This window comes from Sus scrofa, chromosome 13, assembly GCF_054392235.1.
Source record: "Sus scrofa isolate SSC_HxYL_T2T_F1_AM1 chromosome 13, Sscrofa_HxYL_maternal_Yorkshire_Landrace_v2.0, whole genome shotgun sequence".
Lineage (NCBI taxonomy): Eukaryota > Metazoa > Chordata > Mammalia > Artiodactyla > Suidae > Sus > Sus scrofa.
Window position 1 is genome coordinate 83,471,303 of NC_139395.1, and position 119,718 is coordinate 83,591,020.

A 119,718-nucleotide genomic window follows, 5' to 3' on the forward strand; every position below is an offset into this window, starting at 1 on the left:
TTCCAACCACATCCCAAAGCTTGAAAGCCTTCTCTTTTTTTGTGACCTGGTGCCTTTGAAGGCTGTGGGCAAAGTCCCTTTTTATTTTTTCCGTTTTCAGAGAGAAACTCCACCATGTGTTTGGAGTTTTCAGGAGAAGGGTCCTCAGGGAGGAAAAGAGCTTCGCCATGCGAGGGCGCAGCCTCTCGGCTCTGCGGACCCTACCTTGCGTTTGGAAGAAAACCCTCTCTCATCAGGAAAGGTCAAGGGCGCTCTTAGGCTCAACAGAGACGCTCCAGGTACCAGAAGCGGACCTCGGGTCCACCTGGCAGGCGCTGTAGCCAGAATACCCCGGTTACCCACTCTCTGGAAGGGTCCTCCCTCATGTTTGTCTCCGTTGCTAGGAAACCTCCGTTTCCCGAGGTTAGCGTCTCCCTCTTGCGTCCGTGCTCTGTCATAGCACCTTCAATTAAGCAAACAGCGAAGATTATTACTTTTTTGTTTTTCATACTGGATTCCAGTGATTTTTATTGTGGAATATGCAGAAAAGTATCCAAGATGTACTCACAGCATGAAAGATAGTTAGAAAGAAAACCTCCGTGTAACCACCAACTGGTAAAGAAACAGCCCAGCCAGCCCCTGAGACAAACTCCTCAGACCCCCCTCCCGCATCACAAGCCTCCCTCTACAGATAAACCCTCTCCCAGCGCTGAGAATCTTTTTTTCGCTTTCCTTCATGGTTTTATTACCTGTATATAGACCCTAAACAACATAGCTCTGGTTTTGTCTGTTTGGGGACTTTATGTAAATAAAATCCCATGGTTTTACTCAATGTTTATAAACTCCATCTGTGGTGTTGGGTACAGGTAGAGTGTATTCATTTTCATTGCTCTATATAATTTCACTCGGTGACTGTGCTACAGTCTATTCTCCGTTGATGGACACTGGGCTGTTTCTGACTATTTTGAAACAGCAGTACTGTAAACATTCTTGTGCATGTTTCACTGCATATGTGCATGCATATGTCCAGTTATGCATCTATGAGTAAAATTGCCAGAGTGTGGAATCTTTATGACTTACTAGATAATGCCGAACAATTTTTTAATTTTAATTTTAATTTTTGTCTTTTTAGGGCAGCACTTGTGGCATATGGAGGTTCCCAGGCTAGGTGTCTAATCAGAGCTGTAGCCGCCGGCCTATACCAGAGCTACAGCAACGTGGGATCCAAGCTGTGTCTGTGACCTACACCACAGTTTCACAGCAACGCCGGATCCTTAACCCCCTGAGCAAGGCCAGGGATCAACCGGCAACCTCATGGTTCCTAGTCGGACTCGTTTCCGCTGCGCCAGGACAAGAACTCCTGCTAACCTCTGATCTTAACAAGTATTACATTTTTAAAACCTTTTTATTTTGACATAATTTCAGACTTGCAGAAAAGTTGTTGGACTAGAACCAAAAAAAAAAAAAAATCCTATATTCCTTTCACCAGATTTCTAAATGTTAACATATTAACACATTTATTTTAATCCTTCGTTTATTTCTTTATTTTGCTTTTTAGGGCCGCATTTGTGGCATATGGATGTTCCCAGACTAGGGGGCAAATCAGATCTGTAGCCACTGGCCTACACCACAGCCACAGCAATCTTTTACCTTTTTCCCCTGACTTTGAAAACAAGTTGCAGACATAATGCCTGTGACCACTAAGTCCTTCAGTGTGTTTACTAAAAACAAGGACATTCTCTTATATAACCACAGTACAATGATCAAAACCAGGAAACTAACATTAATACATTAATTATGTCTCAAAGGGACACATTAATAATGCTTTAGCTGCTGACCCTATTCAGATTTTACCAATTGTCCCAATCATGCCTTTATTTATTTTTTTTTTAGGGCCACATTCTCAGCATATGGGAGTTCCCTAGGGGTCTAATTTGAGCTGTAGCCACCAACCTGCACCACAGCCACAGCAATGCGGGATCTGAGCCACGTCTGCAACCTACACCACAGCTCATGGCAACACCAGATCCCGGGCCCATTGAGCGAGGCCAGGGATCAAACCCATGTCCCTGTGGATGCTAGTCGGGTTCATTAACCGCTGAACCATGACGGGAACTCCCCAATCATGTCCTCTTTAACAGAGGAAAACTCAAGATTATGTTTACATTTGTGATCTCTTTAGCCTCCATTAACCTGTAACAAATCCTCTTCCTTTGTTTTTATATAACATTGACACGTTTTAAGAGTCCAGGTAAATTGTTTTGTAAAATGTCCCTTGATCTGTGTTTGTCAGATATTTCTTCAGGATCAAATTCAGCTTATGCATTTAGGCAGGAACACAGAAGTGATACTGTGTTCCCAAGCACCATTTTAAATCTTAAAATCAATCTAATACATTGCTCATTTATCCCTTCAGCGTCAAGAGACTGCTGAGTATACGATTAGAGATTTTAACAATATAAAAAGTGAAAAGACAAGCCACAGAGTGAGAGAAGATCATTGAAACATTTTATTAGAAAACAAATATTAAATGGAGGATAATATAAAAAAAAGGATCAAAAATTCTTACAAATAGAAAAAAACGCAGACAACCCAATAGGGGAAAAAATGGACTAAAGTCTTGACCTAGTTCTTCCCCAAAGAGGAGATCTCCAGGGGACAGGGAGGGGCAGAGGGCCCCATGCATGGGGAAGTTCCCAGATCAGGGATCAAACCCTTGCCACAGCAGCGACCTGAGCCACAGCAGTGACAATGCCAGATCCTTAACTGTTGAGCCACCAGGGAACACCTAATTCATCAACCACTTTAGAAAAGAGTGTGGCCTTGTCAGTTCAAGGAAGGCCTGAACAGAACGGAAGTATGGAGAAAGGCAGTATCCATTCTTCCTCTACCTGACTGCCTGAACTGAACATTGGTCCTCTCTTGCTCTTAGAGTATACCACCGGTCTCCTGCCCTTGGAGTATACCACCGGTCTACTGGTTCTCAGGCCTTCAGACTCTGGCTGGAACTGCACCACCAGCTCTCCTGGGACTCCAGCTTGCAGAATGCATGTCATGAAATTCTCAGCCTCCATAAGCACATGAGCCAATTCTCTATGCCAAATCTCTTTCTGTATCTCCTATTTGTTCTGTTTCTCTGGCGAACCCTGACTAATAATATATCCAGCAAAGATCTCTGTTTCAATGATCTGTTGCCATGTAACAAACCATCACAAAGTTGGTGGCTTAAAACAATTTGTTACTTTCATTAATCTTTAATACGGTCTGTGCTGAGCTGGGTGGTTCTTCTGCTTCCTGTGGTGCCTTTGGGGGCTGGAAAATCCAAGATGCTTTTTTACTTGCTCATCTGGTGCATCAGCTAGGGTGGCTTCAGGTTTGACCCCTGACCTCCCTCAGTGGGCTAAGGATCTGGCTTTGCTGCGAGCTGTGGTGTAGGTCACAGATGCCACTCAATTCTGGTGTTGCTGTGGCTGTGGCGTAGGCCAGCAGCAACAGCTCCGGTTCAGCCCCTGGCCTGGGAACCTCCATATGCCATGTGTGCAGCCCTAAAAAAAAGACCAAAAAAACCCCAAAAACAAAAAAACTGGGGTGGCTGCAAAGCTTGGGACTGGCCAGACCAATCTCTGCCTGGCTCTTCCACATGGCCACCAGGGGCCTTTTCACTGTGTGGGTGGCTTAGGACAGTCATATTTCTTGCATGAAGCCTGAACTCTGGGAGGAAAAGCAGAAGCTGCCAGGCCTCTTAAAGGCTTGGCCTGGGATAGTCACATGTTACTTCTGCTATATTCCACTGGTTAAGATAAGTCACAATTCCATCTGAGAGTCTGGGGTTGAGGAAATAGATTTCCCGCCCCCGCCTCCCCAATCTCCTTGATGGCAAGAGCAGCACAAGTACACAAGGAAGTGAGAAGTGAGAGATGGTTGGGGTCCATCAGGGGAGATTAGTTATCTGGTGACCATGGTTTCCTTTGAGTGCTGAGCCTGGATTAGTTGGTTTAAAGCCTCTGCTGCAGAGTCAGAGGAACTCAGAAAGAGAAAAAGGAAGAAAAGATGCCAAGGAACAACCACCCCTTCTGCCACATGCCCAGTCCTAAATCAGTGCCTGGGACATGCTGATTGCCCAAAGCTCCTCAGAACCCACCACTGGAACTAGTGGTAGGGTCAACCCTCCCAGAATCCGTGAGGTGCAGGTTTTGGGGGTAAAATATATATAGCATAAAATATACCATTTATCCCTTTTTAAATGTGTAATTCAGTGGCATTTGTAAATTCATGTTTTATGACCATCACCACTACCCATTTCCAGAACTTTCTTATCAGTCTGTACACATTACACAATAGCCCCCTCTCCCAGCCTCTGGTAACTTCTATTATACTTTTTGTCTCTGTGAACTTGCCTATTCTAGTATCTCATATAAGTGGAATTATACAATGTTTGCCCTTTTATGACTGATTTATTTCACTGGGCATGGTGCCCTTAAGGTTCATTCATGTTGTAGCAGGTGTCAGAATCTCAATCCTTTTCATAGCCAAATAATACTGCATGTGTGTGTAGAGCACATTTTATTTATCTATTCATTCATCTCTTGATGAACACTTGTGTTGCTTCCACATTTTAGCTGCCATGAATGATACTTATGTCAACATGGGTGTGCAAATGCCGGTTGGAGTCCCTGTTTTCAATTCCTGTGAGTATATATCAGGGAGTGGAATGGCTGGGTTTCATATTTAACTTTTTGAGAAACTGACAAATTATTTTCCATACTGGTTCCATCTTTTTTTTTTTTTTTAACATTTCCATCAGCTGTGCACAAGGGTTTCAATTTCTCCATATCTTCACCAATACTTGTTTTCCATTTTTTTTTTTTTTTTAGACACAATAGCCATTCTAATGGCTGCGATGTGGTATCTCGTGATTTTGATTTTTGTTTCACTGATGACTAATGATATTGAGCAAAGAGGGATGCCCTCCCCTATGTGAGTGGGCCTCATCTAATCCACTGAAAATCTGCCTTCTTGTGCTTATTGGCCATTTAAAAAATATCTTCTTTGGGAGTTCCCATTGTGACTCAGCAGTAACAACCCTGAATAGTATCCATGAGGACACAGGTTTGATCCCTGGCCTGGCTTATCAGATTAAGGATCTGGCTTTGCTGTGAGCTTCAGTGTAGGTCACAGATGCAGCTCAGATCCTGCATTCCTGTGGCTGTGGTGTGGGCTGGCAGCTTCGATTCCTAGCCTGGGAACTTCCACATGCCACCGGTGTGGCCCTAAAAAGACCAAAACAAACAAACAAACAAACTTTTTTGGAGACTTGTCCATTCAATTCCATCCACCTTTTCCCTTTATTTATTTATTTATTTATTTATTTATTTATTTATTTATTTATTTTTGTCTTTTTGCCTTTTTCTAGGGCCGCTCCCGCAGCATATGGAGGTTCCCAGGCTAGGGGTGTAATCAGAGCTGTAGCCACCGGCCACAGCCACAGCAACACAGGATCCGAGCTGTGTCTGCGACCTACACCACAGCAACACCTGATCCTTAACCCACTGAGCAAGGCCAGGGATTGAACCCGCAACCTCATGGTTTCTAGTTGGATTTGTTAACCACTGCGCCACTATGGGAACTCCTCCCTCTCTCTTTTAAATTTTTTTTTTAATTTTTAAATTTTTAAAAATTAAAGTAGAGTTATTTTACAATGTGCCAATTTCTGCTGTGCAGCAAAGTCCCCTCTCATTTTTGAATTGGGTGGTTTATTTTGTTGTTGAGTTATAGGAGTTTTGTTTTGTTTTTTATATTCTGGATGTTAAACCCTTATTGGATGTGTGACTAGCAAAAACTTTCTGTCCTTCTATGGGTTGTCTTTTCACTCTTGATAGTCTCCTCTGATGCACGAAAGAGTGCAGGTGTATTCTTCAAAGGAAAATTGCAGTGGCAGAAAAAACACCAGGGTAAATAACAAATACTGGCTACAACCATCTACCAAGTGACCCCACCTGGAGCTCTGGGAGCATTCTAGATGTCCCTTTTTCCTTCCTTCCTTTATTCACTCACTTAATCACTCATTCATTCACTTGCAGAACAGACTCAGAGTCTAGCTGGGGAGGCCACTGTGGACAGAGGGGATTGCCATGCTGGAGGCAAGAACTCCAGCCACGGGGAAAGGCCAGGGGACTGTGGGTGGGCACACACTTCCAGTCATACTGCGGATCAGACCTTAATGTCTTCAGAGTTACCCTTTTTTCTCTGCTCCTGTGGCCCTGCCTCTCGTTTCATCCTGTTAGTCTGGGTCCTCTGAGAAGCTAGCACAGGACGAGATGAAATATGGAAGGATTTCATTAGGGAAATCTCCTTTGGGAGAGAAAAACGGGGAGGGAGTGGCAGCCTGAAGGAGCCGTGAGACGGCGATGCACATCTGGCCCCAGGTGAAGAAGCAAGGGAAGGAGGGCTGGGTGGGAGGGTGGAGTGTACTGGTCAGTCTAAGGAAGGCATGGCAGGTGTTGAGGGTCCTCAAGGTGAAGTCAGCTGTCAGAGGAGTCCCGTGTCTCCCAGGCAAGGGCCTGCTTAGTATCCATCTGAGTCAAGGGCTGGGAGCCCCCTGTGGGAAGCATGGCCTTGGTGCAAACACAGAGCACGGCAGCCCTTGGTCAGTGACAGTTCCTTTAGCTGGAGCTCATGCTCATTCTCCCGGCCCCACAGGGCCACCAGAGTGACCTTTCTAAAATGCAATCTCACCACGCCACTCCTCCACCCAAACACCTTCCAGGGCTCCCCAGTGTCCTTGGGGTAAAATTTCAGCTCCTTATCCCAGCTCTCCAGGTCTTGCAGGGCAAGAAGGCCATTTACCCTGTGTGCCACCTTGCCCATTAATCCTTACTCCCACTTGGCCATGACCCCTACCCACCATGTGATAACTTCACTCCCTCCTGCCTTTGCCCACCCTGTGCTCTCTGTTTGCAAAGCCCAGCCCCCACGTCTAGCACATTCCCTGGCTTCCCAGGCTCTGTCAGCGGCACCCTTACCCCCACCACTGATCCTGCCTGGGTCCTCTGGAACTGAGGAACTGAGTCAGGAGAAGAACAACAGCTGCCACAATCTTATCCCTCAGCTCAAGCTGGACAGCATGGCCTGGAAACACTCTCACACCCGCGTCCTCCCTCTTCTGTGGTCAGAGCAGAAACCCAGTCCACGGTGTCCAGGGCAACCAGGGACAGACACCCCCTCATCCAAGCCCTTCTCCCTCGCCCCACTTTGCAACCCTGCCTTCTTGGACTCAGGATCCAATGCTTTATTTTTAGGCCACTTTTTGGACTGGAGTTCCGGGAATCTGCCTGATGCCTGAGGTGTAACCAGACCCCGCAGACCAAGGCCTTGAGCTGCAGCCGGGTGGGGAAGCAGCGAGGGGTTCCCAGGGCAGCGCTGGGGGCCAGGGCCCCAGGGAGGCAGTGCACCAGGCCAGGTGGGCCCTGGGCCCTTCACTGAGATCTGGGGCAGTGAGGCTGGGCTTCCTCTTCCAGGGCACAAGGGGCTCCAAACACCTGAACCACCTGAGCCCCACCTTTGACCGCCAGGCCCAGAAAGGCCAAGGCTACCAGCAGCAGATTGAACCCAGGTCCTCACAAGGCAGTCAGGCTGCCAAAAACTGGAAAGAAAAATGATTGTGGCCTCCTGCCCTGGCTTGCTTTCCCATCCTGTGGGTACCCCAGCTCAGCTCCTGTCCCCTGGCTTAACACTGTGGAGACCCTACCCCTGCCCATAGCACAGGGCCTGCAGGTCAGATCCAGTTTTGTCTGACGACAGATAATTTGACGTATTTCTTAAAATTATGGTAAAATACATGTAACACAAAATTTACCATCTTAACTGTGTTTAGGTGTAACATTCAGTGGCCTTAAGCATATTCACAAGGTTGTATAACCATCACCACGATCCATCTCCAGAAACTTTCATCTTCCCAAACCAAAGCTCTGTCCCCATTAAAACTAACTCCCCTCCCCTCCCCCCACCCCTGGCACCCCCCCCCCCAATGCTACTTTGTGTTTCTGTGACTTTGACTATCCTAGGGACCTCATAAAAATGGAATCATCCAGTATTTTGTCCTTTTTGTGTCTGGCCTATTTCACTGAACACAATGTCCTCAGGGTGCATCCATGTTGTCACACATGTGTAGGATTTTGTTCTTTTTTAAGGCTGGATAATATTTCGTTGTGTGTGCAGATCACATTTTGTTTCTCCAGTCATCCCCTTATGCATCTTGGGTTGCTTCCACATTTTGGCTACTGTCAGTCCTGCTCTTATGAACATGGGTGTGCATATATTTTTTTCAACCCCTGCTTGTAATTCTTTGGGGTATATATCCAGAAGTAGACTTCCTGGATCATAAAGTAACTCTGTTTTAAATTTTTTGAGGAAGCACTCTATGGTTTTCCATAGCAGAATTTGAAATGTAAAAACTCCAGCTGTTGGAGTTCCCATTGTGGCTCAGTGGAAATGAATCTGACTAGTATGTGAGGACACAGGTTCAATCCCTGGCCTCACTCAGTGGGTTAAGGATCCAGTATTGCCGTGAGCTGTGGTGTAGGTCGCAGACGAGGCTCAGATTCTGAGTTGCTGTGGCTGTGGCTGTGACTGGCAGCTGTAGCTCTGAATGGACTCCTAACTTGGGAACCTCCATATGCAGCCCTGAATCATGGTTGGTAAAGGATTGCCTATATCCTTAGGGGTACTAACATTAATCAATGCTTGACCAGACAGTGATGATAATAAGACACTGGAGAACTGACAGGTTGCTAAGGAGAAAAAAGAAAGAAAATTGATGGAGGATTAAATGAAACTTACCTGATATGGGGTAAAAGAAAAAAAAAATTAGCTGCTAATGTTAAAAAAAAAATCTGGGTTTCCTGCTTCTGCTGAGAAATTGGAGATCCGGCTCCTCTCAGAGACACCAGCGCCCACTGGCAGGGCCCCCTCTTTAGAGGTCTGGGTCCTGGCTTTGTAAGGCCCTCTCCCAAGCTTGTGGTTCTAACCTCTCCCTTTGTTCCCCTGGCCCGAGGTGGTGACCCTCCCCCAGTCAGACTCTGTGATACCTCTGTGCCTTTTCAGTCTCCTGCGCCTGCTTAACAGCTCCCCTAACTGCAATAGATCTCTGTAAAAACCCTGTTATGGTTCTGCTCTCCTGGCTGGTACCACTCAGCTGGTGCCACACTGGGCCGCAGCTGCCCCCGGGGGTTAGGCATGGGCACCCTTGGCCCCCTTTCTCCCCTGCTCCCCATTTTTCTACACTGACTCTTTTTACCCGAAGGGTCAATCAAGTACCTCCTACTTACTGAGCCTCTGGTCTGTGCCAAGAATGCAATTATCTCCACAATCCTCACCATGCACCATGAGGTGGGCTCTGCTGTACAGATGAGGAAACTGGGGCTGGGGCACAGAAGGTTAACCACTCTGCCCTCAAGTCAGCAAGTTCATGCTTCTATTGTGAAAACTTGTTCTATGTGTACCTTTGATAAATATCTTATCTGCAAACTCCATTCTCTCTTTTGAGGAAAGTAAGTTGCACACGAGTGCTTGAAATCCAAATCTCAGAATCTAACTTTCTGTGTCTTGTTTTCTTGTCTGCACAAGGGGGATTGTGGACAGATGCCACCTCTCAGGGTTGTGATGAGGATGAAATGACATGATGTGTGTAAAGTGCTGAGCTCCGCAGCCAGCATGTAACAAGTAATGAACAAATGTTAGCTGCTGACACTATCATCTAAATATAGAGGAATTATTCTGGAAAGCATGAAATACCTAGTGGCTGGAAATCATGCTTATGGAGAGTATACAGTAATGGAAAAATGCTTATTACCGATGAAAAGAAAAGGGCCCCAAATAAAAATAAGTGCACTCATGCACGAAAAAGACTCGCAGGAAACACACCAAAATACCATCTGTGGTTGATGTGAGGTTCTGGGATTGGGGACATTTTTTTTCTAACAAAATATTAAAAAAGGCACTAAATCATTGCAAAGAAGCACAATACTCCTCACTTGATCTGCAGGGGTAGTGTAACCCCAGCAGGATTTCACCGGCTCCTTTGCAGAAGTGGACAAGTTGATCCTAAAACCTGTGTGGAAATGCAAGGGACCCAGAACAGCCAAAACCACCTTGGAAACAAGGGACGCAGTTGAAAGGCCAAGCCGAGAGCTGAGACAGCACAGCCCTGGCCATCAAGAACGTTCCCTACCCACGGTCACCTTCTTCTTCTGAAAGGACAACGTAAGTGTCACTGACAGAGGTGTCTTAGAACAAGAGCTAAAAAATTCTCACAGTACAAGGTGCTTGGGAGGTAGTAAGGCTTTCATCCCCTGAGGTGTGGAAGCTGAAGTGAAAAATCCCAGAAATGAGAGAAGGCAAATGTCCTGAGGAATTCTCCAGTCTCACAGTTTGCGAAAGATAAAAATTTCCCCAAATCACAGGGATATGACAGCAAAGGCCACACAGGAAGATTTCCCTAGAGCTGAATTGTTGCATCTTAAGCTCCACTTTGTTTCTGATGACAATTTTCCTGCATTTTTGATGTAGGACCACCCTTTCTGTTGTAAAATGATGCTAACAGTTGGAGTTTTTTGTTATTTTTATTTCCTCCGATGGCAAAGTAAGGAGTTGGCAGGCCCTCTTTTTCTCACTTGATGGAAATATCCTATAACTCTGAAGGATCTCAAAGTTGGGAAGTACTGGGATGCAGCTGCCTCAGGGATGCTCTGCTGGGGTGCGGGGAGTGGACTGGCCAAGTTCTGTAAGGCGCCTTGGCAAAAGGAGGATACAGGCTTGGGTTCCACTCCCAGCTCTGCCACTGACTCGCCGTGGGAAACTGAGCAAGTCACTACACCTCTTTGAACCTCTCTCTCTCTCGCTCTATCTGCAAAATGAGGATGATTCCCGCATCTTAAGGCTGAGCATTAAATCACATAATAGATTTAGGCCATCCTATGCACTTGAGCAAGTCTCCCGAGTCTAAGAGCTCAATGAGGGTTCCCATTTTTCTCCTCTGTAAGTTGAAGAGTTCTTGCTTCTTCAATTACTCTTTAGATCACCACTCTGCTTTCTTCTATATCTTCTCTAGTTTGTCACTGTCACTCTAGATGTGAATCTAGAACTGCTATGGGTGTGGCCTAGCTGTAAACAAGAGAACCTACTACCACCTCCTTCAATCTATGCTCTATACCTCCATTAATGCAACCTGAGTTTGCCATGAATATGTTTTGTGTTCTTATCTCACTTCTTTGGTATTTGTTGAGCTGAGAATACCTAACAGCTGTAGATCTTTTTCACAAGAATGTATGCAAAATCCTGTCTCCCATTCTGAACTTGTGCAATTGAAGTCTTAGACCTAAAATGAAGGGATTTTTAATTTTCCCCTTTTATACTTTATCCAATAGGACAAGGCACTCTATCCGACCAGATGGGGTCAAAGTAGACCCCAAATTGTACTCTTGTACTCAAGAAACCTAAAGGAACATTTAGCTGACTCTTTTTAGTCCAGGGAAGGAATGTTTATTTGAATATTGATGGAGTCCAAGGGTAGCTGGGCTGGCACAAGATAAGGGGCTGAGGGAAGACGCCTGGATGCTGTGGCTTTAGTTCCCCACATCTCACTGTATCAGGCTCACCCCAGGGGCCTGAGATGGTGGTTCCCTGCCTCAGGGCAATGGACCATCTGTCTGTCCCAGGCTGGTGTGGGGACTTGAGAGAACTTATAAGCACAGTGAGAAGAGAGTGTGCAGGGCCCAAGGGTCTCCTACTGTTTCTTGCGGGGAGCCACATCCTGGGATCCTCCTGCTGATCCAAGCCCCCTGAGGGCACAGGCCCACCCCCTCCCTCTCCTTCCTCCTGGCAGCCGACTGTGTGCCCATGTTGCCGGAGGGACACCTGGGCCCGGCGGCTGCCAATGTTCAGACCACATGGAAGGCAAAGCGCTCTCTTTATTGCTCTAGCCTGGCCCGCCTGAGTGTCTCCCAGGACGCCGCTCTGTCCTCATGGGCCAATAAGACGCTGTGGTGGTCACACTAGGGCCAGGCCTGGCTGCTCCGCTGGCACTGGCCTCAGTCAGTCTTCCTAAAGCCTGGAAGGCAAAGCCCACAGGATGGTTTGGGATTCAGAAGGCAGCCAGGCCTCCCCCCCACCACCATCACTCCAGTTGCCCGAATACCCCTGGCATCTGGGATAAGGCAGTCACCCCATGGGTCTCCAGCATGCACAGCCACTGCAATGAACATCCCCTCTATGGATGAGATAGAAATTCCCAGCACAGAGACACGCAGCCCCTGGCCTCTCAGCTTTGCCATGTAATAGTGGGCACAGAGCTGCTGGTCAAGAAGGAGCATCTCTGGGAGTTCCCGTTGTGGCACAGCAGAAGTGAATCTGACTAGAATCCATGAGGATGTGGGTTCGATCTCTGGCCTCATTCAGTGGGTTAAGGATCCCTATTGCCGTAAGCTGTGGTGTAGGTCACAGACGCAGCTTGGATCCCCCGTTGCTGTGGCTGTGGTGTAGGCTGGCAGCTGTAGCTCTGATTTGACCCCGAGCCTGGGAACGTCCATATACTGAAGGTATGGCCCTAAAAAGCAAAAAAAGAAAAAACATCTCCTTGAGCCCTGCCAGCCACTCTAGCTGTGTGATCCTGGGCAGGTCACTCTACCTCTCTGAGCCTCAGTTTCCTCATCAGTCAAGTGTAAGATACCTGAAACCCGCTCTCACCCCCAGCTGCTATTAGGCAAATAAAATCACAGAGAAGATATTGTTGGGAGAGGTGCAAAGTTCTACGAGAGAATGAGGAGTATTCACATCCTCTCCACTTTTTTTTTCTTTTCCTTTTTTTGGCTGCGCTCATGCCATGTAGAAGTTCCCAGGCCAGGGATTTAACCTGTGCCACAGCAGTGACAAATGCTGGATCCTTAACCTCTAGGCCACCAGGGAAGTCCCCCTCTCCTTTTCAGAGCAGGTCACTCTGAAGGACTTTTGCCTCCATTCCTTACTTGATTTTCAAAACACCTTTGTGCCGTAGCTATTTTTACACCCATTTTCTAGTTGTGGAAACTGAAGCTAAAAGAGGCTCCCAGGGCCCCAGACATGGTACATTGGAGGAAGAAGGACTGAAACCCAGGCCCTATGCTCTTTCCTAAACGTTAAGCCTCATTTGCAACAAGAGGCCCAGAGGGGGTGGGAAAGTGAACAGAGGAAGGATATAAAAGTTACCTATGAGCCTAAACTTCTGAAAGAGCGGGATGAAGCCATGCAGGATGCTGTGGATCCGGTACACTGCTCAGAAACAGAGAGAAAGGTGGCTGAGCCTTGTGCCCCTTTGAGGGACCGGGGGTCAGGCCCCCCTCCCCTCTCTTGGACAAAGGCCTAACCCCCACACACAAAGCACCGATGGAATTGCAGGCTGCAGGTTAAACTTAGATAATAACCCTAGACTTATTATTATTAAAAACAACCATGAACAGCAATAACAATGCCAGGAAACTCTGCAAATTCAGGACCCAACTCCACTGACTGCCTTGTTTTCAGGATCTGGCTAATTCTGTTTGTGTGCCACTCTCAACTGTTTTTGTTGTATTTTTATGGAGCTGCCCATTTTTTTCCATGGGGTTTTGCCAAAGACCTCACACTGACCTTGAAAGCGGTCAGGAAGAAAACACGAGCATAAAGAAATCCTTACAAAATGTGTAGGTCTCGGCTTTCTGGCCCTTGGTGAGCCTCTGTGGCTGGTCCAGCCACCGCCCTCCCAGGTCTGGTGGGGGGGCCTTACCCAGCCCAAAGTAGATGCCAACGGTCTCCAGGGAGGCGAAGGTGAGCAGGCCGACCCCAAGGGACATGAACCAATCTGTGTGGGTGGCAAGGGAGAGAACTGTCAGCCTGTAGGTCTGAACCCCCACCCCCAGTCCCACACTGCCCCGCACTCACCTGTGTAATAGTGATAACACACCAGCAAGGCCCCGATGGCAAAGCAGAGGAGGATGAAGTGGAAGAACTCATCTGTAAAGGCAGCGGTGGGGATTACTGTTTGCATCTTCTCTCCCTTTTTAACTAATTAAAAGTATTCCTGTCTCTGCTCAAAGGGAGCTTTATTCAGAGAAGCTGCTTCTGACCAACCCAACTAAAACAGCACCCCAGGCCCCACCCCTTTCCACCCTCCCCTCACTTTATTATTTTTCTAACACTGAATTTGTTAGATTTTCATTTCTGTGTTTATTCTCTGACCCCACCCCTGCTCCACCCAGTAGGATGGTGGTTAGGGATTTTGCCCAGCACCAAAAGCAGCCCCAGGCATGCAGAGGTGTCTGATGCTTTGTTTGTCGAATGATGCTAAATACAACTGTAGGAGTTCCCTTTGCAGCTCAGCGGAAATGAATCCGACTAGTATCCGTGAGGACTGGGGTTCAATCCCTGGCCTTGCTCAGTGGGTTAAGGATCTGGCATTGCCATGAGCTGCGGTGTAGGTTGCAGACATGGCTTAGATCATGAGTTGCTGTGGCTGTGGCATAGGCCGGCAGCTGTAGCTCCGATTCAACCCCTAGCACTGGAACCCTAAAAAAGAAAAAATAATACGTAAATAAATAAAACTGTAAACACTGGAAATGTGCAGTTTTAGATTAAAAGTTGCACATTGCTCCATTCTCCCTTCTTAATCCAACTCTTTAAAAACAAGCAATGGGAAAAAAAAAAAAAGCAAGCAGTGATTGGCCAAACTTTTTAGGCATGTATGTACGCATTAAAACAAAAACAAAAACAAAAACAAAAACAAAAGCAGGATCACTTTGCATACCTGCTACTCTACCATTTGCTTTCTTCTTCTCTTTGATGGACTGGGGCCATCTTTCCATCTCTGAGCATCTATAGACCTGCTCTGTTCTTTTTGATGGCTACATAGTATTCCATGGTAAAAATGTACCCTAATTTATTTAACTGGTCCCCCACTGTGTGATTTTCTACACCAAACATCACTGCACATAATGTGTTTCTGTGGGCCTGATGCCCAGAAATGGAGCTTCAGGCTCTTCCTCATAGTTCACAAAGGTTGAAAGGAGTGGGGAGGCTTAACGCATAGGGCCCGCGCCTTGGGCAGGAAGTAGTTCAGGGGTAGTTTGTGAAGAAGGCCCCCTGCTCTTTGCCAGCCACCATGGGAGTCATGAGGGGAGAAAACACAGGGGCCTTGACCCAAGCAGAGGGTAGTGATGGGGAGAGGCAAAAAAGATTTTAAAAAGAAAAAAAGAGAAGACAATTCAGAGATGGTTCCCTGGAATGAGGTAGGTTCTCTGAGGGGCCAAAGTCACTGGGACTATGTTCAGTGTGACCCCTGAAGTGCTGTGCACTTTGGACAAGTGCCTGACCCCCTTGAGCCTTGGTATTCTCACCAACGAATTGAGGAGAGCAGCCTCTGCACCACTGATGGATGGACGGGGTCTTGGATGGGAAGGGCTTTGTAAAGGGTAAAAGGCAGGGTGAGACTACGCATCACTGCTGTCAGGGGCCATCTCTGAATTGTCTTCTCTTCTTTTCTTTTTAAAACAAAAGAGAGGATGGCATTTCTGGTTTTGTTTTTTCCAGGGGAAAAAAAAAATCGAAAGTATTTCTAGAACATTCTTGGCTCTGAAATCAGTTTAGCCTCTAGGGAAAAAAATACATTATGCAGAACTAGACAACATTTTGTTTTTGTTTTTGTTTTGCTTTTTAGGGCCTCACTCATGGCATATGGAAGTTCCCAGGCTAGGGGTCAAATAGAGCTACAGCTGCTGGCCACAGCCACAGCAATGCGGAATCTGAGCCATGTCTTCGACCTACACCACAGCTCACGGCAATGCTGAATTCTTAACCCACTGAGTGAGACCAGGGATTGAACCCACATCCTCATGGATACTAGTTGGATTCGTCTCTGCTGCATCACAACAGGAATTCCTAGACTTAACATTTAAGAAAGCAATAGGCTAAGGTCTGTTCAGAGATGTGTCTGAACTCTTTCCTCACTCAAATTTGCAGAAATACAAAATGAATTCCTAACAGAGAATTTTTCCCTGAATCTTTCCTCTGTTTTCTTATGAGTCAGTAATTAGAAAATACAACTATTTTTAAAAAGAAAGAGATAGCAATGAAATGCAAGATCAAAGAGAGGACAGGATGGGTAGGGCAGTTTATTTTGAAAGAGCAAAAAAAAAAAAATTAGAAATAATCTAAATGTCTATCAAATGGGGAAAGGTAGGTACATCACAAGAGACCCACACTGTGGAACTGGATGCAGTTGTAAGATGTCATAAACATTCAGAAGTCACCATATCTGAGACAGTCCAGGAAAAGGCTTCCAGGAAGAATGGGAATTTGAGCTAAGGCTTAAAGACAAACAAGGCAGTAGGAGCTGGATGAGGGAAGAGTGTGTGTGTGCATGCATACACGTGCATGTTCATGTGGCATGGCACATGGGAGGCACAGCTTGAGACAAGGTAAGAAGGTGGGACCAAGTCACAAAACACAGTACAGTGAAGGGTTCAATTAGGTGAGTAGAGAGTCTGATGTTTGGGGAAGAGAACTTCAACTTTTAAGCAACTAGAAGTTTCAGGGCTGAAAAGATCAAGCCAGGATAAGGACTGAGGTGTATTCCAGCCAGGAAGGACCTGGGGGATTACTCTTGTTTTTTTCTCAGATTTTAGCCATCCACCTTTGTGGGTTCTTCCCTTTCTACATAGCACTGCTTATGACCTTCACAATTTCTTGATATCCAAAGATCATCTGTACTAATATCTATATATATATTTTTGGTCTTCTTTAGGGCTGCACCCATGGCATACGGACGTTCCCAGGCTAGGGTTTGAATTGGAGCCGTAGCTGCTGGCCTACGCCACAGCCACAGCAACTTGGGATCCGAGCCAAATCTGCAACCTATACCACAGCTCATGGCAATGCCGGATCCCCAACCCACTGAACAAGGCCAGGGATTGAAACTGCGTCCTCATAGTTACTAGTCAGATTCGTTTCTGCTGAGCCAGGACAGGAACACTGTACTAATATTTACTTAACGTTTCTCTTTCTTTTGTTTTTGGCTGCACCTGCAGCATGCGGAAGTTCCTGGGCCAGGGATCAAACCCCCACCAAGAGCTTCATCCTGAGCTGCTTCAGTGACAAAGCTGGGTCCTTAACCCACTGAGCCAGCAGGGAATGCCTTGATGTTTTTCTTTAAGCAGATTCTTATTTTTTAAAAATAGATTTACTTGAGGAGTTCCTGTTGTGGCTCAGTGGAAACGAATATGACTAGTATCCTTGAGGACATAGGTTTGATCCCAGGCTTCGCACAAGGATCTGGTGTTGCCATGAGCTGTGGTGTAGGTTGCAGATGCGGCTCAGATCTGGTATTGCTATGGCTGTGGCGTAGGCTGGCAGCTGTAGCTCCGATTAGACCCCTGGCTTGGAAACCACCATATGCCATGGGTGTGGCCCTAAAAAACAAAAAACAAATAAAATAGATTTACTTGAAAAAGTAACTTTATGTCACAACAGTAAGTGAAAAACTAGGACCCCATGTCTTAAAAACAAACACAAGGCACACAAAGCAAAACGGTGAAGATCTAGCTGTTCATTGCTTCCAGAAGGCTGTGCTCAGGATGGTCCTGCTGTCTGTGTTCAAAGGGCAGTGAGCAAGGGTCAAGGTGGCACAAAAGGCACGGGGGCCTCAAGCAGAGAAAGAGAAAGGGAAGGGCAGTTACCTCCCTTGGGGGTATAAAGCCTCATCCTGAAGCCACCTGAACATGGCCTGCCCTTGGGAATCTCGCTTTCAGTCTAACGAGGTTCCCTTCCTGGCCCGGACCCAGGTCTCCCACTCTCTAAAGCTGGGCTTTTGCAACACTTCAAAATGTTTCCAGAACAATTTCCATTTGTTTAATCAAAAACCATGGGAAGTTCCCATGTGGCGCAGTCAGTTAAGGATCTAGTGTTGTTGCAGCAATGGGGCAGATGGCAAATGCGATGAGGGTTCAATCCCTGGCCCAGGAACTTCCACATGCCACAGGCACGGCCAAAACCAAAACCAAACCAAACAAAAAACCCCACAGACTTCCTCCCCCGCTTTCCCTCCTCCCCGAAGCTTCCAGGATTCCAGGCCTGGAGCCCAGGAAGTCCCTCTGGTTCTTATCACTCCTTCCCCAGAGTTCAGTCTAACCCAGCCTCGCTGCTTCTTCAGCCTGCTCCCATCCCTCTTCGCGGCCGTTCAGCCTGGAGGTCATCTATCATCCTAGTGACTGGCGTATGTATAAGGCAGAAAGAGCATGGGACCAGTGCCAAGTGGCACTCACTAGCCGTAGGACCACTCCCTGTCCTTGAGCCTCAGTTTCCATATCTGCAAAATGGGAAACCTATACCACCTTCTCAAGGCGATTCTAAGCTGAGGCGTCTGCAAACTGCAGGCGCCCGGCAGAGGTGGGCCATGATTACTGCTGTTCCCGGCCACCAGCTGACTTCCCACCCAGAGAAATCCTGACCAGACAGCGGAATCGGCTCTGGACACCCCTTTCCTTACCGTCCTTCTTTATATTCAGTCTTCTTAACTGAGAGGCTTCCACTTCTCCTGGGGAACAAGAGGCACAGGCATTTAACTTTGATGTGGGACAGCTGCTGGGATGCTCACTTTCCTGCCTCACTGAGGATGGCCCTCCTGGGTTCTACCTCCTGGGGCAGAGGGCGCTCACTGCAGGACAGGACAGGGTAAAGCTGGAGGGTGGAGTGGCTATGCTTGGAACCCCCACTGACCCCCTCCTCCTCTGGGGGCTGCGTCCATTCTGTTCCATTTCCCCTGAGCCCAGAGGCCCCCATCCTAGGTCACAGTGACAGTGTGGCTAGTGATGGCACTAAGGTTGGGGCTGACTCATTCCCCCCTTCCTCCCCCAAGGCTGTCTGTGGTCTCATCCCACCCCTTGGGATCCGGGCCTACTGCTCTCCCGTTGGAGCCTGCGCATTTACCACTCGCTGGGTCACAGCCTCTCCTTCGGAGTCCTGAAAATCAGAAACATAACATTAGTGCCCAAGCCAGCTTAACAGGGGCCATAGGGGACCCCTGAAAACACCCCTGCCAAATTCCCCAGCCCCCAAGGGATCTTTCTAGCTATAGATTGATGTCATTTTTAAAATTTTTATTTTAATGGTCGCACCCCCAGCATAGGGAAGTTCCCTAGCCAGGGATTAAATCTGAGCTGCAGCTGCGCCAACGCCAGATCCTTAAACTCAACACGCTGGACTGGAGATCAAACCCAGGCCTCCACAGCACCTGGAGCTGCTACAGTCGGATTCTTTCCTTTCTTCCTTTCTCCCTTCTTTCCTTCCTTCCTCTCTCTCTTTCTTTCCTTTTAATGGCTGTGGCATATGGAAGTTCCTGGGCTAGGGATGGAATCAGAGCTGCAGCTGCCGGCCTATACCACAGCCACAGCAACATGGGATCTGAGCTGCATCTGCGACCTATGCTGCAGTTTGTGGCAACACCGAATCCTTAACCCACTGAGTGAGACCAGAGATCGAGCCCGCATTCTCACAGACATTATGTCATTATGATGGGTTCTTAACCCACCATGCCACAGCAGGAAATCCCTAGATTAGTTGGAGGGGTGGGTTGGCTGTGCCCATGGCATGTGGAAGTTCCTGGGCCAAGGATCAAGGATCAAACTCACACCACAGCAGTGACAATGCAGGATCCTTAACCACTAGGCCACCAGGGAACTCCTATAGATTGTTATGTATAATTCCTTTGTTCTTGCCTTAACCCTCTTTCTAACCTCCACCCCCCCGTCTCATGCCACATCCCACATGTTTGCTGAGCCCCAAGTGGACCTGCAGTCCCAGCTCTCACTGCTGTGCCCCTGACAGCAGCTGGCTCTCTTGGGGAAAAGATGGTGCCTGGCCTTATTCAACACCAATACCAGCAACATCTCTCCCCTAACAGACACTCACCTGATTCCTCAGAGGGCACCACCTCCCCAGGGGCACCTGCACAGAAGAGAAATCAGTGACTGCATGTCCATTATCCATCCTCTGGGCAGGGAGAGGTCACACAAGTGGGGGCCCCTGCCTGCCCTTGAGGAGAAGAAGGTGACAGGCTAGGAGGGTTCCTCTTCCCTCTAAAGGTGCTGAATGCAGCCCCTGAAAGCTGCTGCAGGAATGCCTGCCCCAGGTTACAAGTCCTCCAATGTGCCATGAGAGGCCAGAAATCCAGGTTTTTACATAAACTTCTTGACTATAAAAAAAGCTGGTGGAGTTCCCATCGTGGCGCAGCGGAAATGAATCCAACTAGGAACCATGAGGTTGCAAGTTCGATCCCTGGCCTTGCTCAGTAGGTTGAGGATCCAGCATTGCCATGAGCTGTGGTGTAGGTCACAGACGGCTCAGATCCTGCGTGGCTGTGCTGTGGCTGTGGCCGGCAGCTGTAGCTCTGATTAGACCCCTAGCCTGGGAACCTCCATGTGCCGCGGAAGCGGCCCTAGAAAAGGCAAAAAGGTGAGCCCCAGGACGCAAGTTCCGGAAGGGGACACTTGGCTCATGGCAATAAACACTCAGTATGCTGAACTGTCTTTAGGGCTCACCTGCAAGTCACCAAAGAGAGGCCAGAAAGCACACCAAGAAAGCAGGAAACAAGACCCAGCAGCATAATTACTGAGTATCTCCAGTGTCTTGGGGGGTAATTCATTGTTTGGGGTGAGTAAGTCACAATAGTAACCATGTCTACATTTTCTGCAGTGAAAATGACTTATTTTCTGATGAGAATATGTATGTATGTGACTGTTTCTCCCTCTCATTTTATGCTCACTGAAACCTTTCTTATACTACTTAATAGTTAAAGACATTTTTCTAAATCAGGTAATACCTGTTTAAAAAAGAAAGGCAGAAAGAAAATCAGAAAATTCAGATAAACAGTATAAGGATTACTCACAACACTACCACCCAGTGGCGGTCACTGGTAATATCTTAATATTAAACATATTTCATTTACATTTCTTTGAATGTGTACGATGTGTTGTTTCCTGTTCTTTTTCTTGGGTTATTATCAGGTGTTGGGAGACTAATCAGATTACAGAAATGTTGGATTAAATAGGTTTTCTTATCCAGCAGTGTGCATTTCTAAGCTGCTTTTTTTTGGGGGGGGGGTTGGCAAACTGATTCATTCTTACGAATTCCTCCATCTCATCAAAGTGTTACCAGGCAAAGTGCCATAATACGTACATCTCCTTGCTGCAAAAATCATGATGTGTAGAGACAATGACTCCATGATATGACTTTTGTAGAAGTCAGATCCTTAATTTTCCCTGGCACACTTAACCCAGTATTCCAAGAGAGGGTACTGATTATGTACCATTTTGCTGGTTGGAAAGTTGAGGCCTAGAAAGGTTGGTCACAGTCACTCTGAAAGCCTAGATTATAATTCAGAAGACATTCCAGGACTGTCTCACTGTGGCAGAAAATGCTTGCCGCCACCTCCAACTGCCAATGGTATAACCACTCACTTTGCACCATCTCCTATATCCCATGCCCTGGACTTCCAACTCATGAAGCAGCCTCATCACCTTGTCTCATTCCAACAAAACCCCAAGGCTTCGAGTCCTTTGTTTAATTCTGTTTCCCCCAAAGCCACTGGACAACAAATTACCTCCATAGAGTTGAAGCTCATCCTTCAAAATGTCAGGCTCTCCATGCTCTGCACCTGGGTGGAGACAAAGCCTGTTAGTCAGCTCTCCCCCATCACAGCAGCACCCCAGAGTAGCTTCCCTCTCCTGCTGTCAGGAGCCTTAAAAAGTAACACAGTCCTTGAGCTAGGGGTGAGGTGGGCGGTCTTCAAGTGGCAAGAGAACCTTACAAGAGCTTTTCTGCTACTCTGACCACCCCCCTACTCCTGACCCTAAGGTGACTGTGGTCAGTTGACTAATGAAGAATTGGGGGCCTGGAGTTCCTATTGTTGTTCAGTGATAATGAATCCGACTAGTATCCATGAGGATGTGGGTTTGATCTCTGGCCCTACTCAGTAGGTTAAGGATCTGGCATTGCCGTGAGCTGCAGTATAGGTCACAGATGTGGCTTGAATCCCATGTTGCTATCGCTGTGGTGTAGGCCAGCAGCTACAGCTCCAATTCAACCCCTAGCCTGGGAACTTCCAGGGTTTTTTTTTTTTTGTTTTTTTGTGGCCCTAAAAAGCAAACAAAACAAAACAAAAAACCAAAAAACCAAAGAATTGGGGGCCTGGGAGGACCAGGGCCTCACTCAAAGGCAGTACTGATAGTCACCATTTATTTAGTACTTACTATGTACCAACACTGAACAAGGTTTTTTGTTTTTGTTTTTGTTTTTGCTTTTTAGGGCACTTGTGGCATATAGAGATTCCTAGGCTAGGGGTCCAATCGGAGCTACAGCTGCCGGCCTATGCCACAGCCACAGCAACACAGGAACCGAGCCTCGTCTTCAACCTATACCACAGCTCAAGGCAACGCAGATCCTTAACCCACTGAGCAAGGCCAGGGATCGAACCTGCAACCTCATAGTTCCTAGTTGGATTCATTTCTGCTACACCACGATGGGAATGCCTGAACTAGGTAATTTATAGTTAATATTTCACTCGATCCTCATGGAAATGCTGTGAAGAAGGCAGAAGTACCTCCCCTCCCCTATTTTACAGATAAGGAAACTGAGGCTCACAAAAGGTAAGTTATTCCCTGAAGGTCACATAGCTAGGAAGTGGTTCAAACCCAGGTGTGTCACCAAAGCCTGCATTCCTAATCATTTTTAGCCCCAGAACTATAATCCAGAGCTCAGCTCCAGCAACAAGGGAGCATCCCCAGCTGCTGTGGCTGTGGTGTAGGCCGGCTGCTGCAGCTCCAACTGGACCCCTTGCCTGGGAACTTCCACATACCGTGGGTGCAGCCCTAAAAAGACAAAAAGACAAAAAAAAAAGAGAGAGAGAGAGAGATCAAAGCTGTTTTGTGTGTTTGTTTTTTGGCAGCACCTGTGGCATGCAGAAATTTCCTGGCCAGGGATCGAAACTGAGCCACAGCAGTAACCAGAGCCACAGTAATCACAATCCCCAACCTCCTGAGCCACCAGGGAAATTCTCAAAGTTGTTTTTTTAAAAAACAAAATTATAGGAGTTCCCTTTGTGGCTCAGCGGTTAACAATCCTGACTAGGATCCATGAGGATGCGGGTTTGATCCCTGGCCTCGCTCAGTGGGTTAAGGATCCGGCGCTGCCGCAAGCTGTGGTGTAGGTCAGATTCTGAGGTGCTGTGGCTGTGGTGTAGGCCGGCAGCTGTAGCTCCAATTCAACCCCTAACCTGGCAACTTCCATATGCCGCAGGTGTGGCCCTAAAAGAAAAAAAGAATAAAATAAATAAAATAAAAAAATTATAGGAGTTCCCATTGTGGCTCAGCAGGCTAAAAACCAGACATAGTCTCTGTGAGGATGTGGGTTCAAGCCTCACTCAGTGGGTTAAGAACCCAGGGTTGCCACAAGCTAAGGCATAGGACACAGGTGCAGCTCAGGTCCCATGTCGCCCTGGCTGTGGTGTGGGCTGGCAGCTGCAGCTCTGAATCAGCTCCTAGCCTAGGAACTTCCATATGCCATAGGTGCAGCTATAAAATGAAAAAAAAATATTGCTTATTCGAAAAAGAGAAAATGAAAACCATCCACAATTTAACCATCCAGAGATAAGCACTATTCACATTTTTATATTTTCCCTTCCAGTCTTGTTTATAACCACATATGTGTGAATTTTTACAAAGCGTATATGAGATGAAGTGAATTCAATGATTTGAATCTCTTTTTTATTTCAGAGAGGGATAAAGACCAGAGCTCTGATTCAGTGTAACATCACTGATCTAAGATGCTGTTGTTGGAAGTTCCCGTCGTGGCACAGTGGTTACGAATCCAGCTAGGAACCATGAGGTTGTGAGTTCAATCCCTGGCCTTGCTCAGTGGGTTAAGGATCTGGAGTTGCTGTGAGCTGTGGTGTAGGTTGCAGACGCAGCTCAGATCCTGCATGGCTGTGGCTCTGGTCTAGGCTGGCAGCTACAGCTCTGATTCAACCCCTAGCCTGGGAACCTCCATATGCCACAGGAGTGGTCCTAGAAAAGACAAAAAAAAAAAAAAAAGATGCTGTTGTTGGACATGAGGTTGTTTCTCCTGTCACCGTGCTAGAAACAACACCTTGAGGAACGTCTTCACACTGAGAAAACTCAACCTTCAGCTGAGCGGCAAATGGGAAATGGTGAGCTCCCTGCCTACCAGGTGAGCCATCTCTGCGGGGGATTCCAGGCCCCTGGATCTGCTGACGGTTTCCAGGTACTCGGGGGTGCTGATCCGCATCACTGTTGTCTGCAGGGAACAAATACAAGCTGTAGGAGAACCTCAGCCTGGGATGAGCCTGGGGTCCCTTGTTCTGGTGCGGGTTCTCAGAATTTAGTTTATGTGAGGAGTGCAGTCTGGGGTGAAGAATTCTTTGAGGGAACAGGGACAGGAACTGCCACGAACTTTCTGTGTGACCTCGGGCAAAACACTTACTGCTTTCCTGAGATCAGACAAGGTTCTACGAGGTGTCGTGTTCCTGGCGGAGCTTCCCTCCCACTCAGTGCAGGGGCCTCATCATCTCTGTGGCCCGACCACACCACGCTGACTCTGTGTCTGTCACCTGGAATGCTCTTCCCACCTGCCCTCTTATCCTGAAGGTCAAGCTGATGTCACAGCTCCTGGAGGAGGGCTTTTCTAACTGCCCCAGCTCACAGGCTTCTTGGCCAGCTCTCCTATGGGGTTTCTATAGCATCAACGGTCTATGCTTGACACAGCGGACATGAGGGTCAGTGGTGGTGCTTGCCCCTCCAACCATTTGAGCTCCTCAAGCTCAAGGCCTGGTCATCACTGTCTAAGGGCGCCTGTCTGGAGTAGGAGCTTGATAAAACCTTGAAGAAGGACTGCAGTTTACACTCTTAGATCAGTCGCCATTCCCAGAGTTCAGACTTGGGAGTTTCTGGCTTCAGGTCGAGAGTACTCTCTTTACCTCGGGATGATCAAGAGGGTCCAGAAGTCTTGACATCCCTCAGCATGCTTGGGGACCTCCTGGTCTATCATGGATACATTTTTTTTTTTTGGCTGCGACCATGGCACGCAGGAATTCCAGGGCCAGGGATCAATTCATGACAGTGACAATCCAGATCTTCAATCTGATAGGCCATGAGGGAACCACTCATGGATACATTTTAAAATTCCAGGTAACCAAGTTAACTGTGCTTAAAAGTCAGTGCAGGAGTTCCTGTTGTGGCTCAGGATAAACAACCCAATCATTGTCACTGTCATTTTCAGATTATTGGCTAGAGTTTCCACCACAAAATACTACAGACTGGGGAACTTAAGCAACAGACATTTATTCCCTCACAGTTATGGAGGCTGGACCTCCAAGATCAAGGTGATTGACAACAGGGTTGGCTTCTAGCGTGCCCTCTCTTCCCTGCTTCTAGATGGCTGCCTTCAGACTCTGTCCTCACATGGCCTTTCCTCTAAGCCTACATGTAAGCCCTAGTCTATTCTGTTATTGCCCCACCCTTAAGATATTAAGAAGCAACAGCTCTTTCAGTCTCCACTGTTCAAGGCTTTACAGTCTATACATCTAGTATATGAATAAAGAATTTTTTTGATGACATCAACCTCACCCAATTTCTTTTATTTATGTATTTATCTTTTAGGGCCGCACCTGTGGCATATGGATGTTCCCAGGCTACGTGGGGTCAGTCGGAGCTGCAGCAGATGATCCATGCTGTGGCCACAGCAGTATTGGATCTGAGCCACTTCCAAGACCTACATCACAGCTCACGGCAACACCTGATCCTCAACACACGGAGCGAGGCCAGGGATCAAACCGATCTCCTCATGGATTGGACACATTTCTGCTGCTCCACCATGGGAACTCAGACCTTAGAGAATTTCCCACTGCACTTTCATCAGAGATGCTGAACTGGCAGTACCCGAATGAACTGATCAAATTCCTAACCCACTGGAATCATCTGAAATAATAATAAATGTTGATGTTTGAAACAAACAAAAAAAATTCCATGAGGACTCGGATTCAATCCCTGGCCCACTCAGTGGTTAAGGATCTGGGGTTGCCATGAACTGCAGTGTAAGTCATTGATTTGGCCTGGATCTGGTGTTGCTGTGGCTGTGGCATAGGCCAGCAGTCGTAGCTCCCATTTGACACCTAGTCTGGGAACTTCCATATGGCCCTAAAAAGACAAAAAAAAGTCAGTGCGTATGTTATCTCAGCTATGTACAGAAATGTTCATCTCAGGAGACAGATTTTGAGTGGCTTCTATTTTCTTCTTTTCTGGATTTTACAAATATTTATCAATGCTTCAAAAAGGCTTTCTCATCACATCTCGCAAAATATCAAGCAATACAGAAAACAAAGAAAGCAAAAATTACTCCAGATTCTATCCACCAGGGACGACCTTCATTAACATGCAAATGAATATTATTTTATTTATTTATTTATTTTTGGTTTTTAGGGCCACTCCTGTAACATATGGAAGTTCCCTGGCTAGGGGTCAAGTCGGAGCTATACCTGCCGGCCTACACCACAGCCACACCAACGAGGGATCCAAGCCTCATGTGCGACCTACACCTCAGCTCACCGCAATGCCAGATACTCAGCCCACTGAGCAAGGCCAGGGATCCAACCTCCGTCCTCATGTATACCAACTACTCAGGTTCGTTACTGCTGAGCCACAGTGGGAACTCCCAAATGAATACTATTTTAGCTTTCGCTGTGATATATCTATAGCATGTAATTTTAAAAATCTGTTCAAGGATTGATTGATTTCTTTTTCATTATGGTTTATTACAGGATACTGAATACAGTTCCCTGTGCATAATACATAATTTTTAATAAAAGGTATTATAGAATTCTATGCTGTCTAAAATGAGGATGATGTTTGTATGTGCTCTCTAATTCAATTATTTACAAAATTAACCCTGGTAGAAAGAATCACAGTTTGTTTCTGGTGCCCCAAGTATCCATCACAGAGCCTGGCACACAGTTGGCACTCGATAAACATTTATTGAGGAGTTCCTGCTGTGGTGCAGTGGGGTTAAGAGTCCAACTGGAGAGCGGTGCTGGATGCCAGACTCTGAGCAAGGGTCCTACGTGTGGAGGAGGGCTCAGGACTGCTGGGAGGCACCCAGGCTTGGAGCCCTGAGGACTCACGGTCAGTACTCTGAGTCACCGTCTGAGTCGGAACAATGGGCAGGGTGAGTTGCAGCAGCAGGCCAGCCAGGGGAGGATCAGAGACCGGGATGCTGAATGTCAGTGTGCCTTGATGCTTCCAGGTCTCCCTGGTTATTTTCCTGCTGCTTTCTCTTACTGCTCAGTTTTGCTAACTACATACAGCCAGTCCCAGGTGTGCTGTGGAGACCAGAGGGATGGGGCTTATGGCCACTCTTGGGGGAGAACATTCGTGGGGGAGCAGCAGCTCCCTCCTTCTCCTGAGGGTCAATAAGAATCAGAAGATGGAACATGCCTTCCCACCTAAGAAGGCGAGACAAAAAGACAGAGTCCTGTTGCTAGAGCCCCTGCCCCTGGAAATTCTTCCACAGCTAAACCTCTCTGGCCTCAGTTTCCTCATCTGTAAAGTGAGAGTAATAATAGTACTTTCCTCATGGGTTGCTCTGATAATTAACTCAGTTATGACCTGCAAAGTGCTTGGAACTGTACCTAGCACATGGTAAGTGCTTAATAAATGCTAGCTGTGATGTTGCTTCTATTATAAATTCGGCCTTATATTTTGAGTTAAAAGAATGAAAGTGGAGGAATACTCTGTTTTTTGTCAGAGAATAATGTGGTGATTTGTAATTAAGACCCAAATAGAGATGCTCATCCCTCTAAACCCATTCAAGTGCATGATCCAGGGATCATATTTTGATACATGCTTTTGATTAAATCATTAAAGTGCTCAGTACTTAGGACTTGATTTGGATGAAAAATTCAAAAAGTAAAAGTTTTTGTGCAAGGATACTCATGAACATGACAAACTCGGGGGGTGGTGGAGAATATTAACAATAGCTGTTATTTTTATTTATTTATTTATTTTTATGGCAGCACCTGCAGCATCTTTTTTTTTTTTTTTTTTTTTTTATAAATCTTTTGTCTTTTTAGGGCCACATCAGCGGCATATAGAGGTTCCCAGGCTAGGGGTTGAATCAGAGCTGTAGCTACCGGCCTACACCACAGCCACAGCAACACAGGATCTGAGCTGCGTCTTCGACCTACACCACAGCTCACGGCAACGCCAGATCCTTAATTCACTGAGCAAGGCCAGGGATCGAACCTGCATCATCATGGATGCTAGTCGGGTTCATTAATCACTGAGCCATGACAGGGAACTCCTGATTTTTTTTTTTCTTTATGGAGCAGTCATTTTTAGAGCTATTACTTTGTGCTAGGTGCTAAGCCTCTGTGTGTGTAGAATGTAATCCTCACATGTATCCTATAAAATAACTTTTGTTATTATCCCCACGTTATGGATGAGGACCCCAAGGCACACAGGGTTAAGCAATGTACCCAACGACACACAGCTAGTCAGGGGCAAGGAAAGGCTATGATGCCAGGCAGCCTGCTTAAATGGACACATGCACCCCCTCTGGCTCCAGGGTCCCCCTACGAAACTTAAATGGTCCTTTACATGAGATGCAGTCACTGGAGAGGCTATTCCAGAAGCATGAAAAATAGCTGCAAAGATATGACGGAATGACATGGCAAAATGCTTAGGATAAGAGAGCAAAAAATTGTACACCAAGGACAAAATTGCCTATATGGTCAATTATAACTATCCAAGTTATGTGTACAGAGAGGCGGGCTCAGGAAGGAAATGTGGAAAAACCGACTTGGAATACCGAGATGGGAGGTTACGGGAGATTGTTATTTCCATATAGATGTTTTTCTTGAATGATATTTTGACACATGCTTTTAAATCATTGCTTTACCTGAGGAGGAGGATGAGGAGGAAGAAGAGGAGGAGGAGGAAGAGGAGGAGGAGGAGGAAGGCTTTTCTCTCTCATGTTGTTCTTGAGAGAAGAGTCCTGTGTGGAAGTCCGTCTCTCCATCTGGGAGGCACACAGGCAAGGATGAGTGTCTCCTGCCCTTCCCACCCCAGAGACCACCAGGGCCTCCACAGGCATCTACTTGGACCTGGGACCCAGGAGGGGCTGGATTCTCCGGTATACTCCTCCCTAACACCTGGGGCCAAGGGCAGGTACAGGAGACCAGGAGTCTCAGAGGCCCCAGAAGCTCTGGGAAGGCAAAGACAGACATTTCCCTGACCATGGAGCCCAGAGAGGGACTTCTAAGGCCCCCCCATCATTCCCAAGAGACTACTGGACTGTGTAAGGCAGTTGAAGTTTAAAATTCTCCGTAAATTACAGGGCAGGTGGTATCTGATCAAACCCTAAGCCTGGCCATTCCCCATCCTGCAGCCATGTGGGACCCTCCCCACTTTCTGGGGACTCTCCCTCATGCCAGTCCAAGGCCCCAGAGCCTCTTTGTGATATGGGGAGCCACTGAGGGGCCCCACCGCTAGGAGTGCTGGGGGACAGATGCGACCAAGCACAACATGTATGTGTAAAATCACTACTTATCCAGAGGCTCCAGCTGTGACTTGAGGTCACTCATGATGCCATGTGAGCTGAGCAGGGTCCTCTGTTTCACCCACTGCTGGACTCCACCTCCCATGTGACTTTGCCTAGAAGGTCAGAGAGGGCAAACTTACGATCTAGGTCTTCTGTTTCTCTGTGGACCTGACTGTGGTCTTGAGGTGATCCTGAAGTCTCCATGACTTTCCCTGGAGGAATAACAATAGTAAGAAATTAATAGTAACCTAACAGTAGTTAATATCCTTAATATATAAAGAGATTGGCAAATAAATAAGAAAAAGACAAATATCCAGTATTGAAAGGTACAGGAAGAATAATTTACAAAAAAAGAAATACATAATTAGGGAAATCTGAATAATGATCATTTTTTGACACTATTAACTCTTTTTAACTCTTTTTGAAATAGACTTTAGTTTTAAGAGCAGTTATACACTCACAGCAAAATTGAATGAAAGGCACAAAGATTGCCCATACACCTCCTGCTTCTAAACATGCATAGCTTCCCATTATCAACATTCTTTACTAGAGAATTTATTTCTTTAATTTTTATATTGAGATTATATTTATTTAAAGTATCGTTAACTTTAGAGAGAAATACTGAACTATTCAGGATGAAATTATATGCTGTCTGGGACATGCTTCAAAATAATCTTATTGTTTGAATAAGGTTGTTGGAGGGCATAGATCCAAATAGAACAAACACAAGTTAAAAACTGCTATAGCTGTATTGACAAATAAATAGTGGTTATCTCTGGGCAGTAGTATCATGGGTATTCTTTGCCCGTGTATGCACGGTAAGGTATTTAGCAGCCTCTCTACCAGAAGCAGGCAGCGCCCTCACCACAGTTGTGTGACAGTCAAAAATGTTTCCATGGAGTTCCTGCTGTGATGAAATGGGATCAGGGGTGTCTTGGGAGCACTGGGACTCAGGTTTGATCCCTGGCTCAGTGCAGTGGGTTAAGAATCCGGTGTTGCCGCAGCTGTGGCTTGGGTCATAACTGTGGCTTGGATCTGATCCCTGGCCCAGGAACTTCACCTGCCTTGAGGTGGCCAAAAACAAAGTCTCCAGACATCACCAAATGTCCCCTGTGGGTAAAAATCACCCCTACTTGAGAACCACTGGTTTAAAGAGTCTACTCCTTTTTTATCATCAAAAAGTCTACAAACAGTAAGTGCTGGAGAGGGTGTGGAGAAAAAGGAACCCTATTACACTGTTGGTGGGATTGTAAATTGGTGCCACACTGTGCAAAACAGTATGGAGATTCCTCAGAAAACTAAAAATAGAACTACCATTAGATCCAGGAATCCCACTCCTGGGCATCTACCCAGAGAAAACCATGACTCACAAAGACACATGTACTCCGATGTTCATTGCAGCACTCTTTTCAATAGCCAAGACATGGAAACAACCTAAATGTCCATCGACAGAGGAGTGGATCAAGAAGATGTGGTACATACACACGATGGAATATTACTCAGTCATTAAAAGGAATGAAATAATAGTATTTTTAGCAACATGGATGGACCTAGAAATTATCATGCTAAGTGAAGTCAGCCATACAATGAGACACCAATGTCAAATGCTTTCACTGACATGTGGAATTTGAAAAGAGGAGAATGAACTTCTTTGCAGAACAGATATTGACTCAACAGACTTTGAAAAACTTATGGTTTCCAAAGGAGACAGTTTGGGGGGGTGGGGGGATGCACTAGGGTTGTGGGAGGGAGATCCTATAAAATTGGATTGTGATGATTATTGTACAACTATAAATGTAATAAATTCATTGAGTAATAAAAAAATTTTTTTAAACTGTTTACTCTTTAAAATTTTAATTTAATTAAAAATTCTAATGAGGTATAATAATCATATAACATTAGTGTCAGGCATACAACATAATTCAGTTTTTGTATATGTTGCAAAATGATCACCACAGAAAGTCTAGTGAATATCCAGTCACTGTACATAATTACAGTTTTTTTCCCTTGTGATGAGAACTTTCAAATCTATTCTCTTAGCAACTGTCAAACACACAACACAGCATTATTAACTATAGTCACCACATTATCTCCCCATTACTTGGTGATTTTATAACTGGAGGCTTGGGCCTTTTGACCACCTTTGCCCATTTTGCCCACCTCTAACCTTTCATCTCTGTCAACCACTAATCTCTTTTCTGTATCTATGAGGTTGTTTGTTTTTAGTTGAGAAGCTACTCTCGGTCCACCCCAAGACCTTGGCAAGGCAGCATCGCTCCCCATGCCCTGGGCTGAACCGCCTGGCTGTGAATCCTGATACTTCTAGCTGTGTGATTCTGGGCAGGTCACTTCACCTCTTGTGTGCCTCAGCTTCCTCATGTGTAAAATGGGGACAATAAGAGTGCTTAGCTCATAGCACCATTGTGAAAATGGCAGCAGTTAAAACCCATAAAGCACCTAGAACAATGCTTGGCTTTGAGCAAAGGCTGAACACCTGCCAGCTGAGATGTTGATCATTATTATGATGGGGCAGTAACATGACAGCACAGGCTTTGGGGTCAGACCAACCCTGCTTCCATCACCTTTGCACGAGATGACCTTGAACAAGGCAGTCCCCTTCTCCAAACTCCAGTTCCCTCGACTGTGTCCTTCCCCAGCACTCTGGGGAAGGACAACGGCCAGTGCCCACTTGTAGGAGGGCTCAGCTTGAATTCCCTCTTCTACAGACCTCCTATTACCCTCGGACATTCAGGGTCCGGCCCTAGCCCTGCCCATCTCCTAGAACCCAGGCTCATTATCCCTTTCGAGAATAAAAATTCTCATTTCTTGGTAGAATTCACCTAAGCAGTAGGAGGTCACAAGCCGATAAGATGAACTGATATCCAGGTATGATAGACTGATGACCACATGCCTCCAGGACATGTCTATATTTTGAAAAGCACTCTTTGTGTATAGCAGGTGTCCAGCACATGTTCATTGCCTGTGATCATAGAGTCACTGGGGGAGCGAGAGCTGCTGGCTGGTGCCAAATATCCAACAGTCGGCCACGCTGGTCCCATATCTTTCCTGCTCTAGCTGTCTTGGTCATGTGGCAGCCCCTGGGCACACTCGGCATTTTCAGGTCTCCAGACTTCCATCGAGGCCATTCTTCCTTGTTGTCAAAGTTGTATCTGACTTTCCAGGCACAGCACAAATACCAGCTCCTTCATAAAGCCCTGTGCTGACTCTCTAACTAGTACCTACCCTCTTTACCCCCACTCCTTTAATCCTCCTTCTGCCACCCCCCTGGCCTCTTTCTTGCTAATAAGACTGCAATTGTGTTTCTCAAGTTTAATTAGATACTTGTTTTCACAGCCTCCCTTGTAGCTGGGGGTGGCCATTTTACCCAGTTTTGGCCAAACAGAAGTGAGCAGAAGTTGGCGGGATTCTGGCAAGAGTTTTGCTTCTCCTGACAAAAGAAGCCAATAGTGCTAGTACTACATCTTTTCTCTCCTTTCTTCCTTAAATATAAATGTGATGGCAGGAGCTACAGTGGCCATCTTGTGATGATGAGGAAAAGCCAAAGTAAATGCAGAGACACTGAGCTGGTGATTCCTTGCCAGCAGCTGCTTGCTTGCTTGTTAATTGAGAAAAATAAACCCTGTTTTGTTTAAGCCTCTATAGTCATGATTCTCAGCATTTGTAGCTGTACACCTTCCCCCCCCACGTCTACATTAATTGTGCACCTACTGTTGCTAGCACTGGGGATCTATGGTGGACAAAGTGCATCCCTGTCCTCAAGGAATTTCATGGTGGGAACCTGGGAGCCAAATCAGATCAGGGTCAGTGAGTGAAACTTCCTGAAGGAGGGAATGCTGCGAGTGAGTCTGGAAGGGCCAGAGGGAACAGTGTGCAAACGAGGCGAGGGGCCTTGGCCCACATGGGAAACGATTGGCAGGAAGCAACTCTAAGGAAAGATGAGACTGGGGGCTCCTAGAGGGTGCACCACTCTCCCAAGCCCTAGTTGGCTGTGGCTTCTTCCAGATTCTTTCTTCTCCTGGGAGGTGCCCTGTGGCACAACTCCCAGGCCACCATTCCTATTCTCCTGCAGGTCTCTGCTCAGGGACCGGCAGAGGGTCTGACACACCCAGGGTGAGTCTCCTCCAACAGATCACCAGGGTTGGGACTACAGCTGACTCATCTCTGTGTCATCCAAGCCCTGCACAGAAAGCAAAAATGATGATAGTGACGATGACAACGATGATGACAATAACAAATAAGTGTTTCCTAAGGAAAACCTGACCCCCTTGCTGTACAGTGGGAAAATAAAAAAATTATTAAAAAAAAAAACAAATAAGTGTTTCCTATCTGCCTGGCAAGGATCTGAGCACATACATGTGTTAGCTCACCCATGCCTCTGTCAAGGCTCACTGTGCTTGTACCCACTTTAGAGGTGAGAATACTGAGGCACAGAGGCTGAGAAACTTGCCCAGGGCCACGGAACTGGTAAGTGGCTGAGCAAGGATAGTTGCTCAGTCCGTGGTGATGCTGGCAGCTCTCCCCAGGCCTCTGTCATGAGCACCAGGAAAGAAGCCACTCCTAGTCATGGAGTGCTATGCACATGATGCAGACTCTTTAGCCCTGGAGGAGGCCCTGAGCAAGTATTCCCAGAGCCCAGGGAACTTCCTGGGGCAATTCTTCAGCACATTTGTCCTTCAGGAGAGGGAAATGGAATGATCATAGTGGCAGGACCAGAGGTAGCCCTGTTTCTCCTTTTAATGCCCTTGCCCCATCCCTCCTTGACCCATATTTCTGCTATGAGAAAAGATAACAAAGAATCACAAAATGTCACATGCTCAGATCAGTGTTCAGGGCAATGCTTCATAAGAAGGATGGTACCTGGAGGAGTTCCTATCATGGCGCAGTGGAAGTGAATCCGACTAGGATCCATGAGGACACAGGTTCGATCCCTGGCCTCGCTCAGTGGGTTAAGGATCTGGCATTGCCATGAGCTTCAGTGTAGGTCGCAGATGCGGCTTGAATCCTGCATTGCTATGGCTGTGGTGTAGGCTAGCAGCTATAGCTCTGATTTGACCCCTACCCTGGGAACCTCCATATGCCACAGGTATGGCCCTAAAGAAAGAGAAAAAAAAAAAAAAAAAAAAAGGCAAGAAGGACAGCACCCTAGTGGTGCGACATCAGGAGGGGCTTCTGAAAGTTTAGGTTCACAGCCCGTGACCTCCTTTGAGCCAAAATGGGCCACAGAGAGTAGAGAGAGTAGAGACAGGAACAGTGAAGAAAGAAGAAAGCAGAGAGGAAAGAACACGACATGGTCCCCATGATCTTATTTCACATATGACAGTTTTTTGGGTTTTTTTTGTCTTTTTGCCTTTTCCCGTGAAATATGTAGGTTCCCAGGCTAGGGGTTGAATCGGAGCTGTAGCCACCGGCCTACGCCAGAGCCACAGCAATGCAGGATCCGAACCATGTCTGCAACCTACACCACAGCTCACGGCAATGCCAGATCGTTAACCCACTGAGCGAGGCCAGGGATCCAACCCGCAACCCTCATGGTTCCTAGTCGGATTCATTAACCACTGCACCACGATGGGAACTTCACATATGCCAGTCTTATTTGACGCAGGAAGAAACCAAGGATCACAGAGACTACATGATTTGTCCAAGCCTTCCAGCTTACAGGTGGACTTGAATCCATCCCCTGCCCTAACAGAACCCCTGTTCCCTGGCCCTGCTTAGAGGCCCGCAGGCCCCCCTCTTTCAGGTGGCACCCACATTGGAGGCTGATTCTACAAGGAAAGGCAATGCCTGATGTTCTAGTACTTTCTTCCAAAAAGCCCAGCCCTGCTGAGCCACCAGTGATGCCAGGGCCGCTACACCCACAGGTTTTGCTAAACTGGATTTCCACTGCAGTTCAGCCCAGATTTCCTAAGCTCTTGCTATTACCAGGGCCTGTACACAGGGTGGGAGGGACAGCAGGGGACCTAAAGCCGTCACAGCCTCACAGCACTTTCCCCGCCCAGCTCACTGGATCCTCAAGTTAGCCAGGAAGAAAGCTGGGTGGGGATTAGTGTCCTATTTTACAGACGAGGAAACTGAGAAGTGGAGAGGAATCTGCATGGGGTCAGGGCAAGGGCAAGGCAGACTCCAGAGCCCTGTCCCCTGATTCAGGGGCTGCCTATCTTTCCTGGGTTCCCCCTTGGAGAAGGGGGCTGACTAGGACTGAGGCAGATTTCAACAGCTGGTCAAGGGGCGGGGGGAGTGTAAAGGTTTAGCGGAGGGGGTCGGTGGCGGTAGGCAGGGGAAGGGGTTGGGACCTTCTGAGGTTCAGGAATCATCTGGGCTCTGAAAGCAATCATCTGGTCCCCTCTCTTTCTGCAGGCAGACTGGCCTGCCTGGAGGCCAGCTCAGTTAACCAAGCCCAGGGCAGGAAATGGAATGTGGGGGTGGGTGGGACCAGGAACAGAAACAGCAGCAGGGTGGGGTGGGGGGCTAGGAGGAAGAAACACAGCCAACAGAGGTGGGGACGCTTCCTGTGTTTGCCCACCTGGCCTCAAAGCCCCTTCTGGTGATCTGGCTGAGGTGGCAAGTGAGAGGCCTTGATAATCTCCTTCAGCTTCCCACACCATCCCGAATAAGCATGCCCTCTAATATCTAGCACAGCCTGGTCAGGCAGACACAGCTCCGGCACAAGCTTAGGGGAATTCTGCAGGGCTGGCTGCCCTCCACCCAGGTTAGGCCATCAGCCTCACCCTCCCGGGAATGTGACTTGGGCCGAGAGTGACACAGGGCGTTCCATCAGCTGGCACTGGTCTGCCCTGAGACGGGGCCTAGAAGAAGCTGTCTTATTGTTTCTGCTTCTGGCCACCATGTGCTCTGCAGTCTGGTTCCTCACAAGTTCCCTCCCATATCCTCCCAAGAGAGCCCTTTTGGCAGCTGGCGGTGGTTTCTGTTACTTGCAACCAAAGCACTTTAGTGGAAACAAACCTGTGGAGAGGGTCTGAACAGCAGAGCAAAGCAGAGCTCGCTGCAGAGACGGGTCTCACGGGTTTCACTTCAGCCGCCAGGGCGAGACAGGCAGGGCCCCTAGTCCTCCCACTGCTTTCCAGAGGCCACCCTCTTGGAACTATACAAGGCGCAGTTCTGTATTAAAGGCTCTGAGAGGGCCTGTAGGAGAGAAGTCTCTTTCACCCTAGTTAATTCAATCCTTCCCCACACTATACAAGGGCACAGTCCTTTTCCCCAGAATTTGGCTCAATGTCTTGGTACAGCTTCAGGAAATGCCATCTGCTATAAGGCCTGATGTGCCTGGGGTCAGATCAGCCTTTTCATCCTGGAATCCAGGCCTGGGCACTCTTGCTGCCCACTCTAGACAGTGCCAACTTCCCAGGTCCAGAGTTTTTCCATCCCTCAAGCAGAAGAGTTGGGGAGGGGAATGAATCAGAAACGGATCCTGGGAAGCCAGGGCTATGGGACAGAACTGGTCTTGCCAGGAGCTCCAGATCCAAGATATGTGTGGGAAATCCTCTCCGTCCCCTCAGGGCAGGGGCTGGGAGGAAAGTGAGTCAGTAATTGCAACACTGAGGCCCTGGTTCTGCCACCTTGGCACAGAGCTTCCTCCTCTAGGTGCTTCTTCTCATCTACGAGACGGAATAATGTCACTCACTGAGGGATCTGGCTGTGGAGGGGACAGTACATAGTAATATGATGGTGCTCTCTGCCTGCATCCTATACGGGGAGTATCCTGGTTGAGTCACTCCAGCAGTGGGGTCTGATAGGGCCCACTCCAAATTGTGCTGTGTCACTTGACTTCCTGGCTCTGTGACTTTGGTCAAGGCACATAACCACTCTGAGCCTCATTTTCCCCATCTGTAAAATAGCAATCATGTCACTGTCTTGCAGTGTCGCTCTGTGGACTGAATTAAAACGGACTTGTATTCTGAGCTCCCTGGGATCAGGGATCCCATTTTTCTACCAGATTCTTGCCCCTGGCTTAGAGAAAGTGCTTCAAAAAAGAAGCCATAACGTGCTAGATATAAGAGCTTAGAGAAATAACATCAGGCTGGAAGTGTCTTAGCTCTGTCCCCTTCCCTTTATAAGATCCTCCACTTGCTCACACCCCTTTCCCTCTTCAGCTGGCTCCCCCTGCCTGCCCCAGCCCCACCTTCCCCACGCCACCCCCAGCTCCCCAGTTTTGGGCCTTTCTCCCTTGAATTCTGCAGAGTTACCTCCAGAAGATCAAAGGTGAGGCCCAGGAAGAGAAAGCGGCTTCCCACAGGCCACATAGTGAGGGATAAGAACTCAGATCTGAGGCTGAAGTTCAAGCGTGAGGGGAACCTCACAGCAAAAAGAAGGAAGATGCCATCGTTTTCATCTCCTTGGCCACTTGTTCCAAGTCCAACCAAGCAGTTTATTTTATTTTATTTTTCTGTCTTTATAGGGCCACACCCACAGCATATGGAAGTTCCCAGGCTAGGGGTCAAATCAGAGGTGAAGCTGCCAGCCACAGCCACAGCCACATCAACCCAGATCTGAGCCACATCTGTGACCTACATCATCGCAGCTCATGGCAACACCAGACCCTTAACCCCCTGAGCAAGGGCAGGGATCAAACCCACATCCTCATGGTTGCTAGTTCCATTTGTAACCGCTGAGCCACAACGTGAACTCCTATTCAAGCTGTTTAATGGTGGGGTGACAAGCCAAACTGCCCAGATATCTGCCAACAAGTGGGATGAAACTTTCACGAATCTGGATGAACCCTGTGGCCACAGCACACCCAAGGATGCAGCCAGGGCCTGGAGTTGCCCCTGAGGAGAGGGATGGTAGTGGGTCAAAGGGACAAAATCAAATCTATGCATAAAGAGGATGTGTGCCTAGCTTGGAGGCTGTGCATAGAGAAAGACCTAGGATTTTTGAACCACACTCTGTAAGATAAGTAAACATGAGCAGGAGCATCTAACCTGGCATTGAGCACGTCGTAGGTGCATAACCTACACCTATTTAAAGTGCAATATTAGGAGTTCCCGTTGTGGCTCAGTGGTTAACGAATCCAACTAGGAATCACGAGGTTGTGGGTTCAATCCCTGGCCTAGCTCAGTGGGTTAAGGATCCGGTGTTGCCGTGAGCTGTGGTAAACAACTCAGATCCCGCGTTGCTCTGGCTGTGGTGTAGGCTGGCAGCTACAGCTCCAATTGGACCCCTAGCCTGGGAACCTTCATATGCCGCAGGTACAGCCCTAGAAAAGACAAAAAGACAAAAAGAAAAAAAAAAAGAAAAAGAAAAAAGAAAGAAAGAAAAGAAAAAGGAAAAAGTGCGCTATGAGCCAATAGGTGATAGAGCAACAAAGCAGAGCTAACACAGCCTTAGGTCATGTTAAGAGAAGCACAAAGCCCACAGTGAGGAATGTGACCTATATCCACCATCACCTATCCTGGGCTCAATCCGGAGTCCTGAGCAGAAGAGAGTCTGGACAAACTGAGATAATCCAGAGGATGTGGGGGAAATTGAGATCATACCCCAAGAAGAGACCTGGTCACTGTTTCCAAGTCTCTGGGTCCTCCAGGACCAGGGGACCAGGTGGGTTAGGGAGCCCAGAGGGAGGGGTCAGGACCAGCTCAATAGATAAAAGAATTTTCTAAAAATGACAGCTGCCTTCTGGGAGGGAGGGTGGAGGGGGTCATGAATACCCCGCCATGAGAGGTGGCAAGCTTCGTTGTGGCAGAGGTCGGCTTAGATGTCCTTAGCTTGGAACCTATCAGTCTCTCAAACAATAATCTCCCAGGTACCGGAGGAAAATATTAGTTCACCTCTTTCTACTTAACTTTTAGCTAAGTTAACAGCATATAATTCAACCTTGATGTGTACCCTTGGCCATGTGTCAGGCACCCAATGCCCGTCCACGAAGTGGGGTCCCCAGAGACCAATGGGGAGCCCACAATGCAGACAGGTGTTCTGTGGCCACGTACTCCATCCCTCTACATTCAGCCTGTTGCTGTAAGTTGTGGTGTCCTGGTGGCAGGTTAGATGGATTTGAGGATCAAACAATATAGCTTTAACTGAAGCAGCTCCTGTAGTGTGAACAAGTGGCTACAAAGAGCCCTTGCCAAGAAACCGCGGATGGAGATAATACTAATCGAGAATGTGCAAGCCAGTGACAGGAAAACTGTGGGACATTGCTCCTAGTCAAGTCCTAAAATAGCTACCCTAACACTGACAACAGTAATGAATGGGATCTCACATATATGCTATTGCTGGTGAAATAATAAGAAGAAAACTTCTTGAAAGGTGGGTGAAGAAATTCACTCCTAATATCTATTGGGCATTGAGACATTAACCCATGGTCACAGTATACAAGACATGTATATAATTTCAAAACCTATATATATCCATATATGTGTTACATATACATAAATCATATATATAGCATATGTTATATATACATAACATATATAAAATATATAATACATATAACATATAACATACAAATATATGTTACATCTAAGTCCATATATATGTTATATATCAAACATATAAAAATATATAACATATAAATATATATGTTATATCTAAGCCCATATGTATGTGATATATATCCCCAACATATACATGTGTATGCTGGGGATGCATAAACACTTTTCTTGAGAAGATTGCATCATCGAAGGCTGCTTTGGATCCCCAGACCCAGCCAGACACTAGGGAATGCTACTCCCTGCTTAAGTTTGGGGGTCTAATCAGATTTGTTTCAGATTTAGGGACAAAGAAAAACTAGGAGGGGAGTGTGCTCCCGAATAAACTTTTTTGAGCCTACCCCTCCATGTTTGAAGAATAATGGGAAGAAACCAAAGACTCTGAAAAGGTTTTCCCTGACTCTGACTCTCCAAGGTGGGTGTCTTGTTAAACAGCCAGAGCCAGTTTGGGCCCCTCTTTCTCATCCTCTCATCTTCGTTTCTCTCAGTTTCTCTGTCTTTCTAGCTTCTCTCTCTTTTCCATCTTTTCCCGCGGCCTCTCACATTCTCCCTCTCTCTCACTCTCACACACATACACACACACTCGGCAACAGTAAAAACCAGAAAGGAGGCACCCAGTGCAAGATAAAGAGCTTGTTGGCTCTTGACTGTCAGTCAGACCTGGACTGAGTTCCCATTCTCCCTATCACTGTGAGACCCTGCAAGTCCCATCCTTTCTTGGAGCCTCAGAATGCCCCACCCCTGGAATGGCCATGCCTACAACTCAATAGCATAGCAAATAACCCAGTTTTTAAATGGCCAAAGGATTTCAATGGACAGTTCTCTGAAGAAGATGTACAAGTGGTCACCAGCATGTGGATGGAGGCTCAGCCTCCTCAGTTATGAAAATGTAAATCAAAACCACAGTGAGATATCCCATCACACACCCCAGGATGGCTAAAATAAAAAAAATACAGGTAACAACAAGTTCTGGAGAGGATGTGGAAAATATAGAGACCAAACGTATTGGGGGTGGGAAATTAAAATGGAGCAGCTGCTCTGGAGAACAGTCAGCATTCCTCACAGTGTTAAACATGGATTCACCACAAGACCCAGCAAGTCCTCGGGATTACAGCCAAGAGACTTGACAACCTACAGCCACACAAAGCCTTGTGCATGAATGTTCACACAGCATTATTCATAATAGCCAAAAAGTGGAAACAACCCAAATGTCCATCAACTGATGAATGGATAAACAAGATGCGATAGAATCATACAATATTGTTCAGCCCTAAAGAGGAAGGAAGTGCTGACAAATGCTAAAACATGCATAGACCTTGACAACATTATGCTAAGTGAAAGAAGCCAGTCAGAAGTGATTCCCCTATTGTATGATTCCATTTACATGAAACGTCCAGAATAAGCAGATCCATAGAGACAGAAAGTGGATTAGCGGTCACTAGGGGGAAGGGGAAGTGGGGAGTGACGGCTAAAGGGTACAGGGTTTATTGGCGGGGGATAAAACGTTCTGAATCAGATAGTGGTAATGGTTGCACAACTTGGTGAATATACCAAAAACCACTGACTTGTATACTTTAAAGGGTGAATTTCATGGCATGCGAATGGCATCTCAGTAAAGTCACTTTCTTGAAAAAAGAGAACTTCCCCCTACAAAAGTGAAATAAGACTTCTGTCAGGGCGATGCCCAGCAGGGTCCCTGGTTCTGGTGTGTGGCCAGCGTGTGGATGTCTGAGAAGTGGCCTGGTGAGGATTTCAAGACACAAGGACCCAAGCGTTTTAGAGGCTGCCCCAGCCTGAGTTCTGGGAATCCCAGAGACAGGAGGGGGGTTCCCTTTTTACAGATCTCCTTGGTTTGGACTCAGACAGGAAAAACACACACTCCTGATGACTTTTCTGTCAGTTTCTAAATGAAGCATTAAAATAAAAAGCACAAGGCCATCATCTTCCAAAATGGGTTGACTTCTGGCCTTCAGCAGCCTCTGAGGAGAGGAGTCAGGATGCTCTGAACAGAGGTGGCTCACCTGGACTGGGGATGACGGGGCTGGGGGGCCGGGGGTCTGGGGGCTCCCAGCAACACTGTCCTCCCCAGCTCTCTGTTCAGCACTTTCCCCCCAAAGATGCCCCCTGAGGCTTCTGGGGGGCCAGGAGGGCAGCTGCTTCCACTCGCTGCAGGTCCCACAGTGGGGGGCGAGCGGGTGTGGGAGAAGCCTTCCGAGATCTAGTCAGGACCCTTCACCTCACGAATGGGGAAGCTGAGTTCATAGGGTTTCCTGAAGGTCCCACGGCAAGTTAGTGACAGAATCGGACGGGGTCACCTGCTGTGGCCTGGCTTGGGCTGACTGGAGCCTCACAGCAACTCAGGCTCGTCATCCTCCCCCGACTTTTCAGAGCTGGAGACCAACGTTCTCACCCAGCAGGCAGCCGGAGCCGGGACTCAGGTCCACCGGGAACCAAAAGACAGGCCTGTTGAAGAGTCTGTTTCTTCCCTACTTCTCTTAAACTTTAACCCCCACCCCACTCCGCACACGCACCGTGTCCCTTACCTGTGTTCCCAAGGCCCGTGTGAGCTGGAGGACTGTGCGTGTGTGCGTGTGTGTGTGTGTGTGGACTGTGCTGTGCCGCGGGCAGGGGAAGGGGGTGGAGAGGCGGGGCCGCCGTGATAGGCAGGGGCGGGGCGTGACGTAGCCCTGGGCCCCACGCTCCCCGGGGGCTCACCCGGGCGGCATTCCTTCCTGGATGCTATGGGCCCCAGGCCTTCCTGCCTGACTTGATCTTCCCCAGACATGCCAAGAGCAGCAAATGGGGCAGCTGCACCCCGGGGAGTGATGTGGGGGTGGTGGCATCTGTGTCCTGCTGTGGGCAGGGAGGTGGTGGGCATGTCCCAGGTTCTCTCCACTCCTGTGGGTGAGGCTGACTCAGGGCCCAGCCATGTGGGCCAACCTGATGCTCCCTGCCGTGGGTGAGGTTGGGGAGGTGGCAGAAGAGGTGGCTCTGGGGCTCAGGGTTGTGCTGGGAGACTCCTGTGGATGGGTCTGGCAGTGCCTTTCCGGGTAAGGAAACTGGGCAAAGGCTAAAACATCCACTGCCTTGTGAATCCCAAGGGGATAGGGACTGAACTCTCAAAGCTGAGGCCAGGGGTCACCCACCCAGCCTGCCTCTGTCTCTCACTCACCTCTCAAACACTCTGGAAGCAGGATAGTCAACAAGTCAACAGTGCCCTGGGGAGCATCCTAAGGGAGAGAGGCCATGACAGCCCCCATTAGGGCAAGGTGCAGGGTGCTAAGGGCTTCCCAGAGGGCTTCCTGGAAGAGGAATCATCCCTGACTCTTTGCTCTCTCATATTCTGTTTCTGACCTATGTGGAAAAACTTGCTGGTCCCACCTTCAACATATCCTGAATCCAGCCCCCTCTCTCCATCTCCATGGCAACCAACCTTGTCTGGCTACCATATCACTAGTCTCTATGTTCCTGTTAACGACCCTGTCTGTTCTTATCATGGCAACTAGAGCCATCTGATTAAAACCCAAGTCAGCTCATATCCTACCTTCACTCAGCATCCTCCCAGAGCTCCCACCTCACTCAGGACAAAATTCACATTCTTACACAGCCCTACATGATGTGCCACCCACTCCTTGCTCTCTCTGACCTTAATTCCTACAAATTTCTCTCACTCTGCCCTAGGCACGCTGGAATATACCCCAAACACTCCTTCCTCAGGGCCTTTGCGCTGCCTGTTCCCTCTGCATAGCATGCTTTTCTCCAGACAGTCGCCTGGCTCCTTCCCTTACTTCTTCAGGTCTTTACTCAAATGTCACCTCCTCCAAGAGGCCTTCCTTGACCACCCTATACCCATCAGTAACCACCAGCACTACCTTTGCCTCAAAGACTGCTTTACTGCTCACCACCTGACACCCTGTATACTTTCTTATTAGGCATATTTCCTTCTTATGTATTTGTTTGCTCCAGGATCTGGGACAGTGTCTGACACATCGTAAGTGCTCAACAAATTTTGTTGAATGAATGAGTGACCTGAAAGGGTGTCCCAAAAAGCATTCCAAGGGCATTCCAGGCAGAAGGAAACAAGTGTGCAAAGGTTTGGAGTAAGAGGCACTACTGTGTTGAGGGTCTGTGAATAATTCAGTACAGTGGGAGAGTGGGGGGCTGGCAGATCGGAGGAGGGGAGAAGGGAAAGCCAGAGAGGCCTCAGGAGCCAGATCAAGGAGGCCAGACATGATCCTGAGAGTGATGGGAACATGATCAAATCTACATTTCAGACAATGATTTGGCTGCCGAATTGTGGACTGAGGGGAAGATGTGAGGGGCAGGGTCCTGGTGAGCATGAGACACAGCAGAAATGAGGATAAGGGACAGGGTCACAGCACTGGCCCAAACAGTAGCCACCAGTCACAAGTGGTTATGGAGCCCTGGAAATGTGGCTGATCAGAATTGAGATGTACTGTCAAGGTAAAGTGAACACTGATTGCCAAGTCTTGGTGTGAAAACAAAAGAATACACAATAGCTCCTTAATAATTTTTGTATTGATCACTTGTTAAAAATATATATTTTGGTTAAATCAAGTATATATATATATATAGTCTTTTTAGGACCGCCACCCACGGCATATGAAAGTTCCCAGGCTAGGGATCGAATTGGAGTTGCAGCTGCCAGCCTACACCACAGCCACAGCAATGTGGGATCTGAGCCATGTCTGCAACCTACACCACAGCTCACTGCAACATCAGAGTCTCAACCCACTGAGTGGGGCCAGGGATTGAACCCACATCTCATGGATTCTAGTCAGATTCTTAACCCACTGTGCCATGATGGTAATTCCTCTTATGACTATTACTAATGATGCTGTTGGAAATTTTTTTCTTGCTGTGCTCGTGGCACATGGAAGTTTCTGGGTCAGGGATCTAACCTACTCCATAATAGCACCTGAGCCACAGCAGTGATGATGCTGGACCTTAAGCTGCTGAGACAGCAGGGAACGCTGGAAAAATTTTTAAATTTTGTACGTAGAATTCACAATACATTTCTATGGAACATCACTGATTGACTTAGAGGGTAGAATGGACAGAGCTTAGTGGCTGTGGACCGTGTAGGTGAGGGAGACCATAGATCTAATTACAAGTCCCTCCTCCCCTCCAAGTGCTCCTCTCTGATAAGATCCTGTAGTCCAGAGGCAGAAAGAATGAGCCACAGGGGAGAGCTGAAAGAGTTCATTTTCATCTCAACGCAAGCACACGCACAAAATTCATATCTTTTTTTTTTTTTCATCTTTTTAGGGCTGCACCTGCGGCATATGGAGGGAGGTTCTCAGGCTAGGGGTTGAATCAGAGTTGTGGCCACCAGCCTATACCATAGCCACAGCAATGCCAGATCTGAGCCTCGTCTGTGACCTACACCACAGCTCAAGGCAACGCTGGATCCTTAACCCACTGAGCAAGGCCAGGTATTGAACCTGTGTCCCTGGTTCAACCTGAATACCAGTCAGATTCATTTCCACTGAGCTATGATGGGAACTCCACAAAATTCATATCTTCATAGTAAAAAATACTTAGAAATGAAAGAGGGTGACAGGAGAGGCAATGAGGCAATGAGTCCTCTGTCCCTGGAGGTATGTAAGAAGAAACTTGAGGACCACTAAGTTTCCCACCTTAAGCAAGGGAAAGGACATTGAACTAATTATTCTCAAAATGTGGTGCTAGGACCAGCAGCATCAGCATCACCTGGAAACCTTTTGGAAATTCACACTCGCAGGTCCCATCCTAGTCCTAATGAATCATTAACTCTGGAGGTGGGAACTATAATTTGTATTTTAACACCCACGCCCACCTCCCTGGTGGCTCTGATGCTTGCTCACATTTAAGAACCACTCAACTAGGAGTTCCCGTCATAGCTCAGCAGAAACGAATCTGACTAGTATCCATTCGGATGAAGGTTTGATCCCTGGCCTCGATTAGTGGGTTAAGGATCTGGCATTGCTATGGCTGTGGCGTAGGCCAGCAGCTGTAGCTCCAGTTTGACCCCTAGCCTGGGGAACCTCCATATGCCAACGGTGTGGCCCTAAAAAGACAAAAAACAAAAACAAAAAAACTGAACTAAGTAATACTTCCTACCATTTAAAGGTTTCAATGACTGAACATAGTAGGTGCCATAAGATGCGGTCACAACCTTGTGTTTGAAACCTTCTAGTCCCAGATGAGGGTACTTCCCCTCTGGCAAATAAGAGATTACCTCCTGCAGCACCTGGTTGTATGTGAACCTGGCACAGGGCGGAGGCACAACCTCAGGGCATTTCTTATCTCTCTGGCTGATCTCCAAGGCCAGAACAGAGCTGCCAGAAGCATAAGAGAGGCCCCAGCTCAGCTCCATCCCGAGGTGATATCTCTGACCTTTGTGTGTATGTGTGTGTGTGTGTTTGGGGGGGGGTGATTCATGGGGCAACTTCCCAGCATCCTGTGGGCACCGTGACAGCACCAGGGAGCCAGCTCAGCAGCTGAGCGTGGCATCCGGCTTCCCTACATTCCAGAACTGACAGCCAGGCCCCCCTGACTCAGCAGGCACATGAACTCTGGGACAACAGTTAGACAGCTTGGCCTCAGTCTCCAGATCCATAAAAATGGGGCGACAGCCATCCCAGTCTGCAGTGAGATTATTTGTATGAAGCGCTCGGGCACTGCCTGGACAGAGTTAGCCCTCTCTAGGCCTTGGCACTCTTGTGATGAGGTCTTAGGGCCCCTCAGGCTGATGGGAGCTCCCCAGTGAACTCCAAGGTCTGAGAATGATGCTCTGTGGGTGTAGGGAGCAAAGAATGCACACCTACTATGAGCACCCTGCAGCCTGGTTCTTGACATGAATCTTTACTTACAAATGAATGCCTGTGAGGGCAAGGCCTGTGTTAATCATCTTAAAACATTTATTAAATGAACACTATTTTTTTTTTTTTTGTCTTTTTGCCTTTTCTTGGGCTGCTCCCATGGCATATGGAGGTTCCCAGACTAGGGGTCGAGTTGGAGCTGTAGCCGCCGGCCTACACCACAGCCTGAGCAACACGGGATCCGAGCCTTGTTTGCGACCTACACCATAGCTCACGGCAACGCCAGATCCTTAACCCACTGAGCAAAGAGAGGCCAGGGATCGAACCCGCAACCTCATGGTTCCTAGTCAAATTCGTTAACCACTGCGCCACGACGAGAACTCCCTAAATGAACACTCTAAACCAGGGACTATTGTCCCCATTTCATGGATGGGAAAAGTGAGAATCAGAAGGATAAACAATAACCGGATCACGTAACTGGAGAGTGGCTAATTCACGACTTGAACCCAGGTTTCCCTGACTTCAAAGTCAGACCTCTAGAGCTTCCTTGTGGGTTAAGTATCTGGCGCTGTCACTACAGTGGATTAGGTGGTTACTGTGGCATGGGTTCAATCCTTGATCCAGGAACCTCCGCATCCACAGGTGTGGGAAAAAAAAAAGGTAAGACTTTTTTCACTCCTCCTTGGAGAAACTCCAACCTAGCCTGTATGTATGTAGAAGACCCTGTATGTCCTTTAAATCCATGTTTGAAGAGGTAGCCTTTGGCCTAGGTTGGAATGTTAGCAACTCCATATTATTTGAGAAACAGTGGCTGCATTTGATGCAATTTGAAATTGAGTTTAAAATATCCCTAAATCTAGATTAATCTTGACTTACCCTGGGCCTCCAGGCCTCAGTTGTTTCAGCTATAAAATGGGCCTAATGAAAACCTCCATAGCTGAAGGCAGAAGTTGGCCCTGGCCATCCTGAGAGCCTCCTGACTCTCAGATGTCAGTGTCCTGATGCCTCCCCTAAAGAACAAGGACTGGAGTTCCCGTTGTGGCTCAGCGGTAACAAACCCAACTAGAATCCATGGATATGAAATTTTGATCCCTGGCCTCGCTCAGTGGGTTTAAGGATCGGGCATTGCTGTGAGCTGAGGTGTAGGTTGCAGACCCGGCTCGGATCTGGCATTGCTGCGGCTGTGGCATAGGCCGACAGCTGTAGCTCCGATTAGACGCCTAGCCTGGGAACTTTCATATGCTACAGGTGTGGCCCTAGAAAGACAAAAGAAAAGAGGGAGGGAGGAAGAAAGAAAGAAAGAATGAATAAGGACTAAAGTTAACTTTTAAACAAATAAAAAGGGAGTGGGGAAAAAGTCAATCCTAGCACCCTAGCTCATTCTGACAAATGCAATTTAAGTGGCTTTCTTTTTTGGTCATTTTAGGTCTGCACACTCGACATATGGAGGTTCCTAGGCTAGGGGTCCAATCAGAGCTGAAGCCACTGGTCTATGCCACAGCCACAGCAACTTAGGATCCCAGCCATATCTGCAAATGCCAGATCCTTAACCTACTGAGCAAGGCCAGGGATCAAACCTGAGTCCTCGTGGATACTAGTCGGGTTCATTATTTGCTAAGCCATGATGGGAACTCCCTACTTCTGTAATTTTATTTCAAGAAAGTTATATGAAGAGAACCATATATTTGGTTCCCTTTGAGGACTGGCTTTTTTCATTCAGCATAGTTCTCTGTAGATTCATCCAGGCTGCTGTGCTTATCAGCAACATGTTCCTTTTCATTGCTGAGTAATATTCCATGATGTGATATGCCACAGCTGATTAGCTGTTTACCCCCAAAAGAGTATCTGGTTGTTTCCATTCTTGGCTATTATGAGTAAAGCTGCTATAAAGATTGATATCCAGGCTTCTGCTTGAAAACAGATTTTCATTTCTCTGAGAATAAATGCCCCCAAGTACAATTTCCAAGTTGTAAGGTAGCTGCATGTTTAGTATCTTAAGAAACTGCCATACCCTTTTCTGGAGTGGCTGTACCATCTTAAATTCCCACCCACCATGGCTGAGAGATCCAATTTCTCCACATCCTCACCAGTAATTGGTGTTGTCACTTTTTTTATTTTATTTATTCTGATGGTTTTCATTGTGCTTTTCCCTAGTGAGTAAAGATGTTGGACATCTTTTCACGTGCATATTTGTCAACTATATACACCATCTTCGGTGAGATGCCTGCTCGTGTTTTCACTCACTTTCTAACTGAATGGTGTGTTTACTGTTGAGTGTTTAAGAATTATTTATATAGGAGTTCCCATTGTGGCACAGCAGAAATGAATCTGACTATTATGCATGAGGATGCAGGTTCAATCCCTGGCCTCATTCAGTGGGTTGGGGATCCGGCATTGCTGTGAGCTGTGGTGTAGGTCACAGATGCAGCTCAGATCCCTCACTGCTATGGCTGTGGCATAGGCTGGCAACTGTAGCTCCTGTTAGACTTCTAGCCTGGGAATTTCCATGTGCTATGGGTGCGGCCCTAAAAAGCAAAAAAAAAAATATATATATATATATATATCCAATATTGGTCCTATGTCAGATATGTAGTTTGCTAATATTTTCTCCCAACCCATGGGTCACCTTCAAGGTGCCAAACAGTCATTCTCTCGTCTAATCCCCAGGACCCTGAGAGGCTGCCTGAACAAGCTTTCCTGAACACATTTTACAGAGGATACCGAGGTCCAGAGGTTCAAGAGACTTGCCCACAGATGCACAAGGAGTTTGAGGGCAGAGGTGAGACTGGAGCCCAAACCTCCTGACCCTCAGCCTGGTGCTCAGACCACTTTGTGGAAGAGGAGGCCCTTCCATTCCCTCCACTCTCACCCCAAATGTTCACAGCACATTTAGCAGCCACTGTCCTAGATGAACTTGTAAATCAGACACAAGAGAAGGACATCTGCTCCTGGAGGAGGGCCAGTCCCCCCCAAAAAAGGACCCTGTGTCCAGAAAATGTACACCTTCCTCCAGGTGAGGAAAGGGTCTGACCCTGGAGCAGCTGCTACACAATGAGCTTCCTGGGAAAGGAAACCATGAACAAAATGAAAGGACAACCTACAGAATGGGAGAAAATATTTCCAAACAATACAATCAACAAGGGATTTTTTTTTTCAAAATATATTCCAACCCATATAGCTCAACATATAAAAAAAAATCCAATCAAAAAATAGGCAGATCTAAATAGACACTTCTCCAAAGAAGACATACAGATGGCCAGTAGGCATATGAAAAAATACTCAACATCACTAATTATTCGAGAAATGCAAATCAAAACTGCAATGTGGTACCACCTTACACCAGTCAGAATGGCCATCATTAAAAAGTCTACCAATAGGAGTTCCTATCGTGGCATAGTGGAAACAAATCCGACTAGGAACCATGAGGTTTGAGGGTTTGATCCCTGGCCTTGCTCAGTGGGTTAAGGATCTGGCGTTGCCGAGAGCTGTGGTGCAGGTTGCAGACATGGCTTGGATGCTGCGTTGTTGCGGCATAGGCCAGTAGCTGTAGTGGTGATTTGACCCCTAGCCTGGGAGCCTCAATAGCCTGAGGGTGTGGCCCTAAAAAGAAAAAAAAAAAAAAAAGTCTTCCAATAATAAATACTGGACAGGGTACAGAGAAAAGGGAACCCTCCTACACTGTTGGTGAGAATGTCAGTTTGTACAGCCACTATGGAAAACAGTACAGAGGCTCCTCAAAAAACTAAATATAGAACTACCATATTATCCAACAACCCCACTCATGGGCATATATCTGGATAAAACTACAATTCAAATAGATACATGCTCCCCACTGTTCATTGCAGCACTATTTACAATAGCCAAGATATGGAAGCAACCTAAATGTCCATTGACAGAGGAGTGGATAAAGAAGATGTGGTACATAAATAAAAAGAAATAATTCTCAGCCATGAAAAAGAAGGAAATAATGCCATTTATAGCAACATGGATGGACCCAGAGATTATCAAACTAAGTGAAGTAAACCAGACAGAGAAAGACAAATATCCTATGTTATTACTTACATGTGGAGTCTTAAAAGGATACAAATGAACGTATTTACAAAAAAGAAATAGATCGACAGGCATAGAAAACAAACATTAAAAACTGTCAAATAGAAATGTATTGATCAATAATTTTTATTCTTCTTCTTCTTTTTTTTTTTTTTTTTTTTTTTGTCTTTTTGCCTTTTCTTGGGCTGCACCTGCAGCATGTGGATGTTTCCAGGCTAGGGATCTAATCAGAGCTGTAGCTGCCGGCCTACACCAGAGCCAACTCGGGATCCGAGCCACACCTGTGACCTACACCACAGCTCACAGCAATGCCGGATCCTTAACCCACTGAGCAAGGCCAGGGATCAAACCCACAACCTCGTGGTTCCTAATCGAATGCGTTAACCACTGAGCCACGACGGGAACTCCAATCAATAATTTTCTAAAAAAAAAAAAAAAAAGAAAGAAGAAAAAGAAAGAAAACAAACTTATGGTTACCAAAGAGGAAGGGAGGGAGGGATAAATTAGGAAGTTGGGATTAATGTCAGCACACTACTTTATAGAAGATAGATATCTGGAGTTCCTGCTGTGGCTCAGCAGTTAATGAACCCAACTAACATCCATGAGGACTCGGGTTTGAGCCCTGGCCTCGATCAGTGAGTTAAAATCTTGCATTGCCATGCGTTGTGCTGTAGTCGAAGATGCGGCTCAGAGTGCGTGTTGCTGTGACTGTGGCGTAGGCCAGCAGCTACAGCTCTGAAGGGACCCCTATCCTGGGAACCTCCATATGCTCCCATGCGGCCCTAAACAAAAAGACAAAAAAAAAAAAAAAAAAAAAAAAAGAAAGAAAGATAACCAACAAGGACCTACTGAATAGCACATGGAACTATATTTACTATTTTGTAATAACCTACAAGGGAAAAGAACCTGAAAAAGAATATATACATATATCTGAATCGCTGTGCTATATACCTGAAAACTAACATGATATTGTAAATCAACTATACTTTAAAAAAAAAAAGAGCTTTCTGGGAGACACTAAGGCCCAGGGAGGTTAAGCAACTTGCTCAAAGACACACAGCAATTAAATAAGACTTGAGGTCTGAACCACAGTTACGAAACTCTTCACAGCACCCTCATTTCAGCTCTGATTCTGGCTTTATTCAGAAAGAAAATGGAGAAATCAGGGGTACTCAATGGGTCTCAAAGGAATAAACATTTAACCCCCAGGAAAGAAGAAAAAGCCACACTCTTTGGAGGAAAGTCAATGGTGACATCATGGCTGGGGTAGCGGAGTCCTCCATCCCAGGGGGACTGTGGCACCATTAAGAAGTGGGGAGAAAGTGGTTTGGGAGCTTGGGCAGCCCACTTCCCTAGGCTGAGCAGGGCCCTGGAGTCCTGGGGGTTTGTTTTACCGACAGGTTAGAAAACTGGGGTGAGGAGAGAGATGAAAGGCCCCACCAGATGGTCCATCCTGGGGGCCCTGGATCCCCATAGACCTGGCCAAACAGAAACCCCCACATTCCCAGGGCAGGAGAAGCATAGGCAAAACTCCCAAACCCGCTGCTATGAGCAGGGGCCCCAGGCAGTCTCCAGGGCATGGGTCAACAGGACAGGTGGGGCCCACCCCAGCCAGGGCTGCTGGCCCCGGAGCAGAGGTTGGCAGGGAACCTGGACTCATCTGGAGGGCCTACTGTGGGCTAGTTTGTGTCCAGGACACAGCTGGAAATTTTAAGAAGGGGTATGACACATTTCCTGCCTCTGGGCCCCTTATAGCCCTTCCAGGAAGCAAAATATGGGCCAGAGTTGTGGAATTTGGAGCCAAGTAAATTCTGTGAATACTCTTCTAATAAACTACTTACAAATAGACACCTATGACACACAGTAGGAAACTTGAATATGGGCAGATTATTTAAGGGTTACTGTTATTTTTGTTAGGTGTGATGATGACATGGCAGTTATGTAAAAACAATGACTCAGGCTACACTGATTACAAGTGACATGACATCACGTCTGGGATTTAAACACTCCAGCCATGGGAAAAATGCTGGACGGGAGAAAGGAAGCGTGATGGACCAGCCTGACAACAGCAGAGGCTGGGTGATTCCTACATGGGCATTCATTATACTATTTGTTCTACTTTTGTCTAAGTCAGGATGTTTCCACTGAAAAAAGTCTTTGAGCATGCAGTGTTACTGAACTCACATTCCACAGCGGAGAGAGGTGGTCCTGTTCTAAGCAGTATCTGCACTGTGGCTTCCATTGCTTTGTTTGGAGCCAGTATTTAGCAATTGGACACCAGAAGACTCTAGGCGGGAGGTGCTGCCATGGAAGCTCCAGCTGTATTGGCCTTGGTCATTTCATCCTAGTGTTGTCTGATTTTCTAGTATAGTTCTGTTTTGGGTGTCAACAGTCTCTGTCAATAAATAAGTATGAGTTGTTAACCTTTATGACAAATAGAATGAATGGGAAGAAGAAGAGGGAGAGAAGATAATAAAGGAGGCTCTTGAGAGCATCTTGAGATCCAAGACCCAAACGTTTGGAGTGGGCTCACCTGTGCTGAAGGACACGGCGCCTTCAGCCTGGGAATTCCCCTAAGAGCTCTGGGAGTGACTGCCCCATGAAGGGTGTCTGGACTGGGCTGAAGCTCAGCAGATGTCACAGGACACATCTGTCCTGTGTAGGCATGAGGGGCAGGCCCAGGGCACTGAGGATGCGACCTGAGGATGTGTGGATGCAAGCATGGCACACGTGCCCAGAATGCTAGCCTGGTGCTCTGCCTGGAGGCCTGGCCCCCATGTCTCACCTCTGTCCTCTGTGTCCCAACTCTCCTTTTCTCAACCATCATACATTAGCACAGGTCTCCCCTACAAGGTGTAACCATCATGAAAGCAATAAGTAACAGCCATTGTACACCATGGGTTTGCTGTGTGCCAGATATTCCAAGAGCTTCACTGGGTGGGTGCTATTATCTCCGTCTTAAAGATGGGGAAATGGAAGCTCAGAGGGACTAAGTCACTTGCCCAATGGCACATAGCTAGAGGCAACTCAAACTCAGCTCTGTCTTCTCACAAAGTAGTTGTTCTTTTTTTAGGGCCACACCTGGGGCATATGGAAGTTCCTGAGATAGGGGTTGAATCGGAGCTGCAGCTGCTAGCCTACACCACAGCCATAGCAACACCAGATCCGAGCCACATCTCCAACTAACGCTGCAGCTTGTGGCAGAGCCGGATCCTTAACCCACTGAGTGAGGCCAGGGGTTGAACCTGAGGCGTCATGGATACTAGTTGGGTTTTTAACTGGCTGAGCCACGACGGAAACTCCCATAAAGTAGCTGTTCTTAACCACGTCTCTCATCAGCTTGCCTCCACATACCACTTCACCTTGCAAACAGCCTGGTTCTTTGGTAAATGATGACAGGAATACTCATTGCCTGATCCTTGGCTCTTCCCACAGTCTGGGGGGGCTGTCACCCTCTTCCAGCCACCTGCCTGCCTTGTTCCCTCCCCAGAGATGTGATAGAACAGGAGTTTAATCTTGTTTGCTTCAAGCCACAAAATCGTGATCCACACCAGAAAAAAAAGATTTAGTCTTATAGTCCTGGGAGCTGGGAGACCCCAATTGAGTCTGACCCTAGCTGTGTGACCCCAGCCAGATCACTTAACCTCTCTGAGTGTCAGCTTCTTCATAGGTCCAACAGAGCGATCATCTGCCCCACACGGGACAGCATCTGAGAGTACTCAACACATGTTCCTTTTTAGCTCTCCAGGAGGAGATTAAAGGGTGCCTTTGGTGCCCTCCCAGGTGGGCTGGGATCTCAACGACTTGCAGTACCAGGAAATGGGAGAAGCCCCTGCTGAGGTCCAGGCAGAAGAAACAAGGCCTAGAGGGAGCGACGAGGAGTGACTCCTGGGTGAGGGGGTCTGTGCCTGGGGTGAAGGGGGTGGTCCTGCTGCCTGCCTTCTCCTTAGGCAGCACCTCAAGCCCTGACCATGGAGCAGCAGGGGTGAGGAGGATTTACAATACATCCCAGCTTCGGACACCTAGGTGGCACCTACTGGGTCCAGGAGTGAACCAGTCCTGCCCTACCATCCTAGGGGGATAGCTAGGCACATGGCCACCAGAATAGAAACCACATTTACTAGTGCTCTAATAGCTATGGGTGGCCAACGGCTTATAAGTCAAAGCATCAGCTTCTGAGAACCTTGCTTAACACACAACTGATAAGGAGTTCCTGCTGTGGTGCATCAGGTTAAGGACCTGGCATTGTCTCTGTAGCGGTTTAGGTTGCTACTGAGCTGTGGAATTCAATCCCTGGCCTGGTACAGTGGGTTAAGGATCCAGCCTTGCTGCAGCTGTGGCTTGGAGTCAAACCCTGGCCTGGGAACTTTCATACGCCACAGGTGCAGCAAAAAGAAAAAACAAAAACAAAAAACCACATCTGACCAAATTTGCCCCTTTTCTCTTTTCCTCAGTCTGACTAGCTGGAATGTGGGTATATGACAGAAGTCAAAGTAGCAGTATTTGACTATGAGCTGATCTTGGGAAGTTTAGTTATCATGAGAGCAGGTGTCTAAAATGCAACAGGATAAACTAGAAAACAGTGAACTGTATCTTCCAAGTACTGAAAGAAAATATCAACTTAGAATTCTAAATCCACCTAAATATTTAAGAGCAAAGGCTTAAAGATATTGTCAGACAAAGACTAAGTTTATTACGCCCCGATTCTTGCTCAAAAAACTTTCCTCATTTCCTAGACTAAGAAAAAAGAAACAGGAGTTCCCGTCGTGGCGCAGCGGTTAACGAATCTGACTAGGAACCATGAGGTTGCGGGTTCAATCCCTACCCTTGCTCAGTGGGTTAATGATCCGGCGTTGCTGTGAGCTGTGGTGTAGGTTGCAGAGGCGGCTCGGATCCCACGTTGCTGTGGCTCTGGTGTAGACCGGCAGCTACAGCTCCGATTAGACCCCTAGCCTGGGAACCTCCATATGCTGCGGGGGCGGCCCAAGAAATGGCAAAAAAAAAGACCAGAAAAACCCAAAACAACAACAACAACAACAAAAAAGAAACAGAACATAGAAGGAAAGCATCAGAGAAGGAATCTTTAGCAAAGAAATTGGTAAAGATAGATAAATCTAAATAAGCACTCTCTGAAATAATAATAAACAACTTGAGACATATAAACACAAGCTAGAATTCAAATTCATACTGAACAATTAATACATATCAGACTGGAGACTTTGGAGTTAAAGCATTCTAACATCCTCATATTCAGGAGGAAAGTAGAGGTAATAATTAACTTACAATTTAAATTATTTATAATTTAATTTAATTTATGTTTAAATTATTTTCAGTAAATTATAAATTTAAATGTAATTGTAATTTACTTATAAGCCAAATTTGGATTCAATCAAGTTTACAGTTAGAATGTTAAAGATGGAGTTCCCATCGTGGCACAGTGGAAACAAATCCGACTAGGAACCATGAGGTTTCAGGTTCGATCCCTGGCAGTCATTCCCATTCTTACAAGTGACGGCTGAACAAACTGAAAATCAACAACTTTTCTTACCCACCCAAGTACTGAAGTCACAGGGCAAATCACCACCCCTAAATTTAAAGAGGCAGGAAAATCTAGAAAGTTACAGCTGAGGAGTTCCCATCATGGCTCGGTAGTAACGAACCCACTAGTATTCATGAGGATGTGAGTTCAATCTCTGGCCTCACTCAGTGGGTTAAGGATCCTGTGTTGTCGTGAGCTGTGGTGTAGGTCACAGACATGGCTCGGATCTGGCATTGATGTGGCTGTGGCATAGGGCGGCTGCTACAGCTCTTATTTGACCCCTAGACTGGGAACCTCCATATGCCATAGGTGTGGCCCTAAAAAAAAAAAAAAAAGAAAAAAAGGAAAAAGAAAGAAAGTTACAGCTGAGATCTGCTTCCCTAGAGCAAAAGCCATTGGAGCCAAGCTGGTAGGAGCACTTGTAAGTTTGACAAACTGCTGGAGGCTAAAGGGGGCAGGGGAGGAGGTAGCAGAAGAGTAAGAACTCCTGGGGGCCACAGTCCTTAGGGAGCTTCCATCCTTTCTTGAGATTTACCTCCAGGAACCTCACTTAGTTCTCATAGTGAAGAGCTGAAAAAGAGTTCCCCTCCTAGTTCTGAAAAGGGGAGGCCAAGAGTAGCGGGGCAAAGTACACCCAGAGTGTTCTCAATAGCAGAAGCCTACTCTCTGGAAAAAAAGTCTTTACGAACCTTCATCCCACCTGGAGGAAGGGCATTTCTCCCACTCCAGTACCCCCAGGCTTCCTGCCTCACCTAGAGTAGGGGAAAAGCTTAGAAACATACATGAGCAGGAACTCCTGCTGTCGTGTAACGGGATCGGTGGCATCTTGGGAGCTCTGGGCACAGTGGGTTAAAGCATCCAGCATTGCCCCAGCTGCAGCTTAAGTTGAAAGTGTGGCTCAGACCTGATCTCTGGCCTGGGAGCGTCATATGTCGAGGTGTGGCCAAAAAAATGAAAAAAGAAAAAAAAGAAAAGAAACGTATATGAGAGTCACAGCCCAGGGATTTGGACCACTGAAATACTGAGTTTTAATCCTAAAAACATCCAGTGTTTTGCTCTTGCACACCTTACTGCACCACAACAGGGGTCCAGTATGACAATAGGAAATGACAGCTGGAAGGACTACAAGAGGACTTCCCCTGTGGTGCAGTGGGTTAAGGGTTTGGTGTTCTCACTGCAGCAGCTCAGGTTTGATCCCTGGCCCGGACACTTCCACACGCTGTGGGCATAGCCAAGATAATTAAAAAAAAAAAAAAAGATGAAAGAGAGGCGCTCCCGTCATGGCTTAGCAGTAACGAACTTGATTGAGATCCATGAAGATGCAGGTTTGATCCCTGGCCTCACTTAGTGGGTTAAGGATCTGGCGTTTGCAGTGAGCTATAGTGTAGGTCAAAGATGTGGCTTGGATCTGGCATTGCTGTGGCTGTGGCGTAGGCTGGCAGCTGCAGCCCCGATTTGACCCTGGCCTGGGAACTTCCATATGCCAAAGGTGCGGCCCCAAAAAGCAAAAAAAAGAAAATAAAAAATAAAAATATGAAAGAGCTACAAGATGCAGATTCTCTCTGAGAGGGGGGTGTCTAGGGAAGACCAAAATCAACAGGACAGACAAAAACAAAAACACTAGGAGAATTTGAAGCCTCTGGCACCTACAGATACCGGAGACCAGTAAGCACAGCCCAGCTCCCAGCCAGATGAACAGAATTCATGACAGTAGAGGCCAACTGACCTCAGTTCCTATTAGTGGGCTTCAACAAAAAAATCACAACACCTGATTACGGACAAGAAAAAAACAGTTTGAAGAGACTAAGCAAGCATCAAGATTGAGATACCACACAGATGTTGGAACTGTCAGATAGGGTATTTAAAATAACTTTGATTGATATATTAAGGGCTCTAATGGAAAAAGCAGACAACATACCAGAGCAGATGGGTAATAAAAGCAAAGAGACGGAAACTCAGGATGAATAAAAAGAAAAGCCAGAAAACAAAAACGCTATCATAGAAATGAAGAATGCCGTGGCTGGGCTTATTAGTAGACTAGACATGGCTGAGAAAAGATTCAGTGAGCTTGTGGATACATATGTCAATAGAAACTACCCAAATTTAAACACCAAGAGAAAAGAAAAACAGATCAAGAAACGAGGAACAATTTTAATGTGTAACACATGTGTAATTAAAAGGTCAGAAGCAGGAGTTCCCATCATGGCTTAGTGGTTAATGAACCCGACTAGGAACCATGAGGTTGAGGGTTCGATCCCTCGCCTCGCTCAGTAGGTTAAGGATCCGGCATTGCTGTGGCTGTGGAGTAGGCTGGTAGCTACAGCTCTGATTAGACCCCCTACCATAGGAACCTCCATATGCCTCAAGTGCGGCCATAGAAAAGACAAAAATAAATAAATAAATAAAAGGTCAGAAGCAGAAAGAACAGAACATAAGAACTGTCTTGAAATGTAGGTTTTTGGAGTTCCCATCATGGTTTGGTGGTCAACCAACCCAACTATGCAGGTTCAATCCCTGGCCGCAGTGGGTTAAGGATCCAGCATGGCGGTGAGCTGTGGTGTAGGTTGCTGATGTGGCTTGGGTCCTGCGTTGCTGTGGCTGTGGCATAGGCCAGCAGCTGTAGCTCTGCTTCGACCCCTACACTGGGAACCTCCATATGCCTTGAGTGTGGCCCTAAAAAGACAAAAAAAAAAATAGGTTTTATTATTATTCAGGTATGATGTGACCAATAGGTCAGAGATGACTGCCATTAAAAAAAAAAAAAAAGCTTATTACTCACAGTTCCCAAGAGGAGGGGGCACATGCCACTAGGGGCACGTGGGGAAGCACCAGTGTCAGTCAGGAGGCAGAGGGAGCAGAGGGAAAATGTGGACAGGAGCCTTGATTGGTTTACAAGGGAAAGAACAGGTGAGGCAAGTTAAGCAGGCTTAGGATTCGCATAGGTTAAATGATTTCAGGGGACATAGGAGCTGTCCTGAATTGTCTGGTACTTGGCCCCTTGGTGACTAGGGCAGGGGAATAGGTGGTCTTGAAGTGAGAGTGCAAGACAGGAGGTAGCTGGTGGGTATGGGCTCTGGAATGATTGATTTGTGTATAAAAGATGCACTCCTGGGTGAGATGTTTGCCATCTCTAGGAATTAGCTAACCCTGGGAGGGAAGTCTCTCCCCAGTCAGAGGGGCACCAGACGCCAAGCAACAAGGACCCAGAAAATAAGGAAACATAGTTAATATAAGAACTATCTGAAGGAATGATGGCTGAGAATTTTCCAAATTAAGGACAACCCCCCAAACCACAGATCCAAGAAGCTCACAAAATACCAATTAGGATAAATGCCAAAAAGCTACACGTATGCATATCAAACTACAAAAATCAAAGACAAACTTGAAAGCTATCAGGAGAAAGAAAATTTCACCTATAGAAACTTTACCTATAGAGAAAGTGGAAAAAGAAAGTGATAGGTTCCCTGGAGGATGGAGACAGACCCCCACATCCCGAATGGGACTGTTGACCTTGGAGATCTGCTGCGGACATGGGTACAGCCCAGCACAAGATCTACACCCTTTCCTGGCATGTGGAGCATAGATTAACCACCTACAAGGATTAACTGCCCTCTTTCACAGGACTTGACTACCTACCCCTCCCCACCTACTGCTCCCTTGGCCGTCCCCTCCTCCTTCTTTGTCGTTCCTGCCACATGTTTCTGCCATGAACTCCAGCCACAGACTCTCGCCACAGATCATTTATAGGCTTAGCACCCCCTCACAGTCACAGCTGGCACCATCTTGAGCTCAGCCCATGCCACTCTGATGCCTTAATAAATCTCTTTTTTGCTTTACCAACTGTCTTGCGTGTTCCTCCCTCAGCAAACCTAACAAAGATTTCCTCATACAAACACCTGAGTGAATTCACTGCCAGATGTGCCCTGCAAGAAATATTTAAAGTCTTTCAGGGAGAAAGAAGATTATAGCAATCACAAATTGAGATTTACATAAAGAAAAGAAGGAATAAGTAAAAGTGAAATGTCTTTTATTTTTCTTATTCTTAATTGATCTAAAAGATAACCATCGACTTAAATAACACTACAATGCATTGATTATAGCATAGAGATATGTGAAATGAATAATGTTGATATGAGAGGAGATGAATGGAATTATATAAAATGCTTTTTTATCATGGTAAAATATAAAATTTGCAATCTTAACTTTTTTTTTGGCCATGCCCATGGCACACGGAAGTTCCCAGGCCAGGGCTGGAACCTGCACCACAGGAGTGACAATGCCAGATCCTTAACCCACTGAGCTCCCAGGGAACTCTCTGTCTTAATTATTTTCAAGTGTACACTTCAGTGGAGTTAAATCCATTCATAATGTTGTAAAACTATCACCATCATCCTGCTCCATAACGCTTCATCTTGTAAAACTGAAACTCTGTATCTGTTAAACACTCCCTCCCACCACCAGCCCATGCAACCACCATTTTGCTTTCTATCTCTATTACTGTGACTATTCTAAGAACCTTGTATGTGTGGAATTGTACAGGATTTGGCTTCTTTCACTGAGCATAAAGTCCTCAGGTTTCATCCATACTGTAGCAGATGTCAGAATTTCCTTCCTTTTTAAGGCTGAATAATATTCCACTGTACATATAGACCACATTTTGCTTATTCATTCATGGGCACTTGGGTTGCTTCTATGTGAATAATGTTGCTGTGAACATTGTACAAATAATTCAAATAATTCTTTAAGACCCCGCCTTCAATTCGCTTGGGTACATATTCCCAAGTGGACTTCCTGGATTGCATGGTAGTTATAGTTTTAAATTTTTGTGGAATTTCCATACTGTTTTCCACAGTGGCCGTGCCATTTTACATTCCCACCAACAGGGCACAAGTTTCCAGTTTCTCTACATCCTTCCAATACTTGTTCCAGGTGTAAGTAATGATTATTTTTTTATGTGTGTCAGTTATAGCCCCCTATATTCCCATCTCATTGACTCCTATCCTTTATTGAGGAGTAATTTATGTATAGTAAGTCCACCTTTTTAAAGAGCCCAACTCAATAAGTTTTGACCAATATATACAGTCATGTAATCACTACTGCAATAGATACACAACATTTCATCACCCCACACAGTTCCCTGAAACCGCTTTCTACCCAGTCTCCCCTGGCAACCACTGATCTGATTTCTCTCATTAGAGTTTTGCCTTTTTTGTACATCTCACACAAATGGAATAAAATAACATGCAAACTCTTGTGTCTGGCTCCTTTCACTTAGCATAATGTTCTTGAGATTTACCCATTCTGTTGAGGGTAATTCACTTCTTTTTATTGCTCCATTCACCAGTGGATGGACATTTGATTTGTTTCCTGTTTTTGATGATTATAATAAAGTTGCTATGAACATTTATGTGCAAGTATTAGTGTCAATGTATGTTTTCATTTTTCTTGGCTAAATGCCTATGAATGTAATTGCTGGGTCACATGTTAAGTGTAAGAAACTGCCACACTGTTTTCCAAAGTAGCTGTGTCATTATTTATTCTATTTCTATAATATATCCGAATCTGTCCACTTCTTCCCACCTTCACCACCACTCCCCTAATGCAACCCCATCCTTCTTGACTACAGGACTGCTCAGCAGCCAGAAGGGTCTTTCCGAAACACCAATCATGTCACCTCCTTGCTTAATGTCCTCTAGAGGCTCCTTAGAGTTTTGACATAAAATCCTAACTCCTCACCTTGGCCTGAAAGGCTCTGAATGGTCTGGCTTCCGCCCACCTCTGGGACCTCACCCCTTCTGACCACACTCCAGCTATTGCCTTTTCTTAAGTACATCAAGTTTGTTCCCACCTTAGGACCTTTGCACTTGCTGGTCCCTCTGAGGAACTCTTCTTACAAATCTTTGCCCAGCTGCCTCCTCTTCATCTGTTCAGATTTTAGCCCGAAATGTCTCTTCCTTTAAAAAAGGCCCTCCCTGGAGTTCCTGCTGTAGCATAATGGGATCAGTGGCATCCCTAGGGTGCTAGGACACAAATTCGATCCCTAGCCCGGCACAGTGGCTTAAGGATCTGGCGTTGCCACAGCTGCAGTGTTGGACACAACTGCAGCTCAGATCTGATCCCTGGCCCAGGAACTCCATATGCTGTGTGGTGGTCAAAAAAGAAAAAGAGGGGGGAGTTCCCCTTGTGTGGTTCAGTGGTTAACAAACCCAACTAGTATCTATGAGGAAGCGGGTTTGATTCTTGGCTTCGCTCAGTGGGTTAAGGATCCGGCGTTGCCATGAGCTATGGTGTAGGTCGAAGACTCGGCTCAGATCTGGTGTTGCTGTGTCTGTGGTGTAGGCTGGCAGCTGTAGCTCCCATTTGACCCTAGCCTGGGAACTTCCATATGCCTAGGGTGCAGCCCTAAATAGACAAAAGACCTAAAAAAAAAAAAAAAAAAAAAAGAAAGAAAGAAAGAAAAGAAAGAAAAAGAGGGGAGGAAAAAAAAGTCCCTCCCTGACCACCTTGGCTAAAGTTGCCCCTCCATACCCAGGAACTTTCTATCTTTGCCCTCACCTGCTTTTGTTTTCTGTATAGCTCTTATTTTCCTTATATAATTGGGCCCAAAGGGGCAAGGGCTGTGGATTTCTAGTTCCCTGCTGTGTCCCTACTTTCTGCATTGTCCACTATGGTAGCCAATAGCCATAGGTGCCTATTTAAAATTGATTACAAGTAAACAGAATTAAGAATTTGGTACCTTGGTCACACTAGTCACATTTCAAGTGCTCAATATCCACCTGTAAGCCATGGCCACCATCATGGGCAGTGCAGATGCAGAATATTTCCCACATTACAGAAAGTTCTGTTGGGCAGTGCTGCTTTAACCCAGGAACCCACAGCAACAGATACCCAAGAAGCATATTATAAAGATTTCTTTTATCCCCATATAATGGGCGAGAAGAACATAGCTGGGAGAGGTTGGATCATTATCCCAAGACCACACAGTCAGGAAGCAACCCTGCAGGGATTTGAACCCTGGGTTGTCTTGTGTGTGCTACTCCCTCTCCCAAGGATGAGCAGCCTCCTGGCTATTCAGGAAAGTTCTGCCACTCTCCTTGTCCTCCCACAGATCCTTCCACCCTGAGCTTGTACATACCTTCAGAGAAACTGTGGGCAGGGTCATGTAAGGATTGTTGCCCACTCTGGGGTCAGTCCTGATTCCATCCTGAACTCATGGGCTGTGTGACTTGCAGCAAGTCCCTTTGCCTCTCTGGGCATTTCTTCCTCAAGGGAAGAAACAGACCGCGATGGCCTGAGGGTTGAGAGTGGCAGGCAGGAGGCCTGGAGCGGCAGACTACACTCCATATCCTGTCTGGCTCTGGGGTAGGCCAGGATGGGGAGCAGGTGGGGGTGGAAGTGCTTTGGTTGGCTAGACTTACACGAGCAGCTCCCTTTTTCTGAATGGCTACCAATGAGAAAGCTGAGGATTAGAGAAGTCAAGTAGTTGGCCAAGGCTTCACAGACGCATCTGGGGTTCGAACCCGAGACTCTCTGGTACCGTGCCTGTGTCTCCTGAGCAGAGCCGAAGGGACGCACAGGAATAGGGCAGAGGTGTCAGTTGAGAGGTGGTGAGCTCCCCGTCTGTGGGAGTGTGCAAGCCGGTGATGGGCCGTCCGCCGGGGCCCGGACAGCGGCTGGCGCCCGGAGAGACCGCGGAGCCCCTCGCGGGCCCCTTCCGCCTCCCGCAGCGGCGGCCAAGGCCAAGGCGAGCGCGGCGCAGCTGGGCGGGGCGGGGGCTGCTATTTCTGGCCGCCGAGCGCAGCCCGCGCGCAGCGGGGGAGGGGGCCTCGCGCCGCCATATTCTCTCCCGCCGGCGGCCCCGCGGCGCAGCCACCATGAGCACCGCCGCTTTCCACATCTCCAGCCTCCTGGAGAAGATGACATCCAGCGACAAGGACTTCAGGTGCGTCCTGCTGCTCGGCCCCCGCCTCTCCGCCCTGCTCCGAAACCCCCCGCCTTCCCTTCCCCAAGCGCCGGCCCGGCCCCAGGACTCTGCAGCCCCTGCCTCTTCTCCCCGCGTCAGGCTCTCCTCTCCCCGCTTCTTCCAGGCGCCCCCTCCCCGCCTCGGTGTCCCCGGCCCCTGGCCCGCACATGGCCGCCCTGCCCTCTCCGTGACTCCACTCCAGCTGCGTCTCCCACCGTGCAAACTTCAGCCCCTGCCTCCCGTCCCGCATCAGAGCCGCAGCTCGCCCCTCTGCACCCTTCCTCAGCCTCTCCGCTCTTCAGTTGTGCCCAGCCCGCATCTCTCCCCGCAGTGGATGGGTCCAGGCCCTTCACCGCAACCCGCACTGGAGCCCTCGGCCTGTCCTCGAGGATCCCAGCGACTGCTGCCGCTTCTCCGCATTGAAACCCCCTACCTTCCTGGAACCTCAGCCCCCAGGGCTGACTTTGTCATCGTACCCTCAGCTCTGCTCTCTTTTCCTCAAAATCATCCCAGGCCTCCTCCCTGCACTTCCCATTCTCTCCCCTCTTTAGTTTGCTCTGAACCGCTTGAGGGAGGGGGTTGGGCGGGGTGGCTTTGCAGACCCAGGTAGGTGCTGGTTGGGGTGGGGCTTCCAGGTTTTGTAGGCCACTCCCTTTCTGGTCCAGCCTCCTCCTCCTCTGGAAACTAAGGCCCAGAGAGGGGAAAGGCTTTACCCATGGTCACACAGCCGGTTCTGGACCCTCTAAGCTAAAAGAAATCCTCAGACATAACATAGATGACACGCCCACCCATTGAATATTCTGCCACTTTATCCCTATTTTACAGACAGGGAGAGTGAGGCTCAGGGGCTAAAGGGCCCAGGTGTACTCAGAAAACAAGTAAGTGAAGAAACGGAGTCTACATCCAGGTCAGTCTAACACAGAGACTGAGATCTTAGCAAGGCCATCTGACAGGTGAGGAGATCCAGGTCCTACTTTCCTGTTTGGACCCCTGCCTTCTGCAACTCATTCCTCAGCACCCCTCAAGAGCCCCCACTTTAGTAGAGCCTCTGAGTCACAGTCCTGAGTTCAGATTCTGCCTGCAACCACTTACTGGCTGTGTGACTCTGGACAAGCTGCTTAATCCCTTTGAGCCTTAGCTTCTGTTTCTATAAAATGAGTATGATAACAGAACCCACCCCGATGGCTGGTGTAAAGATGTAAATGAGTTAATACATGTGGGATGCTTAGATTAGAGGCTGGCCCCAGGTAAGCACTTAATAGTTGGTCATTGTTGTAATTCTACACACATCAGAAATCAAATCTGCCAGCCCTCTCCCCACTCTGGGCCTTTATCTGGATGTTCTTTGTCTGCCTCTTCATTTCCCCACTTCACCTGACTGGGTCCTACTCAGTTGTCACCTCTTTGAGATGCCTCCTGATACCCAGGCAGGGTAAAGCACCTCCCCGCCCTGTATTTCTGCTGTATCACTTCTTAAGCCAGGGAGACTAAGCACCTGGACCACTGGACCATGTGCTCTCTTTTTGGGTCCCAGAGCCTGTTCTGGGTACACAGTAGGTGCTCAGTGAATGTTTTCCATGTCCAGATTCCCTGCAGTCCACTGTAATCTCATTCAGTCCTCCTGGGTAGTAGTGACTGTTCTTCCTATTCTCCAAAGGCCTGGAGAGGTGATGTGACTTGCCCAAGGTCACACAGCCGGCCAGTGGCCGACAATGAGATCTGCACCACTGTCTAGGGCCTCAAGTCCAAGCTCCAGGAGGGGGAACTGGCCTCCAACTAGAGCCTGAGAAGCCTTTTCAGGCTGCTCTGCCAGCGGCCCTGAGAACACTTAAAACCACCCCAAGCATATGAGGATGGTGTCTATTTTTAAAGTCTAAATACCATGGGAGCTGGGTCCTGCTGACCAGCTGTCCAGGCACCCATGTGGCTGAATGTTTAGCTGAATTGCCTCTAGGGTTTCTCTGGAATGAAACTGAGACTGTGTTACTGTGTCCTGTGGCTTCTGGAGGTGGCTGGTGACTGCAAGTGGGGGTCCCAGGCAGGTAGAAGAAGTTTTTGATCCCTGTTGTCCCTAGGCCCCGACTCTGTGGCCAGGGGGTGACTCTGTTCCTACTCAGACTCCAACTGAGGGGTCTTGCAGGAATTTCCACATCATTTCTTTTCTGGCCCCCCTGCAGATTTGGAATTCTCATGCTAGGGATCAGATGAAAGCTGCACTTGCAACCTGTGCTGTAGCTGCAGCAACACTGGATCCTTTAATCCATTCTGCCGAGCCAGGGATTGAACCTGCGTCTCAGTGCCCCAGAGATGCCACCAATCCTATTGCACTGCAGGGGGACCTCCTCCCACATCATTTCTTGAAAATACAGTCATATTGGTTAACATGGGTTGAGGAGCCAGGAGACCTGACTGGTGGGCTGATTCTCTTCCCAACTTGCTGTGCGGTCCTGGGTGGTTCTCACAACCTCTAGGGGTCTAGTTTCCTCATCTACCTCATGCTAAAAGCTGGTTGTCTTATTGAAACCTCCCAAGGATGTTATGAATTGGGGCAAAGAAAATTCCCCTTTTATAAATGGAAAAATTGAGGCTGAGAGAGAAGTTAATTGCTCAAGGTCACCCAGGTGATAAGTGGCAGGGCCCGTATATTTACTTAAAGCCAAACTTCAGTGCCCAAGCTCTTATCTACCAAGTGATATATAATCCTGTATACCCTGCTTTTACCACCTCCACACACATATGCATCTCAGAGAGTTGTGAGTATCTCAGAGTTCCTGTTTGCAGGAACTTGGGGTATCTGAACACTGAGGCCTATTTCAGAAGGATTGGCTTCTGAGTTTGGATTTCCACACAGCAGTTTGGCCCTGAGCCCTGTTAGGGGCTAGCTTTGACCTTCCCTCTCCTCCTGTCCTCAGCTTGCCTCATCGGGCCCTCTTTGAACCTGTTGTTTGCTGGGCCTGGAGTCCCAGAGTTGAACTGACCTCTGTGAGTTCACGGTTTAATGGGGGAGACACTGGTGATCAGGCTTGCAGTGCACTGTGAAATGCTATGATGGAGAGGGCCCTCCCCAGGGGAACCGAGTGTGCTTAGAGTGTGCAGGTGAGGAATAAGGCAGGGTGGTCAGAGGAGTCTTCTCTGAGAATGGGACATTTGAGCTGGGCCCTTGACAGATGAATAGGAGTTCTGTAGGTGGAGAAGAAAGAGGAGGGCAGGAGGCCTGTCTTGGGCAAAGGAGCACATCCCTTGGATTGCCTGGCTGGTCTGAGTCTCCCTGAACTGCAGCAGAAACACAGCTTCAGGACTCTGCCTGCCTTCTCTGAACATTGTCTCAGCTGGACAGTCTTAGGAGTTTGTGTGCCTACCCCAGTCCTGTTCTGGCTCAGATCCAGTTTGCTTCCTTCACCTTACCTTGGCTGCTTCTGCAGTGGCCAGGCTCAGAGGTAGGCATAGTGTGCCCTGCCATCCCCTCCTTGCTTTGAACCCAGCTGCCTTCTCTAGGCAGCTTGAGGCTTATCCCAGCTGTTCAAAATAAATAGCTATGACATCGACAGGGGCCCTCCCTGCAGGGCCCTGGGAGCCACTGTGACATCTAGCAGCGGTCCTGCAAAGGTGAGGCTGGAATCCTACTGTGGCCGATTTTACCATAGGAGGCTTGGGTGTGTGTGTGGGGGGGTTCTTGGTGGACTTGCTCAAGCTAGAAAGCAAGGCTGGTATGAGGAGGCAGAGTGGCCTGATGGGTTTGCAAAGGCCAGATGCTTTCTCTGAGGCTGCTGTGCTCTGAGCTGGACCTCATGGCATCTCCTTGCTGTTCTTACGTGCCTGCGGGAGCCAACAAATGGGTGCCATGGGCCTGGGGAGAACCTGGAGAGTGTGTCCCTACAGAAGAAACTTGCTAGAAATGCAAATTTTGGAGTTCCTGCTCTGGCGCAATGGATCGGCAGCACCTCTGCAGGTTCGATCCCTGACCTGGCACATTGGGTTAAAGGATCCAGTGTTGCTGTAGCTACAGCTTGGATCTGATCCCTGGCCTGGGAACACCATATGTCATGGGATGGCCAAAAAAAAAAAAAAAAAAGAAAATTTTGGGGCCCCAGCTCAGACTTTTCTGATTCAGCAACCCAGGGCCCAGCAGGGTTTAACAAGCCCAGGAGATGTGGCTGCAGTTTGAAAACCACTGGGGCAGAATCCATTCTCTGAGGTGGGGGTGGGCATGGCTGGCTCCCTTCCATCTGTCAGTAGAGAGGCTTCTTGCTGACTCCTGACTTGGTTGCAAGGTGTCTGTTCGACCTTCTAACCGTTATAATCATGGGGGGCACTTACTGACTGCTTCCCATGTGCTAAGCACAACACATACACTATTTAATTTTATCTTCCATACAACCCCACTTTTCAGACAGGTAAAAAAAGGCTCAGAGAGGTGAAATACTTGCCCACATATGCATAAATGGAAGGAGCAGGAGTCACCAGCTTTGAAGCCCTTTGAAACCTTTAGCTGCGATGCTGTGCCCTTGGGCTACCACCTTGGGGCTCTCAGTGTCTCACCTATGGGTCTTCCTATGGTAGCCTGACTGTGGCCACAGCTCAGATGACCACCTTGTCCTGGACTGCCTTTGACTCTTTGTATCAAGGTCTGCTTCTTGGGGAAATCTGAGGTACTAACCAAATCACTGGGGCCCTGGAGCTGCTCACCAGTCCTCCTCTGCCCTCCCTGCCTAGGTTCATGGCCACCAGTGACCTGATGTCAGAGCTGCAGAAGGACTCCATCCAGCTGGACGAGGACAGTGAGCGCAAGGTAGTAAAGATGCTGCTTAGGCTCCTGGAGGACAAGAACGGGGAGGTGCAGAACCTGGCGGTCAAGTGGTGAGTGCTGGCCCTGGTGGGAATGGGAGGGTGCCTGCCCGTGAAAGGGCACCAGGGTCGCCCCTTTCGGGTATAGTCTCTGGGGGAAGAATTGCTAAGCAGCTCTGGGAGCACCTTTGCAGCTGGGCAGTACCTTGGTCTGGGTTTCACCAGAAATACACCCTGTAGCAAGGATTCTAGTTTAAGTTTATAGGGGAGGTGATCCCAGGAAACTCCAGTAGGGGGATAGGGAAGTGAGTCAGGGAGGAAGGAAAGCAGGAAAGCGTGTGTTATCAAGCAAGTACTGCTGTGGCAAGTGGAGCTTAACACTGCTGGGGACCTCTGGGATGGGATGGGGACATGGTGTAGGACCTGCCCCTAGGGGTGTTCCCACCTACTAGCTCTCCCTGGTTCAGGCTGCTCCAGGTAGGTGGAGAGTTCTGCATTTCCTGGCACCTTCCGCCATAGAAAGCCCTCAGGTTTTCCGATGCAGGTGCTGGCAGCTGGGAGGTCAGGCTGGTGTGCGCAGGAGTGGTGAAGATTGAGAGGGTGTGGGGGCCCCAGAGCCTTCGCTGTAGGCATCAGGTGGTCCTGAGACCTTTGCCAGTTAGCCCCAGAGCTGAAAAAGCAAGAAGGGGTAGGTGCAGGACGTGGGGCAGGTTGGGGGGTGCAGGGGCTAAGGAATGGCAGGGGTCAACAATCAACAGAGAATTGGAGCACTGCCTCTCAATTGGGGCTAGATCCGGGCATTCTGTGCTGCTAGTGAATTTCACCTTGATCCTGAGAGCAGAGGAATTCAGCAGTGTTTCATGCAGGCACAAGACATGTTCAGGTTTGTCGTCTGGGCACATCCTCTGCCGATGGAGATCAGGCGGACTGGTTTTTTACTAGCAGAACCCATAGCCCCTTTTAATAACACATAGTCTGAAATACTCTTTTTTTTTTTTTTTTTTTTTTGGTCTTTTGTCCTTTTAGGGCCTCCCTCGCACCATATGGAGGTTCCCAGGCTAGGGGTCTAATTGGAGCTGTTCACTGGCCTACTCCACAGCCACAGCAACAGGGGATCCAAGCTGCATCTGTGACCTACACCACAGCTCACGGCAACGCTGGATCCTTACTCCACTGAGCAAGGCCAGGGATTGAACCTGAAACCTCATGGTTCCTAGTCAGATTCATTAACTCCTGAGCCATGATGGGAACTCCCTGAAATACTCTTATCATGAAATGAAATTCAGACATAATAGAACCTGCCTCTACATATGATTGCATAACAGTATAAAATGCCCAAAACTGGAGAAGAAAGGAGAAATAGAAGGAATGTAGTTGATAGTATGAAAGCATGTGCTTTGGCATGTAGATACTCAGGCACGTTGTGTAATGAAGTCATGAGAAGCCTGCACCTGAGGAGTTCCGGTTGTGGCTCAGTGGTTAACAAATCTGACTAGGAACCATGAGGTTGTGGGTTGGATCCCTGGCCTCGCTCAGTGGGTTAAGGATCCAGCGTTGCCATGAGCTGTGGTGTAGATTGCAGATGCAGCTCAGATCCCGCGTTGCTGTGGCTGTGGCGTAGGCTGGCGGCTACAGCTCTGATTAGACTCCTAGCCTGGGAACCTCCAAATGCCGCAGGTGCGGCCCTAGAAAAGGCAAAGAAAAAAAAAAAAAAGCCTGCACCTGAGCGTAGGCGTGCTCTGAGTGCTGAGGCAGGAGGAAGCAGGCGGTGACAGGTGCGGTTGTTGAGGTCTCAGGTATTACGAGCAGCATTGCTCTGATGAGATTTTCAGAAATGGTGACCATCTCCTGGTAAAATTTTCCAGGAAAGCAAAGTACAGTCTTCCTTCGATGTACCTGGTAACTACATTTTGGGAAGTTTTAGAGTATATTTAAAAAGGGTAAAATAGTACCTTGTGCTTATACATAAAATGAAATTAGGTTTTGCACTCAGATAATTATAGAAAGGCTTTTTACCTATGTGAATGCCCAGTGGGATTTTAGAAACCATAGTGGGCCATGGAACATGGTTTGTTATGTAATGTTGTCTTTCTATCATCCAGACTACGCCCACCCCCGCTTCAATAAAAGTCAGAAGTGCCATCTCACTAGTTATGATGATGATAGAAGACACCCCCCACCCTGCCGCCAATAAATTTCCGAAACTCCCCCAGGGGCAGTATCACCCTTGCCAGGAACCTGTGCTATAGGAGATAGAGTGGGAGGACCTGTGATTACTTGGATGGAGAAAGAAGTCAAGAATTTGCAAACCGGTGTGCACTACAGCCACTTGGGACCCCTGTTTAAACTGTGTGCTCCCCATCCAGGGCTTCTGATCCTGGAGGGGGCTGGGGCAGCCGATGAGGATAACACACCTGGGAATCTGCATTCTAAAGCTCACCCTCTGAGAACCAGCCTTAGGTCAGAGGATCCCAGCCTTGACCACACTGTTGGAATCATCTGGAGAATTTAAAAAAGCTCCCCAGTGTCCAGGCCACACCTGTAGCCAATTAACTCAGAATCTCTGGAGCTGCCACCTGGGTACCAATTCCTTAAAAGGCCCCAGGCACTTTGCATTTTAACTGGGATTTCGAAGTTAGGGCTGAAAACCAGCGTGTCTGGTGTGGTTCTTAAACTTTACTGTGAATTTGAATCCCCTGAGGATTTTTGCTGAACCACAAATTCTGGTTTAGTAGCTCAGGTAGGACCTGAGCTTCTGTATTTCTGACAAGTTCCAGGAAGTGCTGATGATGCAGATGTGTGACCACACTTGGAGAAGCAAGACTCTAATGCAGAGGTTCCTGCAGTGTGGTCCTTGGACCGCCAGCAGCAACTGGGAACTTGCTAGAAATGTAAATTCTCAGGCCCCACCTAGACCCCCTAAGTCTAAAAATCTGAGGTGGGGCCCAGCAAGCTGTATTTTAACAAGTTCTCCTAGAGAGTCTAATCCACACGCAAGTTTGAGAACCTTGCTCTTGGTCTTCTTTGGTTTCCAGCTGAGGTTAATGGGTTCGATGGTTTGGCCGTTTACTGAGCTGCAAAGCCTGGAAGGAGGTGCAGGTTTGGGATAATATTGGCACGTCTCTTTCTGGCAAAATTGAGAGTCCCCTTTGATCTGGGGCCTCTTCCTTAGCACATGTAGCCCCACAGTCAGGAGGGGACACAGGGGCAGCCTGACTCAGGCTGAGCCTGGGCTTTTAGACCGCCTCCCTCCTCGTCTCAGCCTGGGGCCTCTGGTGGGCAAAGTGAAGGAGTACCAGGTAGAGACCATCGTGGATGCCCTCTGTGCCAACATGCGTTCGGACAAGGAGCAGCTTCGGGACATCGCGGGCATTGGCCTCAAGACCGTGCTGTCAGAGCTCCCCCCTGCAGCCACAGGTACCCAAGGCCCAGGGACTGGGTGCGTTTTTTATTTGTCCTAGGTTGTGATTAAATAAACTGAGGTTCAGAGAGGTGAAGGGACTTATCCAAGGCCAATCAGCTAGTGAGTGGCAGGGAATTCAGACCCAGATCTATTTAACTTCATGGCTCTGTTTCAGGGATGCTTTTAGCTGCTAGTAATGGCAGACAGCTTAGTAGAAGTAGTAGGGGGCTGCTTTTCTCACATAATTCTGGAGGAATCAGCCACTCCATTTTTGCAGCAATTCATTTATTTATTTTATGGCCACAGCTGCAGCACATGGAAGTTCCCAGGGCCAGAGACTGAATCCGAGCCTCAGCTGCAGCATCACCGGATCCACCACATCCTTTAACACACTGCCCTGGGCTGGAGATAAACCCACCCTTCTGCAGTTACCTGAGCCACTGCAGTTAGGTTCTTAACCCACTGCACCACAGCAGGAACTCCTGCAGCAATTCATTTAGAAGCTCAATTAGGACAAGGCTGAGTCTCTGCTCATGTCTCTTGCCCTCTGTAAGAAAAGCCCCTGATCCCCAGAAGACTTTGACCTGCATCTCACTGGCCAGAATGAGGTCACCTGGCCCCTCCTGGCAGCAAGGGAGTCTAGAAAAGAAGTGCATAACTTCTCCTGCCTCCCCACTGGAAGGCAGAAGGCAGAAGGCTCAGGTGTGGGGTGAATCAGCCAGCAGGAAGGCTCTCAGTTCTTTAGCTTCCCAAATGTCTCTTTTAGTTTCAGACTCTGGTCAAACCATGGACCACTTAAGCCCTGGCTTCCCTGGTCAGCAGGATTTGGGAGATGTGGGGTCAGAAACACAACCAGAGCACAGGCCAACCACAAGTGGGGGCCAGCCCTGGGCTTCACTGTGCCTTCTTTGTGCTCTGTGCAGGCTCTGGCCTGGCAACCAACGTGTGCCGGAAGATCACAGGCCAGCTCACCAGTGCCATCGCTCAGCAGGAGGATGTGGCTGTGCAACTGGAAGCCCTGGACATCCTCTCTGACATGCTAAGCAGGTGTGGGAGGCCACCCTGGGCATGGAGGAAGGGGGAGGGGGTAGGGGGGGCAGGAAGGGACCCACATTCTCAAAGCCAGCAATTTCTGTGCCCCAGGCCCTGTGTGCAGGGCTCCTTAATCGTCCCAGCAGTGTCCTGGGAGCACTCGTTTGTCACAATTTTATGGACTCTGAGAAGTGATGTGAACTGCTGGAAGTCATAGCAAATGGCAGAACTGAGGTGTTGAATTCATAGCAGGAGTTCCTGCATATTCATCCTCTCCCTCACCCTTCTGTCTTTTTTTTTTCTTCTTCTCTTAAAGTAACATAGCTGAGCCCTTGTTTAAAATTGCACAGCAGCTTTTTAAAGGAGTCATTCATTCAGCCTCCTGAGATTTGAGCACCTACCAGAAAAATATCAGGTGCTGGGCTAGTACTGGGAATGTGGTGTTGAGCAGACTTGGCCACCCCTAAGGAAGAGCTCACAGTCATATGAAACTGAATGGAGTATGAACAACAGTACAGATAAGAGCAGGGCTCACAGGATCTCGGAGGAGGAGCCCCTTGCCCAGCTGGGGGATGGGGAACCTTCTGAGAGAGGGTCCAGTCAACTGAGCCTTCAAGGGTGGGCAGGACCTGGCCAGGTGTGGGAGACCATAAGGGGGACACCGGATGGGGAGGCCGCCCTCCGCCCAGAGGCTGGAGGAGACATGAGGTCCCATGGTTGTACAGGGAGTCGTGGTGTGTCAGGAGGGGCAGGTGTGGAGAGACGAGGGCTAGGCAGGAACTGGGGGGGTGAGTAAAGAATCCTAGAGGTGTGAGGAGCCCATGAAAGGGTTCTCAGCAGGGGCTGAGGAGTGCCCTAGGCATATCTGTGTGTTCTAGATACTCTTTCTATCATTGTGTGCACCGAGATGGGATGGGGGGGTCACATGGGCAGGGGGATGACTTAGGAGGCTTTGGCAGGCAGGTGAATTCGGGTTGTGTTTAGGAGGTAGGTGCCACAGGGCTTCAAGTGGATGAGAGGCCGACTCAAAGCTGACACCAGGGGTCTGACTTTCCTAACTGTGGGCACAGACACAGGGCCACTGGGTGTGGGGGTGTGCCCCAGGAGCAGTGTGTGGGGAGAAAGGTGATGGGTTCACTTTGGGGCACATTGAATTGGAGGTGCCTGGAAGCCACCTGCTCAACTGAAAACTCCCTAGGGCAGGCCCCAGGGCCAGAGTCCATCTTGCCCAGCAGAGCTTCTAGCCCAGGCCATGTCACATAGGTGAACAAGTAAACAAATGAAACCCAGGATGGAGGTCTGGGCTGGACAGAGAGAGATGGGAGGACAAGGTCATTGTGATGGTGTGGAATGAGAGAAAAAATGGTTTCAGGATGTGTATGGGACAGGAAAAGCACGGACTTGGTTTGAAGGTGGCATAGAAGCTGCTGAGGTGGGCAGGGGCTGCGTTCTGCCTGTGTGGAAACCATTCTCCACTGTTGCCTCTGGCCTGGAGCCCAGAGCTCAGCCTATTGGAATGGCACTGGGGAGCCACTGAAAGAGTTAGAGGTATGCTTTAGATCACTCTGACCTCGGTGAGGGGGAATGAGGGAGGATGGACCTTGAGGCAAGGCCCAGACTCCCAGGAAGTCAGGACGGATTCCATGGGTCCTCCACACCCCAGTCCCACCTGGCCTTCTATCCAGGTTGGGAGCCTGGACACGTGGGTCCAAGTCCTGGCCTTGCATTTCTTGGCTGGGTGGGCTTGAGAAAGTCCCATCCCCTCTCTGCTTCCTCTGGTGTGATAATAATAATGACTTCATACAGTAGCAGTAGTCTTTCCGTTTACCAAGGGCCATGGGTTTGTCATAAATCGGGGAGGAGGCCAGGAGTTGGTGGGAAAGGGGAGGTGCCTGGCCCAGGTTGCCCACTGGGTGAGCCCTGCCTGACGCTCCCTCTGGCTCACCAGGCTGGGCGCCCCACTGGGCGCCTTCCACGCCAGCCTCCTGCACTGTCTGCTGCCTCAGCTGAGCAGCCCGCGCCTGGCCGTGCGCAAGCGGGCGGTGGGGGCGCTCGGCCACCTGGCGGCTGCCTGCAGTACCGACCTCTTCACTGAGCTCGCTGACTACCTGCTAGACCGGCTGCCTGGCCCGCGTGCGCCCACCAGCCCCGCAGCCCTCCGCACCGTGATCCAGTGTTTGGGCAGTGTCGGCCGCCAGGCAGGCCACCGCCTCGGTAAGGGAGGGCGGGGCCCCATGGTGGGGGGTGGGGCGCATCACCTCCTTGTTTGGGGGTGTGGTTGAGGTGGGGGTGCTGGGGAGCGGTGGAGCCTGGAAGGGCCCAAGGTAAGGGGGCGTGGCCGAAGCGCCTAGAAGAGGAAGGGCTGGCTTCTGAGCTCTACCCTGAGGCTCAAGCAGGTAATTTCAAGTCAGACTTAATATGTTTTATCGTCCTATTCTGATAAATATACCTTAATAACAGCTGAGGTTATTAACAAACCAGGTTTTAATTATAAAAAATTTTATTGGGTAATGACGTATGTGTAATAAACCACACTACTTAAAGCGGACAATTCAGTGTGTTTCGACCTTTTTGTATACACATGAAACTCACTCAAGATACAGAACTTTTCCATCTCCCCCCAAAGTTTCCTTGTGCCTCTTTGTAGTCCATCCCCCCTCTAAACCTGTCTAGGCAACCACAGATCTGCTTCCTGTCACCATTTATAGAAATGGAATCCTGCAGTCAAACACCTTGGAGTTAGTTCGGGCTAGAATAAGGCAGGGCAGGTAGAGTGGCCAAGGTCTGCCCTCCCTCCCCTCTGGCTTTCTCACTGCAAGGGACCTTACAAGCACACATGGAGCGCCTTGCCTGCAGTCCATGCTCTGTCCACATCCCCCCAAACAGCAGCCACCCCTTGGCCACCCTGGGGAGCATCGACCTGGGGAAGAGGCCTGCACAGGACTGGACAAGGGTTCAGGGCCAGCTACGCAGGAAGTGGGGAAGGGTATGACTGGAGAAGGGCAAGGGCAGAATCCTTCTAAAGCCCAGGGACTAGGCAGGGGCCCCTCTTGCCTGGTGTTTAAGGGCAGTGCGTGTCTCCCCACGGTCCTCATCCAGGGCTGCTGCCTAATGAAGGAAATAAGGCAAGAACATGAGTAGTTGTTTCAACAACAGAAGCTACTTACTGAGGGCCTGCTCTGTGCCAGGACCTGGGTGGAGACCTTTATATGCATCTTATCATTAATCTTAACAAAATCTCTGCCTGGTAGGCATTGTTATCCCTACTGTGAAGATGAGTGGACTGAGGTTAAAGAAATTTGACGTGCCCAAGGTCCCACAGCTTACAGGTGGCCGAGTCAGGGCTAGAACCCACACCTGCTTGACTCTGAAGCCTCTGAGTTTAGTTTGCAGCAGCCAGGGCTACAGGTGCAGGCACAGGCCGGGTGCATCGGGCTGGGGGAGCCTGGGAGAGGGTCTGACCTCACGTCGGTGACCCACCTGGCCCTGCAGGGGCTCACCTGGACCGACTGGTGCCCTTAGTGGAGGAGTTCTGCAACCTGGACGATGATGAGCTTCGGGAGTCCTGCCTCCAGGCCTTTGAGGCCTTCCTGAGGAAGTAAGTGCAGCGGGGTTGGGGGGTGGGGGTTCTGGAAGTGGGGGCCCCAGGGTTTCTTTGAGAAATTGTGCAGAGAGGTAGGGGCAGGATCCTGGGCTGAAAGCAGTCAGATCTCAGGACTCACCACTGGGCCCCACCCCCTACCATGTCCTGTGGGTCCATCGGAACCTCCCATTTCCACCCCACAGGTGCCCCAAGGAGATGGGCCCTCATGTGCCCAACGTGACCAGCCTCTGCCTTCAGTACATAAAGCACGACCCCAACTATAACTATGACAGTGACGAGGACGAGGAGCAGATGGAGACGGAGGATAGTGAATTCAGTGAGCAAGGTGGGTGCCCAGCTTGTTTTGGGGCTGGTGGGCGAAAATGGGTGCAGCCTTCCTGGGAGTCCCCCAGCCAAAGATGAGGGCCACAGGTTGTACCCCCATCCTGATCCCAGCTTTTCCTCAGGCTCCAGCCCCACCTTCAGAATTCTGGACCCTTCGTGGTCCCCACACTCTGCTTGCACAGATCACAAGATGATAGTAATTGCTGTTATTTCCTGAGCATCTACTAAGGTCTTAAGCACTCTTTTATTTCATGTTCCTTCCAGTGACCCTAGGAAACCAGGTGCTTGGTATCATCCCCATATTTCAGACAAGGACACTGAGACTTAAGAGATTTGCCCAAGATAACACAGCTAGGAAGAGGCATAGCTGGAACTGGGAGCCATGTCTGCCAGACCCCTCCACCTCTATGCTGCCATCTTTGTACCCATTTTGTTATGGCTTCCAAGAGCCAGTGCTTTAAGCCAGCAGAGTGAAGCTCTAATGGTGGAGTGACTGGCACTGACAGGGGAGAGACGTGCATGGGGGATAGACTTGATGGCTTCTTTCCTTCTGTGACTGTGGTCACATGTGCTGCCCTAAAAAGACCCCCAAAAACAAACAAACAAACAAACAAACAAAGATCTATCAAAGGAGATATCTGCTAAACTGACAAGACACATCTGGGGGCCCATCTACATGGCTCACCATGGCTGGTCCAGATGCAGTCAGTGCTCGAAGAGTCTTGAGTCGTCTACAGGGCAAAGTGGGTAGGAACATGTTAGCCTGAGCCTGTGCCTGGTGGGACACTCCCTCTCCCCCCAAGCCTCCTGTGTGTCTCCTCAGGTGGGTGAGTGGGCCTTGTAGGTCTGACTCAGCTCTGCTATTTCTAGTTTTGTGTCCTCAGGAGCATCTTTCACCCTCTCTGAGCCTTATTCTTCTCATCTATAAAAGGGGGCTCAAGACACATTCATTCCTGGGGCGAGATGAAGACTTGACCTCTGGCCTCTCTGGGGACCTTGGAAAGTAGAAAGCCACACAGACCCACCTTTTCCTTGTTAGTAGTCCCACTTGGAAGCCAAAATCAGGATCCTTGAGTGGGGAGGTGGAGGGGGGCCTAGACCTCTTCCATCCGGATCCCAGTAAATGAAGCATCACACAGCCTGTCTTGAAACCAAAGGATGGGCCTTATGCCCCAAATGGATTAACTAGGTCCATTGAAGGATTTAGCTGTCAGTTTTCTCCCTGGTGTAGTCAAAACAAAGGGTCTGGAGGCAGAGGGAAGACCATAGTTCCACTCCATCTCCTGTGTCCTGGGGTGAGCTACTTCCTCTTGCCTCCTTTCACAATATCATTGTGAGGCTAAAGTGAGGTTGGCCTGGTGCCATCCCTAGCACACAGCAGGTGTCCATTAAATGGTAGGTTAAGTTCCTAACAGTTACAGATAGTGACCATGCGATGCTGTGGCCCCGCCCCCTTCTCACTCCTCCTCCTGGGGTCCCGCCGGGGTGGGCCAGCGGCTCCCCTGCTCAGTGTGCAGGGCTCCACGGGTGTCTGGTTCCCGCCCCAGAGAGTGAGGATGAGTACAGCGATGACGACGACATGAGCTGGAAGGTGCGCCGGGCGGCGGCCAAGTGCCTGGCGGCCTTGATCGGCTCGCGGCCGGACCTGCTGCATGACTTCCACTGCACCCTGGCGCCTGTGCTTATCCGCCGCTTCAAGGAACGCGAGGAGAATGTTAAGGCCGACGTGTTCGGGGCTTACATCGTGCTGCTGCGGCAGACGCGGCCCCCAAAGGGCTGGCTGGAGGGCGTGGAGGAGCCCACCCAGACCGGCAGCAACCTCCACATACTTCGAGGACAGGTGTGCCTGCCTGCCCCTCCTTCCTGCTCCCTCCCGCTCCCAGCCCCTCCCTCCTTCATCTTCCCAGCATCCCACCCGCCCCCCATCCATCCACTGAAGTGTACCTATGGAGCACCTGCTGTGGGCCCCGCAGTGTGTACTAAGTGCCAGGACACAGCAAGTGAAGTCCCCATCCCGGGACAACACTGTCTCAGGGCAGACAGGCAGTAGGGCAGGCAGGGTTCCAGGCCATAGGAAGGAGGTTCAGGTTCACTCTCAGAGCATGGAAGCCGCAGAAGGGGAACTGTGAGGTCCTACTTACATTTGGAAAAGTTCACTCTGGCTGCTGTGTGGGGAATGGATTGTAATGGGCTGGGACCCACAGAAGGCAGCCGCAGCTGTTCAGATAAAAGAGTTTGGTCAAAGTGGGTGGAGAGGAACTTTCAGACTTGAGAGGTAGTTTGGGGTTTGCAGATGCAGGAGGAATGAGAGGCAGGGAGGTACCGTGTGGCTTCTGGGCTCTGTCTAAAGCTTGAAGTGCCATCCCCCGAGATGATGGAGGGGGTGTGTCTAGAGTTCTGGACGTGTACCTCTGAGGTCCCTGTTGGATGCCTGAGTCAAGATGTTGGGTGGGCAGTTAGCACAAGAAGTCTAATGTCAGAGATGTAGATCTGGAAGCCATTGCTGCACTGGAATCCAGAATTTGGGGAATGGATGAGCTCATCCCGGGAGAGAATCTAGCTGGGGAAGGGAAGGGGGCCTTCCTGAGTGTGGGAATGAGAACCACACTGCCTGGCGACTTTGAGCAAGTTCCTTGAACCCTGTGCCTGTTTCTGTACGGCAGGCACAGGAATAGTACCAGCCTCAGAGGGTGAGTGTGGTGCCTGGTACAGAAAGGTGGGATGGAGTGCTTTTCCCCACGGGCCTGTGTCTGAGTAAAGCCCCCAGTAGGTTCCTGGGTGGTCAGTGACCTCCCCCTACCTATCCACAGGTGCCTCTTGTGATCAAGGCCCTTCAGCGGCAGCTTAAAGATCGGAGTATCAGGGCCCGCCAGGGGTGCTTCAGCCTCCTCACCGAGCTGGCGGGTGTCCTCCCGGGCAGCCTGGCAGAACACATGCCCGTGCTGGTAGCAGGTAGGATGGACCGGAACCGGTGTCAGCTCTTCTGGGCCTCTTCCAAAATCCCTAGTCCCCGAGGGTACCCCTGTTCAGCAACCTACAGTGACTCCTACTGCCAACAGTGAGAACAGGTCTGGGGTGCAGGCCCTACTTCCTGGTTTCAAGTGGCTTTCCTGGCCTGTGTTCTCAGCCCTGACCTCTCAGCATCTGCTGCATAAGAGCCCCAGTGCCTGGGTCCAGCTCAGGTGCCTGTGGGTATTCCACGCCTGCATCCAGGGAGGGCTGAGCTGGGTCAGGACCTATGGCCCCGTCACCTCTACACCCACCCCACAGGCATCGTCTTCTCACTGGCGGACCGCTCCAGCTCCTCCACCATCCGGATGGATGCCCTGGCCTTCCTGCAGGGGCTGCTGGGCACGGAGCCGGCTGAGGCTTTCCACACCCACCTGCCCACTCTCCTGCCACCTGTGATGGCCTGCGTGGCTGACCCTTTCTACAAGATTGCAGCTGAGGCCCTGCTAGTACTCCAGGAGCTGGTGAAGGCCCTGTGGCCATTGGACAGGCCTCGGACGCTGGACCCGGAGCCCTACATTGGAGAGATGTCTGCAGCCACCTTGGCCCGGCTTCGTGCTACCGACCTGGACCAGGAGGTGAAGGAGCGGGCCATCTCCTGCATGGGCCACCTTGTGGGCCACCTGGGTGACCGACTTGGGGATGACCTGGAGCCGTCACTGTTGCTCCTCCTGGACCGTCTGCGGAATGAGATCACCCGGCTTTCCGCCGTCAAGGCGCTGACGCTGGTGGCTGTGTCCCCGCTGCGGATTGACCTGCAGCTCATCCTGGCTGAGGCGTTGCCCATCCTGGCCTCGTTCCTGCGCAAGAACCAGCGGGCGCTGCGGCTGGCCACCCTGGCAGCCCTGGATGCCCTGGCCCGGAGCCAGGGCCTCAGCCTCCCACCCCCCGCTGTGCGGACCGTGTTGGCTGAGCTGCCTGCCCTGGTCAGCGAGAGCGACATGCATGTGGCCCAGCTGGCTGTGGACTTCCTCGCCACTGTGACCCATGCCCAGCCAGCCTCATTGGCCGAGGTCAGTGGTCCTGTGCTCTCTGAGTTGCTGCGGTTGCTACGCTCACCCCTGCTGCCGGCTGGTGTGCTGGCAGCCGCCGAAGGCTTCCTGCAGGCTCTGGTAGGGACGCGGCCACCGTGCGTGAACTACGCAGAACTCATCAGCCTGCTCACTGCACCTGTTTACAACCAACCTGTGGACAGCGGGCCTGGCCTGCACAAGCAGGTGTTCCACTCGCTGGCACGGTGTGTGGCAGCCCTTGCAGCAGCCTGTCCCCAGGAGGCAGCAGGCACAGCCAAGCGCCTGGTCTGTGATGCCAGGTCACCCAGCTCCAGCACGGGGGTCAAGGTCCTGGCGTTCCTGTCGCTGGCTGAGGTGGGCCAGGTGGCTGGGCCGGGACCCCAGCGGGAGCTGAAGGCAGTGCTGCTAGAAGCCTTGGGCTCGCCCAGCGAGGACGTGAGGGCAGCCGCCTCCTATGCGCTGGGCCGCGTGGGTGCAGGGAACCTGCCCGACTTCCTTCCCTTTCTGCTGGGGCAGATCGAGGCTGAGCCCCGGCGGCAGTACCTGCTGCTGCACTCGCTCCGGGAGGCCCTGGGCGCTGCCCCACCTGACAGCCTGAAGCCCTACGCTGAGGACATCTGGGCCTTGCTGTTCCAGCGCTGCGAGGGTGCTGAAGAGGGCACCCGGGGGGTGGTAGCCGAGTGCATCGGAAAGCTCGTCCTTGTGAACCCTCCGTTCCTTCTGCCCCGGTTCCGGAAGCAACTTGCTGCAGGTAGGGGCATGGGATGGGCAGAGGCAGTCCAGGCTGGAGGTAGGTGGTGTGCCCACGTGGCTCATACCAGGTGAGCTTGTTCAGGTGATGGGGCTAAGAATCACGCACGGTGTCAATAAGATTAAAGGCAGAAGAGCTGTTAAAAACAGCGTTTCCTGAGACAAAGGCTTCTTCCTGTGGGACCCTCTGTGATAGAGGGGACAGAATCCTTGGTTTGTCCCTCCAACAGGAAAACTTTTCATGATGCCACTTCTATAATCCTTGGTGCGGACAGCAGCCTCACGCTCCAGGGGAAGCTTAGTAACAGCGGTTCTCTGAGAGGCCAGAATTGGCTGCCTGCAGCCTGCAGCCTGCAGCTCTCTCTTGGCTGTCTTGCACCCAGAGCAAATGTAAATGTAGACTGGGAGTGGATACCAGGCCTGGGCAGACATGGTTGCAGGGGCAGGTTTTATGTTGTGGAGTCAGGATGTTCCAAAGCTTAGGGAGGAGGAAGAGGCCATGGACTCTGAGAATGAAAAGCCTCAAGCTGGTGGGCTGGAATCCCTGAGGTCAGAGGTGTGTCTTTGACAAAATGCAGGCAAAGTGCTTGGGTAGGGGGTGGTAGCTAATTAGTACTGGTTAGTAACTGCTGTTGTTGCTGTGTCAGTGGTTGGGCTAAGCCCTCACTGGGTTGCTGGTATGCCCTCAGCAGTGTGTGGACAGGACAGCCAGGCTGAGGATGTCACCTGTTACACCGCTCAGGGCTCCTCACGTGAACCCTGGGAGGCGAGTTCAGGATGAGGGGCTGCCCAGCTCTGATTTGTTTAGGCCCCTTGCCCACTGCTGAACCAGCTAACCAGTCATATTTCCTTGTGACTGCCAGTTGCTGGGACGCTTAGAGCCCAGTCAGCAGCCTGCTTCTAGCAAGTTCCTGGGGCTTCCTAGTTGCCTCTCCCTGTACACCCCTCACTCTAGTCTCATCTCACTTCCTGGCCTGTATTTGTCCTTGGCCTCATTTTTCTTATTCACTTAATCCTATTCTCCCTGTATTATCTTCATCATCCACCCTGAGCCAGACAAGGTGGAAAGAGAAAGAGGGAAAAACCACACGGCTGAAGTCAATAACTCACTCACTCATGCTCCGGCATCAAGTTGTAAACTTCGGGAGTTCCCGTAGCGGTGCAGTGGAAATGAATCCGACTAGGAACCATGACGTTGTGGGTTCGATCCCTGGCCTCGCTCAGTGGGTTAAGGATCCGGCGTTGCCGTGAGCTCTGGTGTAGGTCACAGACGCGGCTCGGATCTGGTGTTGTTGTAGCTTTGGTATAGACCAGCAGCAACAGCTCCGATTAGACTTCTAGCCTGGGAACCTCCATGTGCCACGGGTGTGGCCCTAAAAGGACAAAAGACCAAAAAAGTAAACTTTTTCCTGAGTCTTGAACTACAGTCTGTGAGTGGAACCAGACTTAACCCCTTCAGTGCTGTGTGCTGGGGTGGGGAGGCCAGGGTGGTGAGCAGCTGCTGATTTATCTCCTTTACCCTAATGGGCAATGTCTTCCCCTCCCTTGATGCAGCTTCTCTACTCAGAAATCAGGCAGAAAAGCACATTGAGGTGAGGCACAGCTGCCCCCTGCTTGGCGAATGCAGGCCTGAGGGGGCCCAGAGAGGGCACATAAGCAGCCAGTGAATTCTGGACCTGCTGTGTGATCTTCCGTGAATTTAACCTTTCTGGGCCTCTTTTTCCTCATCTGTAAAAGGGAGATTAATAATAATTTTTATTAATTATTTTAACTAATATTATTATTATCACCCAGTGACTAGGATTAATTAACCCTGAGGGTGAATTGAGGTAATGTGTTTGAAAAATAGGACAGAGCCCCAAGGCCTGAGCAGAGGTCTTTCTTCGGGTTGAGCCCTGCTTGGGTTCTCAATCCTGTTCACGTGCTCTGTGTGGTTATCTGAGAACTGATGGTGCTACGTCTCAGCTGCAGCAGGAAAAATTCAGGGGAGGTTCTGGGCTGCAAGGGAAGTGGCGACATTGACTTCCCCAAAAACGGGTGGTGGGTTTCGAGTTGAGAGTGGTGTGGTTCTCTGTCGCACAGAGGCGAGGGCAGCCTTGGACCCTCCAGCGTTTGGGTGTCCCTGTGGGAATCCGGGACCCACAAGGCCTCTTGTCCACAGGTCAGCCTCACACTCGCAGCACTGTCATCACAGCAGTGAAGTTCCTCATCTCGGACCAGCCCCACCCAATTGACCCCCTCCTGAAGAGCTTCATCGGTGAGCACACCTCCCCTCTGCCACCTCTGGTCTCCTCTACCCTGTTCTTGGGCTGATTTTTCTTTTTTTTTTTTTTTTTTGTCTTTTTGCCATTTCTTGGGCCACTCCCGCGGCATATGGAGGTTCCCAGGCTCGGGGTCTAATCGGAGCTGTAGCTGCCAGCCTACACCACAGCCACAGCAACGCAGGATCCGAGCCGTGTCTGCAGCCTACACCACAGCTCATGACAACACCGGATCGTTAACCCACTGAGCAAGGCCAGGGATCGAACCTGCAACCTCATGGTTCCTAGTCGGATTCGTTAACCACTGCGCCAAGACGGGAACTCCTGATTTTTCCTTATTTTTTTGTCTTTTCATCTTTTTAGGGCTGCACCTGCGGCATATGGAGGTTTTTAGGCTAAGAGTTGAATCGGAGCTGTAGCTGCCTGCCTACACCACAGCCACAGCAACGCCAGATCCTTGACCTGCTGAGCGAGGCTAGGGATCAAACCTGCAACCTCATGGTTCCTAGTCAGATTCCTTTCTACTGTGCCATGATGGAAACTCCTTGAGCTGATTTTTCTTACACATTAGCCTGGGGAGCTGGAGACCCGAGGCTGCCTCACCCCATGACAGGCCTTGGCTCACATTCCTGCACAGCCCCTGAATCGCTGGGTGAGGCCAGTGTGCCCCTCACCTCTGAGCCTCAGTTTATTCATCTGTAAAATGGGGGTGAGAAAATCCTTATCTGGGAATTCATTGTGACTTAGCAGGTTAAGACCCCGACTAGTATCCATGAGGATATGGGTTTGATCCCTGGTCTTGCTCAGTGGGTTAAGGCTCCAGTGTTGCTGTGAGCTGCAGTGTAGGTCACAGATGCGGCTTGGACCCTGCATTGCTCTGGCTGTGGCATGGATCTCAGCTGCAGTTCCGATTCGACCCCTAGCCTGGATCTTCCATGTGTTATGGGTGTGGTCCTAAAAAGGGGGGAAAAAAAGAAAAAGAACAAAAAAGAAACCCTTATCTGCATGTCTCAGGTTGTTTGGGAACACCCCTTCCCCCCCCCCGCCCCGCCGCTGCCAGATGGTTCAAGGGAAAGCACCCATGAACACAGGCTCTTAGAGGTAGAAAACCACACTTCTTTCACTGGCATTGGCATCAGCAGCCACCCAGCTGGGTAGGGCTGCACCAGCACTGGGGAGAGTAGCTCTCCGGCCCAGCCCAGGTCTGAGGGGCCTTCTGGCCCAAGGAGCCCAGACAGTCTTGCCTGTGGGCCTTCAACTGGCCCACACTGGAGTCTGGGACCCTTTTCATCCAGGCAGGGCAGCCTGGTGCAGTGTCAAAAGGTGCTAGAGTCCACCAGCCTCGAGTTCAAATCCTGGCTCTGCCACTTGGGCTGTGTGTGCGTAGACAGGCCATCTCATCCTCAGCTGTAAGGTGGGGGGCATGTTGTGAGACGACAGTGTCGGAAGCTGCAGCAATATTGTCAGCAGCTGCTCCATCCCATGGCCTGACCCAGTGGGCATACGCTTCCCCAAGCCCTGATTTCCTCCACCTTGCCAGGGACTTCGCCTGGGTATTTGGGTTTGTTGTTATGTGTTTTTGAGCTGACACTGTAGATCTGGTACTGTGCCAGGCCTTTTAATATACCTCATCACGGTTCATCCTCACAGCCACCTGTGTAGCCTGTAGCACCGGCCCCATTTTACAGATGAAGAAACTAAGGCACAGAGGAGATTTGAACTCAGGTCTTTCCAGGTACCCACAGCTATGTTCTCACAGAGCGTAGGGACCTAGGAGCCAGCAGGGCACAGCAGAAGGGACCCAGAGCCACCAACCCTGATGGATCCAGATCTGTTAGGAAACTGTGTTCTTCCTAGTGTGTCACATTGGGAGGCCTCTGATGGCAGTTTGTCCCATAATTGGTAACTCTGGTAACTGATCATCCGGTAAGGGTGGAGGCTTCAGGATTCTCCACTTTAAAGTTACTTTCCATTTTGGAATATTTGAGCCTATTGAAATAGGCTCTTTTTCCTTGTCAAATTTTTGTCCAGTACATTTTGAATCTGTTGTGGGGTTTGTTCGCTTTTTTTGCCTTTTAGGACTGCACCTGTGGCAATATGGAAGTTCCCAGGCTAGGGGTTGAATTGGAGCTGCAGCTGCCAGTCTATGCCACAGCCACAGCAATACCAGATCTGAGCCACATCTGCGACCTGCAGCCCAGCTCACAGCAGTGCGAGATCCTTAACCCACTGATTGAGGCCAGGGATCAAATCTGCAACTTCATGGATACTAGTCAGGTTTGTAACCTGCTGTGCAACAATGGGAACTCCCCATTGTGGTTTTTTGCCTGAATAAATGGTTTCTGACAGTTGCCAAATGACAGCTTTCTAATTCCAACATTCCATATTTGTTAGTTTGCATCATTTTGTTCTCAGGAATAACTTTTCCTTCTCCTTCATTTATTTACTTATTGATTTGTTCATATTTCACTCAGTGGGTTATAATCAACCATTTCTCCAAAGGGCCCTGATTCCTTTTAGTGGAGAATGGTATTTAGAATCCAAGATCTGGGCCCTGAGTGTGCTCATTGCTGCTGGGGTGCCATTGCTTTTAGGCCGTCTCAGCAGACAGAGCCAGTAAATATAAGCATGTATGTACACAGATACACAAATAGATATGTCACCTCCTATTCCAGTCCAGCACCACAGGGTTCATTCTAGCCTTCTGCCTTTCCATACGCTCTTTTCTTACAGGAGAAACCCAGCTCCTGTTATCTACAAGATATTTATTCACTTAATCCTAGAATACAAAGAAGGTAGTCTGAGAATTGCTAACCCTTATCTGTGAAAACACAGTATTTCTATATAATTCTTTTGTCTGAGGGCATCTTGTCAAAATGTTTAGAAGTTACTTAAGTGAGTTGTTTTCTCTTTCATAACCTGGGAGGTTATATTAATCATTTGAAGTACAGTTATGTTGTTTTTAGGAATCTTTCCCATTCTTGATTTTATTTATTTATTGAATATATAAAACATTAACATAATTATTAAAAAGTCTAGCCTGGGAGTTCCTGTCATGGTTCAGCAGAAACGAATCCGACTAGTATCCATGAGGATGCAGGTTTGATCCCTGACCTTGCTCAGTGGGTTAGGATCCAGTGTTGCCATGAGCTGTGGTGTAGGTTGTAGACGTGGCTCAGATCTGGTGTTGCTGTAGGCTGGTGGCTACAGTTCCTATTTGACCCCTAGCCTGGGAACCTCCATATGCTGTGGGTGTGGGCCTTAAAAAAGACATAAAAAATAAAAATTAAAAAATATACAGAAAATTAAAAAAAAATCTAACCTGTACAAAAAGGTATACTCAAAGAAATGCTGTGTGGCTTTGTGTAAGTCTCTTCACCTCTCTGATCTTCTGGATGCTCATCTGAAATAAGATAAAGTTAGCATTTATAGAGTCCTCACTCGGTGCCAGGTGGTCTAAGTGCTTTATAGACAATACCATATTTTTAATCCTAAAACCAATCTTACAGTGTAGGCACTGCTGTTACCCCCATTTTATAGATGAGGACATTGAGGCTGACCAAGGCTCTGCAGTTAGAACAAGGTAGAGCCTGGATCTGAACCCAGGACAGACTCAAGTCCACATTCTTACCTGGACCTTGAAGGCTTGTTATGCAAAGTAGACGCTCAGAACACATTCATCCCTGTGTAGCCAGGTCTGCAAGGCTCCTGTTAACCAGATAACTGAGGTGGGGTGGGGGCAGTTTGTGTTTGGCTCTGCCACCCCTCACACTCTCTCTGGTTTTTCTGCCAGGAGAATTCATGGAGAGCCTGCAGGACCCAGACCTGAACGTGCGCCGGGCTACGCTGGCTTTCTTCAACTCTGCTGTGCACAATAAGCCCTCGCTGGTCCGAGACCTGCTGGATGACATCCTGCCCCTGCTCTACCAGGAGACCAAGATCCGCCGGGACCTCATCCGAGAGGTGAGCTGGGAACGCTTGGGCCTGACTGCTGGGACTGGGGCGAGGATTAGGGGTAGGCTCATCAGAGCAGGCACTGGCCCCATGGTCAAGGTGTCCTGCCGGTGTGACCCTGGCCAGGGCAACCAGATCCTTTGTGAGCCTTAGTTTCTCCTTGTAGGCAAAAGGAGGGAAATAATCGTGTCCATGTTGTAGGATTGTTGAGATTTAATGATTTAAATCCTGCAAGTGCTAGGAACTGCTCCTGGCACACAGTTGGCACTCAGTAAATGTCAGCAAGTCTTGTTATTACTAGACATTCAGCAGGTATTCATGGAGCACCAACCCTGTGTCCGGGCTCCAGGACTCAGCTGGACCAGATGTGAACCACAAGGGAGCTCATGACCTCCTGAAGGAGGTTATAATAATTGTAGTTATAATTATTGTTACTATTATCATTATGAAAGGGCATCACAGGCTGAGCAGAGGCATGCAGACTCAGAATCTAAGGCATGATTTGGGGATGAGACACAGGAGTGAACAACAGAGGGGAGGGCTCTGCAGCAGGATTCCAGGGAGGTGGCCCCAGCCTATTGTCATCCCATCCTGCAGGTGGAGATGGGGCCTTTTAAGCACACAGTGGACGATGGGCTGGATGTGAGGAAGGCGGCCTTTGAATGCATGTACTCGCTGCTTGAGAGCTGCCTGGGCCAGCTGGACATCTGCGAGTTCCTGAACCACTTGGAGGATGGCCTGAAGGACCACTATGATATCCGGGTAGGAGGAGTCTCCTGCCGGCCCCATGCCCACCCCACACTGAGAGGACAGTCAGGTGCCACTGGGCCTGCTGCTTGTTTTTTCCCCATCCCCTGCCCCAGGCACCCCCTGAAAATAGCTGCTTTGTTTTTTTCCAATAAGAAAAAAAGCCCTTGGGAGAATGGTTTGGCAAGAACTAGAAAATGGAGAATTTAGAAAAAGTTTTAAATTTAGAATTCTTAAGGTACTCCATGACCAGAGCCTCTGGACTGATTCCTAAACATATGTGCGGAGTTTTATGTTAGAGATGGTCCTCCACAGCTCTCTGGGAGTTGGGAAAAACTGGCAGGTGCCGAAATGTCCGCTCATGGGGAGCTGGCTCAGTAAAATGGGAACTCCAGTCATGGGGTCCTGGTAGAGTTAAAAAGATGGGGATCTCTGTGCTGGAGGGGAAAGCGGCCAAGACCCACTGCTGAGCAGTTGCAGAAGTTTGGGCCATTTGATTACTACCTGTCAGGGAGACAGGTTTCACTTTCTATTCCTCTGGTAGCTTTTAAAAATATATACAGTGAGCATCACTTTTATACTGAAAAACTGGGAGTTCCCATTGTGGCTCAGTGAATTACGAACCCGACTAGTATCCATGAGGATGCGGGTTCAATCCCTGGCCTTGCTGAGTGGGTTTTTAAAGGAGCCAGCGCTGCCTTGAGCTGTGGTGTAGGTCGCAGACATGGCTCAGATCTGGCATGGCTGTGGCTGTGGCGTTAAGCCAGCAGCTATAGCTCTGATTCGATCCCTGGCCTGGTAACTTCCATATGCTACAGGTACAGCTGTAAAAAGAAGAAAAAAATTTTTTTAAATATAATGAAAAACCAATGTAGAATAATCAGAAGTAATTACACTTGTCCTAAAAAGGTTTAGACAATATAAAAGTGAGTAAAGCAGTAGAGTAGTAATCACCCAAAAGTTCACTCCACCTAGAGAGAAGCACTGTTGTACATCTGTGTGCTTCCTGGGACAATGCCCAAAAACATTAGGTTGAGTAAGGATCCAGCATTGTCACTGCTGTGACTCGGAGTCACTCCCTAGCCCAGGAACTTCCATATACCACAAAAATAACTAGAAAAATAACATCCCTTCATTTAGTCAGCCAGTATTCGCCAAGTGCCAGCACGAGACCAGTGTGACAGGTAAACTGAATGCCAGAGCCTGACTCGAGCTCCCAGGGTTGGGTCCAGAGCCTCTACTCATCCAGGGCCTGGAACTTTTGGTCCTGGGCCATTTCACCAAGAATTCCTTCCTCTGAGCAGATGCTGACCTTCATCATGCTTGCACGACTGGCTACGCTGTGTCCTGTGCCTGTCCTGCAGAGGGTGGACCGGCTCATTGAGCCCCTCAGGGCCACATGCACCGCCAAGGTAAGCCCTCTGCCCAGCCCTAGGCACACGTGCCAGGTCCTGTGCTGGTGGTTCATGGTTACTATTAACTAAGAATCTCCTGCAGCACAGGTGGTATACAAAGTGCCGTGTTTAATCATTATTGCCCTGTAAGGTACTTACTATTCTTACCACTGTGCACACAGGGGAACAGAGTTTCAGAGGTTAAGTTACTAATGGAGGCTACACAGCTAGTAAGCTGCAGAACTGGGATTCTGTCTCCCTCATTCATTAAACATTGCCTGAGTGCCAGGACTTCTGCACTAGGGATCCAGCATTGAATATAGTGGACTCACTCCTCTCACATCCTACTTGAGAAACTGAGTCAGACTCTTAGAAAGATAGAAATTACTGATAGGGCAGTTAGACCGGATGCCTCAAGGTACGGGAGGACCCCGGGACAAGAAGGCTCACAGAAAGCTGTAGCGTTGAGAACAGAGCCTGTCACACCCAGGTGGTACCCAGTAATTTCTGCTGAATGCAAGAACTTCTTTGGGTTTTGGAAGGGTAGAAATTAACCCAAAGGAGGGCAGATTTGTACTTAAAAAAGGAGTCACAGCTTCAGGGGAGAGCCAGAGCGTTGTGTGGGAGTGTGAAGTGTCCTGAGAGCAGAACAGAAGGAATTTGGACTTTATTCCGTAAGCAGCAGGGGAATTCCTGAGATGCTCTGAGAGCAGGAGATGTAAGGGATAAAGCAACAGAAAGCAGGCAAGGCAGTATTCAGAATCTGCAGAATGGGCTGCAAAAAGGCAGGGGCTTGAGAGGGGGCAAGAGTTCACCTAGGAGACTGGTCACAACCCATTCATGAAGTCCAGTGGTGCCAAGAGCCTCTATTAAGCACAGTAAATAAGGGTAGGAGGTAGGTACATGCTGGGGAAGTTGACAGGTGACCAGTGAAGTACAAAGCTGGGCTCAGAGGATGGCTTTCTGTTCATGGTTTCCCACCTTAGGTCAAAGCTGGTTCTGTGAAGCAGGAATTTGAGAAGCAAGATGAATTGAAGCGCTCTGCAATGAGGGCAGTGGCTGCCCTGCTGACCATCCCTGAAGTGGGGAAGAGCCCCATCATGGCCGACTTCTCATCCCAAATCCGCTCCAACCCTGAGCTGACCACCCTCTTTGAAAGCATCCAGAAGGATTCTGCATCAGCCCCCAGCACAGACTCCATGGAGCTCAGCTAGTGCTCCCCGGCCCAAGAACCCCCACTCACAAGGAGCCTCACGCACCCACCCCCACAGGCCTCTACTCCTGCCCTTTACTCATCTCACTGGGGGTTCCCCTTGCTCCCAGTTGGGGGGGGGAGGAGGGGTTTACAGTGCCTTCTCTGTTGGCCCCCAATCAGAGCTGCAAGGCTGCCAACAGTTGGCCCCTTTGACTCAGGACAGTCGCTCAATCAACAGGGTGATAGTTCTTCTAAGCCTCTTCCATGGAGCTGGATGACTTCACAGGGTCAGCCTGGCTCCTTCAAGCCATGGGAGTCTCTGCCTCAGAGGTCTTCGTATTTATAAACACTCTTGTGCTCACGGCTCTGAAAGGTCAGGAAGGTGCAGACTGGCCTTCCTCCCCGACTGGAGTCCCATGTTGCTCATTTCACCTGATTTGCCAAAAATTAGTGCTTTGCCAGACATCTTAATGCAGATACTCCTGGGTTATCCACATTTTTGAATCCGAGATGCTTTATTTCAAATTGGCAGTAATAAATCCAAAATGCATAGTACTTCTTGCAAGGGGGGTGGGGCATGGAATTAGATCTAATTTTTTTTCCTAATTCCAGAACTCTTATGTAGCCAACTAGGAACAGGAAAGCACAAGGAAACAGTACGTATCACCTTTCATGTCCCCCACCTAGGTAGCCACAAGGTTTGTCCTGGGAAAAGTATGGAGTATGTCCAGTTTGTAGTATCAAGGATAGAAACATTAATCAACAGGCCAAAGAATTTCCTGTGCTATTCCAGGTTAATAAAGTAGAGATTCTAAATTGCTTTTCTCTGCACAATTCTTCCACTCAGTAGTCAAGACCATCAGAATACTTCTCAAGTCAACTCTCAAAGGAGGCAGTCAATCTGTAAGACATTTCTCCACTAGAACCAAGGGACTTAAACCCAGTCTTGTGCTGTAGCACATGTCCTATCCCATGGGACCTGTGCTGCCACTTCACGCCATTTCTTGCAAAAGTGGTCTCACAACCTTACAAAACAGCTAAGTTCTAGCTACTGCACCTTCAGGTCTGGGGCTACAGTTGAAAAGGGAACTCGATTGTTGAATTCTGAATACCAAGAGGCCCTGATTATCACCAGTTAAAGATCCTACACCTGCAGAAGCTGTTATGCCTGAAGCAGCACAGGGTTATATGAGGGAGACCGAAAGCTGTCTTCAAAACACCCAAGGCTAATCATATAGTAGAAGGTATTGTGTCATCCTGTGTGTATTTTTGGACAGAAGCTACAGGGTGCTATTTTTAATACCAAATAAGAATTAAAGGGAGTAAGATTTTTATTAGGATTCTTCAGCACACATTTCCTCAATCTTCACAAAACCCACACAGGGTTTACAGAGTGAGGCTGGAACCTACTTGCTCTGAGGGATGTGTCCCACCTGGAGCTGGCCAAGGCTGGTCTGGGCACCTAGAGGCCTGTGCCCTTCAAAGGAAAAGATTGCATGTCCTTTACAAACCCCTTTCAAATAGAAGATTCCATAGAGCATGAACAGGAAAGAAAAATTTTCAACAAGCTGTCAAAGCATGGAAGAGTAAAAACTGGACAAGTTTCATGGTTTTATTAACACATTAACAATGTGCACACGAGCCCACTATTCATTTCAACTTGGGGTCTAAACCACATCTGCCACAACTCGTTGCAACACTGGATCCTTAACTCACTGAGGCCAGGGATCATGGCATCACCATGGATACTAGCTGGGTGCTTAATCTGCTGAGCCACAACTGGAACTCCTGTCTATTCATTTTCTTCGCTGCGCAGCCTGGCATTGGGATTGGTGACCCTGATGGCCAGTTGGGCCGCTCTCTCGACGATGGCTTTGCGGTTCTTGGAAGAGACGTTGTGAGCAATCTCAGCACAGTATGATCTGAAAGAGAATGGGTTTGCGAATAAGGAGCAGGCCAGCCTGGAACACGCACACTGTGTTCTGCTGGGAAGGCAACAGCTTTCATGGCTTTGCCTCCAGAGCAACAGAACTGAACGAAAATGCTGGTGTGTGGCTGCTGACTGAGCCCTGCTCATCCCCAAACCCCACCCCTTATTTCCAAGGAACTAGCAGTAAGACTCTAAAGTGCTTCCAGAAAGTGACCCCTCTCACTGAACCTTGGCAGGTTATCACCTCCATTTTACATACAAGGAAACCAAGGCCCACAGAATGGAAGTGAGTTCCCAAGTCACACACAGGGTTGGGATGGCTCAGCCCCAGGTTCAAAGGTTCTCCCTCCTAACCTGCCCAGCTCAGGCAGTCTCAGGGAACCTGAACTTGCCCATGCAAAGTTTTGGAACTATCTGCAAAGTATCCAAGATCAAAATCCAACAGCGTGATTAAGCCAAGGACCCAGATCATGAACATTTTACTTATTTGTGGCAGAAAAAATTCAAGTTAAAAGTAACACCGCCTAAGGTCATCCAGCGAGTGACAACACCTAACCGTTCTCGAGCACATACAGATACTGTTCCAACTCATTCATTCCTTCACAGACATATCACACCCCAGCTTGACAACAAACTGGCTTAATGAACAAAGCAAGTAATTTATGAAGCCATCAACAGTGGATTAACAAAAGACATTCTAGGAGTTCCCATTGTGGCTCAGCGGTTTAAGAACCTGACTAGTGTCCATGAGGACACAGGTTCAATCAATCCCTGGCCTCACTCAGTGGGTTAAGGACCCAGGTGTGGTGCAGACTGGCTGCTATAGCTCTGATTCAACCTCTAGCCTGGGAACGTCCATATGTATAGCCCTAAAGAAACAAACAAAAAACACATTCTACCCCTGGAGAAATTTCAGCAAAGACAGACTCTAAAAGTGATTAAATAAGGCAGTAAGCACAGTTCTTTTCAAGAACTCTGAAGGATAATGGCTTCACAGCAAGAGACAGCAAATCCAAATGATATTTGTTTTCTGTAAAGAAGGCCATTCAAATACAATACCTTTTTTTTTAATGGCCACACCCACAGCATATGGAAATTCCCAGGCCAGGTACTGAACCTAAGCCAAAGCTTCGACCTATGCCACAGCTGCGGCAATGCCAGATCCTTGAACCCACTATGCTGGGCCAGGTGCAGAACCTGCAGGCCGCTGCAGTCGGATTCTTAATCTACTGTGCCACAGCAATAACTCCTAAAGCTCAAAAATCTTAAAACGTTACCCTAAGTCGTCAAGGAAACTCACAAGTTCCATTACACTTTTCACCTTCTTCTTTCATTTCCCAAAAACTCCTCAGGTCCTCGTCTATATTTAATAATCACAAGTATACTGCACAGACTTTCCAATACTCTGCCCTCTGCCTGGGCATTTCCCATACTCCCATACATGACAAGTGCTTTAATATATGTCCAACACTCCACCCTGTGCTTGCACCATCCATCACCCACCAATGTTCAACTGTTCGGTTACTGCTACAATCATCAGCTTATATAGTTTCCCAACTTTTCAATGACTTAAGGACAAATACCCAGAAATAGAACTTGCGAATTACACTACAGATTCAGAGTATTTCTATGGCTCTTGGGCTGCAATGCCAAGCTATTACTTTAAAAGACTTTTTTTTTTTTTTTGCTTTTTAGTGCCACAGGCATGGCATATGGAAGTTCCTGGGCTAGGGGTCCAATTGGTGCTACAGCTGCTGGCCTACACCACAGCCAAAGCAATGCAGAATCTGAACCCAGTCTTCAACCTACACCACAGCTCTTGGCAACACCAGATCCCTGACCCATTGAGTGAGGCCAGGGGGGTCAAACCTGCATCCTCATGGAACTCCCTAAAAAGACTATCTTTATAGCAACACATTTACACTACAATCCTTGTTACACAAAGGTGTTAACTTGCAACCTTCTGTCACAATTCTGTATCAACTGCTTACTGGGGTTGGGCACCAACAGTAATTCCTATGTTCATCCTTCCTAAAGAATATTTCCAGCATTTCAAGGCCTAGTTAAATAAATTTCTGACCCAGAGAAACTCAACCAAAAGTGTGAATAATGATTTTATTTTGATACTTGTGCCCACAATTACTATAGGTAATTCTTTCTGAACCAGACAGAAACAGTCTTAATCACTTCCCATGAGAAATCTTTTCTCACCCACTGCCCTAGTTTGGGCCTAAGCAGACCAAAAGTATCTTACGCACAGAGCTCACCAAGTGTTGAACTTTCTCTAAACACCTGAAATAATGCTATGAACCCCCCACGCCCTCTTGCATCCCTACAACTGTATAAGCTGTCCTATGTACAACCTCTGCCCTTGCCCCCACCTCACATCAGAGCCCTAATCAGCAACTCCACTCCTGTAACCTTCTGGAGATACCTGTGGCCAGAGTAAGGTGCCCCTTAGGTCTGTGGATACACCCTCCTCACCTGAGTGATGTTCTGAAAATGACTGCCAGAGGATGCAAGACGGGCTGCAATGCCAAGGAAAGTCATGCACTATCCAGGTCCTGGGTCTCTAAACTTTTCAAGACACCATCCCCCCCAGAGGAAACACATAGGCAGGCTTCTGACACCTGAACCCAGAGGTGGGACCCAACTCACTTGTTGCACATTAGCAGCACTTCAAGCTCTTTTACATTGTGTACCAGAAACTTCCGGAAGCCACTGGGCAGCATGTGCTTTGTTTTCTTGTTGCTCCCATAACCAATGTTGGGCATCAAGATCTGGCCCTTGAACCTTCTCCGCACCCTGTTGTCAATGCCTCTGGGTTTCCGCCAGTTCCGCTGAAAGAAAACACATGGTTAGTGTCCATGAAGCCTGCCAACTCCTTTTGGAGAGGACCAGATGAAAAGGAAATGTACTGAATGGGAGCTGCCTTTGCGTAACAGGATTTCTCTACTTTTGTGTATGGGGGGGGGGGGGGGAATAGGGACTTGTAAATTTGACCAGCAGGAATATAGACCCACATTCATATTTCTTCTAAGCAAAGGAGAAGCAAGACTACATACAAAGGAATGTGAGGAGACTGTGTATAAAGATGAAAAGCATGGGCTTCAGCATCACACCGTTTTTTTCATCTATGAAAGAAGCACACTGTCATAAGGCCACCTGAAATGTAACAAATATAAGCCTCCAGGCACCTCTAAACAGACAACCGTTCTCTGTCATTTAAACTTCAATTTACACATCAAAAGACTGGTGCCAGTAAGGCATCTTCAGGGACTCTAGGGATGCTACAGAGCTTTGCCACCAGACACAGACCAGCTCATCTACCAAAAACCATCTTCTGAGGTGGGGATCCCAGAAACCCAACAGCCTTTCTTCACCCCGACACTCCCATCCCTGGCCATATACCTTAATTTTGACATATCGGTCTGACTGGTGCCGGATGAACTTCTTGGTCCTCTTTTTGACAATCTTGGGCTTCACAAGGGGTCTGAGAGCAGCCATGATGCCTAGAGAAAGAGGCAAAAGACCAGTCAACAAGTCTCAGAAGGAGGCTTTCCTGCGCAGGGGCTTGAACACTGTTGCAGAGTGTCTTCCAATCACCAGCTACCAAGCAAGCTAGGAATGGAATGGGTACCTCTGCCAGGCTTGCTGTCCCTCCCGACTCCGAAGCTGGCAGAATACTAGCCATTCTCCAGATGCGATCCTGGGAGGTAAGGGGTCACCTCACCCACTCAAAAGCTAAGAAATAATGCCTAAAACCAACAGCAAAGGGTAAATCTGTAGAGAAGCAATAAGTCCCATTCGAGTCTCAATTGCAGGCCAGGGGCAATCCACATGACCCCAAATCTATTTCCTCACTGTAAGATGCAGATATTGCACATTCAACACTTGCAGTGCCGGGACCAAGAAACCTGTAATTACCCTAGGAGGCTGCTAACACTCAAAGGACACCCCAAAACTGTGAGGTTCTTCTAAAGTGCCTGGAGGCCTTGGAACACACCTGGTCATCACCTTAAAATGTCACCTTCCTCAAGGCCTTCCCGCTACCCTATTTTTACTACTGTAGCACACTTTCTCTCTGTTCACGTTCATCAATATCTTTGCTCAGCACAGAGCTGGGACTCAATTTGTCCAGAAAACGAACGACCTCCTGCCCCCAATGATCTCCTCAAAAGACAAAACGCAGTCCAACATTCCCAGACATCCCGACCCGACACCAAAATTTCGGTTAACTGAACAAGTCGACTCGCAGTCGCGTTTTGTTTTGCTTTTGCTGATCCCCCCCACCGCAGCAACCCCAAGGCCAGAAACTGGAGAGAAGCGAGCGCCGAGATGAGGATTCAGACAAATACAGGTAGGCAGACATCGCTGAGGGGGCGAGGCGATAACTTGAGCTCAGAGCCGTTAGGCCTGAATCACTCATCGCTCCGCGACCCCCAGGAACTCCTTAGCGCGCGGCGTCCCCAGTGCTCATACAAGCTGTCCGTAACTGACCCCAGGTGGCCTCCGTAGGAGGCAAGGGAGCCCTGCGAAGGGAGCCGCCATCACCGCCAGGCCGCTTCGCTCTGTTCTTTGTACGCGCTCCAACCGACCGACAAGGACAATGCCCACCCAGACGACCGCTCGGAAGGTTAGGCCTCCTTAACAGGGCACGATGGAGCCAGATGGACACCACAGAAATGCGGATGGCCAACGATTAACACTCACCAGGCGGGCGATGGCTGCCACCTCCGTAAGGCAGCGCCGAGGAAGAGAGGGAAGGGTGCGCGCGGGGGCTGATGGGACTTCACCTCTGGGTCCCGGCAGGGAAAAGAGGAGCACTTCCGGCTATTGGTCTTTCAAAGAAACTAAAGACACGTCAGAGGAATAATTCTGAAAAAACGTCGAGAGCCACCTGTGTTTTCCTAGACATTAATATCTAGGAGTATCTCTGAAAATTTTCGTGCCTGCTGATGGGACAACGTAAAAATTTGGAATTCTTTTTGAGCTTCTAAGACCTGGCGAGGAGGAGCCACTTCCGCCAGGAACTGAAGCCGCCCTCCGCAGGATTATCCAGTTTTTAGATTATTTCCGCCCACGTTTTTTCTTTCGACGTGCGCCTCTTAGTGGCCTGGAGGGAATAAAACAGTGACTGCGGAATTCCCCCACGTGAATTTAAAGAGCAAATAGACTGTGTAACAGCTCTCATTCAATGGGCTTCTCACAGTTCTGTGAAGGTAGTTCTATCAATTTCCCCATTTTACAAGTGTAGAGAGTGAAGTTTGGAGTTTTTACTCCAAAAACCACACTTCTGACCATAAGGCTAAACTGTCTAGTTTTTAATTGTTGTTCTTGGCTTGCTTCGTTTTAGCTTTTGTTTTTAAGATTGCTGTGAAAATCAAATTTCAAGAGAAAAGAAGCCCCTTGATTCCACAATCCGAACATGATAGGGTTATCATGTCATCAGTGACCTGAGGTAGAGAAGTTCCAGGCCAGCTGGAGACCAAAGCTGAAGGGGATTGTGTTGTCGACTGAGTGATGGGTGAGAAGGGAAGGGAGTGAGTGTTGACAACTCCTCCCTGACATTTTGACTGTGGAGGGGAGTGTGAGGAGACCCAGAAAAGTGAACCGTGAAATGTGAAGTGAAGGTCTGGTCCAAGGTCACACAGCTCACCACCTGGGGAATCCTGCTGGTCCTGGGGGCTGAAGGAGTCAGCTGGGGTTCCAGGCAGGAAGGCACTGTGCTAACAGCAGCCCACATGGTGTGTGCCATGAAGGAGAAGGTCTTGACAGGGTCAGGTGAGTGAAGCGGGTGACCAGTCATGAACAATTGGGCATTCTTGCAGTTGTGAAGGCCTAAGAAATTTAGAAGAATGACCCAAATGGCTTAGACCTTGCAGGATGAGAGACTTGCTGCTACTTATTTGAGGGGGGCACAGGGGCACCACACTGCCTGCTGCTTCCCAGTAGGCACCGAGACCCAAGATAAGAGGCTCAGGACCTCAGCTTTCCAACACCCCTCTGGCCACAGCTCCTAAGCAAGAAGTCACATCAGCTGGATCACAGCAACTCCATCCTGCTTTATTTCAAAAGAACAAAGGTCAGGAGAGGGAAATAACAACCACAACTTTCCCTGGACTCATCTGCCCTCTGAGACCCTGGACACTTTGGGATGACTTCCCACTGGAACAGTTTCTCCCGTCCGGCTCTCTAATATTCTCCTGCGTCTTTGGCCCTGGGCTGCTGACTGTTCTGGCTGTGGCCCCAAGGTTGGCTAGGTTTGGCAACACCTAGTTGATGTGATAGATCTCAGGGGCATCGTAGTAGGCACAGGTCATGTAGTTCATGGCTTTAATGGGCCACCAGTGGTTCGGGTGGTAGGTGACTGAGTAGGCTTGGGGCGTGCGTCGGACACAACTGAACAGTGCCAGGCTGCGGTCCACGGTCATGGTGGGTAGGTAGAGCTGCAGCTTGTCCAGGAGGTGACCCGGCCAGAAGAAATTGGGATGAGTTCGCTGAGGACCACTAGGCCTCTTTTCCTTCAGCTTTCTGGAGAGTGGGAAGACAAGGGGATGGTCATTCATATGGCAAGGGGGCAGCAGAGCCCGCCCACTGTGAGCAGTGGAGGTGCAGCACTGTGCTAGGTACTTGTACTCAGTCCTCCCATCAGTGTCACATGGAAGGCTCTGTTGTCCCATCTGCCTCACCAGTGAGGACTCAGAGGCCCAGAGAGGCCAGATCATTTCCCCAAAGCCACACGGCCAGCAAGTGGCAGGGCACAGGTTTGACTGCCAGTTTGCTGCTTCTAAACCTAGACTCTTAAGACCATACCATCTGCTCTGGAGAGGCCTTTTCATGTGCTGTTCACAGTGCAGCCTCTGGAGCCAGTCCATATCCCTGTTCCACCATTTAATAGATGCATGACTTTGAGCAAGATAGTTAAACTTCCCTCAGTTTCCTCTTCTATAAAATGCCTCAGTTTCCTCTTCTATAAAATGGGTATGCCAAGAGTAACCTCCTAGGGTTGTTGAGAGGATTTATGTGAGTTAATACACGGCAAACATGCAGAACAGTGTCTGCCTGGCACTCTGGGCACTCTGTCATCTTACTGCCACTCAAATCCTGGGCACTGAGTCCCAGACGCTGTACTACCACGTGTCCCCTTGACCCTGCAAGTCTTGGGCACCTCCCTCCCACCCACCCCCTTCCAGAGGCGGATGATTGTTACAGACCTGGTGAATTCCTCAAACTCCTTGAAGTGTATTTTCTTGTTTTTTGTTGGCATTTTCCTACTGGATAAGAGAGAGAGAGGCATCTTGTCAGGAGGGGGCACTCCCGGTTAATGGGGCCTTGGGGGCCAGGTCAGGGCAGCAGGGGACCCAACTCTGAGTCCAGACCAGAGCCCTGACTCTTTCCCCCATGCTCCAGGAGGGCACACAGTAGCCTGGGGTGACTAGACCTGGGCCCCGTTGGTCAGGCAGACGGGATGACAGCCCTGGTCTGGTAGCCTGGCCGGCTGGGTGGCTTGGGGTGAGTCACTGCCCTGGTGGAACCTCCCTGCACGGAGCCCTCCCAGGTGGTTAGGAGATGTGCTCAGTAATCTGAATCCTTCTGGGGCCCCTGACTCCCACGTGCCACCAGAGCCGAATCCAGTCTTGAGGACAAGGGTGGTGAAAGCCAAAGCCCCAAATCTCGGGCCTGGCAGACATCACCTAGTCGTCCATGGCTCTCTTCCCAGGCAGCCTGCATCTGGGCTCAGAATCCTTCACAACACACCCTAAGAAGCCAGGGAAACCTGTCCATCCCTGTCCCCAGGGGCTTTTGTCCTTTATAACTGTGGCCTATTAAAGAGGACGAAAGTCACGTTCTCAGGTTCCCTAGGTTCATGGCTCAGGAATGGTGGCAGCCAGCCAGGGGCTGGAAGGCAGTCACTAGTGGGTCAGAAAGGACCCTCTAGGCCACTGTGACCTGCCGGGCTTGCACTCAGCTCTTTGCAGCCAGGGCTGTGGGCAGCCCCACCTGCAGACCTAGCCCACTCCTGCACTTGAGAACGCCCTGACAGGGCAGTGGACAACAACAATCACAACTCATGTGAGCTGCTGAGAAGTTTACATGCATTTCTCCTCAGTCCTCACCCATTTCATAGATGAACACGCCGAGGCTCAGTGACTGAAATAGCTTCTCTGCTGAACCACGGCCTTTTCCACATGGCTCTGCGGCTCCCAACCCAGCTGCTCTGCCCAGACCACTGGGAAGGTAGCTGGCAGTGGTCTCGGGTTTGAGGGGGTAGGCCTGGGCCCACCCCCTCATGGCATCTGGTCAGCTGCCTACCTCCTCCCTCTGCAGGAACACCCACTGTTCTCCAGTCTGCGGTCACTGCTGCTGGTCATAGCCTGCCCTCGAGTCCCCTCCTACCAGAGGAGGATGTTTTCTTAGAGAGACTTGGGTTGATCTGAGGGTTGGTAGGGAACACCAGTGCAGAGTACTTTTCTCCTCCTGGGGGGCTGCAAGCCCACCACTTCCCAGAGAAGGCAGGGCAGAGAAGGGGCCGCCACCACTGTCCTCTGCAGGGCCCCTGACACCCAGCCCATAATCTGTGAAGGGGCATCCCCCACTTCTCTGAGAAGTCCCTCTTTTTAACCTTTTCCAGAGATCATACAGGAGGTGGTCAGGAGGGCAGTTGTATGGGAGAGGGTCAAGGAGGCTGTGGAGACAAATGCCAGGGTGACACCGGGGACTGGCCAGCCTGTGGTGACCACCTGGGTTGGACATGCTGGGGTAGGACACAGACACTAGCAAAACGTGACACTCCAGCCCCTGCAGCGATGGGGAAGCAGCAAAGGGCAGGGGTGGGGGTCTAATACTCAGCTTGTCAGGCTTCTTATCTGTAGGCTGGGAGGTGCCCTGGAACCTGAGCAGGGCCAGGTTCGGGCTGAAGGTCCTCAGGTCTGAGTAGTAGCCTCCAGGCTGCCGAATCGGGCGCACCTGGTCCTTCTGAAAAATGATCTTGTCTCCAGGGTACAACAGGGCTGTGAGCAGCAAGAGAAACAGCCTGTCAGCCCAAGACCCTCCCCTCCCAAGCCTTTGGGACAAAGGGGGACTTTCCCCTCCATTTTTTTTTCTTTTTTGGCTGCCCTGTAGCATATGGAGTTCCCAGGCCAAGGATCAGACCTACACCAGATCCTTTAAAACACTGCAGGAGTTCCTGTCATGGCTTAGGGGTAATGAATCTGACTAGTATCCATGAGGATGCAGGTTCGATCCCCAGTCTTGCTCAGTGGGCTAAGGATCTGGCGTTGCCCTGAGCTGTGGTATAGGTTGCAGATGTGGCTCAGATATGGAGTTGCTGTGGCTGTGGCATATGTAAACCAGCAGCTACAGCTCTGATTTGGCCCCTAGCCTGGGAACTTCCACATGCTGCTGGTGCAGGCCTAAAAAGGCAAAGCTAACTAATTAAATAAAATGCTATAGATGCTGCTGATCCTGTTGTGCCACAGAGAAAACTCCTGGGGGGCAGGGAGCTTTTTTAAAAAAATAAATTTACATTTTTATTTGAAAAGATTTCTCCGATATATATTTTTTAACTTCTAAATGATTGTAGATTCATAGCAAGTTGCAAAAATAGCTCAGGAGTTCCCTTCATGTCTCAATGGTTAGTGAACCTAACTAGTATCCATGAGGACTCAGGTTCAATCCCTGGCCTCACTCAGTGGGTTAAAGATCTGGCATTGTCAAGAGCTGTGGTGTAGGTTGCAGATGAAGCCTGGATCCCGAGTTGCTGTGGCTGTGGTGTAGGCCGGCAGCTGTAGCTCTGATTAGACCCCTGGCCTGAGAACCTCCATATGCTGCAGGTGTGGTCTAAAAAAGAAAAAAAAAAATAGCACAGAATGTCCCTCAGACCCTTCTCCCAGCTCTTGGACCACCCACTCGAGGTGCCTGCAGCGTGTGCTGGAGGCGACCGCTTAGGTAGGTTGGCCCATGTACTGAAGGCCCCGGGCCACTCCCCCCTGAGGAGACCCATTATGGGCTGGTTTGTGTCCCCCCCCAACTCATATGCTACAGCCATATCCTCCAGAACCTCAGAATCTGTATGTGGAGGCAAGGCCTTTGGAGAGGTGAGTGAGCTGCAGTGAGGCCAGCCTGGCTGGTGTCCTCAGAGGAGGAGATGTGGACACAGAGACAGCAGGGGCACGTATATGCACCAAAAAGACAGAAAGACCATGTGAAGAGACAGCCAGAGGATGGCCTCTATGGGCCAAGGAGAGAGGCCTCAGAGGAAACCAACCCTGTGGGCACCTTGGTCTTGGGCTTCCAGTCTCCAGGACTGTGACAAAATACATTTCTGTTGTTTAGGCCCCCAGGCTGTGATGTTGCATGGTGGCAGCTCTAGCCACTTAACACAAGACCCTGTGCACTTGTGTTAAAAAGATGGAAATAATCTTTTGTGACTGTTAATTGTTGTTCTCAGGTAAGTCACACCGCTCTCCAGGCACCTGTCTCAGAAAGACACACTCCCTGAATGGCCACAGTCCCTTCCCGCCCAGGTTCTCTGGGAAAACCCTGCCCTCAGGTGCAGCTTGCTCCTTCCTGGTCTTAAAGCACAGAGAGGGACCTGCCCATTTAATATGGTGCTTTGTAAATCTGGGTGCCGGCACTGCTACCTGGCCATCAGAGGCTGGGGGCACTGCCCTGTCCCAGGTCCCAGAAGCACACACTCTACCCAGAGACAAGAAGGGTTCAGATCTGCCTGGAGCTATGGAGACACAATTCCTCCCCCAAGTGGAGGTTGAACGGCCTCATAGCACCTGTCTCTGAGTGTTTTCTTCCCACCTCGTTGGCCGAAGACCCATGAAACAGGCCTGGCCTAGAGTAGTGGTTCTGGAACAGCCAACACAGCCAGGCAGTTTCCACTGCCAGCTGGTCTTCCCCTCTGAAATCAGGACTGTCTCTTTATGCCCAACCTCTGGCTCCCTCACCCAAACTCCTGTCCTGGCACTTCCTGCTGTAGAGTCAGGAACCCCACCTCCAGACCTATGAAGCCTGCAGCCCATCAAACAGTGTGGGACTGCTCCTCTCTCCTCCCTGCCTTTTCCCCAATGTCCCCACCATGGGCCACGGTGGTGTGGCTGGACAGACGTCAGCTGGGGAAGGACAAATCTCAGGTGGACGCCCCTCTTGCCCCAGCTCCAGGCTCCCTAAGCACTAGCACGGCGGCCCTTACCTCTCATGAGGATATCCTCGGTCAGCGGGAGGCCGTAGGCCTCGCAGAGCTTCCAGCACTGCAGGTAGACCAGAAAGGTGTCTGTGCGGGACCTGTTGATGATCTCTCCCATCTCCCCGTGGATGGTGGACGGGAGGCAGTGCTCATCAAAGTGCTCATTCCCGCTGCGCACCAGACGGCAGCGCTCTGTGTACTGGATGGAGGGGACCTCGAGCTGCGGAGACAGCAGAGGCCGGCACTCGCTCCCAGCCTCCTGGCCAGGGCAGACCTGGAGCTTCCCCACCCTGGGGCCCCAGGAGGGGCAACAGCAAAGATGCACCTTTGGAAGTCAGCAACCAGGGAGGACAATCGCACAAGGGTGGCCTGCGTGGTTCTGTGTGCCCATGCGCAGCCCCTTACACGGAGGTGCACATGGGACAGTATGCTACAGACGGTAGGTCCCAGAGGCGTCCTATTGAAACATGACATTCAAGTGTCTGGCTGTGTGGGAATTTAAATGAGGTGCAGCCACCTGTGACTTTGAGGTAGAAGCCACGTGCCATGGATGACAGAGCAAGGTAGAAGAGGCCTGGGTAGTGGGCAGCCAGTTTTGGCCTTCTTAGATCTTTAGAAGGAAAAGAAAAACCTTCTAACATCAGAATCAGCAAGTAAGGAGTTCCCATCGTGGCTCAGTGGAAACGAATCCGACTAGGAACCATAAAGGTTGCGGGTTCGATCCCTGACCTCGCTCAGTGAGTTAAGGATCTGGTGTTGCCGTGAGCTGACGAGGCTCGGATCTGGCATTGCTGAGGCTGTGGTGTAGGCCGGCAGCAACAGCTCCAATTAGACCCCTAGCCTGGGAACCTCCATATGCCACGTATGCGGCCCTAAAAGGACAAAAAAAAAAAAAAAAAGAGAGAATTGGCAAAGTTAGCTTATAGGTCAAGTCTGGCCCACCAATTTTTTTTTAATAAATAAAGTTTTATTGGCACACAGCCGCACTCAGTTGTTTAGGTATTGTCTGTGGCTGCTTCCACGTTACAACGGCAGAACCAAGTCACTATGACAGAGACCACATGGTCTGAAAAAACTTAAAACATTTACCATCTGATCCTAAACAGGGAAAGCTTGCTGATCCCTGCTCTAACATTTTGGGTGTTCTTATCATGTATCTAAATCAGATCTTAGTATATACCTGGCAGTGCCTGATATTTTATGCATACACACACACAAAATACATATGTATGTGTGCATCTACTAACAAGGGTGTGTTTGAAAATACTTATTGGTATATCTACCAATTATATTAGTATTATATTAGTGTTGTTTGTCTGCCTGACTAGACTCCCAGCTGAGGCTAGGGCCATTTTGTTCTACGCAGTACCTAGTATAGTGCCTGGATATCACAAGCTCTTGATAACTATTTATTGGATGAATTAATTCCTCCATCCTCCACTCATCGTGTGTTTCTGGAGTGTCCACTCAGTGCCAGGGCCCAGGCCAGGTGCTTGGACTCTAGCAGTGACCACAATGCAGCCCTGGTCTCCAGAGGCAAAACCATAGTGAAGGATTGGGAGGGAAGGGAACTCAATATGTTGAGAAATGTTATCTTACTTCATCTTCACAGAAAGCTTGTGTGGTAGGTGGTGTTCTCATTTATGGAAGAGGGGAGAGGGAGACAAGGAAGCCAGTTCCCAAGAGCTCCCCGAGCTGGAAGGTGGTGCAGGGGGCGGGGGGGGGGATTTGAACCTGAGCCCACCCAGTCACCAAACTCTGTCCCTCCCCTGTTGGTAGGGGCACCTTGCTCTGCCGCTTCCTCTCACGGTACCGCTTGCCAACGTCTTCCATCTCCTCCAGGGTCATGGGCCGAGCCTCTGTCCCCATATCGACCACTGGCACAGTCAGCAGATCCATCTTGGGAGGCTGTGGGGTTGAATTCTCTCTCTGCTTCTTTGATGGACTCTGTGGGGAAGCACTCTGCTTGGCAGGTCTATAATCTAGGATAAGAGGAAAGAGAGAGAGAGACTAGCAGGAACTGAGCGAGTGCCTGGCCCTGGCATCCATCAAGCAGGTAGCCAGTGTCACCAAGCAGGGGCCCACGTGTACAGTTAGTCAGTGCCACCTGATGGGCACCCTGAGATGCATTCTTCTATCTCCACCATGGCCTCTAGAGCGTGGGCTGCCTGCTCCCTCACCTGTACCACAGCCCCAGCCTTCCTGTGACCGTTCTTATCTTCGATCATCCTGTTTTCACCAAAAGCAAATAGGATCTTTTCCAAAAAAATCAGCCAAATCACCTCATCTCCTGTTCAGAACTCTATACTGGCTTCCCATAGTGCTTATGCTAAAACCCATAATGTTCTCCCTGGTCTTCAAGGACCTGTAAAATCTGGCCTCAGCCAATCATCCATGTGACCCATCTTACCTCCAGCATCCTTTCCTCACTCTTCCTGGCCACCCTGACTTCTTCTGTCTCCTAAAGACCTCTGGGTTCTGTCTAGGTTGTGCTTCCCCAGAGTGGCTCCTCATGGGTCACTTAGGTGTCTGGGGTGATGCCAGGCACCTTTTCAGAGAGGCCTGCCCTCACCACCACCCTCTCACTTTGCTCGGCTGTCTGCAGAGCATCTGTCACTATTGGACACATCTTGGCTCATCCTTCACACGGAAGCTCACTGAAGGCTTCTTCTCGGCTCTGTTCCCAGTTCCTAGCTCCTAGAAGTGCCTGGCACATAGGAGGTGCTTAGCAAAGATCCAAATGAATGAGCACATCCATTGCTCCTGCCCCAATTCAGGCCTCCACTGTTGAAGGCGGAAATGGAATCCTGGGCTTGCCACCTCCTATTTCTGAGACTGTGGACAGAGGGTCAGCCTCTCTGAGCTTCGGCTTCCTCCTTGCAAAGTGTGAACACCAGCCCTGACCTCCCGGGACTTGAAGGAGAAATTGAACAAATGCTGTGGATAAATGGGGGGTAAAGCTTTACAGCCCTCAGGGGTTGCCTCCAAATGCCACCGCCTTCTCCCTTGCAAGCTAGGTGCCCAGACTCTTGATGCTGCTGCCCTTTTAGGCAAAGCAAGAGACACCCAAGTCCACTTACCCTTCCCTCTGTTGCTCTCCAGGGAAAAAGAACTCAGTGAGGACATGGAGAGAGCACCATTCAAATACCTGCTCTTGGCTACTGGGAAATAATTGGCCCCAAATGCCTTTGCTGCAAAAGTGTATCACATGATGGAGGATAATGTAAGAAAAAGAGTATATATATATATATGACTGGGTCACTTTGCTGTAGAAATTGACATTGTAAATCATTGTAAATCAATTATAATAATAAAAAATGTTTAAAATTTATCTTGGTGTTTAGAATGCAGCAGGCACTCAATAAATATTAGTTCTCTCTTCCTGTTCAAAAAAAAAAAAGTGCATCATGGTGCATTCTGATCATTCACCAAATAACTCACAGCTGACTTCATGGATGATGATGAGCTTTGGTAATTCATGATGAAAAGGCAAAAACAGGGTGGGTGGGAAAGCATGCCCAAATCAGAGGACATGCCAGACACGAAGGTGTGTGCAGGGGGTGGGGGTGTCATTGCTGTGGGGGCACCCAGGTCCCCTGGGATTCTGAGAGGGACGAGACCCTGCCTGGGTGATGGTGCCTCAGCCTGGAGGCTTGTTGAGACTGGAGGTCGGGACCCTCACTGCACCATGGGACTGAGAAGTCGGTGCTCCAAGGGACCTGCTCCAAAAGGACCAACCCATCAGGATACTGAGCACCCAGCTCAGTGGGCCGTGGACTCCAGAGGCCAGGCCCAAATCTTTCCCTCTGCAAAGAACCCCCTGCTGTCCTCTTAAGGATTTTTACACGGCCTGAGGGAGGACAAGGAATCCACTCCAACTCCCCACAAACATGTCTGAAATTAAATTCCTGCCAACTTTGTGGGTGGGGGCAAAGCAAGATTTGTTTCATTCAAAAGAAGAAAGATGTGTTTGTATTGGGGAGGGCTCTGGAATGGTGGGTGGTGGTCAAGGGGGTCTTGAATTTTATCTTTTTTTTTTTTTTTTTTGGCAATAATGGCACTAACTATAGAGAATTGTGATGCCTGTGTTGTAACTTCATAGCCAGAGCTCCGCCTGGTTCACTTTTAATTTGCGTCTGTGCTTCATCTGGGCAGATGTGACTTCATAAGCACACAGCTTGGCAAATAGAACTTGAGCTAAGCAAAACCTATACAACAATTCATGGCAGCCCTGCTAATATCCCTGAGAGCAAAATACCAAAGGAGATTTTCTAGTAAACTCTAAGCACCTGCTAATTCTGTTTCCTGAATTCTAGTTAAGTTTTTATCAGTGATATGTAGATTAATAGTAGAAAGGCCTTCCATACAAAAGGAAAGGCTTGCTGCTTGGGTCAGTTCTCAGCTTAGCAAGTGGGTTTTGGTGGGCTGAAACCATGCTTCAAGAGCCCTCCTTTAAGGACCAGGGCTGGGCCTCATTCATCTTTGAATGGATGAGGTAGCTGGGCACTCAAGAGAATGTCTACTCCGTGGTTGATCTCTGGGCCTGGAAATTCCACGGAGAGGCTTGCCCCTGCCCCAAGTCAGCCAAAGCTGGAGAAGACATTCGGGAAGTGAGCCACAGCTGCCTCCACCCAGCTGGCTCCCAGGATGGCGAAGTGGAGGCACGGGGCAGGGGCTGGGAGGACGGATACATACACTCTGCTGCTGTTGCCAGGGTGCTTTTCTGCTGAGCCAAGGACCACTGCTTGTAGGTGCTGGTCAGGCTGTCTGTGGTGATGCTGTTGTGCTTCCCCAAGGAGCTGAGATAGATCACGATATCCTCCACGTCCCGGCTTTTCAGAGGGGCTCCCACCTGAGGGGAAAAGAGATGCCCCAAGGGCAGGGAGGCTGCAATCCAGACATCCTGCTGGCCTGGCCACACTTCCCCATCTACCTTCATCTGCAGCCACTCTCAACTCAGAGCTCAGAGCCCTTTCCCAGGCCCCAGACGCACCCTGCACATTCTCACCCTCCACCCTTACTCAGACATCTTCCTCTTTCTGCCAGAAAAACTCCTATCCCTCCTTCACCACCCAGTCCAGACATGTTACCATCTTGGCAGTGTTTGTGACTTCTTCCTCTGGGCTCCCTCCCACTGCATTACAACCTCAACCACAGCCTTCCCAGGTTGGACTGCAAGGATTCCACATCTTGTCTATAAGGGACACATAAGCCTCCCTTAACTGAAGTGAAACAGAATCTGAAAGCTGATACACGTTCCACTTTCAAGCACAGTGAGCAATTGTGGAGAAGCTTAATGCTTGCCAGCAATGTCATATTCTCAAGAAGAAAGGTCTCAAAAGAAATTGCACTTTGAAAGCTCCTGTTGTGGTGCAGTGGGATCGGCAGCCTCTTGGGAACACTGGACTCAGGTTCGATCCCTGGCCTGGCACAGTGGGTTAAGGATCTAGAGTTGCTGCAGCTGTGACTTAGTTTGCACCTGTGGCTAGGATCTGATCCCTAATCCACGAGCTCCATGTGTCGTGGGGTGCCCCCTTCCCCACAAAAAAGGAAAAAATAGAACTTTGCTTTTCAGCTTCCTTAGACTATGGCCGTTGTTCACTGATTATTCCTTAAAGAAGAACAGAACACTCCTCCTGCTAAAGGGTTTAATGTTTTATCTTTTTGTTTATATTGCTTAAAGAGCCCTTATCTTTTTGTTGTAATAAATGCTTTGAAATACTGTTCAGATAATTACATGTCATAAAATGATAGCATAAAAGCTGGTGATGATTTAAAACCATAAAAGATGTAGCACCCCCCCCAAAGTGGTTTTTTTTAGGTATCAAGTATCAAAAATCTATAAAAGCTTAATTCACCCAGGCCAGGAGTCAGCAAACTTTTTCTAGAAAGGGCCAGAGAGTAAATATTTTAGGCTCCAGGAGCCATGTGGGGTCCATCATCGCTATTGCCCTCGTAGCGGGAAAGCAGCCCTGATGACACACAGACAAATGAGTGTGGCTGTGCTCTAATAAAACTTTATTTATCCAAACAGGAGACAGGCTGAATTTGACCCCTGGGCCATGGTTAGCAGACCTCTGCTAGACCCAGAGAACTTTCCCCGGTGTTGGGGATGTTCTAGCCCACACGATCCAACAGAGGAAGCGCTTACCACCTGCGACTGCTGAGCTCTTGAGCTGTGGCAGGTGTCACTGAGGAACTGGATTTTTAAATTTGTTCATTTATAATTAATGTGGATTTTTTTTTTTTTTTGCCTTTTTCTAGGGCCGCTCCCACGGCATATGGAGGTTCCCAGGCTAGGGGTATAATCGGAGCTGTAGCTGCCGGCCTACGCCACAGCCACAGCAACGCCAGGTCCAAGCCACATCTGTGACCTACACCAGAGCTCACGGCAACGCCGGATCCTCAACCCACTGAGCAAGGCCAGGGATCGAACCCACAACTTCATGGTTCCTAGTCAGATATGTTAACCACTGAGCCATTATGGGAACTCCTTAATGTGGATTTTTGAACAACCACACTTTAAACTGTGGTCCACAGAGCCGCAGCAAGGGCTGCACTGGGAGCTTGTCAGAGTGCAGCATCTTGGGCCCCCACATAGAGGTACAGAGACAAATCCTGCACTTTAACAAGACTCTATACGATGCATACACCAGTGACAGTTCGAGGAACTCTAGAAGGTCCTAGAGGCAGGACTGAAGGCCCAGCCCTCTGTGCTCAGTTCTGGGGTCTCAAAACCAAGCCGCTGGCTGGTTATGGGGCCAGCTCCGCAGACTTCCCACTCATGTTGGGCCTCTTCCACTCAGACCAGTGCCAGGGTGGCCTTGGGGGTCTGATGGGGGCTCAGGTTAATCTGCATGTTCTAATCTGGCTGCATGAGTGATAAGGCCAATGGCCAGAGCAGACCTGGGGAGGGGGCGGCAGGGGTGGGCACATGGACACTCCAGCCCCCCTCAGGCCAGCCTGGAGGGAAGAGGTGCTTACTGCCTTCAGAGCCATGATGAACTCCTCCCTGGAGATCCTCTGGTTCTCGCCCCGGTCCACCTTGTTAAATATCTCCAGGATCTTGATCTTCTGGCTGTGCAGGTAGGCGTACAAGGCCGACAGGGCAGGGGGTCTGGGCAGTCGGAGCTGTGGCACCAGCAGGCGGGAAGGTCGGAGGGTTTTCTTCTGAAAGAGGCAAGAGAATGGGGCAGAGGGTAAAGCTCAGGGGAGACAGGCTGTGGGTTGGGGGTCACCAGGGTCTGGGGAAATGGGATGAGGGAGGAGAAGCTACCGCACAGGCAGCAAGTTGGGGTGCAAGGAACACCAGGCTCCGGGTGGACACCTGGGAGACTTTGCTTCCCTGGGCCTCTGTTTTCCCATCAGAAACAAGAGGCTAGGGCAACACGAGAACGAAAGTTTCATTCTGGTCCACATCTCTCCTGTCAGACCCTAACCCAGCAGAACCCGATGGGGCCTTCCCAGTACAGACCTCTGCCATGGCCATCTCCTGCCTTTTGTCTGTTGAAAAACTAATAAATTTAATCAGAGAAGTGAGACAATGAGAAAGAGAGAAAAACAGTCAAGCAATGGCGCTCACATTGCCGCTCAGCAGAAAGGAAACTAGCTAGCATCCGTGAGGATGCAGATTTGATCCTTGGCCTTGCTCAGTGGGTTAAGGATCTGGCGTTGCTGTGAGCTGTGGTATAGGCTGGCAGCCGTAGCTCTGATTGGACCCCGAGCCTGGGAACCTCCATATGCCGTGAGAGCGGCCCTAGAAAAAGGAAAAAAAAAAAAGTTTATACAAATGTTTCTTCTCTCCTCACTCCTGTGAGCCCTGTGAGCACCTGCTAGAGTGTACAGCCCCTCAAATGAATGAACAAGTGAACAAACAATGGTATGTAACATGCCTCACAGATGAAGGCCGGAAATAATTCCACCCACAGTGGATTTAAGACACAGTTACAGATTCCTCAGGTCTCCTGCCCCACAGGTGGAACCCAGCTCACCTGCCCTGGAGGGTGGGCAGTACCTAGTGACTTCCTTCTGACAATGAGACCATGGTGGAAGTGATGGTGTAGAACATCTGAACTGAGACCTCCTGAGGCAGGTCATAAAAGGCACTGCAGCCTCCTCCTTGCTCTCCTGGACTGCTAGCTTTGGGGGGAGCCAGCTGCCATGGGGTGAGGACACTTGAGCAGCCCCAGGAGAGGCCCACATGGAACAGAGGCCTCCTGCCAACTTGGAAGCAGGTGCTCCTGCCTGGTCAAGCCCCCAGATGTCTGTGGCCCAGGACAGCATCTTGAGATGACAGCCCAAGCCAGAGCCACCCAGCTAAGCACCTCCCAGGGTCCTCACTCTCAGAAACAGTAAGATAATAAACATCTGTTGCTTTAAGTCACATTAAGGGTATTTGTTATGCAGCAATAGATACCAAATGCCTCTCCCTTTCAGGACTTCTGTTTGCTCCCCTGGGCAAGGGTGGATGGGGGTGGGAGATAGGGGGCCTAATCCGAGGAAATGAAATGACAAGAGGCCCCTAATACCCTCAATGTCTGTATCTGGCGAATGGGGCTGTTCACCTTGGTGGCTCTGGCAGTAGTAGCCTGCTGGGCCATCAGCCAATCATCATGCTCCTTGTGGATCCAGTGGAGGACTTTGGCCTCAGAAGGTGTGAGTCTAGGCTTGTTCTGCAGCCACTTCTCTATGTTGCCAAATGACTCCAGGTCCTGCCGAAGCTTCAGCCTCTGGCTCAGCCAGACTGAGTCCTCTGGCTGTTCTTGGACGTCCCCAATTTTCAGGGCTTCAAGGCTGGGGCTGGGCTGTGGGGGAGCCTGGGTTTGGGGTGTGGGGTTGACGGGCATCGCACCTTCCTTGGGAGGCAAGATGAAGATCCGCCGGCGACTCCGAGGCAGGTGGAAGTCCTCCTGCTTGAATTGCTTGAAGCAGTGGGCGATGACCAGCTCAGGGTTGAAGACACGATCCTTGCTGGTGTTTTCATCGTCAAACAAGGACTTAGACTGGTAAAACGCTTGGGAGAAGAGGGTTAAAAGGTGAGCTCCTTTCCAGGAAAGGACCAAAGGAGTAAGGAAGGAAAAATGCTTTAGCACCAGGCTAGGCATTGGGCCTGGCTTTATTGTCGCCTCGCTAAGATGATGAAAATAATGACATCTAATGGGACTGGGCCTGCTGAGGGATGCTAAGGGATTTATACGCTTTCTCATTTAAACTTCTTAGATTCTAACCTTACTCCACTCTACTCCCACCCTCCAATATTCCTTGGCAATCAGAATGATCTTTTTAAAGTGCCACTCTGATCTGGTCAGATCAGTGCCCTGACCCTGATGAGTAGATTCTTTTCCGCTGCACCACGATGGGAACTCCTCCACCTATTTTGAAACACTTCCATCACTTTTCTTTTCCTTTCGGTCATGCCTGTGGGATGACAGGGGATGAACCCACGTCACAGCATCGACCCGAGCCACTGCAGTAACAAAGCTAGATCCTTCACCAGCTGTGCCACAAGAGAACTCTTTCCATCACTTTTCATAGCCCTCAAAAAATCTCATGACTCTCCTCTGCCAGCCTTTTCTGCCTCATCACTTGCCTCTTTCTATACTCTGTCCAGACCCTTGACCTCCTCTCTGTTCCCCGAATAATCCAAGCCCCATCCTGCCTGAAGGCTTGGCACACGCTGCCCCCTCTGTCAGGAATGCTCCTTCTCCCATCCATCTCCTCCTGCTCTTCCTCAGACCAAATGGTACCTCTCTAGCTCCAGGCTTGCTTGTATCCTCAGGTTATCTCTGCATATCACAACCTACACTTTTCCTTCAGACCACTTATCGTAAGAATGTAAATCAAGGGTCGCAAACTAGAAGCCCTCATACCGAATGAAGGGTAGGGTCCTGTTTTGCTTGATATATGTGTTTGCTTAAAATTTTCCAGTTTGCATTGCTTGAGGCTGGAGTATGCCCTCCTCAGCTTGCCATAAGCACCCCATCCCTGTCATCTCACATGCAGCTCACTCATTCATTAAGCGCTTGATTCAGGCAGGCATTTTCATTTGAAATCCCCGGCGCAATTACTTGGATGCTGTTAACTTTTTCCAATATACTGTGAACCAGGACCACATCTCTTTTGTTCCCTGCTGGACTCCCAGCACCTTCACAGTGCCAGCGTAGAGTGGGGGCCCAGTAAATACTTGGTGAGTGAGTGAATGACAAGTGGACAGACCTAACACGTTGGCACCATGATTACATCCACGTTATAGAAAAGGATACTGAGGCTCAGAGAGGCCCAATGTCACGCAGCTGATTAGTAGCAGAGCTGGCACATGAACTTGGGTTTGCTTGGTCGCCCCAGAGCTCAACTCTTAGCCATTACTTGATATTACCCCAGGCTGCACCTAATCCCACTGAGTCTCCATTCTTTTATGTCTAACATGACATAAACTTTGCGTAGCAACCTCTTGAAGCTGTTATGAAGATCAAATGAATAACAGGTATGTTCTAAGATTCAGAAGGGATATGGCATTATTATTAAAAACATTGTCACCACCATTTTTCTTCTAAAACCAAAGCTCTCCTGCTTACAACCCTTCTATTGCTCCCAGCTGCCTCCAGAATAAAGTTCTGTCTCTCTAACTTGGCCCCACTTGTCCCACAGCCCCACCCTTCCTCCCCGCCCCACCCCCACCAGCCCCCACCAATTTCTCTGGCTCCTTCTCCCATTCCCTTGGCCTCACCTTGTAATTGTACCCAAGCTAAGCTGACGGTGGTTCCTTGCCCCCTCTATCCTACCCCTCCCCCTGAAATCATGGTCTTTCCTCTCTTTGGAATGCTCTTCTCTCTCCCCTGCTTCATTTGATGACTCCCTACTTAGCTCTTAGGGCTCAGCTCAGACCTTACCCCACTGAAGCATCCTAACCCCAACCCCACCTCGTGCTCCTCTGGGTCCCCAGAGCCCTCGGGTTTAACCCCCCATAGCATTTACCATATTTTTCTGGATGAAGATAATTTTCTTTCCCAACAGTCTGTGAGTTTCCGAATGGCAAGAACTGTGTCTTACTTCCTGTGTGTCCCTCGTGCCCAGCCTGGCACAAAGTGAACAGTTAGTATTTGTGTTAGGTATTTTTATAATGCCCATGTGTTCCTTTCATAGTCAGAGGATAGTTAATGCATATATCAGTGTGGACAGAAGTAAGCACTTCTCAACAACCCACTTATTTCTTTGAGGACAAGATCCTGGGTACAACTGAGAATTCTATCATTCATCAAATCAGCATTTTCTTTTCTTTTTTTGCAGCTGCACTGTGGCCTAGGAAGTTCCCAGGCTAGGGGTTGAATTGGAGCTGCAGCTGCCGGCCTATGCCAGAGCCACAGCAACATGGGATCTGAGCCGCATTTGCATCCTACACCACAGCTCATGGCAATGCCAGATCCTTAACCTACTGAGTGAGGCCAGGGATCAAACCCTCATCCTCATGGACACTATGTCAAGTTCTTAACCTGCTGAGCCATGATGGGAACTCCAAACCAGGAATTACTGTGAATTATTCAGTGCTTGGCACAGTCTGGGTGCCCAGGTGTCAGTGTGCGGGCACAGAACAAGGTGGGGGGACCAGAGGGGTGACAGGGTGCTTTCAGAAATGCTGATGGAGGGGATCTGGGAGATCATCACGCAGGAGGGGACACCGAGTGTATGTTAAGAATGAGCTGGGATAGAGGCCAGCATGGGGAAAGATCAGGGTGGGGTCTAGGGAGTTAGGGTTACTAACTGGTTTCACAAACCAGAAAGCACACTGTGTGTGAAGGAGGGGGTTCATGGGAAATAAAGTTGGTGTCACCTTGAACACCAGGGTCAGGGGTGTGAACTGTACGCTGCAGACCAGTCTCACCGCTTCCACTTGTGCCCTCCCCAGACCCCAAATCCACGATCTGCCTTTAGCCAAAAGGGTCCCTTTCCTATCTGAAAGCCTTCCATGGCTTCAATGAAATGGGTTCTCTGTGCTTAGAATAAATAACCCCCTTTCCCAAGGGCCTGCAAAGCTACCCTGCTGGCCTGGCCCGGCTCCTGCCTAGTCTCGCCCTTGCTGGCTTCTCTCCAGCTGCACTGGCTTCCTTCCTGTCTGTCCAACTACTGGCTCTGTCCTGGTTATTGGTCTTGGCGTTTTCCGTGCCCTCTGAAGGCCATGGGATTCCCTATGTTTTCCCTTGGCTGAGTCCTCATCACATAGTTCTCAGCCTGGTGTAACCCCCTCAGAATCATCCCCCACCACCCTCTGGAAGGCTGCATACCCACCACACCATGGAGCTTATATTCTAGTGGTCTTTGGGGTCCTACGCACCCAATAGGAAAGTGATATGGGCTCTTATAATAAAAGAGGTTACCATGAAGTTTGGGCAGAGACTGTGTGAAAATGTTCCCAGGGGATGGGTGAGGCAGGCTCTCAGAGCCAGATGGTCCTGCTGCCTGCCCAGGTCAGGGAACTTTCTGTAAGACCCCTGTGGACTTTGCCTTTCTTTGTATCCTTCTGGTGACAGGGTGTTGTCTACTTAACATTGTGGGTGCCTAATTCTGACTGCTAGAGACATCTTCTTTATCCTGATAGAATTTGTTTCCCTGGCATTTCTACCCTTTGATCCTAGTCCTCCCCACCTATGCCCCAGAAAACACACCTGTTCCTTCTTTTCTGGAATAGCCCCTTCAGGTGTCTGGAGATGATTCAACACTTTGTTGAAATTCTCTACTTTTTGCTTGGTTCTGACTCAAATCTCTCCATAAGTCCAGCCTACCTCTCTGGCTACACGTTCTCTTGGGCCCCTCTTTTCCTACCTACCCCTAAAAAGTTGGTGGCTTCCAGGCTTATAATTGGAAGTCTCTCGGTTTTTTTTTTTTTTTTAATAATCTCCTCCATTTTTAAGTCTCCGCGGCCCTTTCTATGCAGAGGAGAGCACACCCTACCCAACATTTATGACTAGGAATTAGCTCCAACTTTCTACATACAGCTGCTCCTAAAGCATCCTCACTTGTAGGGCCTTCAAGGATCTCAAACTCAACCAACTAAGAATGAACTTGTCTCCATGTTCCACCTACTCTGTCCTTCCTGGTAGTTTTCTTATTTCTGTGGAAGGCACCTTCATCTACCAGGTCAACCTAAGCATCATCTTTGATTGCTCTTTCCAAGAGCCCCACCCAACCAGTCCCCAAGTTCCTGTGGTCCCCTTAGTTCCCTCTAGCCTGGTGCCTTTGCGTCACCTCCCAGCATCTTTGGCCTGGGCATTTGGGAGAGGCCCAGATTTCTCCTGGCTCGGTGAGAGACAGGCTCTCCCCACACCCAACATTCCGAGTCAGCCAATTCAGTCTCTGCATTTACTGGAGCTCCCAGACTGACCCTGTCATTCCCAGTGGCTTCTCCATCTCCTGGCTCACAAGATCACTCATGATGCTGTCCCTTCTGACCCTATTTGCTTCTCATCTCCGGCAACACTTAAACTACCAACAGTTTTCTGAACACAAGATGTCTCTGAGCTTCTGTGCGTGCTGATCCTTTGGCCTGGAACGCATTTCCTCTCCCTTTTGGCCTCTCTCTTTATATCATTAATTTAAGCCCCAGTGTAAAGATCTCTTCCCCGAAACTTGGAACAGGTCCTCCCCATCCTCTGCACTTAGCAGACCGTCTTACTGCTGGGTGTCACCCCTGGACCTAGTATTCACCCCTTCTTCTATAATTATTTGTCCTTCACCTCTGAAGTTGCAGTGCTTGGCAGGGACTTGTCCCACAGTCCATGGCCAAAAGTTTGAAGACTGATGCTCTTCTTCATGCCTCTTCTCCAGAACCGAACACACTAATGTCCAGGGGAGAACTAGGGCCGGACAGAGCGCCTGGATACCTTTCCCCAGGCACATGAGTTGAACCTCTGGTTCTAAGCCAAGGCAGCTCTACCCACATTCCAGCCCAAGTACGGGAAATCCGACCTGTGCACAATCTGCTCCCGACTCCCTGGTAACCCCCCACCCAGAGAGGGGACGGCACAATGAGGTAGTCGTCCTTGTTCTAGCCCTCACCTCACTTGCGGGCATCTACCCAGGGGCTGAGGGCTTCCTTACGGCGTCGTTGATTACAGGGAGCTTACCTAGAAGCGACCGGAACAGAGCTTCGTACTCTTCGGAGGAATCATCCATGGTCGCGGCGCTGGGAGCGGGTGCTGAAGAGAGTGTGTGAATGTGTGTGTGTCTGTGTGTGGTTGCTTGCGCGGAGATACGGGGTACCAGAAAAAAAGTAACACCAAGTTTGCAAGAGACTGGCGACTTGCAGAGCTTGGACGCAACTGTTGCCAGGACTACGGGCGCCCTGCACTGATTGGCTGGGCGCCGCCACGTGACCAGAGGCCCTACGGAGCACACCGCCGCAGCAGGTGCCCAGGACAATCCCGCTCCCTTCAGGGTACCTGGGAGGAACCGCAGGGAAGTGGTGCCACTGAAGAGAACCCCGCTCGGTTAAAGACAGGATTTCTTTCATTGGCCCAGTGGCCCCTGAATCTGGAGTAGTAAATGGATAGAGTTTCCCTTAAACTCTAGGGTTTTCATCTGGTCTCATCTTTAGGGCTATGTTCTCATCCAAAGAGCAGGCCTGCCTCCAGAGGGGTTG

General features: G+C 49.1%; 4 protein-coding genes and 1 non-coding gene across 25 annotated transcripts; 1 reads left to right on the forward strand and 4 right to left on the reverse strand.

The window, feature by feature from the left end:
* Positions 1-11,494: 11,494 nt before the first annotated feature.
* Positions 11,495-42,721, reverse strand: TMEM40 (transmembrane protein 40). 3 transcript variants are annotated; one of them, XM_084989518.1, is made up of 12 exons: positions 42,653-42,721; positions 29,784-29,855; positions 29,002-29,121; positions 24,259-24,348; positions 21,638-21,691; positions 19,948-19,983; positions 18,967-18,999; positions 18,527-18,574; positions 13,930-14,001; positions 13,775-13,849; positions 13,219-13,281; positions 11,495-12,085 (listed from the first exon to the last, which is right to left on the reverse strand). In XM_084989518.1, exons 2-12 carry the CDS (start codon positions 29,845-29,847, stop codon positions 12,066-12,068), a joined length of 675 nt encoding a protein of 224 aa, XP_084845644.1. In that variant the 5' UTR covers positions 29,848-29,855; positions 42,653-42,721; the 3' UTR covers positions 11,495-12,065. The 3 variants fall into 3 exon arrangements, with proteins under 3 accessions (XP_084845644.1, XP_003132425.1, XP_013837451.1); XM_003132377.3 differs by lacking the exon at positions 24,259-24,348; XM_013981997.3 differs by lacking the exons at positions 24,259-24,348; positions 29,002-29,121.
* A 21,637-nt stretch (positions 42,722-64,358) lies between these two features.
* CAND2 (cullin associated and neddylation dissociated 2 (putative)) lies at positions 64,359-92,772 on the forward strand. Of its 10 annotated transcripts, XM_084989477.1 has the most exons (16): positions 65,311-67,922; positions 68,019-68,091; positions 69,199-69,342; positions 72,533-72,687; positions 73,597-73,720; positions 75,654-75,919; positions 77,198-77,303; positions 77,492-77,634; positions 79,181-79,473; positions 80,444-80,585; positions 80,904-82,406; positions 84,567-84,662; positions 88,460-88,629; positions 89,218-89,382; positions 90,672-90,779; positions 91,748-92,772. In XM_084989477.1, exons 3-16 carry the CDS (start codon positions 69,203-69,205, stop codon positions 91,973-91,975), a joined length of 3,639 nt encoding a protein of 1,212 aa, XP_084845603.1. In that variant the 5' UTR covers positions 65,311-67,922; positions 68,019-68,091; positions 69,199-69,202; the 3' UTR covers positions 91,976-92,772. The 10 variants fall into 10 exon arrangements, with proteins under 10 accessions (XP_084845605.1, XP_084845607.1, XP_084845604.1 ...); XM_084989479.1 differs by lacking the exons at positions 65,311-67,922; positions 68,019-68,091 and adding an exon at positions 64,359-64,464 and having other exon boundaries at positions 69,199-70,286; positions 70,916-72,687; XM_084989481.1 differs by lacking the exons at positions 65,311-67,922; positions 68,019-68,091 and adding an exon at positions 64,359-64,464 and having other exon boundaries at positions 69,199-69,823; positions 70,924-72,687.
* Positions 92,773-93,554: 782 nt separating this feature from the next.
* On the reverse strand, positions 93,555-98,620 carry RPL32 (ribosomal protein L32). Its single transcript, NM_001001636.1, is given in 4 exon segments — positions 93,555-93,878; positions 96,545-96,726; positions 97,298-97,398; positions 98,600-98,620. Coding segments are annotated over 3 exon segments (408 nt in total). The 5' UTR covers positions 97,394-97,398; positions 98,600-98,620; the 3' UTR covers positions 93,555-93,748.
* LOC146397434 (small nucleolar RNA SNORA7) lies at positions 97,466-97,605 on the reverse strand. The gene has a single exon (XR_014825398.1). It is a non-coding gene; the product is annotated as a small nucleolar RNA SNORA7 (small nucleolar RNA).
* Positions 98,621-99,931: 1,311 nt separating the features above from the next.
* On the reverse strand, positions 99,932-119,403 carry EFCAB12 (EF-hand calcium binding domain 12). 10 transcript variants are annotated; one of them, XM_084986753.1, is made up of 10 exons: positions 119,204-119,403; positions 116,061-116,160; positions 113,651-114,099; positions 112,071-112,256; positions 109,782-109,938; positions 106,872-107,068; positions 105,093-105,306; positions 102,741-102,900; positions 101,104-101,160; positions 99,932-100,420 (listed from the first exon to the last, which is right to left on the reverse strand). In XM_084986753.1, the coding sequence occupies exons 3-10, from the start codon at positions 113,930-113,932 to the stop codon at positions 100,162-100,164; spliced, it is 1,512 nt and encodes a 503-aa protein (XP_084842879.1). In that variant the 5' UTR covers positions 113,933-114,099; positions 116,061-116,160; positions 119,204-119,403; the 3' UTR covers positions 99,932-100,161.
* Positions 119,404-119,718: the final 315 nt, after the last annotated feature.

What these genes read in the sequence shown, in the direction of transcription:
- EFCAB12 (XM_084986749.1), bottom strand. Translation starts at nt 118,891, where the DNA reads ATGAAGAAGAGCATCAGTCTTCAAACTTTTGGCCATGGACTGTGGGAC. An exon ending in CCTGGCAACAGCAGCAGAGT is followed by an intron (nt 107,069 to 109,781) that starts GTATGTATCCGT and finishes CTCTTATCCTAG; the next exon opens with ATTATAGACCTGCCAAGCAG. An exon ending in CGAGGATATCCTCATGAGAG is followed by an intron (nt 102,901 to 105,092) that starts GTAAGGGCCGCC and finishes TGCTGCTCACAG; the next exon opens with CCCTGTTGTACCCTGGAGAC.
- CAND2 (XM_021069357.2), top strand. Translation starts at nt 64,397, where the DNA reads ATGAGCACCGCCGCTTTCCACATCTCCAGCCTCCTGGAGAAGATGACA. An exon ending in TCCAGCGACAAGGACTTCAG is followed by an intron (nt 64,465 to 69,198) that starts GTGCGTCCTGCT and finishes CTCCCTGCCTAG; the next exon opens with GTTCATGGCCACCAGTGACC. An exon ending in CCAGGCAGGCCACCGCCTCG is followed by an intron (nt 75,920 to 77,197) that starts GTAAGGGAGGGC and finishes CTGGCCCTGCAG; the next exon opens with GGGCTCACCTGGACCGACTG.
- TMEM40 (XM_084989518.1), bottom strand. Translation starts at nt 29,847, where the DNA reads ATGGAGACTTCAGGATCACCTCAAGACCACAGTCAGGTCCACAGAGAA. An exon ending in GGTGCCCTCTGAGGAATCAG is followed by an intron (nt 19,000 to 19,947) that starts GTGAGTGTCTGT and finishes TCTGATTTTCAG; the next exon opens with GACTCCGAAGGAGAGGCTGT. An exon ending in AGGCTGTGACCCAGCGAGTG is followed by an intron (nt 18,575 to 18,966) that starts GTAAATGCGCAG and finishes CTTGTTCCCCAG; the next exon opens with GAGAAGTGGAAGCCTCTCAG.